The sequence below is a fragment of the Castanea sativa genome, chromosome 12 (assembly GCF_040712315.1).
Source record: "Castanea sativa cultivar Marrone di Chiusa Pesio chromosome 12, ASM4071231v1".
In the NCBI taxonomy this organism is placed as follows: domain Eukaryota; kingdom Viridiplantae; phylum Streptophyta; class Magnoliopsida; order Fagales; family Fagaceae; genus Castanea; species Castanea sativa.
The window spans coordinates 9,291,833-9,436,011 of NC_134024.1; the positions used below are offsets into that span (position 1 = coordinate 9,291,833).

At 34.4% G+C, this 144,179-nt stretch overlaps 9 protein-coding genes, 1 long non-coding RNA gene and 3 pseudogenes across 13 annotated transcripts; 6 read left to right on the forward strand and 7 right to left on the reverse strand.

Annotated features, from left to right (window-relative positions):
* Positions 1 to 12,037: 12,037 nt before the first annotated feature.
* Positions 12,038 to 16,867, reverse strand: LOC142620143 (dihydrofolate synthetase-like; annotated as a pseudogene).
* A 14,165-nt stretch (positions 16,868 to 31,032) lies between these two features.
* Positions 31,033 to 34,328, forward strand: LOC142620965 (receptor-like protein EIX2). Its single transcript, XM_075794287.1, has 2 exons — positions 31,033 to 33,906; positions 34,008 to 34,328. The coding sequence occupies exon 1, from the start codon at positions 31,123 to 31,125 to the stop codon at positions 33,880 to 33,882; it is 2,760 nt and encodes a 919-aa protein (XP_075650402.1). The 5' UTR covers positions 31,033 to 31,122; the 3' UTR covers positions 33,883 to 33,906; positions 34,008 to 34,328.
* Positions 34,329 to 37,119: 2,791 nt separating this feature from the next.
* LOC142620144 (dihydrofolate synthetase-like) lies at positions 37,120 to 42,261 on the reverse strand. The gene is made up of 9 exons (XM_075793559.1): positions 42,258 to 42,261; positions 41,954 to 42,144; positions 40,765 to 40,827; positions 40,299 to 40,460; positions 39,341 to 39,532; positions 39,060 to 39,156; positions 38,456 to 38,587; positions 38,008 to 38,139; positions 37,120 to 37,475 (listed from the first exon to the last, which is right to left on the reverse strand). The coding sequence occupies exons 1-9, from the start codon at positions 42,259 to 42,261 to the stop codon at positions 37,120 to 37,122; spliced, it is 1,329 nt and encodes a 442-aa protein (XP_075649674.1).
* Positions 42,262 to 48,500: 6,239 nt separating this feature from the next.
* Positions 48,501 to 51,821, forward strand: LOC142621099 (uncharacterized). Its single transcript, XR_012841699.1, has 3 exons — positions 48,501 to 48,888; positions 50,459 to 51,438; positions 51,539 to 51,821. It is a non-coding gene; the product is annotated as an uncharacterized LOC142621099 (long non-coding RNA).
* Positions 51,822 to 54,626: 2,805 nt separating this feature from the next.
* On the reverse strand, positions 54,627 to 60,191 carry LOC142619346 (dihydrofolate synthetase). Of its 3 annotated transcripts, XM_075792420.1 has the most exons (10): positions 59,863 to 60,191; positions 59,302 to 59,399; positions 58,995 to 59,145; positions 58,438 to 58,500; positions 58,020 to 58,181; positions 57,063 to 57,254; positions 56,787 to 56,886; positions 56,137 to 56,268; positions 55,654 to 55,785; positions 54,627 to 55,117 (listed from the first exon to the last, which is right to left on the reverse strand). In XM_075792420.1, the coding sequence occupies exons 1-10, from the start codon at positions 60,139 to 60,141 to the stop codon at positions 54,765 to 54,767; spliced, it is 1,662 nt and encodes a 553-aa protein (XP_075648535.1). In that variant the 5' UTR covers positions 60,142 to 60,191; the 3' UTR covers positions 54,627 to 54,764. The 3 variants fall into 3 exon arrangements, with proteins under 3 accessions (XP_075648535.1, XP_075648536.1, XP_075648537.1); XM_075792421.1 differs by lacking the exon at positions 58,438 to 58,500; XM_075792422.1 differs by lacking the exon at positions 55,654 to 55,785.
* Positions 60,192 to 61,403: 1,212 nt separating this feature from the next.
* LOC142619345 (uncharacterized) lies at positions 61,404 to 66,695 on the forward strand. Of its 2 annotated transcripts, none has more exons than XM_075792417.1 (4): positions 61,404 to 61,612; positions 62,112 to 62,906; positions 63,662 to 64,700; positions 66,213 to 66,695. In XM_075792417.1, the coding sequence occupies exons 2-4, from the start codon at positions 62,216 to 62,218 to the stop codon at positions 66,397 to 66,399; spliced, it is 1,917 nt and encodes a 638-aa protein (XP_075648532.1). In that variant the 5' UTR covers positions 61,404 to 61,612; positions 62,112 to 62,215; the 3' UTR covers positions 66,400 to 66,695. The 2 variants fall into 2 exon arrangements, with proteins under 2 accessions (XP_075648532.1, XP_075648533.1); XM_075792418.1 differs by having other exon boundaries at positions 61,502 to 61,648.
* Positions 66,696 to 66,753: 58 nt separating this feature from the next.
* On the reverse strand, positions 66,754 to 67,580 carry LOC142620145 (uncharacterized). The gene is made up of 2 exons (XM_075793560.1): positions 67,561 to 67,580; positions 66,754 to 67,291 (listed from the first exon to the last, which is right to left on the reverse strand). Exons 1-2 carry the CDS (start codon positions 67,578 to 67,580, stop codon positions 66,754 to 66,756), a joined length of 558 nt encoding a protein of 185 aa, XP_075649675.1.
* Positions 67,581 to 71,518: 3,938 nt separating this feature from the next.
* LOC142618926 (mitochondrial carrier protein MTM1-like) lies at positions 71,519 to 77,584 on the reverse strand. Its single transcript, XM_075791983.1, has 11 exons — positions 77,460 to 77,584; positions 77,085 to 77,339; positions 76,726 to 76,815; positions 75,470 to 75,598; positions 75,057 to 75,116; positions 74,757 to 74,927; positions 74,000 to 74,099; positions 73,423 to 73,514; positions 73,185 to 73,334; positions 72,653 to 72,711; positions 71,519 to 71,999 (listed from the first exon to the last, which is right to left on the reverse strand). The coding sequence occupies exons 2-11, from the start codon at positions 77,289 to 77,291 to the stop codon at positions 71,867 to 71,869; spliced, it is 1,191 nt and encodes a 396-aa protein (XP_075648098.1). The 5' UTR covers positions 77,292 to 77,339; positions 77,460 to 77,584; the 3' UTR covers positions 71,519 to 71,866.
* A 15,379-nt stretch (positions 77,585 to 92,963) lies between these two features.
* Positions 92,964 to 95,017, reverse strand: LOC142619325 (mavicyanin-like). The gene is made up of 2 exons (XM_075792393.1): positions 94,840 to 95,017; positions 92,964 to 93,428 (listed from the first exon to the last, which is right to left on the reverse strand). Exons 1-2 carry the CDS (start codon positions 95,015 to 95,017, stop codon positions 93,100 to 93,102), a joined length of 507 nt encoding a protein of 168 aa, XP_075648508.1. The 3' UTR covers positions 92,964 to 93,099.
* A 5,275-nt stretch (positions 95,018 to 100,292) lies between these two features.
* On the forward strand, positions 100,293 to 101,827 carry LOC142621234 (low affinity inorganic phosphate transporter 4-like; annotated as a pseudogene).
* A 6,182-nt stretch (positions 101,828 to 108,009) lies between these two features.
* On the forward strand, positions 108,010 to 110,236 carry LOC142620146 (low affinity inorganic phosphate transporter 4 pseudogene; annotated as a pseudogene).
* A 1,797-nt stretch (positions 110,237 to 112,033) lies between these two features.
* On the forward strand, positions 112,034 to 115,485 carry LOC142618492 (plastid division protein PDV1). Its single transcript, XM_075791437.1, has 2 exons — positions 112,034 to 112,519; positions 114,576 to 115,485. Exons 1-2 carry the CDS (start codon positions 112,187 to 112,189, stop codon positions 115,089 to 115,091), a joined length of 849 nt encoding a protein of 282 aa, XP_075647552.1. The 5' UTR covers positions 112,034 to 112,186; the 3' UTR covers positions 115,092 to 115,485.
* Positions 115,486 to 141,400: 25,915 nt separating this feature from the next.
* On the reverse strand, positions 141,401 to 143,420 carry LOC142618495 (ethylene-responsive transcription factor CRF4). Its single transcript, XM_075791440.1, has one exon. The coding sequence runs from the start codon at positions 142,799 to 142,801 to the stop codon at positions 141,734 to 141,736; it is 1,068 nt and encodes a 355-aa protein (XP_075647555.1). The 5' UTR covers positions 142,802 to 143,420; the 3' UTR covers positions 141,401 to 141,733.
* Positions 143,421 to 144,179: the final 759 nt, after the last annotated feature.

Genomic DNA, 144,179 nt, shown 5'->3' on the forward strand with positions numbered 1-144,179 from the left:
AATCAAAGTCATAGATTATAAGGAAAGTAAGTTATTGGCATAAACACCTTACAAAGGCCCTACAATCTAACGAAAACTATTAAGGACTACAATTACAAGAAAATAATATATGTATAATCATGAACCAAGGTAGAAAGATCCATTCAACTGATACAAGGATCTTTTCAATTAGTAATCAAGTTCATGGCAATGATTGAGTCAAATTCAAAATTAATTCTGCCCAAATCCCATGCCCTATGGAGTGCGCGTGTGACTAATAGCCAGCCCATAATTTTGCCGAAATGCAGAATTATATGCCTATATGTTTTTCATTCTTTTAATCAATTAATTTAGGGTAACACCAATTTTAATGTGATTTCACAAAAAAGTGCTCCCGTAATTTTCTCAAGAAATGACACTTATCCTTGAGGGTTTATATAAATACAAGCTATCTCATATTGTGACTTCCAAACAATTATATATATATATATATATCTTCTTCTTCTTTTCTTTTCTTTTTTTTTGAAAAATCCCTAACTATGGGTAAAATAAAAAATGATACCCCCATGAGTTTTATGGCATAACACTCCACCCTTTTTTTTTTTTTGGTCGTTGCTTGGAGGTAATTGGAATATAACAAGGTATACCCTAAGTAGAGTTCTTGATGTGGGATGAAGACGCTCAGACCGTCCCTGGACGGTCATCACCTCGGTAGCCGTCCAGGAGTTATCCTCAGGACGAGGGTAACGGACAAGGCCATCCATGGGATGCGCACAGCCTATCCTGAGAGGACTCGTCCACATAAAGATTCGTGGACGAGGATGCTACACTTGGAATTATCAGGCACACTCGACGAAGGAATTCTAGGACGAGGACATCATACTTAGGAAAATCTCCGAATATAATGTGATAATCCCTTATCCCACGCATAACTGTCATGTATCCGTTGTGAAATAGAAGTGTAACTCCTAAACGGTTATGGCAGTTACATTTAATCCTTGTGCCTCCTTGAATCCAGGAGAGGTTCCAGTATTCGATAACCGTCTATGGGAACACTATATAAACACTGATTTGGACAAAGCAAAGGTACGTTGAACAGTTTTTCCCAAAAGATTGGAATTCCAAGAATATAGAGTGAAACTGACTTTACCATCGGAGGGTTCTTGGCCGGCGGTTCCGGTCACCTTTGATTGTTTTACTTTGTTTTTCAGGCCATTGGAGAGCGAGTTGTCCTTTCAAATCCGGATCATCCAGCCTATTGATTGAATCGCATCATCAGTTGGCGCCGTCTGTGGGAATCAGACTAACGAGAGTAGAGCAAACAAACACTATCCACTGTCCTTTTTGTTCAATCGTGTTTTTGTTGTCAAAGGTTACTCTATCCCAGACAAAAGGCTGAATGGTTCGAACAAGATCAAGGGCTACTAGCCCAGGCCACCAGGAGAGTAGGGATGCATCTAGTAATCCCCTTCGCGATCGCAGATCAGCACCCGTAATGCAACCGCTTTCTATTCAACACATACAATCCATGGCTGCCGCTATGGCAGAACTGACACGTCAGAACCAGGAGTTGAATAAGGAGATCAACCTCAGGAGGCAACGCCAAGATAGGCACATGGAGGGACAGGCCCCGAGTCAAGAAGGAGGGGGGGAAAATGTCGAGTCCGAGAATCAGACAAGAGGTACCACTTCAAGAAGGGTGCCGCACTTGGAGAGAGAGATGGACCAGATGAGGAAAGCCATGGATGAGATGAGGGAAAATATGAGGAGGGCAAACCCAGTAGACGATATGGTCCATCGAACGGACTCCCCTTTCACAGCTTCCATCAACAGTCATCCTCTACCCCCGAAGTTTAAAATGCCTTCTTTAGACTCGTACGATGGAAATCGCGACCCTTGCGATCACATTGCAACTTTCAAGACGACCATGCACCTGCAGGGGGTCCCGAACGAGATCATGTGCAGAGCTTTTCCCACCACACTTAAAGGACCAGCGTGAGTGTGGTTCAGCAAGATACCCCCAAACTCAGTAGGATCATTTGAAGAATTAAGCAAGTTGTTTGTCAACAATTTCATCGGAGGACAACGTCACCAGCGTTCCTCCTCTAGTCTGTTGACTATAGAGCAAGGGGAGAATGAGAGTTTGCGATCCTTTATCACCCGCTTTAATAGGGAGGCCTTGACGGTGGACGAGATGGATGACAAGTTGTTGCTGGCCGCTTTCCATAATGGGGTCAATTCTGACTTGTTCATTCATAAGCTCTACGAGCAGGAACCACAGACTATGGCTGAGCTCGTCCATTCAGCCCAGAATTTTATGAATGCTGAAGACGCTATCATAGCCAAGAAAAGAAAAAGGGCAGAACGCTCGGAAGTGGGTCACCATCGTTATCCGGATCAGGGACCTTGTCCAAAGAAAGCTCGGGTAGACGAGAGGAAAGATAAGGATAATAAGAAGGCGAGTTCCTCCACGAGGAATCAGCAATATACGCCCCTCACTATGCCGTTGGAGCAGGTCCTTATGCAGATCAAGGACGACCCATCCTTGAAGTGGCCGGATAAAATGAAGGGAGACCCCAACAAACGTAATAGGAGCAAGTTTTGCCGCTTTCACAGAGACCATGGGCATGACACGGACGAGTGCTTTGACTTGAAGCAGCAGATAGAAAATCTCATTAGACAAGGAAAATTGAGGAACTTCCTTGGACGAGACCAGAGAGATGAGAAAATGAAGGCCAAGGTGGAAGAATCATCACGCCCCCCACTAGGAGAAATAAGGGTAAGTATAGGAAGAAACTCGACGACGCAGTCGTCCAAGTCAAGAAAGACATACCTGAAGGTGGTGCAGAACGTCCAGTTGTCCGGACGACCTACTAGGACGAGGGAAGTAGACCAGCAGGCCGTTACGTTCACAGACGAGGAAGCAGGAAGACTTCATCACCCACACGATGACGCTATAGTCATCACCCTACTCATCTCTAACTACATGACCAGAAGGGTGTTGATAGACACTGGCAGCTCTGTGAACATTCTCTACTACCCCGCATTCCAACAAATGAGGCTAGGACGAGATCAGCTTCAACCAGTGAACTCGCCGTTGGTAGGATTCGGAGGAATGAAGGTGCAACCGGTAGGCACCATCACACTACCAGTGGTCGTTGGAACATATCCACAACAGATAACCAAGGAGGTAAATTTTCTTGTTGTTGATTGTGCGTCGTCATATAATGCAATTATTGGAAGACCAACTTTGAATAGCTGGAAGGCGGTGACCTCTACTTACCACTTGTCCATCAAATTTCCAACTGAGCACGGGGTAGGCCAAGTACAAGGAGATCAGTTGGCTGCCAGAGAATGCTATTTAGCCATGTTGGCAATGGATGAGCACATGCAGGCAATGAGTATAGACGGGAGAAGAATCGCGGCAGAACCCACTGAAGTACTAGAGGACATCCCTTTGGACGATAACCAGCCTGAAAAGTATACTAGAGTTGGGGCGAGCATGGACGAGGGGGCAAAGCGCGCTTTGGTCCGGTTTCTGAGGAAAAGCCTCAATGTCTTTGCATGGAGTCATTAAGACATGCCTGACATTGATCCGAGTGTCATTACCCATAGCCTGAGTGTGTGTCCCTATTTGAAACTAGTACGTCAGAAGAAAAGAGTTTTCGCTCCCGAGCGAGATAATGCTATTAAGGAAGAGGTGCAGAAGTTGGTCGCCGCGAAGTTCATCCGAGAAGTTCATTACCCAGATTGGTTGGCGAATGTGGTCATGGTCAAGAAAGCTAACGGCAAGTGGCGAATGTGCGTGGACTTCACCGATTTAAACAAAGCTTGCCCCAAGGATAGCTACCCATTGCCATGCATTGACCAGTTAGTGGACTCGACGGCAGGTCACAAAATACTTAGCTTCATGGACGCTTTCTCAGGTTATAACCAGATACAGATGGATGAAGCAGATCAGGAGAAGACCTCATTCATTACGAGCCAAGGGTTGTATTGCTATAAGGTAATGCCCTTCGGTTTGAAGAACGCGGGGGCGACCTACCAAAGGTTGGTTAACCATATGTTCCGTCCTCAAATCGGGTGAAATGTGGAGGTTTATGTAGACGACATGCTGGTAAAGAGTCAGGACGAGGATAGACATCTGGATGACCTTCAAGAAACTTTTGATACGTTGCGGCGGTACAACATGAAATTAAATCCAAGCAAGTATGCTTTCGGGGTTTCATCGGGGAAATTCTTGGGGTTTATGGTGTCGCACAGGGGAATTGAGGCGAATCCGGATAAAATCCAGGCAATACTGAACATGGAGCCGCCGAAAAATATCAAGGAAGTCCAGTCTCTTACTGGACGAGTCGCCGCCCTCAACAGGTTTGTATCGAAAGCTACTGACAAATGTTTACCATTCTTTAAAGTCCTTAGGAAGGCTTTTGAATGGACGGACGAGTGTCAACAGGCCTTCCAAGACTTGAAGACGTATCTCATGACGGCACCACTGTTGAGTCCGTCTGTACCTGGGGAAGAGTTGTACTTGTATTTGGCAGTGTCCCCACACGCAGTAAGCTCAGCGTTAGTCAGAGAAGAGGGAAGAGTCCAGAAACCGGTCTATTACACAAGCCACGCGATGAGAGGGGCGGAAAGACAATACCCGATGATGGAGAAACTAGCCTTCGCATTAATCACGGCTTCTAGGAAGCTGAGACATTATTTTCAGGCACACGTCATCAACGTCCTAACAGACCATCCCATAAAAAAGGCGATGAGCAAGTTGGAAGCTGCTGGACGGCTAGTACAGTGGGCCGTTGAGCTCAACGAATTTGATGTCAGATACCTCCCAAGGAATACGATAAAGGCGCAGGCGTTGGTAGATTTCATCGCAGAATTCACCCCTAGCCAGGACGATCTGAACAAGGACAAAGGAAATGAAATGTGGGTGATTAATGTAGATGGATCCTCCACACTGTATGCAGGAGGGATTGAAATTGTACTGAAGTCCCCTGAGGGTGACAAGCTGGAGTATGCGGCCCGTCTGTAGTATCAAACTACCAATAACGAGGCTGAGTATGAGGCCCTACTCAAAGGATTGGAATTAGCCAAGTCCTTAGGGCGGAGTCGTTAACAATCAGAGGAGACTCTCAACTGGTCATTAACCAAGTGAATGGGATGTGTGATGCTAAGGAAGATCGAATGAAGAAATACCTCAACAAAGTGAAACGCCTTGCACAAAAATTTTCAACCATAAGTTTTATTCAACTTCCCAAGGAGGAAAATGCGGAAGCAGAAGCCTTGGTAAAAGCCGCTTCGGCAGGGGTCATAGACGAGTACGACAACATCCAATATATGCCGAGCATAAACATCCCTGACATATAGTAGATAGGAGGAGGAGAGAATTGGATCCAATAATGATTTATCTCAAAGATGGAAGGCTTCCAGAAGACAAGGACGAAGCAAGAAAGTTAAGGGTCAGGTCAGCCAAGTATGTCCTCATAAACGAATTGTTGTACAAGCGAGGTTTTTCCCAACCTTACTTAAGATGCTTGGCTCCTGACAAGTCAAACTATGTTCTAAGGGAAGTTCATGAAGGATCGTGTGGAAATCATTCAGGAGCAAGGTCGCTAGTCCATAAAATCGTCCGTGCCGGCTACTATTGGCCTACAATGCAGGCAGATGCTAAAGCTTATGTCAAGGTATGTGACCAATGCCAGCGCTATAGCAATGTGCCTAGACAGCCGTCAGAATACCAAACCCCAATGATGGCCCCATGACCCTTCGCACAGTAGGGACTGGATATCCTAGGCCCTTTTCCCATGGGAATCCGGAAAATGAAGTTTTTGGTGGTGGGAATCGACTACTTTACCAAGTGGGTAGAAGCCGAGCCTCTTGCAGCAATCACTCAGCAGAACATGAAAAATTTTGTATGGAAGAATATTCTATGCAGGTTCGGAGTACCCAGGGTATTGGTATCTGACAACGGACGTCAATTTGACAACGCACCCTTCAGGGACTTTTGCAATCATTTCGGGATCAAGAATCACTATTCCTCCCCCTCCCATCCACAGGCAAATGGGCAAGCAGAAGTAGCAAACCGATCCCTGCTGAAAATCATCAAGACTCGGCTCGAGGGGGTAAAAGGGATATGGCCAGACGAGCTACCAGGTGTTCTTTGGGCCTATAGGACGACTGCACGAACTCTAACAAGAGAGACCCCTTTTAAACTAGCCTATAGGAGTGAAGCTGTCATACCAGCGGAGGTTCATATGGCAAGTCACTGAGTGATGGAGTACCAAGAGAAAGACAATGGGGAACAACTTCGCCTTGACCTTGATCTTGTTGACGAGGTAAGAATGGATGCGGAGCAAAGGACGGCAAGGTACAAAAATCTTATGGCCAGACAGCATGATGCCATGGTAAAACCCAGACGGTTCGGCGTGGGGGACCTTGTTCTCAAAAGGGTCTCCTTGGCGACTAGGAATCCAGCTCATGGAAAACTGGGACCCAATTGGGAAGGACCCTACAGGGTAATCAATTGCAAGAGGCAGGGGTCCTACTACCTGGAAGCCCTGGACGGGCGGAAGTTAGAGCATCCCTAGAACGTGGAACATCTGAGGAGGTACTATCAGTGATAAGCAGGGACGAGGGAAGTCAGTAGCAAAGTTACAGCTATGATTTGCGTGTTTGCTTATATTTGTGTTTGCTTATATTTGCTACTGTATTTTTACTACTATTATGGTGTGTTACGAATAAAAGTGCACTAGTTCCTAAACTTTTGCATTACTTACAGACCAGCTTACGAAAGACGAGGCTATGTACTTTTTAAGTATCTTAATAAGGCACTAGCTTATAGGCATGTGCCACGTTTGTGAACAATGTTCATGTAATAATATGGTTTGAGTTTCTTATGTATTTGATGCATAGATTTAGTTTCCATAATAATACCCACAAAAGGGGCAAAAGCCTAAGACGAATTGAAAAACTTCGGACGTAGAAACACTCGTCCAAAGCTTTCCTTTAAAAAGGATAAAGCAAAGAGAAAGAAGCCAAGGCCTACTCGTCCAAAGCTTTCCTTTAAAAAGGATAAAGCAAAGAGAAAGAAGCCAATGCCTGCTCGTCCAAAACTTTCCTTTAAAAAGGATAAAGCAAAGAGAAAGAAGCCAAGGACTGCTCGTCCAAAACTTTCCTTTAAAAAGGATAAAGCAAGAGAAAGAAGCCTAGGAATACTCGTCCAAGGTTTCCCTTTAAAAAGGATAAAAAAAAAAAAAAAAGAGGCCCACTCGTCTAAGACTTTCCTTCAAATGAGTATAAAGCAAAAGGAAAAAGGCCAAGGCCCACTCGTCTAAGAAAGAAAAGTAAGCATTAAGGTATAGCATTCCAGAGATGAGCACTCGTCAAGACGAGAAAACATAAACATTATGAACTTCTTGCGAGAAGGCGAATAATATTTGCCTAAAGGACAAGCAAAAGTAATGCAGTCATTATCATCGTCCTAAGTGGGTCGTCCATAAAAAGATCGTAGACGATCATTCAACACTTAGAGCATTGTTTGAAAGACAATTGCATAAATGAAAACAAATAAAGAAGATATTCTTTAGCCTAAAAAGGGTAGACGGCCACCGTCCAAAAACCCTTATAAAATAAGCATTAAAAGGCATTGTTCATAAACTCGTCTAGAACACTCTAGACGAGGCAATTGTACTTGAATACATTTCAAATTCTTAAATACATTTTAAATAAAAAGAAAGAAAAGAAAGCTAAGCGACAATAACAATTGGTTAAAAAAGAAACATCTTCTTCAAGAGGAAGGGGCATCAACATTGGGGTCATCCTGGGCTGGTCTGGTGGAAGCGTCGTCCTCGATGTTGACATCGTCTGAGCCTGTGTGAATGAGAGAACTTGTAGCAGCAGCAAGGTTGAGTTTAATGATGCTAAAGTCAACTTCAGGAAAGCTGTCCATAGCGTCCATCCTAAAATCCTCAAACCCTGCTGCGTAGTTCGTGTCCATCAGGTCAGTAAACTCTTTGGACGCTTTGAATTCCTCCACTGCCTCGTCTTTAGCTTTCTTAAGAAGAAGACTCAGCTCGTCATTCTCCCTTTGAAGAAGTTCCAGACGGTCGTCCTTCTTGGCAGTGTCGGACTTCAGCTCCCCCACCAAAGCCTTCAACTCCTCAGCCTCGTCCTTGGCCTTGTTCGCCACCTCCGCCCACGTCCTACAGTCATTCTTGATCTCTTCTATTCTTTTCTCTAGAAGGATCCTCGTCCTGTCCATCTCTGTGGCCTGCCTGGACGCAGCTATGAACTTTGACATTGCCTACATGGAAGAATAGAAAGTTCAAAAGATAGAAATGACATTAGGTAAACATGGATAAACCAAGATGAGGAAAAATGGTCACCTTGAAGAGATCGTGGACGCCGGAGTGCTCGAACTGTTTCAAGGACATGTCGTAGCACGCAGCTACATCTTCGCCTTTCACAGCCTCTTGGAATCGTTCCCAAGCCAGATCCTCATTCTCCAATAAATTGGTAGAAATCCTTCGAGGCTGGGACAAGTCAGGAGCAGGGGACTTGGACGGAGTGACACTAAGGGGCGTGGACAAGTCTACGTCAACGACCAGGACTGGCGGCTGGGAAGGAGGATCAGGCCTAGCAGTTTCAGGCCTAGACGACCCAGACTTAGCCTTCTTCCCCCGACGACTTGGCAAGCTAGCCAAGTCCACATGCTTGGACAAGCTTTTCCTTTTTTCTCCAGAAACAGGACGAGGCTGGGGCTGAGGTTCAGATCTAGCTACCTCGTCGACCACTTCCTTCCCCTTGTTTCCCTTCATGGTTGCCATTCCTAAAAAAAAAAAAAATATATATATATATATATATAAAAATAATAATAATAAAACAAAAATGAAAAACACATATCTTAAGAGGAGCACTCACGTCTACGGGTAGTTAGCTCATGTGCTAAAGTTTCGACGGACGGTTCAGGGCCGAGTCCCCACTTGTGTAGACGCTTAAGGGTCACTAACGAGTGAAAGTCTCGTTTAGAATGTAGACGGGCCCTGTGGACGCGATCACGGTGGAACTTGCTCAAAGAAGGTCGTCCAACGGCTGGAAAGGAAAGAAGGAAGTTAAGGTTAGACCATCGTCCAAAGAGAAAGTATAATAAAAAAGAAACAAAAAAAGAAGAGCATAACATACCTTGTGGACGAAGGTTCCCTATGTCTCCAGTATAAGGAGCAAACGAGCCTCTACCAATCTCAACGAGATGCCCCGCCCGAAAACCAAAGACGAAGAAAAATTCCGTCTTCCAGTTTCTGTCAGACGAAGGCAAAGACTTAATCAATCTATAGTCATTACCCCTGGCTGTGAACTGATGGAAGCCTCGAGATTGATTTATCTCGGAGGGTTTATAGCAGTATAAGAACTCGTCCACGGTAATAGGACGGTCCCCGTCAAACACCTCCATCCATAAGACTTGCATGGAGACAATTAGTCTCCATGCGTTGGGGTTAAGCTGACACACTCCCAAGCCCAGCCTAGTGAGTAATTCCCTAGCAAAGGCATTCAAAGGAAGTCTAAGCTCCCCTAACAGATAAGCTTCATAAACACCTATTCCAAAACGAGGCTGGCAACACCATTCACCTTGGACAGCTAACCTAGGGTTTAGATCATCAAAAATTTGAAACCAACTCCTAAGGGCATCTAACCTTCTCTCGTCCGTCCTAGAAGGAACCTCTAGAGCACAACTATATACGGTTTCCCGTTCGTCCAAAGGGGAGGACGGCGGGGAGCTCGTCGAGGTGTCAACCCCAAAGGCTGTCATCGTCCTAATACTCTCTTGAAAGGTTTCTATAGGAATTCCAGGAACACCAGATGTGTATTCCTCAGTTGTGTGACCACTACTACTACTGACATTACTGGAGGTGTCATAACTAGAGTCGTCGTGATACTCGTCTATGGCCTTGACCACACTGTCGCTAGACGAACAGGAGGCCATTGAAAACGTCCTAACACTTAAAAAGGAAAGCTAGAATAAGTGTAGAGAGATTACCTGGCTCTAGACGAGGGACACTAAGGACGCTGAGGATATTCTTAGACGAAGCGACGGACGAGAGTGTCAAAGCAGAAAATTTGAAAAAGTGAAAGGGGCATGAGAGGGAAACCACTATTTATAGGCAGAAAAGTCTCGGTAACCGCAACGACAGAACCAATTAGAAGGCGACACGTGGTGCATGCCTCGAAGGAGTAAAACTAGTTGACTAACCCCCTATGGATGTGCGACACGTAGTGCGTTTTTTTTTTTTTTTTTTTTTTTTTTTTTTTAAAGAAAGAGAAGAAGAAAAGAAAAGGGATAGACTCGTCCTAAAATCTGTCGATACATTGCATAACTCCTGGACGAGGGGCAACTGATGTGGGATGAAGACGCTCAGACCGTCCCTAGACGGTCATCACCTCGGTAGCCGTCCAGAAGTTATCCTCAGGACGAGGGTAACGGACAAGGCCATCCTGAGGATGATAGCGAAGCTACATCCCTCGTCCATGGGATGCGCACAGCCTGTCCCGAGAGGACTCGTCCACATAAAGATTCGTGGACGAGGATGCTACACTTGGAATTATCAGGCACACTCGACGAAGGAATTCCAGGACGAGGATATCATACTTAGGAAAATCTTCGAATATAATGTGATAATCCCTTATCCCACGCATAATTGTCATGTATCCGTTGTGAAATAGAAGTGTAACTCCTAAACGGTTATGACAATTACGTTTAATCCTTGTGCCTCCTTGAATCCAGGGGAGGTTCCAGTATTCGATAACCGTCTATGGGAACACTATATAAACATTGATTCGGACAAAGCAAAGGTACGTTGAACAGTTTTTCCCAAAAGATTGGAATTCCAAGAATATAGAGTGAAACTGACTTTACCATCGGAGGGTTCTTGGCCGGCGGTTCCGGTCACCTTTGATTGTTTTACTTTGTTTTTCAGGCCATTGGAGAGCGAGTTGTCCTTTCAAATCCGGATCATCTAGCCTACTGATTGAATCGCATCATCAGTTCTAATAATCTAATGTATAAAATCATTATATATTCTAGCAAATATGGTTTTTTTAATAACAAAAATAGAATATTCTATTATTATGATGTTAAAGAGTATAGTCAAGAGTCATATAGTTTAACTAATTAGCATCTTCTCGTATTTTTAACGAAAATATTTAGGGTTCAAAACTTCAAATATCCCTTCTTTTGAATTATCAAAAAACAAAAGAGTATGAACCTATGTGTTACATTTATATAAATCTCAAGGGATGAGTTTCATTTTGTCCATATTGGAAGGGAGTGTCATTTTGTAAAACTTCAAAAGAGGGACCATGTAATTTACCAACTTATTTTAATAAAAGAATAAACTAATTTTTATATATATCACAAATTCTAGATTTGCTACACATGCTAAAAAGCATTAAATGCTTTTCATATTGCTTATTTAGCGCTTATATCTATAATTTTTAATGTTTATTTTATTTTTACTTTTTAGGCCAAAACTAAAGAGTTCAGTCCAAATAGAATAAAATTTTATATTTTTTAACACAAATTCCACAACTCACAACTGATCATAAATAGAATCCTAATGCAACTAATCACAATTTGGATCTAGATCCTATGAATCCTAATGCAATCTGAATTGTTTAACAATTCTAAGATTGTAGGAATTGAAAATTCTATAATCTAAATTGGGATTTTAACAACCATGTTCTTGTGGTATGCAAAATCTCAATATATTCCTAAGTATTTTTGGATGAACAATCTAACTGCATTGGTGATCTAGTTGGCTGCCCCGTCCAGCCCTAGCTACAAAGACTCTTCTAGGACCCAAGTAATTAAAATACTGTTTAACAAATAGCTATAAAGACATAACATGATTCACAAGAATTTGAAATTTTGAAACTTCAAAAACTCTAAATATTGAAATAAAAAAATCAATAGTGAAGGTGAAGATGATGTAATTTATAAGAATCATTATTTCCCACTCAAATTGAAAAGGGGTTGCACCTACTACAATATTCCGTTAGCAAAATCAGCTATAGAAACCGTTACTCAAAGCAACATCATAAATAATCTGCCTTAACCACTGAGAGCAGCTAATACCATTGAAACTATATGCAGAGATCCAGTGACTACAATAATGCCTGACTGATTACCTGTTCTTTCTCTTAGGATCTGATTTGTAGCCTTCAATGAAGCCATTAATGAACTTTCAACAGCAAATATGGTTCCATTTTCTAATTTGCTTGCAGAGCATACTAATATATTATTAAACACTTCCCTGGATTTTGTCGTGCCATCATGGACAATATCAATGCCCAATTCTTTGGAAGCTTGGATCCAACAATCTCTTAATAAAGAAGCTGAAGTTGTTCGAGATTTGCCTCCAGCAATGTCAGCTTCTGTCAGAAGGACTACTTCTAATTCTCCACCTGAAAAAATGTGGTAAAGTCTCAATTAGGACTCTCCAAGGCTCCACAAAACTGCTTCTTTGTGTTAGCCTACCACCACCACATATTTCAGGTTAATTTGTGTTAAACGCTACACAGCGAATAAGATAAGGTACAAACAACTAGGATTCTTCATTCACCACCCGCCCAGAAGAGCCAAAAGAACATGTACTAAAGTCACTTTTTTCTAAGACCACTTAATCCAAATAGACCCTATAGCAAAGGCATGCACATAAAGTTAAGCCTTCTTTTAGCATTATTTAATATGTTTTAGAACTGAAATTTTTAATAAATCTGAGTTCTTGTCCTCCTGTAAATTAAGCCTTGGGGGCTTCACTTGGTACCCACAAAATAATAGAGGTAGCCACTACATCTTGACATAAGAAGGCTACTTTTGGTGGGAAGGGGGAGATGGGGTTCTGATAACATAAAAACAATTCTTGTTCTCATTATACCCTCCAACATTAGTAATAAAGTCATTTTTAGTAACAGACAACAAAATCCAACAAGGGACTATACCTGAAAGAAACTCTCTTGCAAATCCAACATGGTCTTTGTCACTTGCCATTGCAACCACAAGAGCCAATGGTGCCTTTCCAAATGCCATCTTTATTGTCTTCACCAAAGCATTTGCAGATTCGTTGGTGTGAGCTGGAAAACATTCAAAAGAACTATGAGAGTTTTGTTTTCTTTTTGATGATTAACTTGTTATAAGGATTGGCTTTTGTCATCTGGTGATAACAGTATAACTAAAATTATTTGAATCTAGAACATCCCCCTACAATGCCCACAAGATTTTGCAAACATTCAAAAGAATATGACAACTGCAAAGTCAAAATAAATATATAACAAGAATTAGAGTAAAACAATGTCCTCAGGACAAAACTGACATGCAAAAAAGTGAAACACTGTATGGTTACTATAAGTAAGACTTATAGGTTAAATACTCAACTCAATTCATTCAGAATAGTGAAATGAATAACAAAGCGAGCATGAGAATCAAACGTCCATCCAGCAATACTGTTGTTCCATGTAGTCCTAGTGCCTCAGTTTCTTTTGATGTTAGAATTTGACTTCTTCCAAGCAAGAATGTATGCTCTAAACCAGCCCTAATAGATCCATCTGAAATTCTCCATCCTAGAGTGTCCATAAAAGTATTAAAGGGACTTGATTAAAGATTGCTCAAAAAAATCATAAACCAATTTTTTTTTTTTTTTTTTTGGAGCCAGTTGCACTATTTTTCTTTTCACCAGGGCTTGGCTCACACCATAAAGTTTTGCTTCCCACGAAAAACTCTGAACTTAGAAACAAGCCAAGAGAGAGATAATCTTCTACTGATCACAGGGGGTTAGCATTTATGGGAAAGCAGTAAAAGTCCCAAATGGCTACCATGAAAGACAACCTAAGGGCTAAGACTATCAGTACCTTGTGTAGATATAAAAAGAAACTAGCTATCCTTAGTCATGGCACATCCATCTTAGGTTTGAGGCCAAATCCTAAAATCAAAAAAAGGTAGGCATTTATGAACCAAATCCGAAATTGAAGGGGAAAAAGAAATCCCCATAAATACTTCTTGACTTTAAAAATCAAAGGAAGTTCCATAGTTTTTGAGTCCAAGTAGAACAAACCATAGCACACATATAAAAATTCACCTAGATTACGAAGGCAGAGTACTGCACAGGTGGCAGTTGCTGCATTTTGTAGTTGGTGACTTCCAAGCATGCACAGTTTCACATCCAATAACTCAAGGAACTGCGTGATAAACATAATTATAAGTTCTTCAAAAGTTCAAATGGCCAATAATTAAAACTTGCATAAGTACCACTCTCAAGAAGAAAAAAACATGATATTACAGAATGTTTATACTGGAAAAAGCGGGGGAAAGGGGGGGGGGGGGGGGCGGGGAATCCAAAGGTATTAAGAAAATAACGCTTCAAGTGCATACCAGCTTAAAGTCCCTCTCAATTTGTATTACTAGATCACAAGATTGGTAAGGTCTACCATTCATCCTGCTAATACCTTTTATGGTACTTTGATTTCCAGCATCAGATGCTGATACTACAGGAGAAGACATTGACAATGCTTTATCCCGTAGAAGCATTCAATGTGTGGAAGGAAAGGCCCACCCAGCACCAACTGAAAAACATTAACCAAATTAGCAGAGTTAAGCTAGCTTTAAAATCATGTGATTAACAATACAACCAAATTAAATTAGCCACTGCATCACAAAACATATCATTGAGTACAACTTCTAAGAGAATCCATCTTTAGATAGTTATCTAAGTCAAAAATACTATTTCAGCCATAATTTAAAACAATACGCACATTATCATAAACTTGGGTGGCACTTCAAGACACGGTTAAACATTAATGAGAGTAGAAGAAATGGACAGTATACAACAAAAACATCACTTCTAGTCTGCTTAAGCAAGAACATGTTGGAGCTGCATGAATTAAATTATACCATGGAGGTTTTCATTACAACATACATCTCTTCTTGCTCCTTTTCATGCTCTGTACTTATTCAAATTCCCCATGCTTTTCTCAGGTAACCATAATGCACAACAAGAAAATTGCATTAAAGAAGAAAAAATATCCTGGGAGAGACCACAAATCATAGTTTTGACACCTAATGTGAGGAAACCAGAACATAAAGAATGACATAAAACCAGGTCAGAAAAAGGTGATGCAGCTATAATCAATTGTCACATTTTACCAAGGATATCAATGAGGTGGGGTCCATTGTGTAATTTGTTCTAAAGATTTTGCAAGTGTAACATTTTTTTGCTAAGTGTAACATGTAGAGAAGGAAACCATACTTGGCAGTATAACCAAAGATTGAAACTAATCAGAACATAGCTTTATCAGTTTATATGATCATGTTAATCCGCATAAGAATTGCATAGGGAGAACAACCTAACTGGGCAGCCATGTTTAATGATTCCCAACTTTGCCAAGGCAATGCTCTCCAGAGAACCTCCAAGCGCAGCCAAATGTTCCTCGCCTATTGTAGTTATGACTGATGCAGCAAGTCCAGAACTAGAAATAATATTTGTTGCATCCCGTGCACCTCCCAACCCAGCCTGTAATATATATAATAAATAAAGTTAATATTAAAATTGCCATCTTAGAATTTTGTATTGGGTTATGAAAAGCCATCAATATAAATTTAATTCCATAGAAAATAACTCTAATTGCATATAAAATAAAGATCAACAAGAAGCAACAATGAAAAAGTTAATAGTCTTCCAACACTGTACATTTAAAAATATATATAAAAATAAAAAAAAAAAAAAAAAAGAAGAAGGAAGAAAAATAGCAGAAAGAAGACATCAAATGGCTTAAAATGAATTACCTCAATAACTACAATGTCAACATTCCCTCGAGCAAATAGGGTGAATGCCATTGCAGTGAAAATCTGAACATGATACAATGGTGACCAAATTAGTGAGTGCAAAGGAAATTTGATACAAACACAAAATTTAACTAGATAAAATTTCCAATAACAGAATTTAATTTGGCTAGGCAACCAAACCAAGTACATTCCCCCCAGTCTTCAATTGAAATTTTGAAGGTACAAAATCAAATGTTAAACATGAGACTTTAACATGTGAAAATATTCATGGCAACCACTTTGACCTGAAAGCTACAGTAAAATTTTCAGAGGAAAACAAAAGAAGAACAAACAGGGCAGGTCAACTAATTGAATCAATTACATTTACCATCCCCAAGCTTGCACAGGGTCATGTATACACCCATCAAATAATCACTGAGTCTAACATCTTTAGAATAGCTATTCAATTCTGAAATCACTAGCTTCTGAGTCTCTTTTTATTTCTTGAACTAAATTCCATTGCTCATCTAATCCAATTGGGAGGGGGGCTTGGGGGGGACAATACCGTACACAAGTTGATACCTCAAAATGACTTATACGCCCATTTTCATGCTCTATTGCCTGATCAAGAATTTTTTTAATCTGAAGCAAAAGACAATTTAATGTCTTTGCTGACACCGGCTCACCAAATCTTCCCAATGATATGCGTTCCCTTATAGTCTGAAAAAATTAAATATAGCTCAAAAATAAGCAATACCTAAAAGTTAAAACTAAAAGCAGCTGCAGATTGCATAAATCCTTTGATACATTATCTGACAAAAATGAAGAAAATATTAACATTAAAACAAACCCATACCTGCTATAACAACCAACAGAATACCCTTCTGCTCGTCAAATATTGGAGAGAAACGCAGCAGTTGATCCTTTTCCTTTTGTCCCAGCAATGTGAACAGCCTATAATAGCTGTTGAGCTAGTTACTTAAAATTAATACTCAAACTCATCGACAAAATGAACAAACAAATTTACAATAAAAAATTCAAAATTCAGAACTTTCTGTGCCCACATACATAAAGCATTACTTTTGATTATTTAATTCAATATTATGGCAAAACTTTCTGCATGCTGAGCCTAATTAGAGACCTTTGAAATGTGAATATCCTCTTCTTATGTTGTTTCAACTTTTTAAGTAATAAATGTAACATTCAATACCATAAAATTCTATTATATCCCAACAGAGCAGTTTTTATAAACCAAAGCCCAAAACTTTCACCCTTCTTTTCTTTTAAATTTTCTCAGCAACCAATCAGAGCATAAATAAACCTCTTTAAAAAAAAAATAATAATAAATAGATAAATAAGGAAAAAGTGTTGGACTTTGAACCTTGAACTGAGACTGAGGATTGGCGGGAGAGAATTTTCAAGTTTTTCAGTTTCTGTTTGTTTCTCGGGAAAGTGAGTGGTTGAAAAGTGAACAGTCTCGAAACGCACCGGATAGTTGTAAAATGCAGCAAATTAACGGTAAACAACTATACTATACGACTTGTAGTACAAATGTCACTTGCTCAACAATTTGCAGTTTTGGACCCATGAGGTATATACATTAGGCTTTATGAAAATTGCGATTAAAATTTATTTAAGATTTTTAACTTTATTTTTGTTCAATTGAGACTTTTAAATTTTAAATTTTAATTTTTTATTCAATTAAGGTATTTTGCCAATTTTGTTAAAAAATTCCTTCTCTTTTATTTCATAGGATAAAACATTGCCATTAAATTTTTTTTCCTCAATGTGAGAATTGTACAAAGGCCTAAGAATTTTTTTTTTATTTATTTAATTTCATATTTAATAGCTTTTTTTTAACAGAATTAGACGAAAAACCTAAATTAAATAAATGCTGAAATGTAAACTACACTCCTAAAATTTTGAGCTTTTTAGATTTTACATCACAAAATTTCAAAATTTAGATTTTATCCACTAAAATTCATTTTTATTTGTATTAGTAGCCCCCATCTATATTTTCATTAAGTGCGATATAAGCTTGATATGCGTGTTTAGTTCATCCAATAAAATAATGCCATATTATTTTTATTATGCCACGTCATTTTTAATTATTCAATTTTTTTTAGGCAAAAAAAATTATATGACATTTTTATTGGACAAACGAAACACATGTGGTAAATTTATATGATACTTAATAGGAAATATTAAAAACTTAAAAGACTTCGATTGAAAGTAACATTAGAAAAATTAAATGAATTTTAGTTACCCTTAATAAACTGAAGTGAAACATGGCGTTAATATAAAGAGAGAAAATCAGCATGCTTGTATTAAAGCAACAGTCAATAATACCACGATAATCAATATTGTCAATGTGAGATTCTATTTGAATTTCTTCGTCTCCAATTGAGTTTGAAAACCTTAAACTCAAAATGAGAAATTGAGAATGTAATGGGAACAGAACTAGAGGAAAATCACCATAAAAATGGAGATGAAAATATAGTTGGCTTTTCATTTCAATTTTATTTGAACTAGCAAGCTAGCCTTTGCTAAGAGGATTGAGAATTTGAGATCTGATAGCAATTGCACCGTGCAATTTACCCTCACCCTTTCACAATATTTTTTTACTTTTTTATTTTTTATTTTTTTCACTTTTACTTTTTTTTACTTTTACTCATTTTTTACAATAGCTAAAATTTAAAGTTGTTTTTTACAACTCTAAATCTCAACCATTTAGAACAATGGCATCAAGTGCAATAATACCGTACCCTAAGTATAAGATATTGCATCTGATCTCAATCCATGCTAAAAAAAAAAGTTGACAAATATTGGAGACATTCCTGCAGCATCTTGTGGCCCTAAGCCCGTAAAGTTAAACCACATCTTGTCTCACCAATCACCATCTCCAACAGAAAATAGAGAGTAGAGAGAGCTAATTCAAAATTTTGTTTTGTATTGGAGGCTAGGCAACAATGGCATTCATAGCACATTTTGGGGAAATTTTTCACATTGAAGTGGAGACCTCAAAACCACGTCAACTTGTGTCTGAGGAACACAAAGGGGCAGACTTTTTTTTCCTCCCCTCTCTCTCTCTCTCTCTCTCTCTCTCACCTCTTGAATCACCATGCAAACTATAACAGGAATGGACACACATGATTGAAGGGCCATATCAACCTACATTAGGTTGATTATTTTCAATTTTAAATGAATCTGTTTTATAATGACCAAAGAGTTTTGTATAGGTGAAGAGATTTCACAATTGAACTAGCACCCAGTGATATTTCTGTTAGAAATATCAAAGCTTCATATAAAATCTCATTGTAATAAATATAGCTTGTAATTTTTTATTTATGGAAATATAGCTTGGTATTCGATTGTTGCTTTAGATATAAGTCATGACATTCAGATTCAAATACTGTTATCGTATTTATAAAAATTCAAAAAAAAAATTATAAAAAACTAAGATGTATTATGTATCTCGTGGGTTAGCACAATTTTCTCTCTTTGGGTATGGGATTTGAAAGAATGATCATTCAAATAAAATGTAAGCATGCTATACCCCACTCCCTGTGATCTTATGACGTCTGGAACTTTGGGACCAATGAGTGTGAATTTTTTTTTATCAAAAAACTATGTTTATATAATTGGGCCTTGTCTAAGTAGTATTGTAGGACATATTTGTGAAAAGTCCAGATGGTAGATGCAAGGCCCAATGGGATATGCAGAACCATGAAACCAAATTAATTTATTGTAATAGATTAAGGGAGATTTTAATATTGGTTTTTTTTTTCTAGATTAATAAGAGATTATCTTAAATTGTTCAAAGTTTTAAACCTCGAAATTTTTATTATTATTATTATTATTATTATTAATTCTATTTTTGTTATTATTTTTATTTTTATTTTTGATATAATATCATAATTTATTCATTTTTAATACACTCATGTAGACAAGAAAATTTAAATTGATGAGATCAAAATTCATCATTTTAGAAAGTTCTAAGGACTTTTCAATTTTTTCATCTCGAAAACTTGGTGAATAAATCTACCTCCTTCAAGCTGGAGAAACTTGAGTAAAAGAGAACTATAATGTAACTAGTCTTAGCCATAAAATATACCATTCATTGCTTATTGGGTAGAAGGGTCTTCCAAATCAAATTGAAAATCGTAAGATTCAACCTTTATATGAATATATATATATATATATATATATATATATATATATATATATATATATATATATATATATATATATATATATATATATATAATGAAGAATCATTGGTAATAATAATGTATTCAATAATTAACATAGTTGATAAAATCTTGTTTAATAGAAAATAAGAGAGATAATCTACAATAAATTTAAACAAATCTTAAAGAGATAAAAGTATATATGCCATAAGATATAAGTAAGTTTTTAACTATAAAACATTAGATAATAGCATCAAAATGAGTTTTGATTTTTCACCTGATAAGCTAATTAATGTCGTATAAAAAAAATCTGATGACTAATGAAAAGTTAATACACTACACAAAAGAGCTTTGAGGAAAAAACTCTAAAAAGTATTACAATAAATTTTTATAACCGTTTTTCAAGACCTTGAAAATGAAGGCATCTTTATTATTAATTATTGTTGTGCTTTTCCTTTTGTTTCTTATTAGAAACATCAAAGTCCAGGTAAATTTTGGAATGTATACCATCTATATATTATCTTATCATATATATTTACTCCATCTTGTATCTACTTTCTATTTGAATTAAGTAACATTGACTGACCTATTTTGTTGTTAACAAATGCCCTAAGAGAATTGATTAGTTAATTATTTTTAAAAAATTTTGATACCGCTTTTATGAAAATATAAAAAGCTATCAAACAAGTCAATTACTTTTTTCTTTTCCTATAAAAAGTTTCTAAAAATAGTTAATTAACAAATACTCTTAGGACATTCGTTAATAGGGATGGCAATGGGGCGGGGCTTCGTCCTTGCCCCGTATGGTTTTGTCTTGCCCCATCCCCGCCCCGCATGACGGGGAATATTTTCTCACCCCATACCCGCCCCTTGGGACCCCGCGAAGCCCCGCCCCATCCCGTAAAACTCTACTTTTTGTTAATTTGTCCTACAATTAATACAATTTTTTTAATGAAACCTATTTCATTAATAAAAATATACTTAAAATTACAACTAAATTTATCCCATCAAATCAAATCAATTTTTAGAAAAAATTGAATAATATATCCAAGTGTTTAACAAGACAATCATTAAAAAAAATAAAAATCTCATAGTATAACACAATAAAATAAAGGTAGAGAATTACATTGGGTAGAATAAAATATGCTAATATTAATATGTTTGTTTAAATAGTAGGGTTTTAGGGTATGAAAAATTTACAATTATAATCCTTAGTAACGCGGGGCGGGGCGGGTCTAAAAATTCTAAACCCATCCCATCCCCGCCCCGCCCCGCCCCATGGTGCGGGGCTAAAATCTTGCCCCATCCCCGTCCTACTGCCTTTGCGGGGCGGGAAAAACTAGCGCAGGGCGAAACGGGAAGGGGCGAGTTAAGCGGAGCGGGGAAAAATTGTCATCCCTATTTGTTAGCATTCATTTTTATTAATTAGAAAAGGAAAGAAAAGTTAATAATATCGACAATCCAACTTTATTTTTTATTTTATTCATTTAAAAAATTCCATTTTCTTTTTTGCGTTTTTGGTCGCAGAGTTTAAACTTGCCTGATTCACGGGGAGGGTGGTTGGGATGGTCTTTAAAAAAATGCTTTTGGTACATTTGAGAAAGGTGGAAGAAGTCAGTTTCCAAGATAAAGAAAAGAAACAATAGGTGTATATTCCATTTTCATTATTATTCTAACGCTAGACGGATTGAAGCCGGCTTCAACGAGTGGCAGTAAATTATATATACCTGGGATTATAGAATATAGATATGGCAAATATATGATTGCCTTCAGTAGCTGATATATTTTCAAGGAAATTGATTATAGTGGAAAAATAAGCCTAAAAGTTACATAAAAAATTAAAAAAAAAATTAAAAAATCAGCAAATGTTTAACGGATACAATCTTTTTTTTTTCTGACCATGTACCGAAGAAGAGGGAAATTATCAAGTGAAGAAAAACTCTTTAGAATTTGCTAAGAAAACACAAACTTTCAACTTTGGGTTCAACATTTTCCTTTCACCATTTTTTTTCATTTCTTTCTTTCTTTTTAACGGTCTCCCTTGCTCTTTTTCTTCCTTTCTTGTTTTTTATCCCTAGCAAAATTAGTTAATGACTTCTTTTACGTTTTGTGTCCAAATGCAAATTTTCCAAGTGCAGTTACTTGGGTGGGGAGTAGTTTTAACGGTAAAAGTGTCAAACAAGGCAAGAAAGACTTTGCAAAACTTGCTAAGAAAACACATGTTTCAACTTTCGGTGCAACTTTTTCCTCTTTTTCTTCCTTCCTTTTCCTTTTATATTGACTACTTTCATCTCTCATGCTACTTTTACGTTGTGTCCAAATGCAAATTTTCCAAGTGCTGTCACTTGGGTGGGGAGTAGTTTTAACAGTAAAAGTGTCAAACAAGGCAAGAAAGACTTTGCAGAATTTGCTAAGAAAACACAAATTTCAACTTTCGGTTCAACTTTTTCTTCCTTCCTTTTCCTTTTATATTGGCTACTTTCATCTCTCATGCCCAAATTGCGCAAATGATGTCGCTGGGGTTTTCAATTTTTTTTTTTTTTTTTTGAATATATAAAACTATTCACCTCAATTCGAAATTCAGGGTGGGGAGTTGACGGGGAAAGTGAAACATACAGAGGTTGAGACCAAAATGTAAATTTTTGGTGAGACCAAAAAAAAAAAAAAAAAGTAATGCTAGGAACGCATATTTTTACAAACTATTAATGTGTCAATTTTTTACTAATTTTCTTTAAAACCTAACACTATTATTGTTGCATATTGGGATCATAGACAAATGTTTTGTTTGTTTGTTTAGACTCCTTAAAATAGATTGTTTGACCTAATGAATTAGCCAAGTGTTTACTTAGGTTAATTATGAGATCTAGGTTACATAGTAAAAGATCATATCATGCACAGCAGTAAAAAAGTAAATAACATACAAATATGATTACCTAGGAAAGCCAATGAAACAAACCGTTTTAATGTAAAAACATGTGGATGATTTAACCTAACTATCCTCAAGGTAAACAAATCCACTAATAGAGGATTGAAGCTTTTACAAAAGATTTAACCATAAATCTATTGCTACCTCCAGTAATTACTTACTGACACGACCACGTGCAAACTCCGAATCCACAGACTCTTTCTCTCTTGGATTTGCAGCACACAAGCTCCCACACTTGTGACTTTGAGATCCCACTCAAAGATTTCAGATCACCAGTTGTTGATCTTGTATGACAGCAAATTCTACAGCATCGGATCTTGAGATTTTTCAAGGAATAACACCGGCAAAAGACTTGAGAGAGATTTGGGTACAAAAACCCTAGAGCTACAATAGGCGGCACAAGATGCACTATTCTCTCTCTAAAAACCACCACTAGGGTTAGCTTATGACTTTCAGATGACTTTGAGATCCCACTCAAAGATTTCAGATTACCAGTTGTTGATCTTGTATGACAACAAATTCTATAGCATCGGATCTTGAGATTCTTCAAGGAATAACACCGACAAAAGACTTGAGAGAGATTTGGGTACAAAAACCTTAGATCTACAATAGGAGGCACAAGATGCACTCTTCTCTCTCTAAAAACCACCACTAGGGTTAGCTTATAATGTCCTTTAAATACTGCAATAAGCAGATCACGATTTGAGCTTTAAACGGAAAAGTTTGGGCTAATGGGCCGAACTTAAAATTCTGCCGATGTGATTCTCGATCGGTCGAGCCTTGTTCTGGACTAGTTGAACCTGGCATGTTTCAAATTCTTCTTTCTGTAACTTGTATGTTCTTGTGTTCTAACTTGTAACACCTTGAGCAATGTTTAATAAATCCTATAGACTCTAAGATCTATACCTAGACAAGTTTGTGCTTACGGTTTGCCAATTGTTCTAAACTTTTAGAACCTAACAATCTCCCCCTTGACAATTCGTCACAAAACTTACATACATAATGAAATGCTCAAAGACAAGAACAACCCAATACAATAAAATGCTTAAATACATCACAAATCTCAATTTAAGACTTCAAACCTAAAAGTTGCTAGAAGAGGTAAAATGTCTTAATCAGAACGTACTTGTCTTTCCTGAAACACTCAAAAGAGCACATCAACGTATGTACGGAAATAAAGACAAATAAATAATAAATAACAAATATGCAATAATAGCAAATAACTAACATGCAAACTAACTCTCCCCCTAAGTTAGATACATTAAAATATTATCTTCTCCCCCTTTCAAAAAAAAATTTCATCTCCCCCTAAATAAAAACATTTTAAAACCTTTTAAATAGGATTTCCCAAATTTCATCTATCTCTCCCCATTTTCATCACGTATTGACAAAGACAACCCAAACAGAAAACATACACAACAGAAGACAAGAGAAAATAGAGAATCAAGGAACCAATAAAAATAATCAACTCTATAGATAATAGAGGCAACTCCCCCTATGAAGAGCAATAACTCCCCCTATGAACAGCATATGTTTTAAAAACATCTTTCTCCTCCTATAAAAATAGGAAAAACAAAACAAGTTTTGGGAAAAACAGTTTTGGAGAAAATTTAGGAGGTGGGGAAAAATTAAGAAACACAAACCAAACCTATAAAAAAAAAAATTGAGGATACACATGAAGAAAAATATTCTCTCTTTCAATATATGCAAACTTGACAGTATGTGACCCATAAACAGATGCATGCAAACATTTCAGGCACAATCAGTTAAGACTATACAATATAGATCTCAAAGATATAAAAATTTAACATTGATAACGTCTTACAATGTATATTTGTTATATATTTATGTGGGCGTTATCTTCTTATTATTATGCTTAATTTGTATAATTAAGCCATGATTTGCATTAATCCCTATTATTTATCTTTACATAATATTTTGAATAAGATGTCATTTATTGCGTGTAATTTTCTATTTTCAGGATATTATGTGAAAAATATGAGTTTACAAGAGTTTGTGAGAGAATGGAGGCCAAACTAGAATTAAAGACGAGCTAAATGACCATGCTTAAAAGTCTAAGGAGGTGCAGCTGGAGTGCTTGGATCGTCTACCATGTTTGGAAGTTTCAAATAAGGAAAGAAATCAAAGAGGCAGAATCTGAAAAGGAAAAATCTTATTTAAGCACTGATCAGTATTTTGGGCATATCTCTCTCCTCAAAATTTCAATTGACACAAGGCTAGATGGGTTGGAACCGTGACTTTAATATCTACGACTTTCCAGTTTTGATTTTTTTGAAATTCTCAATTTTTGAAAGCCAAAATTAACTCACAAGTTACTGCTGTAAACCTAGACAAAAATTAAAATAGTAAAAGTTTTATTTTCTTGGGACACTTTGATGATAGGGTTTTCAAGGGAGGCTATGTAGAACGAATTTAGCAGAGAAAATTTTGTATTTTCCTTTCTCTAATGGCAGCCTAAACTCTTTGCTAGGGCTAGGGGTTATATTTCTTCTATACGGTATGAATATTCAATGCGATTCTTTTTAGGATTTTATTAACAACATATTTGATTGTTCAATTAAATTTCTTTTGATGTATTAGTTCTTCCATGCTTTCAATAAGTTCAATCATGTTTTTCTTATTGCTACGATCTCCTGCAATTGGGAGTGAGCAAGCAAGCATGCTCTATGTTTTCATGTGTCAAGGTATTTTGAACTCAAAATCAACCTTAAAAGTAGAGAAAATATTTGCATATTTATTATCCATTATATCTTTTAAAAAAATAATCCAATTTTTTTGGCAATTCACAAATCAAGAAAAATAGCATATACTAAAATGTACAGAACTCAAAAATCAATTAATCAATTTTTAAATCAAGTTAAGTACCCAATTTAGCAAAGTGTATGCGTGTTTTGTGTGAAACCAATGAGAGATATGATTGCAAAAATGCAAGATGGATAAAGAAAACAATGGAATACATGTGAACCCCATCATAAATGATGCATGAAAAGACTGATTAGTCAAGAAACTAAAAACTGAAAATTTTTCAGTTTCAATCAGTCGAACATCGATCGAGTATCGAACAAGAGAGGTAGAGAGTTTTGAACACATAAGCTCACACTTTCGATCGGTCGAGGGAGACTTTCAATTGGTTGAAACAGTTAAAAATTTTAAAACTTTAAAATCTGAAATTTTTTATATATGCAGAAAAAACAACTTGAAAAGAAGTTTTTAAGACTCAATGTATATGAACATGATCTAGAAAAGTTTTAAAAACACGATGCCTCTTAAATGCAAATATCAAAACCAATCAAGAAGTTAAAATCACAAAATTTAAACTTCTTTAACATTTTTTTAAATTCCCAACCAAAACAAAAATTTGCATTTACACATCAGTTCATATGTAATTAAAGATGGCCAAATTAGTCAACACACAATCATATGTACAAAATTTAGCAAAGATTTGCATGTAGTGTGTGCAACTAGTAAGAGTACAAAGTACAGAAAATGTGATATGTAGATAGTAATTAAACAAATTTTCTACATCATCAATCACATTAGTTTGAAAGTGACTATCACCTAAAGATTTATTTCATATAACTCTCATATTTCCTAGAAAACACGATTGCAATCATGTAAAAGCATTTAATTTTTCTTTTTGCTTTTCTTATTCTTTTGAAATTAACACTTTGTTTTATCTTACTGTGCAAGTGCTACACCTTACCGAGCACGGCTTTTATGAATTGCACACATGTGTTCATGATTGGCGAGTAATAATAGTGAGGTAGTTATTTATGCCTTTCTTCTAGGATTTTTTAGTCCTTACAATCAAAAGAATGTGACACCAAAATCAGAATCATATGTTTAAAGGCTATAAACAACTCACACTATTAAGCATTACATAACACATAAACTAGCAAAGTGCAAATAAATAGCTCATTAAAGCTAAACAAGGTACACAGTCATGAAATGTAAATTTCATTGGCCAACATCAATTACACACTTAGTGATATGTAATACAAAAAAAAAAAATTTATTTGTATTTTCAAAATTTTTATGACCAAAAACAACAAGTACACATTATGCTAAATGAACAAAATGCAACAACAATGCATGACAATGCTTAACTAAGCTACAAATGGTACACAAACAAGAAATATCAATTTCTTAATTAACCCATGAGTACATGTACAAACTAGTACATACTCACACAAAATCAGAAATAGCTCACGCACTCAATTATGCAACACATACTTTCTATGTTTCTTCAAAATATCAAGCATGTTCTAAATCAAAAGAGAGATATCATAATTCATGTAATCCTCATAAAAAAAATTTAAAAAAAAAAATAAAAAAACTAGACACAAAATAAAATATTATTGTCTTTTTGAAAATTTTCAATGTTTTTGGATTTTTTTTTTTTTTTTAACCATCAAAACACACTAAAAATAAGACAGCCAAAAACAAAAAGTAATCATGCCCACAACTAATTGAAAGAATTAAATCAAGGACAAGTAAGAAACAGTCACTTTAGCAAAATCTTTTCTCACTCATACAGCACGCGTTTTTGGTTTTGTAGGTGAAAAACCATTCTTCTGAGAGAGACTGAAATCCTGTAATTGCCTTTCACAAGCCAACAAGCTTAAATTTTTCAAAAACATATGAAACAATTTATCATGACATATGGTAGGAGAAATATCATCACATATCTTAGACTGAAGCACAGAAAGCTTAAATTTCAATTTATAACAGTTAAGACGAATGTGACCAGTGATACCACAAAAGTGACAAACAAGAACAAATTTAGGAACATCAGTATTCCTAATAGCCGATCTAGTCTTAGATTTTGGTTTTTGCCTTAACAAAGAACAATTTGGTCTCATATATCCAACAACACCACAAAGGTAACAGGTAGGCACAAAAACAGATTTCTTATGCACTCTAACAGTAGGTTTAGACACAGGTTTAGAAATTTTAGCGTCTACATCAGAATTTTTTCCTTTATCTAACCTAGCAACATAAGCCTTTTTCTTTATGATTCCTCTTGAAATGAGGAATATAAACTGTCTTTAGGCTTAATAGGAACATAAACAAATACAGATCTGTTATCAACAAGAAGTTAAGTATTAAACAATTTTTCCAGTTTAGCTTTAGACTCAGCTAACCCTTGCTCCAAACTTTCCATATTTTCATCTTGAGAGGAAAATTGATTTCTCAAAAATTCATTCTTTTTATTAGATTCATCTAACCTCACAACAATTCCTCTTTTTCAAGATTAGCCAATTTTAACTCTTCCTTGAATTTCTTAGCAATTTTCATAGATTTAAATAATTCTTTACAGAGAGTTTCACAGACATCAATAAGATCAGCAGAAACAATAATGTCATTTTTATTCAAATCATCACTAATATGAGCAGATGAACACTTAAAATTATCCATGATAGCAAGGATCAAAGATCTCACTCAGGACGATAATCCAATCAAAGTGAATCTGCTCTGATACCACTTGTTTGTTTGTTTATACCCCTTAAAATAGATTGTTTAACCTAATGAATTAGCCAAGTGTTTACTTAGGTTAATTACGAGATCTAGGTTAAACTGTAAAAGATCATATCATGCATAGTAGCGGAAAAGGAAATAACACACAGATATGATCACATAGGAAATGATGGAAAAATACGTGTTTGTGTTGCATACAAAACATACGCAACAGAAAATTGATGGATTTACTTCATTCGCAATTGTTAACATGTACTATGTAAATTTCAAAATTCAAGAATAAGAGAGCGTACCTTAGTGCAGTGAAATTCAAAACAAAATATCAGAAGTACTTGCGGACACTTTTAATCTTCACTCCAATGCCACTTTATGCCCAAGAAGTGTGGTCTCTCAATCAGTTTTCAAGAGAGAATAATAGAGAGTGTCACTTCAATAAAACTCTATATGTTTCTCCCTTTGTACCTAACTGTAGTGGTGCTAAAAATAAAAATCTTAGCTAGCCTAGTATTGGCTACTTTCAATACTAGGTTGGTTAGGATTTTTTTTTTCTTTTTTAAGTTAGAGCATTCACAATAATGGTGCTAAAAAATTTAACTTTTAGCACCTCAAAAAGTTATTTTATCTATTTTATTATCTCACTTTACAATACACCAAATATCAAATATTCTATTTTTTTAACACTTTATTTAAAATAATATAAACAACTCATTAATTTTTTTTTAGAGAGTTTCAACTTATGGTGTTCACTCCCGATGATAGCTCTTTATCATCAGACTAAGAAACCAATCATTTTTTGGTGTAGGCGGGAATAAACCCCAAATCTCTTATTCAACCATCAGAGACTTTACCAGTTGAGTTAACTGGAACCCACAACAACTCATTAATATAATAAAGAAAGAAAGAGAATTTAAACAGCCTAGCATTTTAAATCAATGGTCCATCCCTGGTTTTCATGGTAAAAATGTCAAACAAGTCAATAAAAACTTCACAGGACTTGCTAATTAAGAAAACACTACTTTCAACTTTTGGTTCAACTTTTTCCTCTTTTTCTTCTTTCCTTTTTCATTTTATATTGGCTACTTTCATCTCTCAAGCACAAATTGCGCAAATGATGTCGCCGGGGTTTGCAATTTTTTTAATATATAAATCTATGATAAGTATTATGTACACAACATTTTCACAATAATTTAGTACCTATGATTTGTTGTGAATGTAACACTTTTCTTTTAGAGAAATGCTATGTCCACAACATTTTCAGGATGGAGAGTTGTTTAACGGTAAAAGTGAAACATTACAGAGTTGAGACCTCAAAAAAAAAAAAAAAAAAAAAAAGAGTAATGCTACCAACATAAACATTTTCACAAACTATTGATGTATTAATTTCTTATTGATTTTCATCTAAGCCTATCATTGACAATACTTTTTTATCTCCCAATAATCACTCATCACATCAACAACTACAATTTGTAAAAAATAATGTAAAATAGTTTGTAACTCTAGCATTTTTCAAAAAAGAAAATCCAAAATTGAGTGGTTTTGCCAAATTTTTTTTTCTCAAAAAAAAAAAACAAGTATTAAAGTCTGGTTGCCCATAAGAGGTTGCAACAACAACTCGTATTTTCCGTCAACCCAACTAATGGAATGCTGACAAAAGAATGAGATCAAAGACTTTAAGGGTCCATTTGGTTAGGATGATGGAAAAGTGGGAGAATAGAAAATGTAGAGATGATGGAAAAGTTGGAGGATAGAAAAGATTTTATTTTCTCTCATTTGTGTTTGGTTGCAAGGGTGAAAAAGTGGAGGGATGAAAAACTTTTTTGTTTGGTTAAAAAAAAGTTTGTATAAATTTACCATTATGTCTCTATTAAATAAAACAAAAAGTAACGCATTATACTTTTAAAAAATTGTGTATAGATGGACACTTCATTAAAGTTTTTTTTTTTAAAAAAAAAAAAAAAAAAAGAAAGCTAGCATAAGAAATTAACCCAAAACTGTTTTCTAAAAAAAAGAACAAAAACCAACCAAAATTAATGAGAAAATAAACAACGAGCGCCCAAAAAAGAAGAAGAAGAAGAAGTCAAGCACGTTAGTAAACAAAAAAAAAAAAGCCAAGCATGTTAGTAAACAGAGAAAAACAAAAAAAAAAATCAAAGAAAAAAAAAAGAAGAAGCCAAGCACGTTAGTAAACCGAGAAAGAATAAAATCAAAGAAAAAAAAGAAAAAAAGAGAAGTCAACACATTGGAGGTGAAGTCCAACGACAGAGGTATTTTTAGAAGCTCATTTTATGAGTTTTCCCCTCTCAATTTTTTCTCCATTAAAAAAAAAAAAAAAAAAAACTTTTTGATGAGCTTCGAGGAGATTTACCTGGGACCCATCATATATTTTCCTTCTTCTCCTCTCCATCCAACCAAACACACTTCAAAAAAAAATTTCTTATTTTCTCTCCAAAGTTTTTCAACCACCTTGTTTCCCTCTAAACAAACACATCCTAGAGAGTCAGCTTGAATTTTACCCCTGTTTAATCTTTTTTTATTATTTATTATTTATTATTCTTTTATGTTTTGCATGGAGCTATCGCTATAAATAGTTTATTATGCTGGGGATTCTAAGACTGAGAGCTTATTAAGTAATTGGAAACATTCTTGTTGCACAGAATTTTCTAGCTGTGCTTCCTCTCTTCTTGATCCTAGCTAATTTTAATTGCTCTTCATAGGCGATGATAAAGGTCATGGGTGGAAGGTCCCTAAAACTTCTCTATGCGTTTTTAACGCTTTTCCTACATTTGAAACCAGCCCTTGGATTCACTTCAGGTGTTGGAAATGGCAGCGTTTTGTGCATAGAGAAGGAGAGACAAGCCCTCCTTGAGTTCAAAAAAGGCTTTGTTGAAGGCCATAAGGGCAGGCTCTCTTCGTGGGGGAGTGAAGATGAGAAGAATTGCTGCAATTGGGATGGAGTTTACTGCAACAGCCAAACAAGCCATGTAATTGAGCTACACCTTTATTCCTATGGTTTGCGAGGTATGATTAGTCCTTCATTACTTGAGTTGCCTTATTTGACTTCTCTGGATCTCAGTTACAATGATTTCAATCAAAGCCATATTCCAAAGTTTTTGGGTTCTCTCAGTAATTTAAAACACCTCGATCTCTCTTCGGCCAATCTCAATGGACCGATTCCACATCAACTTGGAAACCTCTCACTCTTGCAAAATCTCTATCTCCATGATAATGATTTGAAAATTGTTGAAAATCTAGAATGGCTCTCTCGTTTGTCGTTAATAGAAAACCTTGACCTAACATCCACAAATCTCAGTGTAGCCAATGATTGGCTGGAAGTTGTGAGTCATCTCCCGAAACTATCACAGTTGATATTGGAAAGTTGTGATCTTCCTCCTGTCACCGATCTCTCATCTCTCCCTCATGTCAACTTTTCCAAATCTCTCACTGTAATTGATCTTTCTACTAACCGTGTCACTCAATCAATATTTCCGTGGTTGTTCAACTATAGTACTAGCTTGGTTTGGATTGAACTCTCTGATAATCAGTTAGGAGGTTCAATTCCAGATGCTTCCGGTAACATGAATTCTCTTAAAGTTCTCTCTCTTTATGAGAATCAACTTGAAGGAGGCATTCCAAAATTCTTTGGTAACATGTGTGCTTTACAGACTTTGCGTATAGAGAACAACAAACTCAGTGGACAACTGGCAGAGCTCATCCATAACTTGTCTGGGTGTGTGCAATACTCATTAACAACCATGTTTTTAGATGGGAATCAATTGAAGGGGTCAGTGCCAAAAAGCATCGGAAACCTATCTGCGCTACAAAGTTTGCATCTTGGTTCCAATCTTTTGGAAGGTGAAATCTCAGAACAACATTTTTCAAATCTTTCCAAATTAGTGGAATTGTCGTTATCTCATAATTCTTTGACTTTTAATTTCAGCAATGATTGGGTGCCCCCTTTCCAATTGGTTACCTTAGATTTGTCATTTTGTAACTTGGGTCCTGATTTCCCAAAATGGTTACGTACTCAAGTAACTCAGCCACCCTTTGGATACCTCGATATCTCCCATAACGGAATTTCAGATACCATCCCTTCGTGGTTTTGGTACAAAATTGCATCCTTTTCTATAAATCTCTCCTACAACCAAATTAGGGGCACGTTGCCAAATGAACCACTTGAGAATACCATATATATCTTAAATCTCTCCAACAATAAGTTTTCGGGGATTTTAAATAATTTTCTATGCTCCACTTCGGTGCAAAACTTGATTTACCTTGATCTCTCAAACAACCAGCTATCTGGAGGCCTTGATGTTTGTTTCGGTCAATTGCCAGAATTAAGAGTTCTAAATTTGGCCAGCAATAATTTTTCTGGACAAATTCCCGACTCTGTGGGCTCTTTGATAGAACTTAAAGTATTAGATTTGAGCAACAACAACTTCTTGGGAGAATTGCCATTGTCATTACAAAATTGCACAAAGTTGTCATTTATAAATCTGAGAGACAATTCATTTTCGGGAAAGCTACCAGCTGGGATGGGAGAAAGCCTATTATCTTTGATCATTCTTGACCTTCATTCCAATAAGTTTCATGGATGCATACCGCTACAACTATGTCGGTTAGCACATATTCAATTTTTTGACTTGTCTCAAAATAATATTTCAGGAAATATTCCACGATGCCTTTATAATTTGACTGCCATGGCTTTTAAAAATATAAATAATATGAGTACTCATATAGCTGCTGGTGCAAATATAGATGGCACTCAAGTTACATTTAATATTGGTTCCGGGGGCAGCAGCAATTATGTTTTCAACACAATTGTTAGTTGGAAAGGACAGTCTTATGTCTATGGAAAGAATTTTGGAGAAATGAGAAGTATTGATCTCTCAAGTAATAAATTAATTGGAGAAATTCCAGCAGAGATTTTCAACCTTACAGAATTGAAAACATTGAACTTAGCAGGAAACATGTTGACAGGACTAATTCCTAAAGAGATCGGTCGTTTGAAACAAATAGAATCCCTGGATTTGTCGAGAAATCAACTTTTTGGTTCAATTCCTGCTAGCATCGCTGATCTTAATTTTCTGAGTTTCCTAAACTTGTCATATAACAAATTGTCGGGAAGAATTCCAACAGGCACTCAAATCCAGATCACTAACCCTTCTGGATTCATTGGCAATCTTGCACTCTGTGGCCCTCCACTTACACCGAAGTGTCTAGGAGATGTGGAACCAAATGCCAAGTCACCTAAAGGCGGTAGTAAAAACAATCAAGAAGATGAAGATGAATTCCTGAAATGTCTTTATATTGGTATGGGGCTTGGATTCATGGTGGGGTTTTGGGGAGTTTGTGGCTCTTTGATGCTGAACCGTTCCTGGAGACATCTGTATTTCCGGACAATAAGCAACTCGAATGATTGGCTCTACGTGACAATGATAGTGAATGTTGCAAGATTGCAAAGGATGTTTCAAGACTAAGGAATACTGCACTTTCGCTAAATGGTTTGTGAACAAAATTTCAATTTAGATATATCTCTAACTATTTGTTTTCTTGAATTGGTTTTAATTTTTCAACTTAATGACTATTATTTTACTTTGTGTAGGCCTCAACAATAAGAAAAAACTTTGTGCAAGATTACGTGTGTGACGTGCCTATGATTTTACATGCTTTTCTTATTCATGAATTCACATCCATGTTGCAGTGGAAGTTTAATTTAGATTATCACACTTGATTTTAACATTATAGTAGGATGAGATTATGTGTACATTTTTTTTTCCTCAAAAAAAAAAAAAAATTGTGTGGCATATCTTGGAATTGCCTTAAATAAATTGCTTGTACCAAATTCCATAAATAAGCAAGTTTCTTCAGAATATTTATGTTTTAGTTGGCCCCATATTAAACTTAATTATCAATGATATTATCACCCAAGGTTGCATTTAAATTTTTTTATATTTTGATACTTCAAATGTGGATTGTACATTCTACTTTTTCTTTTCTTTTTCTTTTTTTTTAGTTTTTCTTCAGATTTTTTAGTTTTAATCCTATTAGTCTTTAGGCCAGCCAGTACAGTGAATTTTTTTTTTCTGATCAATACCTAGAATTATGAAATCCTTAATTAGTTTGTCTTCGTTCTTAATGTTAATAGAAATCAAACATGTGAAGCGAAAAAATTCAGGGAGGCGTAGTATGAAGTCACAAGCAATAGTAAAAACAAAAAAGTTTAAATTCAATAAGGATCATCTATAAAGTTACTCTTTTATACGCTCAAATAAAATAATGACATTATATTTTTCTTTATAAAACAATAGAGATTAACCGGACTAAGTTCTATATGAAATCTAATGCCATCGAATCATAGGAAGCAAAGTAATACATGATTATTCTAAGTTCCATTGAAAACAGTATATATCGATTCCAAAAAGTAATCTAAATAGTGCAGAGACGGATGGGTTAATTACTTTGTATGGTAAAATGGATCAAAGCCTAAGTAAATATTTTGAACACCAAATAAATTGAGGACTATGCCCTAAGGATCAAAATAAATGAAACTTATATAAACAAGGGCGAAAATGGGCAAATGCCCATTTCGCACAAAAAAAATGGGCAAATGCCCCTTTTCCCAAACTAATTAAGAAAATGCACCTCTTTTGAAACTCGATTTTCTCAAAATCGAGTTTCAAAAAAAAATTTCTAGAACCCTATAGCGACGTTTTAAGGACCTATAGCGGCGTTTTGTAACTCGACTTTCATGAAATCAAGTTACATGCAAGTTTTTCTTTTTTTTACCTATAACTCGCTCGAGTTACAAAACGCCGATATAAATCCTTAAAAACATCACTATAGGCTCCTTGAAACGTCGTTATAGAGCTTAACTCAATTTTAAAAAAATCGAGTTTCAAAAAAGGGACATTTCCCTAATTAGTTTGAAAAATGGAGCAACATACTGATTTTTTTTTCGTGAAAATGGCAAAAGCCCATTTTGGCCTATAAACAAGATTCATCAAAGTCATAGATTATAAGGAAAGTAACTTATTGGCATAAACACCTTACAAAGCCCTTACAAAGCCCCTACAAGCTAACGAAATCTATTAAGGACTACAAAGTACAAATATAAGAAAATAATATCTATATAATCATGAACCAAGATAGAAAGATCCATACAAGGATCTTTTCAATTAGTAATCAAGTTCATGGCAATGATTGAGTCAAATTCAAAAATAATTCTACCCAAATCCCATGCCCTATGGAGTGCGTGACGAATAGCCAGCCCATAATTCTGCCGATATGCAGAATTATATGCCTATATGCTTTTCATTCTTTTTATCAATTAATTTAGGGTAACACCAATTTTAATGTGATTTCACAGAAAAGTGCTCCCGTAATTGTCTCAAGAAATGACACTTATCCTTGTGGTTTGTATAAATACAAGCTATCTCGTATTGTGACTTCCAAACAATAATATATATATATCTTCTTTCTTTCTTTCTTTTTGAAAAATCCCTAACTATGGGTAAAATAAAAAATGATACCCCCATGAGTTTTATGGCATAACACTCCAACCTTTTTTTCTTTTTTCTTTTTTGGTCGTTGCTTGGAGGTAATTGGAATATAACAGGGTATACCCTAATTAGAGTTCTAATAATCTAACGTATAAAATCATTATATATTCTAGCAAATATGATTTTTTTAATGACAAAAATAGAATATTCTGTTATTACAATGTTAAAGAGTATAGTTAAGAGTCTTGTAGCGTAATTGATTAGCATCTCTTAGTATTTCAAACGAAAATATTTAGGGTTCAAAACTTCAAATATCCCTTCTTTCGAATTATCAAAAAACAAGAGGGTATGAACTTATGTGTTACAATTATATAAATCTCAAGGGATGAGTTTCTTTTTGTCCATATTGGAAGGGAGTGTCATTTTGTAAAACTTCAAAAGAGAGACCATGTAATTTACCAACTTATTTTAATAAAAGAATAAATTAATTTATATATATATATATATATATATATATTTCACAAATTCTAGATTTGCTACACATGCTAAAAAGCATTAAATGCTTTTCATATTGCTTATTTAGGGCTCATATCTATAATTTTTAATGTTTATTTCATTTTTACTTTTTAGGCCAAAACTAAAGAGTTTAGTCCAAATAGAATAAATTTTATATTTTTTAACACATATTCCACAACTCACAACTGATCATATATGGGATTGTAATGCAACTAATCACAATTTGGATCTAGATCCTATGAATCCCAATGCAATCTGAATTGTTCAACAATTCTAAGATTGTAGGAATTGAAAATTCTACAATTTGAATTGGGATTTTAACAACCATGTTCTTGTGGTATGCAAAATCTCAATATATATCTAAGTATTTTTGGATGAACAATCTAACTGCATTGGTGACCTAGTTGGCTGCCCTGTCCAGCCCTAGCTACAAAGACTCTTCTAGGACCCAAGTAACTAAAATACCGTTTAACAAATAGCTATAAAGACATAACAGGATTCACAAGAATTCAAATTTTTGAAACTTCAAAAAATCTAAATATTGAAATAAAAAATTCCATAGCGAAGGTGAAGATGATGAATTTATAAGAATCGTTATTTCCCACTCAAATTAAAAAGGGGTTGCACCTACTACAATATTCCGTCAGCAAAATCAACTATAGAAACCGTTACTCAAAGCAACATCATAAATAATCTGCCTTAACCACTGAGAGCAGCTAATACCATCGAAACTATATGCAGAGATCCAGTGACTACAATAATGCCTGACTGATTACCTGTCCTTTCTCTTAGGATCTGATTTGTAGCCTTCAATGAAGCCATTAATGAACTTTCAGCAGCTAATATGGTTCCATTTTCTAATTTGCTTGCAGAGCATACTAATAGATTACTGAACACTTCCCTGGATTTTGTCGTGCCATCATGGGCAATATCAATGCCCAATTCTTTGGAAGCTTGGATCCAACAATCTCTTAATAAAGAAGCTAAAGTTGTTCGAGATTTGCCTCCAGCAATGTCAGCTTCTGTCAGAAGGACTACTTCTAATTCTCCACCAGAAAAAATGTGGTTAAGTCTCAATTAGGACTCTCCAAGGCTCCACAAAACTGCTTATTTGTGTTAGCCTACCACCACCACACATTTCAGGTTAATTTGTGTTAAAAGCTACACAGCGAATAAGATAAGGTACAAACAACTAGGATTCTTCATTCACCACCCACCCAGAAGAGCCGAAGAACATGTACTAAAGTCACTTTTTTCTAAGACCACTTAATCCAAATAGACCCTATAGCAAAGGCATGCACATAAAGTTGAGCCTTCTTTTAGAATTATTTAATTTGTTTTAGAACTGAAATTTTTAATAAATCTAGTTCTTGTCCTCCTGTAAATTAAGCCTTGGGGGCTTCACTTGGTACCCACAAAATAATAGAGGGAGCCATCACATCTTGACATAAGAACGCTACTTTTTATGGGAAGGGGGAGATAGGGTTCTGATAACATAAAAACAATTCATGTTCTCATTTTACCCTCCAACATTAGTAATAAAGTCATTTTTAGTAACAGACAACAAAATCCAACAAGGGACTATACCTGAAAGAAACTCTCTTGCAAATCCAACATGGTCTTTGTCACTTGCCATTGCAACCACAAGAGCCAATGGTGCCTCTCCAAATGTCATCTTTATTGTCTTCACCAAAGCATTAGCAGATTCTTTGGTGTGGGCTGGAAAACATTCAAAGAACTCTGAGAGTTTTGTTTTCTATTTGATAATTAATTTGTTATATGGATTGGCCACAAGATTTTGCAAACATTCCTCCTACAATGCCCAGAAGATTTTGCAAACATTCAAAAGAATATGACAACTGCAAAATCAAAATAAATATATAACTAAGTAAAAGACAATGTCCTCAGGACAATACCAACATGCAAAAAAGTGAAACACTGTATGGTTACTATAAGTAAGACTTACAGGTTAAATACTCAACTCAATTCATTCAGAATAGTGAAATGAGTAACAAAGCGAGCATGAGAATCAAACCTCCATCCAGCAATACCGTTGTTCCATGTAGTCCTAGTGCCTCAGTTTCTTTTGATGTTAGAATTTGTCTTCTTCCAAGCAAGAATGTACGCTCTAAACCAGCCGTAATAGATCCATCTGAAATTCTCCATCCTAGAGTATCCATAAAAGTATTAAAGGGACTTGATTAAAGATTGCTCAAAAAAATCATAAACTTTTTTTTTTTTTTTTTGAGCCAGCTGCACTATTTTTCTTTTCACCAGTGCTTGGCTCACACCATAAAGTTTTGCTTCCCACACAGAAACTCTGAACTTATAAACAAACCAAGAGAAAGAGGTAATCTTCTACTGATCACAGGGGGTTAGCATTTATGGGAAAGCAGTAAAAGTCCCAAATGGCTAACATGAAAGACAACCGAAGGGCTAAGACTATCAGTACCTTGCGTAGGTATAAAAAAAAACTATTTCTCCTTAGTCATGGCATATCCATCTTAGGTTTGAGACCAAATCCTAAATTGACGGGGAAAAAGAAATCCCCATAAATACTTCTTGACTTTAAAAGTCAAAGGAAGTTCCATAGTTTTTGAGTCCAAGTAGAACAAACTATAGCACACATAAAAATTCACCTAGATTACGAAGGCAGAGTGCTGCACGGGTGGCAGTTGCATTTTGAAGTTGGTGACTTCCAAGCATGCACAGTTTCACATCCAGTAACTCAAGGAACTGCGTGATAAACATAATTATAAGTTCTTCAAAATTTCAAATGGCCAGTAATTAAAACTTGCATAAGTACCACTCTCAAGAAGAAAAAAACATGATATTACAGAATGCTTAATACTGGAAAAAAGAGGGGGGGGGGGGGGGGGGGGTCCAAAGGTATTAAGAAAATAACGCTTCAAGAACATACCAGCTTAAAGTCCCTCTCAATTTGTATGAATAGATCACAAGATTGGTAAGGTCTACCATTGATCCTGCTAATACCTTTTATGGTACATTGATTTCCAGCATCAGATACTGATACTACGGGAGAAGACATTGACAATGCGTTATCCCGTAGAAAGCATTCAATGTGTGGAAGGAGAGGCCCACCCAGCACCAACTGAAAAACATTAACCAAATTAGCAGAGTTAAGCTAGCTTTAAAATCATGGGATTAACAATACAACCAAATCAAATTAGCCACTGCATCACAAAACATATCATTGAGCACAACTTCCAAGAGAATCCATCTTTAGATAGTTATCTCAGTCAAAAATACTATTTCAGCCTTAATGTAAAACAATATGCATATTATCATAAGCTTGGGTGGCACTTCAAGACACCATTAAACATTAACGAGAGTAGAAGAAATGGACAGTGTACAACAACAACATCACGTCTAGTCTGCTTAAGCAATAACATGTTGAAGCTGCATGAATTATATTATACCATGGAGGTTTTCATTACAACATATATCTCTTCTTGCTCCTGTTCATGCTCTGTACTTATTCAAATTCCCCATGCTTTTCTCAGGTAACCATAATGCAGAACAAGAAAATTGCATTAAAGAAGAAAAAATATCCTGGGAGAGACCATAAGTCATAGTTTTGAAACCTAATGTGCCGAAACCAGAACATAAAGAATGACGTAAAACCAGGCCAGAAAAAGGTGATACAGCTATAATCAATCGTCACATTTTACCAAGGATATCAATGAGGTGGGGCCCATTGTGTATTTTGTTCTAAAGATTTTGCAAGTATAACATGTAGAGAAGGAAACCGTACTTGGCAGTATAACCAAAGATTGAAACTAATCAGAACATAGCTTTATCAGGTTTATATGATCATGTTAATCCGCGTAAGAATTGCATAGGGAGAACAACTTAACTGGGCAGCCATGTTTAATGATTCCTGACTTTGCCATGGCAATGCTTTCCAGAGAACCTCCAAGCACAGCCAAATGTTCCTCGCCTATTGTAGTTATGACTGATGCAGCAAGTCCAGAACTATAAATAATATTTGTTGCGTCCCGTGCACCTCCCAACCCAGCCTGTTATACATATAATAAATAAAGTTAATATTAAAATTGCCATCTTAGAATTTTGTATTGGGTTATAAAAAGACGTCAGTATAAATTTAATTCCATAGAGAATAACTCTAATTGCATATAAAGTAAAAAAAAAAAAATTAAAAAAATTAAAAAAAATAAAAAGATCAACAAGAAGCAACACTGAAAAAGTTAATAGTCTTCCAACACTGTACATTTAAAAAACAAAAAACAAAAAAAAACAAAAAAAAAAAAGAGAAAAAAAAAATGCAGAAAGAAGACATCGAATGGCTTAAAAGGAATTTACCTCAATAACTGCAATGTCAACATTCTCTCGAGCAAATAGGGTGAATGCCATTGCAGTGAAAATCTGAACATTATACAATAGCGGGCAAATTAGTGAGTGCAAAGGTAATTTGATACAAACACAAAATTTAACTAGATAAAATTTCCAATAACAGAATTTAATTTGTCTAGGCAACAAACCAAGTACATTCCCCCCAGTCTTCAATTGAAATTTTGAAGGTACAAAATCAAATCTTAAACATGAGACTTTGACATGTGAAAATATTCATGATAACTACTTTGACCTGAAAGCTACAGTAAAATTTTCAGAGGAAAACAAAAGAAGAACAAACAGGGCAGGTCAACTAATTGAATCAATTACATATACCATGCCCAAGCTTGCACAGGGTCATGTAAATACCCATCAAATAATCACTGAGTCTAATATCTTTAGAATAGCTATTCAGTTCTGAAATCGTAGCTTCTCAGTCTCTTTTTATAACTTGAACTAAATTCCATTGTTCATCTAATCCAATTGGGAGGGGGAATCAGTGTTGTTAAAAGCGCGCTTAAGCGCAAAGCGCTTGGGGCTTTTTTCCTCTAAAGTGAAGTGCCATCACAAAAGCGAGCTTTAAGCGCGCTTTTTTTGAGCTTTTTTATTAAGTGTAAAGCGCGCTTTTTTGAGCTTTTTGTAAATTTTTTTTTTTTAATTCCTGATTTGATTTTTAGCCATTAAATATAAATATGTTTTACATAAACCATTGATTTAATATATAAAAACTAACAGTGTGGTGTACTTCCATACCCCTAAGCCTATCTTTTTAGATATTTTTGAATTTTTAATCACAACCACACAAACAAACGCTAAATCAGACACTCACAAAGATTAACATTACTTAACATTCTAGTACTTTTTAACCTTTGTCTTCTTGGTTCTATACTTCTATTTTGATTCAACCATGTTTTGTAATCATGGCCATCAAATATCATGGTTGTATATATTTTGTAAAGCACAAAAAAATTATATAAATGTTATATAAATTATATAAAATGTTTTATTGTAATTTATATGATTAATTGATCACTTGATTGTTATATTGATCATTAACAAATTTTTTTTAATTTATTAAATTTAAAAAAAATGTGCGTTTTACATCAATCAGGCGCGCACTTATGCTTTCAAGGGGACAATATAGTACACAAGTTGACACCTCAAAATGACTTATACGCCCATTTTCATGCTCTATTGCCTGATCAAGAATTTTTTTAATCTGAAGGAAAAGACAATTTAATGTCTTTGCTGACACCGGCTCACCAAATCTTCCCAATGATATGCGTTCCCTTAAAGTCTGAATATGTGTGCTGCTTAAGAAAATGAAGCCTACTGGTAAAAAAAATATAGCTGAAAAATAAGCAATAGTTAAAAGTTAAAACTAAAAAGCAGCTGCAGACTGCATAAATCCTTCGATACATTATCTGAACAAACATGAAGAAAATATCAACATTAAAACAAACCCATGCAGAACTTGGGTTTGTTTAAGGCCCAATGGGATATGCAGAACTTGGGCTTTGTCTAAGGAATATTCTAGGTCATTTTTGTATAAATGGGATTTGCCTAAAGAGTGTTCTAGGTCATTTCTTAAATTGTGCAAAGTTTTAAACTTCGAAATTTCATTATTATTATTATTATTATTATTATTATTATTATTATTATTATTATTATTATTATTATTATTTATTCATTTTTAATATACTCATGTAGACATGAAAATTTAAATTGATGAGATCAAAATTCATCAGTTTTGAAAGTTCTAAGGACTTTTCAATTTTTTCATCTCGAAAACTTGGTGAATTATTAGAGATTTAGGATCTAATTCTACCTCCTTCAAGTTGGAGAGACTTGAGTATAAGAGAACTATAATGTAACTAGTCTTAGCCAAAAAATATACCATTAATTTCTTATTGGGTAGAAGGACCTTCCAAATCAAGTTGAAAATCATAAGATTCTACCTTTTATAATATATATATATATATATATATATATATATATATATATATATATATATAATGAAAAATTATTGGTAATAATTTATGCTTTTTGCATCATTTCATTTGGAAACTTAAGATTTTATATTATTATATCCACATCATATAAAATACAAACTATTTAGTATTTACACTAATCTCTCTAAATGGCTGAAAAAAAGGTTATAAAAATTTCTTGAAATACTTTTTTGAGGTTTTTCCTCAAAGCTCTTTTGTGTAGTGTATTAACTTTTCATTAGCCATCAGATTTTTTACATACGACAGTAGCTTATCAGGTGAAAAATCAAAACTCATTTTGATGCTATTTCTATAATGTTTTATAGTTAAAACTTATTGCTTATATCTTATGATATATTTGTTAGTGGAATGCTGACATGACAGAATTATCTTATGATATATTTGTTAGTGGAATGCTAATATGACAGAATCCAAACTATTAAATCATTAAAGAATGGTTAAGATTTAAAGAAATTTATTTAGTAGAGTACCCTAGGAAATCTAGAAGATCTGAATCCATATAAATAAGAGTCTAAAAAGTGTCAAGACCTTGAAAATGAAGACATCTTTATTATTAATTATTACTCTACTTTTCCTTTTATTTCTTACTAGAAACGTCCAAGTCCAGGTAAACTTTGGAATGTGTTATGTCTATATATTATCTTATCATGTATATTTACTCTGTCTTGCATCTACTTTCTATTTGAATTCGGTAACATTGACTAACATGTTTTATTGTTAACAAATGCTCTTCGGTTATTGATTAATTGATTATTTTAAAGAAATTTTGATACCACTTTCACGGAAAAATATAAAAAGTTGTCAAACAAGTTAATTACTTTTTCTTTTCCTATAAAAAGTTTCTAAAAATGGATAATTAACAAATACTTTTAGGACATTCATTAACATTCCCTTTTGTTTAACCTAATGAAGTAGCCAAATGTTTACTTAGGCTAATTATGAGATCTAGGTTAAACGGTAAAAGATCATATTATGCACAGCAGCAGAAGAGTAAATAACACATAGATATGATTATGCAGGAAATCCAATGAAACGAACTATTTCAAGATAAAAACTTAGGAAGGATTTGACCTAACTATCCTCAAGATAAACAAATCCACTAATAGAGAATTGAAGTTTTTATAAAAGATTTAACCCTAAATCTATTACTACCTCTAGTAATAACTTACTGACACAACCACGTGCAAACATCAAATCCACAGACTCTTTCTCTCTTGGATTTGCAGCACACAAGCTCCCACACTTATAACTTTGAGATCCCACTCAAAGATTTCAGATCACCAGTTGTTGATCTTGTATGGCAGCAACTCCTACAATATCGGATCTTGAGATTCTTCAAGGAATAACACCAGTAGAAGACTTGAGAGAGATTTGGGTACAAAAACCCAGATCTACAATAGGAGGCACAAGATGCACTCTTCTCTCTCTAAAAACCACCACTAGGGTTAGCTTATAATGTCCTTTAAATATTGCAACAAGTAGATCACGATTTGGGTTTCAAACGGACAAGTTTGGGCTAATAGGCCAAACTTAAAATTCTGCAGATGCAATTCTCAATCAGTCGAACCTTGTTCTCAATCGGTCGAACCTGGTTTGTTTCGAATTCTTCATTCTATAGCTTGTATATTCTTGTGTTCTGACTTGTAATATCTTGAGCAATGTCTAATAAATCCTATAGAATCTAAGATCTATACCTAGAAAAGTTTGTGCTTACGGTTTGCCAATTGTTCTAAACTTTTAAAACCTAACATGTTCTACTGATGATATGTTTTTCTCAAAAAGGTGGGTATTGAAAAAATATTTCTATATAAATCTTAAGAATTATGTTAATGTTTTTTTTTTTTTTGATAGAAGGATTATGTTAATGTTTTTATCTATTTTGCTATTAAAATGCGTATAAATTGATGTCAGATTGAATATGAGTGGTAACCACTTCAATAACATAGTAAATATCAATATCACCTATAACTAACACATTTAGTTATGAAAAAAAAAATCTTTTAAACTGGGTTTGAGGAATCTGCTCAAACTCATTACATAGAGGTTTATAAGACGGAAAAGGCTTTATTCCAAATTGATTTGGAGTTACCTTCTACCAACCCACTATATGGTAATTAAAGAGAAAATATTTTTTTGTAGTTTAGTCACATGACTCATTAAAAAAATTCATGTGCCTTATTTAAATAATATACATTAATAGCATTACAAATCGTCATGTAGTAGGTTAGAAGAGATTCCTTTAGACTAGTTTTAAGCTAAACTCCTTTTAATTCCCTCCACATGCATTAAACCACATGAATCAATAATTCATTTAAACAAGTCACATGACAATTAAGCAAGTTATAACTAAAAATACACGTGAGATAACTTTTTAGGTTGCCATTTGGTGGCTTGGAAAAACTTTTCTCCAAACTAAGGATAGTGTCTATTGCACACTGTGTGCAAACACACATTGCCCAAATATAACTACAAACGTGAGCTTTATTCACTTTGAAATCGTGAATAAAAGTCATGTTTTCAGTTATATTGAGAAGTGTTGTTCGCACACTTTGTGCAACAAGTATTAGCTCCAAATTTATTTGGAAATTTGGAGCAAACAAATTTAGACTCAATTATACTCAAATAAATTTGGAGCAAACAAATTTAGACTCAATTATACACAAAAGAACATTGCTAATTCAAGGATTGCTTTAAAATGACTAGACTTATTTTGCAGAGACACGGAACCTAATGTTGCCTACAGAAGATTCATGAACCCATTCTACCAAAAAGAGAGAAAATCAGCATGCTTGTATTAATGCAACAATCAATAATACCACGATAATTATTATTGTCAATGTGAGATTCTATTTGAATTTCATCTCCAATTGAGTTTGAAAACCTTATACTCAAAATGAGAAACTGAGAATGTTATTGGAACAGAACTAGAGGAAAACCACCTTAAATTGATGATGAAAATATATTTCTCTCTCTCTCTCTCTTAAATCACCATATGTAAACTATAGACAAATGTTGAGTAACATGCAGGAATGGACACACATGATTGAATGGCCATATCAATCTTTATGAGGTTAATTATTTTCTATTTTAAATGAATCCATTTTATAATGATTGAAGAGTTTTGTATAGACGATTTTCTTTCACAGTTGAACTAGCACTTTGTAATATTTCTAACGAAAATATCTATGGTTCAAATACTCCATCTCCAACTATCAATGTATAATGAAGAAGAAAAAAAAAAAAAAAAAACCCTTCATATAGAATCTCATTGTGATAAATATTATAGCTTGGTAATTTTTTATTATGTAAATATAGTTTGGTATTTGATTATTGCTTTAAATATAAGTAGAGTCATGACATTAAGGTTCAAATTTTCTGTTATCATATTAATAAAAATTCCAAAAAAAAAAAAAGATGTATTGTGTATCTCGTGGTTAGTTACCACGGTTTTTTTTTCCCCCCTTTGGGCATGGGATTCGAAACAATGATCATTCAAAAAATGTAAGCATACTATACCCCACTCCCTGTGAGCTTTTGACGACTGGAAATTTGGGACCAATGAGTGTGATCTTTTTTTTTATGAAAAAAATTATGTTTGTATAATTGGGTTTTGTCTAAGGAGTATTCATAGGACATTTTTTTGAATCAAAATTGGGTCAGGTCGAGTCAGGTTCACTATGACCCGCAGCCCGACACAATAGAAATCTTAGCCAATAAAAATAAAAATTATTAAAAAGTTATTTTTTATTTTTTAGCATTCACAGCAGTGATACTAAAAAATAAAAATCTTAGCCAACCTAGTATTGGCTACTTTCAGTACTAGGTTGGTTAGGATTTTTTTTTTTTTTTTAAAGTTAGAGCATTCACAGTAGTTGTGCTAAAAAATTTAACTTTTAACATCTCAAAAAGTTATTTTATCTATTTTACTATCTCACTTTACAATACATCCAGCATCAAATATTATATTTTTTTACCACTTTATTTAAAATAATATAAACAACTCATTAATATAATAAAGAAAGAAAGAGAATTTAAATAGCCTAACATTTTAAATCAATGGTCCGTCCCTGGTTTTCATGGTAAAAGTGTCAAACAAGTCAAGAAAAACTTCGCGGGACTTGCTAATTAAGAAAACACTACTTTCAACTTTTTCCACTTTTTCTTCTTTCCTTTTTCGTTTATATTGGCTACTTTCATCTCTCATGCTCAAATTGCGCAAATGGTGCTGCTGGGGTTTGCAAATTTTTTTAATATATAAAACTATGAGAGGTATCATGTACGCAACATTTTCACAATAATTTAATGTCTATAATTTGTTGTAAAAATGTTGTGGATGTAGCACTTTCCTTTTAGAAAAATGTTATATTAACAACATTTTCAAGTTGGGGAGTTGTTTAATAGTAAAAGTGAAACATTACGGAGTCGAGACTAAAAAAAAAAAAAAAAAAAGTAATGCTACCAACATAAACATTTTTACAAACTATATATTGATGTGTTAATTTCTTACTGATTTTCATCCAAGCCGATCATTAACAATACTTTTTTATCTGCTAATAATCACTTGTCACATCAACAATTACAATTTGTAAAAATGAAAAAATGTAAAATAACTTGTAACTCTAGCATTTTTCAAAAAGCAAATCCAAAACTGAGTGGTTTTGCCAAGTTTAGACTGTCTAGTCTCACCAACAAGTATTAAAGTCCGGTTGCCCTTAAGAGGTTGCAACAAAAACTCGTATTTTCCGTCAACCCAATTAACAGAATGCTGACAAAAGAATGAGATCAAAGACTTTAAGGGTCCATTTGGTTGGGAGGATGGAAAAGTGGAAAGATAGAAAATATTTTATTTTCTCTCATTTGTGTGGTTGTGAGGGTGGAAAAGTGGAGAGATGGAAAACATTTTTTTTTTTGGTTAAAAATAAAGTTTGTATAAATTTACCATTATGTCCCTATTAAATAAAACAAAAAGTAACACATTATACTTTAAAAAAATTATGTATAGATGGACACTTCATTAAAGTAAAAAAAAAAAAATAGCATAAGAAATTAACCCAAAACCTTTTTCCATTAAAAAAAAAAAAAACAAAAACAAAAACCAACCAAATTAATGAGAAAATAAACAATGAGCACCCAAAAAGAAGAAGAAGAAAGCTAACCGTCCAGACAAAATCAAAGAAATAAAAAAAAAAAAAAAAAAAGTCAAGCACATTAGTAAACAAGAAAAAAAAAAAAAAAAAGAAGCCAAGCACGTTAGTAGACAGAGAAATAATAAAATCAAAGAAAAATAAATAAATAAAAAGAGAGAAGCCAGAGGTGAAGTCAAGCATGTTTGGAAGCTTATTTTATGAGCTTTTCCCCTCAGTTTTTTTCCCATTTTAAAAAAAAAAAAAAAAAAAATTGATGGGCTTTGGGGAGAAAATATTTGGGTCTCGCCATTTATTTTCCTTCCTTCTCACCCAACCAAACACACTTCAAAAAAAAAAAAAAATTTCTTCCTATTTTTTCTCCTAAGTTTTCCATCCACCCTATTTCACCTCTAAACAAACACATCCTAAAAAGTCAGCTTGAATTTGACCCCTGTTTAATCTTTTTTTATTATTTATTATACTTTTATGTTTTTCATGGAGCTATCGCTATAAATAGTTTATTATGCTGGGGATTCTGAGACTCACAGCTTATTAAGTAATTGGAAACCCAAAAAAAATCATTCTTGTTGCACTGAATTTTCTAGCTGTGCTTCCTCTCTTCTTGATCCTAATTTTAATTGCTCTTCATAGGCGATGATAAAGGTCATGGGTGGAAGGTCCCTAAAACTTCTATATGCGTTTTTAACGCTTTTACTACATTTGAAACCAGCCAGCCCTTGTATTCACTTCAGGTGTTGGAAATGGCAGCGTTTTGTGCATAGAGAAGGAGAGACAAGCCCTCCTTGAGTTCAGAAAAGGCTTTGTTAATGGCAACGACACGCTCTCTTTGTGGGGGAGTGAAGATGAGAAGGATTGCTGCAATTGGGATGGAGTTTTATGCGATAGCCAAACAGGCCATGTAATTGAGCTAGAGCTTGACAGGTGTCGTTTGCGAGGTATGATTAGTCCTTCATTACTTGAGTTGCCTTATTTGACTTTTCTGTATCTCAGTTACGAGTAATTCTTAACTACTCTCAGAATATAGAGAATGATGCTCTTTCCTCTCACATTTATGGTAGGGTCCACTCATTAAATTCATAGTGAGGTCCACTATGGATGTGAGAAGAGAGAGCACAATATCTCCATGCTCCAAGAGTAACTAAAAATTTTCCGTTACAATAATTTTAATCAAAGCCATATTCCAAAATTTATCAGTTCTCTCAGTAACTTAAAATACCTCGATCTCTCTTCGGCCAATCTCAGTGGGCCAATTCCACATCAACTTGGAAATCTTTCACTCTTGCAATATCTTCATCTCGATGATAATGATTTGAAAATTGTTGAAAATCTCGAATGACTTTCTCATCTGTCTTCAATAGAAAACCTTGACCAAAGTTCCACAAATCTCAGTGTAGCCAATGATTGGCTGGAAGTTGTGAGTCGTCTCCCTAAACTGTCAGAGTTGACGTTGGCAATGTGTGATCTTCCTCCTGTCACTGATCTCTCGTTTCTCCCCTATGTCAACTTTTCTAAATCTCTCACTACAATTGATCTTTCTACTAACCATGTCACTCAATCAATATTTCCGTGGTTGTTCAACTATAGTACCAGCATGGTTAAGATTGCCCTTTCGGATAACCAGTTAGGAGGTTCAATTCCAGATGCTTCCGGTAACATGAATTCTCTTGAACTTCTCATTCTTGATGAAAATCAACTTGAAGGATGTGTTCCAAAATTCTTTGGTAATATGAGTGATTTGAATTATTTGTCTATAAAGAACAACAAACTGAGTGGACAACTGGCAGAGCTTATCCACCACTTGTCTGGGTCCTCAGTACAATTCTTGTATTTAGATAAGAATCAATTGAAGGGGTCAGTGCTTAAAAGCATCGGAAACCTATCTATGCTACAAGATTTGTATCTTGGTTCCAATCTTTTGGAAGGTGAAATCTCTGAACAACATTTTTCAAATCTTTTCGGATTACGTGAATTGTCGTTATCTCATAATTCTTTTGACTTTAAAATTAAGCAATGATTGGGTGCCCCCTTTCCAATTGCAGGCTATAGATTTGTCATCTTGTAACTTGGGTCCTGTTTTCCCAAAATGGTTAAATACTCAACTGCACATTGACTTCCTTGATATCTCCCGTAACGGAATTTCAGATGCCATCCCTTCGTGGTTTTGGAACCATGAGTCTTTGTATGTAAAACTCTCCAACAATAAGTCTTCGGGATTTTTAAATCCTTTTCTATGCTCGAGTTCGGTGAACTTCATGTATTTCCTTGGTCTCTCAAACAACCAGCTATCTGGAGGCCTACCTGATTGTTTAATGAAAAGTCAAAAATTAGTAGTCTTAAGTTTGGCCAACAATAATCTGTCTGGACAAATTCCTAGCTCTATGGGCTCTTTGATAAACCTTAGGGTATTAGATTTGAGCAACAATAGCTTCTTGGGAGAATTGCCATTGTCATTACAAAATTGCACAATGTTGTCATTTATAAATCTGAGAGACAATTCATTCTCAGGAAAACTACCAGCTTGGATGGGAGAAAGCTTGTTATCTTTGGTCATTCCTAACCTTCACTCCAATAAGTTTCATGGATGCATACCGCAACAACTATGCTGGTTAGCACATATTCAATTTTTCGACTTGTCTCAAAATAATATTTCAGGAAATATTCCATGATGCCTTTATAATTTGACTGCATTGGCTTTTAAAAATGCAAATAAGAGGCCTACTTTTATAAGTCCAAACATACATATGGATGGCACTCAACTTACGTTTGCAACTTCTGGTGGGAAAAAGTACGTTTTCAATACAATTGTTAGTTGGAAAGGACGCTCTTACCTATATGGGAAAAAATTTGGAGAGATGAGAAGTATTGATCTCTCAAGTAATAAACTAACCGGAAAAATTCCAGCAGAGATTTTCAACTTTACAGAATTGAAAACATTGAACTTAGGAAGAAACATGTTGACAGGACTAATTCCTCAAGAGATTGGTCATTTGGAACAGTTAGAATCCCTAGATTTGTCGACAAATCAACTTTTTGGTTCAATTCCTGCTAGTATCGCTGATCTGAATTTTTTGAGTTTCCTGAACCTGTCATACAACAAATTGTCGGGAAGAATTCCGATAGGCACTCAAATTCAGACTACTAACTCTTCTGGATTCATTGGCAATCTTGCACTCTGTGGCCCTCCACTTGCACCAAAGTGTCCAGGAGACGTGGAACCAAATGCTGAGTCACCTAAAGGCAGTAGTAAAAACAATCAAGAAGATGAAGATGAATTCCTGAAATGTCTTTATATTGGTATGGGGCTTGGATTCATGGTGGGGTTTTGGGGAGTTTGTGGCTCTTTGATGTTGAACCGTTCTTGGAGACATCTATATTTCCGGACGACAAGCAACTTGAATGATTGGCTCTACGTGGCAATTATAGTGAATATTGCAAGATTGCAAAGGATGTTTCAAGGCTAAGGAATACTGCACTTTCGATAAAAGGTTTGTGAAAAAATTTCGATTTAGATATATCTCTAACTATTTCTTTTCTTGCATTGGTTTTAATTTTTCAACCTAATGGCTATTATTTTACCTTGTGTAGGTCTCGACAATAAGAAAAAACTTTGCGCAAGATTACATGTGTGACATGCCTATGATTTTACATGCTTTTCTTATTTAGGGATTCACATCCATGCTGCGGTGGAAGCTTAATTTGGATTACACTTGATCTTAATATTATAGTAGGATGAGATTGTGTGTACTTTTTTTCCCTTTAAAAAAAAAAATAAAGAAATTGTGTGGCAGGTCTTGGATTTGCCTTAAACAAATTGCTTGTATCAAATTCCATAAAATAACCAAGTTTCTTCAGAATATTTATGTTTTAATCGGCCCCATATTAAACTTAATCATCATTGATATTATCACCCAAGGTGGCATTTAAATTTTTTATATTTTGATACTTCAAATGTGGATTGTACATTCTACTTTCTTTCTTTTTTTTAGTTTTTCTTCAGATTTTTTAGTTTTAATCCTATTAGTCTTTAGGCCAGCCAGTACAGTGAATCTTTGTTTCTGATCAATAGCTAGCATTATGAAGTCCTCAATTAGTTTGTCTTCATTCTTAATGTTAATAGAAATCAGAAATGTGAAGCGAAAAAATTAAGGGAGGGGTAGTATGAAGTCACAAGCAATAGTAAAAACAAAAAAGTTTAAATTCAATAAGGATCATGTGTAAAGTTACTCTTTTATATGCTCAAATAAAATAATGACATATTAGAGTATTTCTTTATAAAACAATAGAGACTAACAGGACTAAATTCTAAATGAAATCTAATGCCATTGAATCATAGGAAGCAAAGTAATACATGATTATTCTAAGTTCCATTGAAAACAGTAAATATGGATTCCTAAAAGCAATCTAAATAGTGAACAGATAGATGGGTTAATTACTTTGTATAGTAAAATGGATTGAAGCCTAAGTAAATATTTTAAACACCAAATAAATTGAGGACTAATAAAGAAACTTATATAAACAAGATTAATCAAAGTCACAGATTATAAGGAAAGTAACTTATTGGCATAAACGCCTTACAAAGGCCCACAATCTAACGAAATCTATCAAGGACTACAATTACAAGAAAATAATATATGTATAATCATGAACCAAGGTAGAAAGATCCATACAAGGATCTTTTCAATTAGTAATCAAGTTCATGGCAATGATTGAGTCAAATTCAAAAATAATTCAGCCCAAATCCCATGCCCTATGGAGTGCGTGACTAATAGCCAGCCCATAATTTTGCCGATATGCAGAATTATATGCCTATATGCTTTTCATTCTTTTAATCAATTAATTTAGGGTAACACCAATTTTAATGTGATTTCACAGAAAAGTGCTCCCGTAATTGTCTCAAGAAATGCCACTTATCCTTGAGGGTTTGTATAAATACAAGCTATCTCATATTGTGACTTCCAAACAATTATATATATATATATATATATATATATATATATATATCTTCTTCTTCTTCTTTTGGAAAATCCCTAACTATGGGTAAAATAAAAAATGATACCCCCATGAGTTTCATGCCATAACACTCCACCCTTTTTTCTTTTTTTTTTTTTTGGTCGTTGCTTGGAGGTAATTGGAATATAACAGGGTATACCCTAACTAGAGTTCTAATAATCTAATGTATAGAATCATTATATATTCTAGCAAATATGATTTTTTTAATAACAAAAATAGAATATTCTGTTATTATGATGTTAAAGAGTATAGTCAAGAGTCTTATAGCTTAACTGATTAACATCTCCTAGTATTTCAAACGAAAATATTTAGGGTTCAAAACTTCAAATATCCCTTCTTTCGAATTTTCAAAAAACAAAAGAGTATGAACTTATGTGTTACATTTATATAAATCTGAAGGGATGAGTTTCATTTTGTCCATATTGGAAGGGAGTGTCATTTTGTAAAACTTCAAAAGAGGGACCATGTAATTTACCAACTTATTTTAATAAAAGAATAAACTAATTAATTTATATATATATATATATATATATATATTCACAAATTCTAGATTTGCTACACATGCTAAAAAGCATTAAATGCTTTTCATATTGCTTATTTAGGGCTCATATCTATAAATTTTTATTTTTACTTTTTAGGCCAAAACTAAAGAGTTTAGTCCAAATAGAATAAAATTTTATATTTTTTAACACAAATTCCACAACTCACAACTGATCATAAATAGAATCCTAATGCAACTAATCATAATTTGGATCTAGATCCTATGAAACCTAATGCAATCTAAATTGTTTAAAGCCTCGTTTGGAAGGAGGAAATAGAATGGAATGGAAATGAATGAAAAAAATAATTTTAGAATATTCTTCCCTTCCCTTGTTTAGGAGTATTAATGGAGGGAATGAAAAGCACATTCCCTTTTTTGAGAGTTTAAGTGAAAGAGAATGAAATGGGTAAAAGGGAACACGCATTCCTCTCTATTCCCTTAAAACCTCAAATTTTCATTCCCCCGAAATTGAGAGGAATTGGAGGGAACGAAATTGTGAGGAATTGAAGGGAATGGAATTAGATTTAATGAATCTTTTACTAAAACTTCCAAAATACTCCTATATATTCAACTCTTTATTTTAAAATAGGGGTCTAACAGTAATATTGTCATAAAATGATTCTATTTCATTCCCTCTATGTTACTTCCAAACAAGATTACTTACATTCCATTCATTTTCATTCATTTCCATTCTTTTATTTTAAAACATCCAATCAAGGTTTCTTAATTATAGTCTATTCCATTCATTTCCCTTACTTAAATACATTCCTTTCCATTCCCTTATGATCGTTCCATTCCCTTCCCTTATGAACTCCCAAATCGAGCCTAACAGTTCTAAGATTGTAGGGATTGAAAATTCTACAAGAAATTGGAATTTTAACAATCATGCTCTTGTGGTATGCAAAATCTCAATATATTCCTAAGTATTTTTGGATGAACAATCTAACTGCATTGGTGACCTAGTTGGCTGCCCTGTCCAGCCTTAGCTACAAAGATTCTTCTAGGACCCAAGTAACTAAAATACTGTTTAACAAATAGCTATAAAGATATAACAGGATTCATAAGAATTCAAATTTTTGAAACTTCAAAAACTCTAAATATTGAAATAAAAAAAATCCATAGTGAAAGTGAAGATGATGTAATTTATAAGAATCGTTATTTCCCACTCAAATTAAAAAGGGGTTGCACCTACTACAATATTCCGTCAGCAAAATCAGCTATAGAAACCGTTACTCAAAGCAACATCATAAATAATCTGCCTTAACCACTGAGAGCAGCTAATACCATTGAAACTATATGCAGAGATCCAGTGACTACAATAATGCCTGACTGATTACCTGTTCTTTCTCTAAGGATCTGATTTGTAGCCTTCAATGAAGCCATTAATGAACTTTCAGTAGCTAATATGGTTCCATTTTCTAATTTGCTTGCAGAGCATACTACTAGATTATTGAACACTTCCCTGGATTTTGTCGTGTCATCATGGACAATATCAATGCCCAATTCTTTGGAAGCTTGGATCCAACAATCTCTTAATAAAGAAGCTGAAGTTGTTCGAGATTTGCCTCCAGCAATGTCAGCTTCTGTTAGAAGGACTACTTCTAATTCTCCACCTGAAAAAATGTGGTAAAGTCTCAACTAGGACTCTCCAAGGCTCCACAAAACTGCTTATTTGTGTTAGCCTACCACCACCGCACATTTCAGGTTAATTTGTGTTAAACGCTACACAACGAATGAGATAAGGTACAAACAACTAGGATTCTTCATTCACCACCCACCCAGAAGAGCCAGAAGAACATGTACTAAAGTCACTTTTTTCTAAGACCACTTAATCCAAATAGAACCTATAGCAAAGGCATGCACATAAAGTTAAGCCTTCTTTTAGAATTATTTAATATGTTTTAGAACTGAAATTTTTAATAAATCTAGTTCTTGTCCTCCTGTAAATTAAGCCTTGGGGGCTTCACTTGGTACCCACAAAATAATTAAGGGAGCCACTACATCTTGACATAAGAAGGCTACTTTTTGTGAGAAGGGGGAGATGGGGTTCTGATAACATAAAAACAATATATGTTCTCATTATACCCTCCAACATTAGTAATAAAGTCATTTTTAGTAACAGACAACAAAATCCAACAAGGGACTATACCTGAAAGAAACTCTCTTGCAAATCCAACATGGTCTTTGTCACTTGCCATTGCAACCACAAGAGCCAATGGTGCCTCTCCAAATGTCATCTTTATTGTCTTCACCAAAGCATTAGCAGATTCTTTGGTGTGGGCTGGAAAATATTCAAAAGAACTCTGAGAGTTTTGTTTTCTTTTTTATAATTAATTTGTTATAAGGATTGGCTTTTGTCATCTGGTGCTAACAGTATAACTAAACTTCTTTGAATCTAGAACATTCCTCCTACAATGCCCACAAGATTTTGCAAACATTCAAAAGAATATGACAACTGCAAAGTCAAAATAAATATATAACTAGAGTAAAAAACAATGTCCTCAGGACAACACCGACATGCAAAAAAGTGAAACACTGTATGGTTACTATAAGTAAGACTTACAGGTTAAATACTCAACTCAATTCATTCAGAATATTGAAATGAGTAACAAAGCGAGCATGAGAATCAAACCTCCATCCAACAATACCGTTGTTCCATGTAGTCCTAGTGCCTCAGTTTCTTTTGATGTTAGAATTTGACTTCTTCCAAGCAAGAATGTACGCTCTAAACCAGCCCTAATAGATCCATCTGAAATTCTCCATCCTAGAGTATCCATAAAAGTATTAAAGGGACTTGATTAAAGATTGCTCAAAAAAATCATAAACCAATTTTTTTTTTTTTTTTTTTTGAGCCAGCTGCACTATTTTTCTTTTCACCATTGCTTGGCTCACACCATAAAGTTTTGCTTCCCACAAAGAAACTCTGAACTTATAAACAAGCCAAGAGAAAGAGGTAATCTTCTACTGATCACAGGGGGTTAGCATTTATGGGAAAGCAGTAAAAGTCCCAAATGGCTAACATGAAAGACAACCTAAGGGCTAAGACAATCAGTACCTTGTGTAGATATAAAAAGAAACTAGTTATCCTTAGTCATGGCATATCCATATTAGGTTTGAGACCAAATCCTAAAATCAAACGAAGGTAGGCATATACGAACCAAATCCTAAATTGAAGGGGAAAAAGATATCCCCATAAATACTTCTTGACTTTAAAAGTCAAAGGAAGTTCCATAGTTTTTGAGTCCAAGTAGAACAAACTATAGCACACATATAAAAATTCACCTAGATTACGAAGGCAGAGTGCTGCACAGGTGGCAGTTGCTGCATTTTGAAGCTGGTGACTTCCAAGCATGCAGAGTTTCACATCCAGTAACTCAAGGAACTGCATGATAAACCTAGTTATAAGTTCTTCAAAAGTTCAAATGGGCAATAATTAAAACTTGCATAAGTACCACTCCCAAGAAGAAAAAAACATGATATTACGGAATGCTTAATACTGGACAAAGGAGGGGGGGGGAGGTCCAAAGGTATTAAGAAAATAATGCTTCAAGAACATACCAGCTTAAAGTCCCTCTGAATTTGCATTACTAGATCACAAGATTGGTAAGGTCTACCATTGATCCTGCTAATACCTTTTATGGTACTTTGATTTCCAGCATCAGATGCTGATACTACAGGAGAAGACATTGACAATGCTTTATCCCGTAGAATGCATTCAATGTGTGGAAGGAAAGGCCCACCCAGCACCAACTGAAAAACATTAACCAAATTAGCAGAGTTAAGCTAGCTTTAAAATCATGGGATTAACAATACAACCAAATCAAATTAGCCACTGCATCACAAAACATATCATAGAGCACAACTTCTAAGAGCATCCATCTTTAGATAGTTATCTCAGTCAAAAATACTATTTCAGCCTTAATGTAAAACAATATGCACATTATCATAAACTTGGGTGGCACTTCAAGACACCATCAAACATTAATGAGAGTAGAAGAAATGGACAGTGTACAACAACAACATCACTTCTAGTCTGCTTAAGTAATAACATGTTGAAGCTGCATGAATTAAATTATACCATGGAGGTTTTCATTACAACATATATCTCTTCTTGCTCCTGTTCATGCTCTGTACTTATTCAAATTCCCCATGCTTTTCTCAGATAACCATAGTGCACAACAAGAAAATTCCATTAAAGAAGAAAAAATATCCTGGGAGAGACCATAAATCATAGTTTTGACACCTAATGTGACGAAACCAGAACATAAAGAATGACGTAAAACCAGGCCAGAAAAAGGTGATACAGCTATAATCAATCGTCACATTTTACCAAGGATATCAATGAGGTGGGGTCCATTGTGTAATTTGTTCTAAAGATTTTGCAAGTGTAACATGTAGAGAAGGAAACCATACTTGGCAGTATAACCAAGGATTGAAACTAATCACAACATAGCTTTATCAGTTTATATGATCATGTTAATCCGCATAAGAATTGCATAGGGAGAACAACCTAACTGGGCAGCCATGTTTAATGATTCCTGACTTTGCCATGGCAATGCTTTCCAGAGAACCTCCAAGTGCGGCCAAATGTTCCTCACCTATTGTAGTTATGACCGATGCAGCAAGTCCAGAACTAGAAATAATATTTGTTGCGTCCCGTGCACCTCCCAACCCAGCCTGTTTTATATATAATAAATAAATTTAGTATTAAAATTGCCATCTCAGAATTTTGTATAGGGTTATGAAAAGCCATCAGTATAAATTTAATTCCATAGAGAATAACTCTAATTGCATATAAAGTAAAAAAAATCAAAAGATCAACAAGAAGCAACACTGAAAAAGTTAATAGTCTTCCAACACTGTACATTTAAAAGAGAGAGAGAGAGAGAGAAAATGCAGAAGGAAGACATCAAATGGCTTAAAATGAATTTACCTCAATAACTGCAATGTCAACATTCTCTCGAGCAAATAGAGTGAATGCCATTGCAGTGAAAATCTGAACATTATACAATAGCGAGTAAATTAGTGAGTGCAAAGGTAATTTGATACAAACACAAAATTTAACTAGATAAAATCTCCAATAACAGAATTTAATTTGTCTAGGCAACCAAACCAAGTACATTCCCCCCAGTCTTCAATTGAAATTTTGAAGATACAAAATCAAATCTTAAACATGAGACTTTAACATGTGAAAATATTCATGGTAACTACTTTGACCTGAAAGCTACAGTAAAATTTTCAGAGGAAAACAAAAGAAGAACAAACAGGGCAGGCCAACTTAATCAATTACATATTCCATCCCCAAGCTTGCACAGGGTCATGTAAATACCCATCAAATAATCACAGAGTCTAACATCTTTAGAATAGTTATTCAGTTCTGAAATCACTAGCTTCTGAGTCTCTTTTTATTTCTTGAACTAAATTCCATTTTTCATCTAATCCAATTGGGAGGGGGGGATCAAGGGGACAATATAGTACAAAAGTTGATACCTCAAAATGACTTATACGCCCATTTTCATGCTCTATTGCCTGATCAAGAATTTTTTTAATCTGAAGGAAAAGACAATTTAATGTCTTTGCTGACACCGGCTCACCAAATCTCCCCAATGATATGCGTTCCCTTATAGTCTGAATATGTGGGCTGCTCAAGAAAATGAAGCCTACTGTTAAAAGAATATAGCTCAAAAATAAGCAATACCTAAAAGTTAAAACTAAAAGCAGCTGCAGATTGCATAAATCCTTTGATACATTATCTAACAAAAATGAAGAAAATATTAACATTAAAACAAACCCATACCTGCTATAACAACCAACAGAATACCCTTCTGCTCGTAAAATATTGGAGAGAAACGCAGCAGTTGATCCTTTTCCTTTTGTCCCAGCAATGTGAACAGCCTATAATAGCTGTTGAGCTAGTTACTTAAACTTAATACTCAAACTCATCAAAAAAATGAACAAACCAATTTACAATAAAAATTCAAAATTCAGAACTTTCTGTGCCCACATACATAAAGCATTACTTTTTTTTTTTATTTAATTCAATATTATGGTAAAACTTTCTGCATGCTGAGCCTAATTAGACTACTGGGTTTAATTCAATAGTGTGAATTATGAAAAATTAAAAAAAAAAAACAAAAACAAAAAATAGAACACAAAGCTTTGAAATGTGAATATCCTCTTCTTATGTTGTTTCAACTATTTTTAAGCAATAAATGTAACATTCAATACCTGAAATTCTATTACATCCCAACAGAGCAGTTTTTATAAACCAAAGCTCAAAACTTTCACCCTTTTTTTTCTTTTACATTTTCTCAGAAACCAAACAAAGTAAAAAAAAAAAAAGTGTTGGACTTTAAACCTTGAACTGAGATTGAGGATTGCCGAGCCGCTCCATAAGCCGCCTCATCCGACCCAGATCGAACCCATCATCCGAGTCCGTACCAGCGCCTTTGGGCACGCCCACTTTCTCGTAGTTCTTCAAAGAATCCATGTACTCCATCAACTCCTTCAGCTCTGGCTCCTCCGAATGCGCAGAGAACCATCTTCTGGGACCCAATTTTCTAAGAACTCCGAAGCTAATCGAAGAAATTAGGGTTAATCTGTGCGGGAGGATGGATTGGCGGGTGAGAATTTTCATGTTTTCAGTTTCCGTTTGTTTCTCACGAAAGTGAGTGTTGAAAAGTGAACAGTCTCGAAACGAGTAGCATTTTTTATACGGTAAAACAACTAAAAATGTTACATTTTTATACTATACGACTTGTAGTATAAACAAGTATGTCACTTGTAGATTTTTAACAAAATTGTACGAGAGACCTGAATTAATTAAATTTTAAACTTTTGAAAACTCAATTAAACCAAAGTAAAATTAGAAATTTGGTAAGGATGTTGCAATTTGCATTGAGTTCGAATTTGGTAAGGATGGGGTGTAAAACCTATTTTTATACCATTCAATAAGAGATTATTACATTAGTCTTTTACTTAAAATATGATATACGAAATTAATTAAGTTGTTATCTTGTGTGATTAGATGTATTTATATTTTAGTAATATGATAATATGACATGTCCTTATTAAAGTGTATAAACCAAAGTATTTAAATCAACTTTTGTTTTTTGATAGGGTTCACATCAAGGTTTTTTTTTTTTTTTTTTTGGTTGATAAGGTTTATATCAAGTTATTATAGAATTTAATCTCATTTGCATCTTATCCTATATTATAAATGGCAATTTTTTTGTAGAAGAATATAAGACAAAACTTAAGCACCTTACCTTTGGTTAAGAATAGCAAAATTGGGTACGACCCACAAACCTGATATGACACATCACGAAATTAGCAAATTAGGTTGAGACTTAATGAGTTCGTGTCATATTCAGGTTAACACGACTAGCCCACTTAATAAACGAGTTGGATTAGTATACAACATATAAAACCCATTAGTCCTGTTTAATTAAATGACATTTTACCAATATACCTTTTAAATTCTAAGTATATAAATTTATTAGTTGTGATTTATTTTCTTTAACATATTGTGATTGATTATTTGTGATATTGAGATATGCTTTAATTTTGAATAATTATATATAAATCAGTTATTCGTTAGTTCTAAATTTTATATTAAAAATATTTATTTGTTTGCTCTTTCATAAATTTTTTTTTTTTCATTTTGATAAAATTTGATAAAAAAGTCAACACAACTGATCTGTTTAACAAATAAATTGTGTTAAGACGATGAATTTTGACCTATTTAATAAATATGTTAGATTAATGTAGACCTATATAATTAAATACTTATAAATTGACACAACATAAATCTAACGCATAAACAGGAATTACCTAAAAACTTTGGGGTTTGGGGTTGTTCTTTAATTCTCTTTCTAACCACTGAAATAGGAAAACCTGAAACAACAGCCCCTAAAACCATACGTCCGTTACTTTATAATAAATTGAAGTGGAAGGTGACTATAAAGGGCAAGCCCATACCATATGGCAGTTGCTTTATGTATTGGCTATTGGAATAATACTCTTCCTTCTTTCTTACACTTCATGAAAGTTTGGAAGTTGGATCAAACTCAAAACCCCACAAAGGCAGAGGACTCTCTCTTCGAATCGTGAGTCTTTCTACTCCCAATACTATTCCTTCAGAGGTGTTTGCACTTTCCTTTCCAATTCCTCCTCTTCTCTTATCTTTGGTTTTTGTTTTTTCAATTTTTTAATGTTGCCATGTTTTATTGTAAGTACAGTTTCGCTTGTCTTTCAGTATAGTTTGTTAATATTCAAGGTTGTCATCTTCTTCTTTCTTTTTCTTTTTTTTTTCCTTTTTCTTAAAAGGGTTATGTTTGTTTGCTAAGGAAACTAAGAAAAAGAAAAAGAAAGAGGAAAAGAAAATAATTGACTGGTGCTCTTCTTTCCCAAATGGGGGTTAGAAGAAAAGAAAAGAAATTTAAGTATACTAGGGAAATTTTTGCTTGCTGGGTGTTTTCAATTTTTCCTCCTCGAATTATATTGTTGGGTCAAGTTGGGTATATTTATTTATTGCAAGATAAGTTTTTTTTTTTTTTTACTTAGTCTTTCAAGTTGTAACCTTTTTAATTACTTTTTCGAATGCAGGTATTTTTAAATGTGACATGATGAGATAGTTTTAAGAAGTTTATCAATTGTTAGATATGGAGAATTGAGTGGTGCTTTTGGTTTAGGTAATTTTGAGAGTAAATATGGAGATGGATTTGGGAAAAGTGAAAACTGAGGATGACACCAAATGTGAGATTGTTTTTAAGAATGAGTTGGTAGATTGTCGATGTGGTGAATTGGAAGAGAGGAGTAAGAAAGCCGAAGCAAGGTGTGTTGAGTTGGAATTGGAACTTCAAAAGAAGAAGAGCGAGTATGAATTGCTTGAGGACAAATTTAGGGCATTGGAGGTTGACAAGCTTGCAATTGAAGAAGAACTTAAGGTGTTGAAGAGAAAGAGTGATGAATCTAAAGAGCTTGTTGATGGTGTTGAAGGTGAAATGAAGGATAGTAGTGGAAGAGAGAGGGATGTGGAAAAGATTGTTGATTTGACAGAGGAGAATGAAGAGGAAGATAAGGTCGTTCAGCTTTTGATTGAGAACAAGGTTTTGGAATGTGAGAAGAAAAAGGCTGAGAGTGAGGTTAAAGTTTGGAAGCAAAGGTTTAAGGAGTTGGAGTCACAGGTTTTACAGTTGGATGCAAATTCATTTGTGAGGTCCGCGGAACAGCCATTGATGGAAGGGACAAGAATTGAAGGGATTAGGCCTAGAGATGGATCGCATGATGGAGCTGGCTTGGACTATATGCAAAACAACGAAAAAGTTGAGAGTTTGGTGGATGCTGGCTCTACTTTTTTTCACTCCCCCGGTAAAGGAACCGTTGATCTGCAACCAGCAGGTACTAAATTACAGGACATAAAATATTTGTGTTTTCTTTTCTTAAAAATGCAAGCTTTAGGAGGTTAGGTTTTACCTTTTTGTTAACAAATAGATTACGTTTGCCATTTACTCCCCTCCCCACAAAGACATAATGATAATAATAACACTAAATAAAATGATCGACTGTTTGAGGAAATATGTTAGTGCACAAGTATCTCATTACCAATTTTGCACCTTTGGGACATTTAATTGATTTGAACTGTATTGAAGTTGATAATTAGACTAGGTAAGCCAATGATTTAATCAATTGTGTCTGCTTAAGTTGTATGCAAGTATTGAGATTAGCTGCAGATTGTTACCTTTTTTTTTATAATTTTGAAATATATAATTAATAATTATGCACTCCTAAGGATTGGACCTTAAACATCCTCTGTGAGCTACTTTAGCAGCATGTTTATGACTACTCTGCATGCAATTATCAAATTTTATTATGGTCTTCTCCTCTGCAAGCAACTAATTAAACAAAGTTTCTAATCTAATGCAGTCTCTTAATGTGGCTGCAATTTGGTATTTCCTGGAGGGGTGAATTTCTTTTTGGTGGGGAGTTTGGGTTTGACTATTGTTTATAATTTAATGCATGATCATAATGTTTCAAAGCTTTCTTCTGTCAGGAGGAAAAAAATCTTTAATGATCACATATGTAATGACATTGCCTAATTGAGTGAAATTGGCTGTCTTTGACAATGTTTGTTTTTTATTTATGTTTTTTGGTAGGCACACCTTTCACTGACTTGCCATGTAAGCGTGATGTTTGTATTGAGGAAGAAAAAAAAGGTGTCTCTTTAGAATATGAAGTGAAATATGCTAGACAAGTTAGAAAACAATTGTCTTTTGAAGAAGAGAGGAGCCCTAGCAAAAAGTTGGCTCCGTCCACACCTGGTGTTGCTAGGCCTGCTTCTCTTGGCATCATTGATATCAGTGATAGTGACAGTGAAGTGGATACTTCACATATTCAATTGGGTACTTCTCATGCTAAGAAAATCAGAAAGGTTCCAGTTTTAGAGGAAGATAGTGTGAAACAGACACATTATGATCAGAATGATGAGGAAGATATGGATGCTCGGGAGGAGAATATTTTAATTTTTGCGACACCCAAAAGAAAACGAGCTTCTAATGTTGTTAACAGTGACACAGAGAGTGATGATGATAATGTTCCTATCTCTAAACTCAAGCGGATGCATCTTCAGGAAAAAGTTCCTGAGATGGTAGGTTCTGATTTGAATTACTGCTCAGTGACTGATGCTATTTCTGTGGGTGACAATGTGATGGATACTATAACTCCTCCAAGGCGGCGTCTGGTGACTTTGAGAAAATGTGAAGGAAAAGGTGGGGCAGGAAGAAACAATTTAAGTCAGGCTAGTGAAATTAAATATCATCGAGGAATCCCTACAAGTGAGGATGTTGAAGATGAGGATTCAGAAGAAGCTGGGTCAGAAAGTGAGGGTGAAAGTTTGGGTGGATTTATTGTTGAGAGCTCTGATGTTTCTCATGCTGATGATGCTTCTAGTGAGTCACAAGATGTATCGGATGACAATGTGGACTTTGATGAGATCCTATCCAAACTTCAGCGGAACAAAGATCATAAATCAGAATGGGAGTTTGAGGCAGACATGCTTGCGGCATTCGGAAAGGATATTGAACTGTGCATGAAGGCTGTATGTGCTCTATATCGACAACAAACTTCTGAGGAAAAACTTAGTAAGGAGACATTCCACTATAACGGTCGAGGTTTTAGCAAGTTTGATGCTGAAAGGTATGCCTTTGAATGCATATAGTCATAATTATTTTATATAATTTATGAATTAATTGAATTGCTCTCACTTTTAGATGGAATTATACCTTTGGACCTGTAAAATAAGACTAGGGAAAAAATATTTCACAACTGCTGAGTTGGGATGTTGTGATTTGTGTCAATAAAAGTTATGTCAGTGGTGGGCTCATTTGAAAGTTGTTCCAGTAAAAATTGGCCACATGAGGAGTTGTGAAAAAGATTTTGAAAATTATTGTGTGACCAGCATTTCTGGTTGGTTTATGCATAATTATTGCCAACATATTACGCTCATATTCATCTTCATTAGTAGAATGCACTGAATTATCTTACATTCTCTTTGTTCTACTGAAATTGGGTTTGTTGTTTTATCTGAAGGCAATCTGATGTAGGTCATTAAAAAAAAACTGAGTTCTATTTAATAATGGCTTCATACTCTAATTAAATGCAAATTGCTGATATGGTTTATGGTCATCTTATTTTCTTCTATGAACTTTCTTCATTCTCACTTTATTTAAATTTTATGGATATGATTCATATGAAGAATCTCTAGCAGATCTTCTGGTTCCAAACTTTCTGTGTTACAAAGGACAACTTTCTGAAGAGCTCTTTAGTGGGCAAAATTGTTCATCTTTCTGGTGCAATGAACAGTATAATTTCTCACTTTATTGACTTAAGCAGAAAACATTTCACTTTTCCATAAACTTTCCCATTTTGGACTTAACTGCAACCTTTTGGTTTAAAGGAGAATTTCTGAATCTTCTAGTTTTCAATTTTTCACATTCTGGACAAGCAAAAAATTTACCACATTCCAGACCATGTAATCTCTGCACAAGATAAAATTTTCATCAATTTAACCTGACCTGTCTTTAGTTTGAAGCTTCAACAACCTGAATCACTGAGATTCCCCTTGTATCACATTTTACTTTTTATTTTTATTTTTATTTTTTATTAACATATAAAAAGTCTCTGTATTTTTGTACGAACTCTTTGAGACCCTGTGGTTTTGAACTTTTCTTTCACTATGCAAGTGAAGCAAGGTATGGTTCCTTTATTTGCATCCAGGCATTGAGTTTCTGGCTTTAGGCAAATGAGATTTCCAATTGTATCATGTAGAAAACCTAGGCAACAATAGCATTTACCCTATGCACTGACAGGGCACCAATCCAGCTGGTGCCATTGCTGCCGTCATAAACTTTGAATTTTTGAGAGCATCTAGGCCTTACAATCAGATGAAATGTCATTGTTGAGTGTAATATTGGGAAAGAAAGATGGGATGTTGTTTTGAATGCATCATATTTCTGATTTTTCTGTATTTTAATGACATGTCCTCTTCTTTGGTCTCAGTTAATATTCTAGTGAGAACAAAGCAATACATGTCTCTATCCCTTTTTCCATTTCTTGCCAAAATTATTTATGCAATCATATTCTACCGCTCAATTGATTCCACTGGTTACCAAAATTATATATTTCTGAAATATCTGTACCCTCATATAGGGGCTCTAGATTGGCTGAGTTTCTGACTGACGGAGACGCAACAGGTGATGTTAAGAAATCTGTTAAGGAGTTGCAAGAGTATGACCCCTATGCAGTTGAGCTGTGCCGAAAATTGGCAACTCACTACTCTAAACAGTTGTTTGAGATCTACAAGAACAAGGAGGATCCTCTTTTTCTCTCTTCTTGATATGACCTGCAACAAATTCAATGCAAAGATGTTAGTTTTGAAATCCTCCACAAGACAAATATCCTTGAGAAGGGTGTTTTGCTGGTTTTCTGCTCTCGGCTAGGCCTTCTGGTTATGCATGTTCTGTTTGTATATATAGGCATTTAGGTTATATATCCTAGAGAGGGGTGTTTTGCTGGTTTTTTGTTCTCTGCTAGGACTTCTGGTTATGCATCTTTTGTTTGTATATAATCATTTAGGTTATATAATGGTATGCTTCTATCTTGATCAGAGTTGGTGAGTTATCACTTGAATTCCACATCGAATGTTTTTTATTTTTTATTTCCCAAGAATCAAGACCACGAGGGCTTATTATTAACTAGGATAATCTTCAAGAACACAATGTAAAATGTTTGGTGGGACATTCTCCATCCAAACTAGTAAAGGAAAAGAAAACCGAGCTCTCCGTGCTAAGGCATGAGCAACATTGTTGCCCTGCCTCCTAATATGGGAGAGGGAAAAAGTTCCTAAGGAACTTGCTATAGACCTGAAGTCTTTAACTAAACGGCCAACTGATGATTGTGCTGCATCCCTCTGAGACAAAACTTTTATCACCCCTTCAGCATCGCCTTCAAAAATGACGTTCTGAAACCCAAGCTCCACTGCGAACACGGCTGCTCTTCTTGCTGCTAACAACTCCAAAATTTCCACCGATGGCAGGAGAGCAATTTTCTCAGATAACGCTGCCATGACTTCTCCAATTTCATTACGGATTACAACCCCAATACCAGCTTCACCAGTGTCAACAAACACTGCACCATCAAAGTTTGCTTTCAACTCACCTGCTGCTGGAGGCTTCCACCTCGCTGGGAGTAGCTTCTGTTTTGGGCCACGGCTAGAGAATTTCTGTTGTCTATAGGTTAATTTTTAGTGGAGTTTATTTTCATTTATCATTGCATAATTTGCAAACTTCAACCTATAAATTTTGGAATAGAGTTGTGGCGGCTTAATGGTCAAATATCAAGGCACCAAAGTTAGAAGTCCCGTGTTCATTGCCAGCCGTAATCAAATGAGTGAAAGAAACTATTACAATGTAAAACTGATAAGAAATGGCTAAGCTTGATCTTGTGAATAACCCACATCACACATCAAAACCTAATTATAACATATGGCTTGAAGTACATGATAAGAAATTTGGCCATATAAACGTTTGGTTTTATCATTCACAATAAATAGTTCATGGCTTCATGCAGCTTGTCTTAGTGTATCAAATTCAAAATACAGAACAGAGACACCTCTTGTGTAATATCATACTAACAGTTTATCTAGTGGAAAATATACATGTACAAAAAAGTTCATTCATCCTTTGTTAGATAAACCTGATAATTAATGAACTTTCACGTGATAATCTAGAGAGTTTAAGCACTCCCTTATGCTCTCTCAAATAAATAAATACTCCCTTATGTTAAGATCAAGTTTATATATATTGGTAAAAAGTTTCATATCCAATGATAATTTGGAGAGTTTCACTCTTTTAGTTATTTTAAGGAAAATGCTAAAACTCGTACCAAAATTATCATAAAAAAATAATAAAAAAAGATTTACAAGGTCATGTAGTAATGAATGTAATTGATGCTACATCAACAACATAATAAATAATATTTAGTTTTTTTTTTTTTTTTGTGTTCAAAGGTTAACACAATAACACCTCCGTAAAAAAAAGTTAACAGATTAATTTGTAAAGCTTTTTTTTTATATAGGAATTAATTGGTAAAGTTTAGTTACTAAAATTTGTAGTTTCTAGGCACTCCCTGTATGCAATTTCCAGCTAAAAACTTTATACTTTTATGTTCTGGTGACAGGTTCCTCATAAATTTTGGTGAGTTGTCTTAGGGTGTTTTTTTTAATGAATAGTTGTCTAAGGGTGTTTAAGTCACCAGAGAATCTTCTTTAAGAAGAAGAATCAACAAAAATGGAAGGCTTAGAAGCATCCATGCTGGCAACAAAAAAAACCATATAAAACAGATTACAGTTTGTCCTTCCACCTAACACAGCTTGTAACTACCTTAAAATTTGAACAAAAACAACAAAGCAAAAGCATAAAAAAAGTTAAAATACAACACAGCAAAAGCACAAAACAATTGGATACAAAAAACAGAACAAATAAAGGTAACATGGGTGTATGGATCCCCTGAACATGCGGTTTGCCTCAAACACTATTTTCATGCATAAAACTAAAATACAAAACAGCCTCTCCCTCTCTCTCTCTCTCTCTCTTGTCAAAGCCAATACTATAAAAACGCTTCCTCTCTCCCAACCTCATTCACCACCACCCTTTGCTTTCTAGTTCCTATAGTGATTGATCCATCTCTTTGTATTTGGTAAGAGCTTTCTCTCTTGATTTCTCTCTCTCTCAAGGGAAAAATTATTTGTAAAGAATATACAGTAAGAGAGAGAGAGAGAAATGGCTGTTGCAGGGGCTTCATTCGGAATGGTTGCCATTGTTGCTGTCATTTTCGCCCTCATTTTGCATGTGGCTCAGGCACAATCTCCCTCTCCTGCTCCTGCACCCACAAGTGATGGTGTGTTTTCCTTTCTTTTCCTCTCTTATCTTCAGTTTCATTTCTAGGAAAGAGTTGAAAATATTATGGATACTTTCCTAAACTTTTTCATGACTACCAAATAGAAGTTATCACATGCATCATTCATTTCACAACATATGTCTTACACAAATGTGGAGCCCAAATACTTTTCTTTTTCTTTTTCTTTTTTTTCTTTTTTTTCTTTTTTAGAAAGATGTGGAGTCCAAATACGATAAAAATATGAATGTATATATCGGATGAATAAAATAATTATTGACCATTTTTTCAAAAAAAAAAAAATTTATAGACCAAATCGGCTAACTCTTTTCTTCAGAAATCTTTCACATGGCATGGCATTCAATGCTTTTAATTCTTGGTCTTATAAGGATCATCCAATCATTCTGTTTGTGAAAATGGCATGATGTTTTTATTTCTAATTATATATGTCCTTTTTTGGAAATAAAATAAATAAATTATCATATATATATATATATATTATATGTTTTTCAAGATCATATTTTATGTTATATGTCATTTTTTATTATTAGTAAAGTTTCTTCTTGTTACACAACAGATCTAGAACTAGAATGGAATGTCGCCTGTTATACCAGGGAAAAACAGAAGTTTAAGGAAAGGAATATGACTATTTTCCATTGAATAGACAACCTACATATAGAAAATGAGCCTTTAATGAACTAAAATAATACCCAAAAAAACAACGATTTTGCAATCCATTGAATAGACAACCTAAATATAGAAAATGAGCCTTAATGAACAAAAATAATACCCAAAAAAGCAATGATTTTGAAAAGAAAGAAAAGGTTGAGAAAAACTATGCGAGAAACGGTCCATTTAAACACCATGGAACCAAAAATAACAGTATCCTAATCCTAAATTTTAGCTACCATCCTATTTTTTGAAGAAAGAAAAGGTTGATTTTGCGAGTTTAATTTCTTGTTAGTTTTTTTAGAAGCATTGCAAAGTTAATTGTTCAGCCAATTTATTTCCAAAACATTTCGTTTTCATGCTTCAACTTTCTTGAATAATCATTAGAAAAGGGCAGGCCACAGTCCTATAACATTTTGAATCCATGTCTATGTCATTTCTCTTTAGTTTTTTTAAGTGGATTCCATTCACTCTACCATTAAAATCTCTTTCACTCACTCTTCTTTGGTCAATATCTTCTGGATTAATTTTGTTTTACAATGATGATGACGATGATAATAACATGTGATCATCTATATATGTTTGCAGGGACCTCAATAGATCAAGGAATAGCGTGTGCTCTAATGGTTTTGGCTTTGGTACTCACATACATCATCCACTAATTCCACTCACTCGACGCCTCATCATCACCGTAGAAGTTTATATTTTATCATTAGTGGCACAATAGCAATGCTGTTTAATGCTGAATGTATTTACCTTTCGTTGTTAAATGTTCGGTTGCTGTCTTCTTGTTAAATGTTAAGTTATAGGTGAATGAAATTTTTTTTTCCTGTTTTTGTGGTGGTCTTTATAAACTTGGGGCCGATATGGGACGAAAAGCTTTCATTTGGAAAGTGCCCTGTATACTTAATTATATATTGAAATGAAAATTTCTTTGTTCATTGTGCTGTGGGTGTTATTTATCTATTTATTTTTTAATTTTTGTTTGTATTTTGCATTTTGTAGTTTCTTTATAAATTGAAAATTATATTTATCTAGAAAATTTCGGATGTCATTGACAAAGTCAGAATATGTAAAGTTTTTAGGAAAGCAAGAAAATAGTTTTGAAAAAATAAAAATAGATAAGCGGACTTAAGTATAACAGATCCAATCTTGCATCCAAACACAAGTGATTTTGGATGAAATTTGTGTAGTTTGCAAAGAAGATGAAATTTGTTCTGACTTCCATATGTTAGAGAACACAAGTGATTTTCTGTGTAAAGGACCATGCTGATTCCAGTGCTCAAAGTGCAAAGTTAGGGAGATCATTCAAACAAACACTGTAGATTGCTATATGAGGTTAATGATGATAATACTTGGAAATAATATATTAAGGTACAGTGAATACTAGTTTCCATAGCACAAACCCTTCCCCTTAGATCTTCAAACACTTTATATATAGTAAGGTGTCAATTAAGCTATAAGGCCCTCCTTAGTGAGGATAAAAAATAAAATTATTATCTTGAACATGTATTAATAAAAAAATGAAAGAGAATGTATTTGCTATTAATTATATATATATATATATATATATATATATATATATATATATATACACAATATAATTTTATTTTTAATTTATGGTGTCCACTTCATAATCCTTGAATCTTAATCATCAAGCAAACTTCAAGATTAACAATTCCCAATCATTTTAAAAAATTTACAAATATTATAGCCAACTCCTAACCACAACTCATCTGCTGATTCTTCAACGTCAGTCCGTTCAACATGGAAATTTATAAACGATGGGATTTTCAATTATGGGGATGTGGATCGGTCTACATCCAAACAGTGCAACAGAAGCAGATTGTATTTTTATTTAAATCCAACCACGAGTAAGAAGGAGATTGGTATTAGCAAACTGAGATAATCTCAGAAAAAAACATTGAATGGGGAATAAAACCCAAATGTTACAAAATTTCAGCTCAAACCGAGCTACAAATTATAAACTAAGAACCAAAACAGTGTGGTGAGAAGTTCATTTCTGCCTTTCAAGGCCTGTAGAAGAGGATCTACATGGACAAGAATCAGGACTGCATATTATTATTTGCATACTATGATATCCACAGAACAAAAACTTCTATGCTTTCTGGTCAAGTCACTGTCTCGCCAAGTTACCAAAATTGCTTCGTGGACTTCCACAAAGAAGGCTAGCAGTGAAAAAGTCAAAACTGAATAAAAAAATGCATTTCCCGCCTGTATTACGAAGTTGCATAGTGTTGATGTAGAACATATTTTACAACTTCATAAAATGAAACCACAATCCCAACTGAAGGGCCTGCACGACCAACACGAGGACTGACTCCAGTAAATAGACCCTTCATCCCTCCATCCCTGTTCCAAGCAAATTTAAAGTTCAAGAGTTACAATTACCATTATCAACAAAAAATATATCCTAAAGCCAGATATAGTAGTGGTTAGAGAATAGTGTCTTTTGTTAAAAGTAGTTCATTCAATCACAAAAGAAATTTTTTTTAAGGCTGCAGTATCAAGAGAAACAAGATCAATGGACAACATGCTTGTCTAATTTCTATCTCATGTTCTATTTGCTTATCTTTTTTTCTTTTTGATGCAGTACTAGAACACTGAAGAAAACTAATTCACACCTTCATGCCCAGAACGCTAAAACAGTAATGATCATAAAATTGGTTGTGCCCATTACACTATGGATTTACTTTAGCATTACACTTAAACTACAGAAAACCTAGAAGCATTTTTCAACATTACAAATTGTTGAAGTTTATCAATGGGTGAACCTTTTTTAACTTACTGTCTCATCCAGTCTCACCCACACACTTTTTTTTATAGGTAATAAAACTTTTATTGAAAAAATGAACATCGCGATCATGATGATGAACACTCTGGACTTGAAAAAATACAAAAATCTCAAGAGCTAAAGCTAACAGATAGTAGGAAAACATGCCAACATATATATATATATATATATTAAAAAAATTAGTGCATAATTAAATAAAGTAGAGATATACCTCCAAATCTCCAGAAGTGTTTTCCTTGTTGTCATGCTCAATTGCCTGACTGGATCCGTCTGAATAATTCATAAAAGAATGGAAAATGCAGAGTTACTCATAAGATATCTGAGTGAATATGGTATAATGTTAATCTTACTATCCGTATCTTGTATGAAAACTCTATTCCAAAATCCTTACTAAAATATATTAACAGTGCATGAATTGAACACAAGACCCCATCCCATCCCAAAATTGTGCCATGACAGCATTGGCAATTCAAAACTTTATGCTATGATTCAACAAATCATGTATACGATCCACCATTTCCATCCTCAACCGAGTTCTGAAATTTTTCTCATTTATTTTGCTCTATGAAAAATTCACAATTTCTCAGTCATCTAAGAATAAAGTATCTATCAAAAGAAGAAGCACACCAAATGAACCTCTAAGACTTCAAGATAATATTAAAGCAGGAATTAATGTAAGTCTAAATCCTCCATAATCAAACAAAGCATAAGTTTCATTTTAAAAAGAAAAAGGGGGAAAATACCTCTATCTGCCTTCGAGTTTTTGCAACATCTAGAGGACATGTGGCAGCAGCTGCAAGACTTCCTGCAACAAAACCGGCAGAAAAATTTGCCCCAAGGACACTGACTGCATTGGCTTCATCTCCCACTAGACCAAGGAGTTTTCTCCTAATCTATACAGATAGAGAACAGAGCTAATCATCAAAACATATACACAGAGCAGAAATATGCATTAAAACAGTTTGAAGAATAAGATCTTACCGGTTCAAGAGTTGACCAACAGATTGCAGAGAACGGAACATCACGAGCAAGCTGTGCTCCCATGCCAGTCCAAAGAACACGATAGCCTTGAACTGTAAAAGACAAGAGTATGTCAATTACAACTGAAAATGAATTACAACATCCTTACGGGTAAAACGCTAAAACAGCAAATCATCATGTACAATACTGCCAAAATGAAAACAAAGGTGCATAATAAGTACAATCCTTTCTTTACTCTTCCTCTTTTTGCGGGTGATTTATTTTTTCCTGAGAACTGCTATAATGAAAGAACATTATTTATGGAAACTGCCAGTTTCTTAAAGCATCCAAAAGAATCTAATAGTTTGGTGATAGCAACTAGTTCATTTTCCAACCATAGCCTTAAATTGAAGCCAACGCCTAGCAGATCCTAATCGAAATTAGCTTTTCCAAAATCTACTTCAACAAAAAGTCCTTCGGCCACAAAATAGAGTTGGAATACTGGAGAAAAAAGCAGTAAAAATAAGTATATCATGTGACCAGAAGCTTTGCGATCATGCCAAGCCCTGTGCCATAATCATAAGAGAAGTATACTTACAATTGTTTTGAACACCAGTGCCATTGACGTGAGAGATGACCCCAAGAAGAGTCTTCCAGACTCCAGGAGGCTTCATACCAGTTTGGGTCACCTTAAATGCCTATTATAAAGACAAGAAAGTGAAAATATAAGAAGCCACCATGAAAGCAAGCTGGGAGCCAGACTGATATAAAATATTCTGAAGAGCGTCTTCCACAAACAAATGGAATTTATCATGTTTGCAAAGAATTCTAACAAATGCGGAACACATAATATGAAACCAGAGACTATCAACTACGTAGATATGACTTATGAGAAACACACGTGGCCCTAAATTGTTTATTACATAAACACACAGGACATATAGAATGTACTGCAATAGACACAAGAAATGGATTAAACAGAAAAGGCAGCTCTGACATGGTCTATACACAGAATTGTAATCCATAACTCTAATGGATTCACAAAAGTTACCCCAATGGTTTTATTATTAATTACATACATAATTTATTGTACCCCTATAACATGATTTATCAACATGTCACCATGTCCACTGCATGCATAAAGATAGAAATATGAGGCACACATCTTGCTGTATACTGGGATGTTTGACAGCAATCTTTTATGACCAAGCTATGTCCATGTCTAAGAAATATCCACACGGTCCTTCAGCTTTTGATAATTACAAATCAAGAAAAACATCATCCCTATGAACTTTTGTAATGTCCAAACTTCACAGATGAGACTATAGAATGAAAATACCAAAGTTCAAAATTACCTGCATGCGAGTTCTAGCAAGTTCAATAGGATAACAAGTTGCACAAGCTAAGGAGCGTGCCAACGCGCCTGCAACTAAAGGGGCATATGGAGTCAAAGTTGGAACATTCTGGGAAGCAAGTTCCTCGAACCAATTTCGGAAAATGTCATAGCAAGGTAGGTAGATTCCCACCTGGATGTCAAGGAAGAAAGTAAAAATGATATCAGAAGTTTTGTACACACAACAATTCTGAAAATGCAATCCCTTACCCACCCACCCCCCCAAAAACAAAAAAAGCTATGCATAAAATGAGGAACTTACTGTTGGTACAGCAAGTGCTAGACCTGCATTTGTGCCTCTCCATAGCCTGGCAAATCCTTCCTGTAAAAAATACTCTCCCATTAATCCATCGTATTTGTAGCGTGTGGTGAACACAAAAATAATACTTAAAACAGCAGATAAAACCTATTACATTCTGAAACATAAATTAAATTTGTTTTACATCACTTCAGAACAATATTAAGATCCTGCAAGTTTTAACTTCTCAACATTTCTGTCAATATAAATCTAGCAGTTGCCCTAGTACAGGATATACATATACAAGTAAAACATATCCCCATCAAGCATTTAGGAGAAATACAAACCTTAATGCACTTTAGCATGCAGCATAAGGATCATTTCTGCCTAACAATATACATTGTTAACTCCATACTCAATAGGACAAATCGACTAACCTGTCTTACAATTTTGTAGAAGACATCCAGTGTTCCTTTGTATTGAAAACAATCTGGAGGACATAAAGCTACAGTACCATGAATTCCAGCACGTGCGCATGATGGGGAACATCTTAGATCTGCAAACATCTGCACAAACACATAGCAAGGCAAAGTTGATTGATTAATTATCGGATGAGGATACACTTAGATGAAAAAGAAATTCCAAAAATAGTCAGCACATAAATTTTCTGTAAGAAAGCTAATGTATATATTTTTTTAAAAAGACATAAAACCAAGTAAAAGGAAGGCCTTTTAACATCCAGGTAATTCTTTCCCTTCACGCCCCCACACTCCAAGAACCCCAGAACACCATAAGAAAAATATAACAAAGAAGCACATATAAAACTTTCTCATTGGTAATACTTTACGCACAGAAAGCAATAAACTAGGTTTATGTCTCCTTTGCTCCATTAAGGTTTATTTCAACATCATAGTAAATAGGATAATCACATTTTGTTTCCCATAAAATTTGAAGGCATCACTATTATGGACTCATTACAGATTATTAACCTATCACTTCAAGAATTGGAAACAGCATAAGGGGAATTTGCATCCACCAACACCACCCCCCCCCCCCTTCCTTTTCTTGTATTTCCATTTTGCAAAACTCGTCTACTTATCCAGGGACAAAAAGTTAGAGTAACTTCATAAAATCCTACAAAAGGATCCAACAAAATAAATGAAAGATCCATTAATTGTTATATGGTATTTGAAATTACAAGGGAACATTCATTTTCATAGGGAATGCCAACCAAGTAATTATTCAATAATTCCTAAAATCCTAAAAGTATCAAAGTGCCTAGGTGAATTAAGGCAATGATCTTACTATAACCAAAACATTTCAGGCACTGAACAGCCATCTCAGAACACGTCATATAAAGAGTAATTATTCAGTTCTCCGAGAGCAATGCTCCTTCCTCTAACGTGACAGTGGATCCCACAAATTAAATTCATGGTGAGGGCCTGAGGGGGTATTTGAGCCTGAGATGCCAACTAATTAAACTACAAGGCACCAGGAGAGAGCATTACTTCCATATCCGAATAATTTCCCACTCCAACCACCTAGAAACTAGAATCATCGTTTAAGGAACCTAAGAAATCCTAGCTACTAATGTTAACACTAGAACATCAAACAAAAAAGTCAAAAGATATACTACTACAATAAATTTTACATTTGGCAATATGATTAAGGGACAGAACTAGCGTATACTTACCGTTTTGGGTCCAAAATATGCCATTCGATTCATAATATTACTCAGTGGATGTGAGTAAGCAACCCCTGCAGCCTGTGCTTGCAACCTCGTCTGATAGACAAGACACAGAAAAAAACAACATTGTTTTAGACACAAAAATCTTAAATTTGCCATTCAGAACAACAACAAGACCGAAACTTTTCACTGACCCAGATTGTCATTACATCAAATACATAATAAAAAATCAAAAAACAGCACAAAGCTTTTCATTTACACAATCAAAATCCAATTTTTTTTTTTTTTTGTCATTTCTTTTCCCCCATTGTTCCACACACCAAACCAAAAACTAAAAAAAAAAAAAAACATGGGCATGTGCATACCTTGACTACATCGAGAGGGTTGACGATAATAGCAGAGAGAAAAGCGGCGCCTGCGGCGGAGACAGCTCGCTCTCCGAACCCCAAAGTAGAACTCTGCGTTGCAGTTGAACCCAATCCCACCTCTTCAACTCTGCTCTCCACCGCCGAATCCTGACCGTCCATCCACGGGTTCTGACTTTTCTCTGTCTCAGTCTCAGTCTCCACCATCCTATTCTTTCCTAACCAACTTTCTACAATTTTGTCACTCAGATAAATCTGAAAAAAAAACAAAAACAAGAAAATGTTTTTATTTTGTTTTCTATTTGTATTTCCTGGTTCCTTGGAGAAGGGGGAAGAGTAAGGAGAATATTAAAAAAACACAGGAAAAACGCATACCAGGAAGAGAGCGAGAGAATCGTATTTCTCTCTGTTTCCCTGGACTTTGGGGAGGCCACGTTTGTTGACACTTGCAAAAAGGAAAACGACTATCTCGGGGCTGTAGGACCCTGATACACCTGCTAGCAAAAGCAGTCTCCTAAAATTAGGGGTGGTAATTCATGTTCGCGGGTCGAGTTCGTGTCGTGTCAAGTTATGAATATTCGATTACATAGGTCAATACTAATTCGACATGTTTATTAAATGAGTTAAGATTCTTCAATCCTAATACGACTCATTTATTAAACGGGTTAGTCGTGTCGACCTATTTATCAGATTTTATCAAAATAAAAAATAAAAATTAATGAAAAAACAAACAAATAAATATTTTTAATATAAAATTCAGAGCTAACGAGTATGCATCACAAATAATCATTCAAAATTAAAGCATATCTCAATATCACAAATAATCAATCACAATATGTCAAAGAAAATAAATCACAACAACTAATAAGTTTATATACCTAGAGTTTGAAGGGTATATTGGTAAAATATCATTTAATTAAACGGGTCAGACGGGTTCTATGTGTTTAACACTAACCCAACTCATTTATTAAACGGATTAGCCGTGTCAACCCGAATATGACACGAACCCGTTAAGCCTCAACCCATAACCTGCTAATTTCATGTCGTGTCATGTCGGGTTCGTGGGTCGTGTCAAATTTTGTCACCCCTACCTAAAATGTCAAGCCCACACTGTTGGGGACATTGGGCTGTTTGGCAAAAAAAATTTAGAAAAATGTAGTAAAAATATGTATAAATAAAAGGGGTTATAAAAATATACGTTGTAATGTTTAAATAATAAAAACTATTTTTTAAATAATAGTGCCAAACAAGCCCTAATTGACCAGGAGGTAAAACAAATTTAACATTTACTTATTTGACTAAAATGTAAAATTCATTTTTTATGTTTTATTATAATTCATTTTAGTCATTTAATTTTACTTTCATTTATTCTTTAAGATTTAATTTTATTCAATTAAAGAATTTCTATTGAATTTTGTAAAATGTTATGGCTAATTTCTAATTTTTTTATTTTTTTTGCTTTAAATTTTTTAAATTAAAAAAAATTCAGTTAATTATTGAAAAATATTTTTTTTAATTTTAATGAAGGTTGACAAAAAAGGCTTAAATTAAAAAAATTTAAAACTTAGAAGATATAAATGAACAAAAGTAAAGTTAAAAAACTAAAATGAATTCTAATGAAATTTAGAGTGTATTTTGCATTTTAGCCTATTTATTTTTAGTATATATGATTGGACTTTATTTTTAAGAAAGTTTCAACATATGGCGTCCGCTTTTAATAATAGTCATTTATCATTAAATCAAGATACCAATCAGTTTTTAGTATAGGCGGGAATTGAACCATAGATCTCTTATACAACTATCAAAAATTTTACCAGTTAAACTAACTGGAACCCACCCTAGTACTTGGACTTATGTCCAGTACTTCTGTATATTAGATCTAGACCTATGGTTGATCCCAAAATAAATAAATAAAAGACTAAATCTGACATGATATGCAAATATATGTCTAAAAATGGTCACATGTTATCATTGCGTTGATTCGTGCATATTAAAAGAGAATGATCGATAAGATATGTTAGGATTTTCGCTATAATTATCATTGGGAGTTAAAGCAATAGATAATGACATTTTCTATAGTGCAGGGCATGAGCTTCTAATTTTGTTTATTTTTCACAATCCATATTTTATTTTCTCGAACAAACTCATTAAATCTGTATTTGTGTGTTTGTAACCAGCTTCCCCTCTTCCTGATCTGCCTATTTAAATAAAAAATTAATTAATTAATTAAGCAAATTAGTCTGCACCACTAGAAAATAGGACTTTTTGGCCTTTTGCTTATAAAGAGGCTTTTTTATTTATTGTGGAAACAAACAAGGCCTTATAATGTGTGGGTTTTATGCCGTTGGGGCTTCTAGGGCTTTCTATTGAGCTCGAGACGAGGCGCGATACCCGATGTGGATTGTGGACCAACATGGAGCAAATTAATGTGTGGCAATTTTAACGTTAAAAAAAATGAAATTAATTGTAATAAATATTAAATACTCCGAATCTAAATTTGGGGTCAATGTTATAAGTAAAAATTGCATTCTTTCTTTTCTTTTCTTTTTTATTAATTTATTATCCTAAATTGTTAATTCCCTTTTCTAAGCGGTATAATTTTTTTTTTCTTTTTTGAGAGATTTTTATAACTTATGACATCCGCTCTTTATCATCAGACCAATACATCAATCAATTTTTATTTAGTATTCTTTCTTTCTTTCTTTCTTTCTTTTTCTTTAATTAATTAATTATCTTAAATTGTTAATTTCCTTTTCTAATTGGTACTATTTTTTTTAGAAAGTTTCATAATTTATGGCATCCGCTTTTAATGATAGCTCTTTATCATTAGACCAGGACACTAATTGATTTTTTGCGTAGGTAAAAATTGAACCTTAAATTTCTTATTCAACCATCAAAGATTTTTTCAATTGAACTAACTGAAACTCACTAAATCGTACTACTTAAAGGGTGGCATGGACCAACATTTTAAACACTTCCTCTATCAGCAATTATTACTATTATTATTTTGAATAAATGGTCTTATCACAAACTTTTATAATACGGGGAATTTTTTTTTTTTTTGATATATTAATACGGGAAGTTGAGATTGGTAGGAAAATAAACTCTTTACTACCATGTATTGGTGAATGACATCATATCAACTCAATGTATTATAAATAAAGAATAAAATTGTATGAAATACGAGTGTCAAATAATATAAATAAATAAATAATATTTAAGCAAAGTAACTATATTAAAAGGATTTAGTTGTCATCTTTTAAATATGACAAAGTACAAGGACACATTTTGCCTAATAATGATTCAATATTTCCGTAACAAATTAAAAAAAAAAAAAAAAGGCACTTTTCCTCTCATGTAATAGTAGGTTTCACTAATTAAATTCATAGAGGTTTCACTAATTAAATTCATAGTGTGACTCATTATTCATGTGAGAGAGGAGGGACATGCATTTATTGTGTTTTGAGAGCATTAAATAATTACAAAAAATAATAATTTCATCATTTTGTTACATACTTTGTCACAACACTTATATTTGTCAAATGGTGATTGGAAATATTTCATCAAATACCAATGATAAAGTCATGAGTAAGTAATATAATCCAATCACTAGTTAACACATACGCACGTTGTTGCAAGGTGTGTGGTAAAACATGTGTCCCTAGAAGAATTGTATTAGGAGAAAAGTTAACAGATGTTTAAAGGGCATTGATTTAGGATTTATTTTTAGAAACTTTTTATTGGAAAAAAATCAATATTTTTTACAGTTTTTTATAATTTTCACAAAAGTAATGTAAAAATTTTCTTAAAATGAATTATTAACATTTGTCCTTAATGCACCTGTTTACAGGACCATTGTTTTAAATGTGAATAATGCTAGAGATATAAATTATTTTACAAAATTTTTTATAAATCGCTGATATGGTGAGTGCTTATTAGCAAACGAAAAAATGATATTAATGGTGGGCTTAAATGAAAACCAATTAAAGGTTTGCCACATCAATATTTTATAAAACTATAGTAAAATAATTTGTGTCTGTAATATTACTCTTTAAATATTTGGTATTTTACAACTTTTTACACTATTTTGTTTATATTATATTTCTATTTTCAATAATTCATACTACACCGAGTGGGGGAAGGGGACTTGAACTTGTTTTTCCTCTTAAGAGAGTTTTTTTTTTTTTTTTTAAAGAACAACCTAAAGAAGGAAAGTTAATGTCATTAAGTTACAAAATTTTTAGTTATTGTGATACTTTTTTTTGTACAAATAGATAGTTGAGGTGGGGAGATTTGAACATTGGATGTCTCTTTTGAAAATACCAAGAAGTATCAACCAATTGAGCTATTAGCCCTTTTGACTTCTTTTTTTTATTTAAAACTTATGAAACCAGGCTTTTGACTTTTGTAATACTTTTATAATCAAGATGAAATGCCAATATTGAACAGCGAATCTGTGTAATCGTGGAAACATCGTAATAAATAAGGCGGTTCCTTGCTGTCATCTGAGAAGGCACTATTCAATTTTTTTTTTTTTTTTTTGCACAATAGTAACGTATAATTCAATTTTATTTAAAAAAAAACAATTAATTCTAATTAGGACTATAAATTGAATAATCAATTTATGAAGTTTTCTGTTATCAGGAACTTGCAATTTATTTATTAAATTCATAGGCAATGTAAATTGCAAGTTTCATTTTGAGGTTTTGAAATGAACTTATGATGTAGACCATTTAGTATTTCAATTTATGTTGGCGAGATTTAAACGTTAAATCCTTTAATTATTTAAAATTAAGAGAGTTTACCAGTTGAATTAACTGAAATTGGTTGTCATTACTCAAAGTTTCTAATATCCCTTTTGTTGATGTTGTTATTCACATGCTAGCTAGGCCACTTGAGCAAACTGGGATTGGAGATTTTTGTACTAGTTTTTGCTTTCTTTGGAATCATAGAGATGAGGCACATTTGAATTTTCAAGAGTCGTGTTCCTCCTCGATTGTGCAATTCATTTCTTAAAGATTCAAACAGTTTGCTAACTCTTTTTACCCTTTGTTTTTTAATTTTGTGTTTTTATTTTGGTAAACAACTTTTGTGTTAACTATTTGTAATTGGGGTGAAGTTGGATTGGCATTACCAAAGGAGTGCATCTTGCTTTCTTTTTGTTTGGAGGGAACCCCTCCATGCTCTGAGCTTTTTTTTTTTTTGTTGAGAATCATGACCATGCAATATTATTAAAATACTAAAAATCTGAAACTACAAGTGGATACACGTGTAAAGGAACATGCTCCATCCAAAGTAATAAAAGAAAAGAAAATCTTGCTCTCTTAGCCAATGCATGAGCTACACAAGTTCCCTGCCACCTAGTATGAGAGAAAGAAAAAGTTTGAAGCAAACTAGCGATAAACACAATGTCTTTTACAAACTGTCCTATTGAGGTATGACCCATGTTTGCTGCTTTCAAGGCCTTATACATTATCTTTGAATCTCCTTCAAAGACTGACTGTGTTATGCCCACAACAAACTAAACTGCCTTTCTTGCAGCTAGGACCTCCACCAAATCCACCGAACTTGGAAAAGGAATTTTCTTGGATAATGCAGCTAGCACTTCTCCCCTAGCATTGCGGACTACCACTCTGATCCCTGCTTCTTCCGAGTCTTCGAATGCTGCCCCATCATAATTTGTTTTGTACATCTCGCCTAAAGGAGGGTTCCATTTTTCCCTTGCATTGGGAGTTTACTCTCCTTACTCAGAAATTTCGCTTGGAAATCCGAGAGATAGAGTCTTGCTACACTGAAAATTTTGTCCCTATCCAAGTTGCACTCCTTAAGCCGTAACTTGTTCTTACGATTCCATATGAACCACGCCACTACCGCAAACAATTCCAACCTCTGTTTCTGCAACCCGATCAGATTAACCAATTCCTGAGTCTCTCTGATGTTCGGGTACTTTGTTCTAACCCAATTGAAACAGGGTAACCAAACTTAATGTAATTCTTCGCAACTCCAGATAGCATGAAGGGTAGTCTCTTGCACTGAATGACAGGCGCTGCATCGTGTGTCTTAAAGGATTTTCCTCTTCTTTAAGTTCACTTTTGAAGGTAATGCATCCAAGTAGACTCGCCACAAGAATGTTTTTATTTTGTTTGGAACCCGGATCTTCCAAATGCGCTTCCAAAAGGACTTCTGGAGCGAACCATCCGACATCGATGCCGCTACACTGTTTTCATCCTCACCTAATAGTTTATAACCTAATTTGACCAAATACTCTCTGTTCGAACAGCTAGGCCAAATTAAGACATCCACCTGATAGGTCAGACACAGTGGGATTGCCATGATACGTTGAGCTTCAAAATTAATGAAATGTTGGCGTATTAGATTTTGGTCCCAAGTACTTGTTTCCAAGGATATGAGGGCCGAAACTTTTACCCCCCCTAGCTCAAGTACTCGTGAAGATATAAGTTTCAGAGACCCCTCACCTGGTAACCAATTGTCACAGTATATATCAATGCTCTTCCCATCTTCGATCCTCCACCTCATTCCCTTCAGAATCGCCTTCCTTGCTTTCATAATACTTTGCCAAGCAAAGGACCCAGATGAGTTTGAAACTTCCAACACCGAATCACTTGGAAAATATTTAGCTTTGAAGACTCGATAAAAGAAAGAATTCTGGTCCCTTAATAGCCTCCACACCTGTTTGGCCAACATCGCATCATTGAATTTCTCCAAATCTTTGAACCCCATTCCTCACTCTGATTTAGGTTTACAAAGAATTTCCCATTTTTTCCAATGGATTTTTCTTTGCTCCCCCTTCTGCCCCCAATAGAATTTTCGAATCAAGGCCTCAATCTCATTACAAAGACTCACCAGCAATTTGAAGTTACTCATGGCGAAGGTAGAAATTGCTTGCACCACCGCCTTAAGTAAAACTTCTCTACTGTGACAGGAGCTTTTCTTTCCAGCCTTAGAGTTTATTCCATACCCTTTCCTTTATATATCTTAAGCTCTCTTTTTTATTCCTTCCCACTACCGCCGGTAAGCCAAGGTACTTTTCGTATTCTTTTACCTTTGGCACCCCCAAGAAATCCGAAATCTCCTTCCTTGTTCCTTCACTTATTGCCTTGCTAAAAAATATGGAAGTTTCCTCCTGGTTGAGCTTTTGGCCTAAAGCACATTCATACAAGGAGAGAATAGTTTGAATTGCTTGTAGGTCAGACATAGTAGCTCGACAAAACAATAAGCTATCATCTACAAAAAATATATGTGAGATTTTTGGACCATTTTTATATAATGAGAAGCCCCTTATTTGATCACTAAGGGCTGCCTTTTGGAGCATCCTATTTAACCCTTCCGAGCATGGCAAAAAAAGGTAGGGGGACAAGGGGTCACCTTGCCTAATTCCTCTTAATGGTCTAATATCTCCCTTAGGCTCCCCATTCACCAAAATTGAGTAAGACACCATACTAATACACTAAAAAATAAGGGACACCCATTTTTCACAAAAGCCCATTTTCTCCATAATCTTTATCAAAAATTCTCATTCGACTCCATCATATACCTTGCTCACATCTAACTTCATAGCCATAAAGCCCGTTTTCTTAGATTTTTAAGATTTCATTGATGGAGTTTTTCAAAGGCCACCAAGATATTATCATAAATAACTTTACTAGACTGAAAGACACTTTAGGATTTCGAAATAACACAAGGTAATATTTTCTTAAGTCTATTTGCTAGAACTTTAGAAATAATCTTATAGAGAGTATTACAAAGTGCTATAGGACGGAATTCTGAAACTTTTACTGGGCTTTTTACCTTCGGAATGAGTGTGATAAAGGTATGATTTATGGAATGAGGGATTGTACCAGAATTGAGGCAACTCAGAACTGCTTTGAGGGATCCAGCCATGTTTCGACTAAGAGCACAACTGAGGGATCTTGTTCCTAGTTCAAATCCCCAAGCTCCTGCTCTGTCGTAAGGTTTCCAAGCCCCCGACAATTCCAACATAGGAGATTCATTGCTGTTGGCGGGGATGACAGTCGGCTTCCACCACTGGTAAATTTGTTTTACTGCTGTTGGGAACCAATCTTCTCTTTTTTTGAACCTCACACCCATCCACTTCCATGAGAGATCTTTTGGATCGATAGCCAATCCCTTCTTTTCCTCCATCATCAGATTCTTGTGCAGGTCTTGCTACCCTAGTCCATGTTCTGGTTGGGGTTAGCCCCTTCCTTACACGGTCAGAAATTTTCCCAAGCCCCTCGGGTTGGTGGGTTATGCTAATACTTAGAGGGTTTTCACTTAAGTTGGCCACGTGACAATCACCTGACTCGGGTACACCTTCAGAGCTGTTTGTTTTATTTTTTTCCTCCTTATCCTTATTAGGAAGGTCCGAGACAACCTCTTTAAGATTGGCCATATCTCCCCTTTTTTTGCTCCCATTAATTTCAATCATATTTAATTCTCTGTCAATCTCCAAAATTTGGCTATCAATTATGTTCCCTTTAATTCCATGATTGCCTCCATTAGCCGTTTGGAGAATTGATGACCCTGGTGCAGTTATTGTTTTAGTTACGTGCTCCTTTGTTTCTGCTCTAGCCGTTTCCTTTAGCTGCCTTCCCTTTGTAACGTTTGCCCGGTTTCCCTTCAACGGCGGTGAATGCTCCTCGGCTTTGGCATCTTCTATTTTCTATTCTCGTAGAACCTAGACACAACCACCACTGACTTACGACTCATCGGAACTAAGGCTGCCCGAATCCAAGCCCTATACTCTCAGTCACTTTCTTTGAACGTTCCTTCACTTTCTATATACCTATTGCAGTCCTTGTCCAAGTGATCCAAGCATCCACACCAATAACATATATTAGGAAGACGTTCGTATTTGAACGTCACCCAATGCTCTTCATCATCCTTAATGGAGAGAACCTGACCCCTATAGAGAGGTAGAGAATTATCCACTCACACTAGGACTCGAAAGAAGCTGCCTCTATCAGCCTCCACATCACTTGAATTACGATCCACTATCCCTATTGCGTCACATAAATCCTCCGCTATCCCCCTGCTCAAGAATCTAACCGGAATGCTATGTACTTGCACCCATAACGACATTGTGTTCAAGGCCATGTCATGTACTGGAACTGCACTATCTAGTTTTTGAAGGATGACTAGATGCCTATTGAAACTCCACGGTTTGCTTGCCAGAATTTTTTTGACCTCCTTCTCATTATCAAACACAAATAACTTGTGATCTCTTGCATTACGGACCTTAAAACCATTCCTTGATTGCCATAGTGGACTAAAGGTTCTGACTATCGCATCAGTATTCAAAACTCTCTTGGTTAGGAATTTTGCCACAATTGTATGCTCATGGGAGACTTTATTCCTCTTCACTGCTAGTTTACCACCTTTCCTATCATTCGACGACAAATTGTGCCATTTGTTTGTTAGGTTCTCCATCCTAACTATCAGTGTTTCCCAGACCCCAAACAAAAAAACCCCACTAGCCCTAGTAGTAATACTGTTACCCTAGGGAACAAAGCCTTACAAGAAGGAGCAACCACTTCTATTGACTAAGAGATGAGGGTTCAAAGTCTCTCTTCTCTAACGACAGAGAAACAAAAGATACTATTCTATGCTCTAAGTTGTTTGTTCTAATTATACATTTAATTGATTTAAGTATAGTTTCTTAAAAGTCACTGTTTGTTCTTTCTAAAAGGAGGGGGGGGGGGGTGATCAATTAAGGCTTTAGAGTCATCCCATTGGATGTATAAAAATCTTGAAGAAAACTTTAGTGAAGATACTTCAAAACGAGAAACTCCTATTGTACTTTTAGTTGAAATTTGTAAATAGTCTTTGATTAGGAAGGACATTTATTGTCCTATTGGTAGAATATTGTAAATTTCATTGATTGTCATGTTGCATGCTCTCTTCCTTTATAAGAGGTTCATGTCATTTGAATAAACTAGTAAGGGTTGCACGTGCACAGCACGTGCTGCCCCTTGAGTTTAAAATTTTAAGATAAAATTATTTTTTGAAGTAGTATCAAAATATGTATTTAAATTTAGAATAATTATTTAACATATGGCTATCGATTTAGTATGGTAATTTCTTAGGAGAAGGTTTTTTTTTTTTTTAGGGAAAACGTAACGCATTTAATTAGGAAAACCCAATAATATTAGGAGAAGGTATTTGGTATAAAATGAAACCATGTTAGCAATATCAAAATCTAATAAGTGTAAGACATATCAGCAAAAAATAAATAACCCATTAATAATTGAAAGACGTGTTAGTGGATAGTTAATTTTGCACACGTCTCTTGTTTATTAGATTTTGATACAAATGACGTAGTATCATTAATACAAAATACTTTTTCATTTCTTAGAACATATTTACTAAAGATAGTATCTACTCAAAATATATATATATATATATATATATATTCTAAGAATGATAACAAATGTCATCATCTTCAAACAATAAACAACTAAATTTTGATAAAACATTGAAATAATATTTAAATTTTTGCAATAAATGATAACATATGCTACAATTGATACTCTTCTTCAAATTAAATACGTACAATCATTTGCAATGAATATTTTCTTATTCATACTTCATTATTTATCATTTTATTTTATTAGCATAACTACAATGCTTAACTTACTTAATTTTTAATGAACACATTTTTAAGAAAGAAAACAAATAAAAAAAGAACAAAATAACAAAAGACATATGTCATTGAAGTTTCTATTAGATAAAAATATAAATTTAAAAGATTTAAACCACTAATAAATTAGTGTTCTCTAGGTAAAAAATAGAATACTATATATCACCATTTCTACTTTCTAAGTATGACTAACACATAAAACTCAAAATACACGAAGAAAATTTTTGGAACATTAAAATTTCGTGAGGCATTTTAAATATTGCACAATGGAATTTTCTAGGAACCATTTGTTAGGGTTTAACTAAGAGAGTAACAACAAGAACTATATACTTGTCTACAAAATATAAAGGTGGAAATTATTCAGCTTTAAAGTTTGGGGGATGAAACTACCCCAAACATAAAAGGGGGAAATACTTTTTTCCATATTTTTTTTTTGTTGGTAAAATTGTGTGTGTGTGTGTGTTTTTTTTTTACTTTAAATAGTGTGTAAAAAAAAAAAAGTTAGCCCAAGAAAATTGTCCATAAAACTATGAATGGGCTCAACAAATTGGCTAAAATAAAAAGGTTAGGAACACAATAAATGTCATGATATTTTCTCAATACCTTTATTTTAGCTATGGTAAGCCCTGGTATGATATTTTATAATTTTATTTTAGGGTAATGTTATATCTACAACATTTTCACAATAAATCCTTGGTGGTAAATTGTTATTGGGTTTTAATTGGGACAACTACTTTTAACTATGCATTAAAAAAAAAAAAAACAAACAAAAAACCAACAGAAGAAAATTGTGCGTGAAACAGTGAATTTTTGCTCACCAAATTTGACTAAACCAAAAAAGAAGTCTAGGAACACAATAAAATGTCACAATATTTTTACAGTACCTTTATTTTCAGTCGTGGTAAGTTTCAGTCTGATATATTATTATTTAATTTATAGAAATGCTATCTCTATAATACTTTCATAACAAATTATAGATGACAAATTGTAAGTGATTTTAAAATGGACCCACAACTGATATCACTTTTTTATCCATCAATAGTAGCTTACCTATGATTTGTTGTGAAATTAGTATGAAAATGTTGTAGACTTAGCATTTTTTTATTTGATTTATAAGAAACTTAGATCTCAACAATTGTGAAAATATTGTTGTAAGGACCAAAAATCGTGCACTAGCCCAACAATATTAACGTTTAATAATTCAAGGCCCAAAACAATAAATTTGTAGAGAAGGTATTAACAACAAAGTTCATGGCATTCTCCTCCCTGCCTTAGTCCCTTCCTCTCTTATTTATACTCCTTGCCCTTGTTATCTCAGCCCTACATCTCTCATCTAATCAACCTCATTTACTGACACTTGTCCATTCCCTTGTAATCGGTAATGGAGAAAAGTTTTTGCTCTGTGCCTTGTACTGTTCAAATCATTTCCACATTAATGCAATAGATAAAGCTGGTACTCCCTATTCAATACGGCCAGAAAACTTGGTGCAGAACATTCAATGCAACGTTCATAGTTACTTATCTCAACCTAGATATTTGCAATATATCCAATACATCACCAATCTACCTTTTGTACTTTTTCAGACCATCCCACTTCATCCTCGGGCTCTTGACTTTTACTCTCCTCTATTTCTTATGCTTCACAGTATGTATTCAGGTCTTTAAGTCTTCGGGTCCTCACAATTGTGATAACAACGAGTATTACAATATTTTCACAAAACATTTATTTTCATTTATTGTTGGTCATAGTCTCATATTTTATTATTTTATTTAGATCTATAAGAAATTGACACCTTAATAATTGTAAAAATATTGTGAAATTTGTTATGTCAGTATAACTATATATATGCCAGCTTATATAAATAATAATAAAAAAAAGAGCACAAACAAATGATTGGAAAAAAAAAAAGCCAATGAAGTGATGAACAATATATATTGAAAAAACTAGCTTTTTCACATTCACACAACAAGTATTATAACATTTTCACAAAACATTTATTTTCAACCGTGGTTGGTCATAATCTCATATTTTATTATTTTATTTCGACATATAAGAAATTGACACCTCAATAATTGTGAAAATATGGTGTAATTTGTTGTGTCGGTATAATAATATATATGTCCGCTCATATAAATATTTAAAAGAAAAAAAAAACACAAACTAATGACTGAAGAAAAAAATGTTGTCCAAGTATAACTATATATATATATATATATCAGTTCATATAAATATTTTTAAAAAAAAAGCACAAACAAATGACTGAAAAAAAGAAATGAAGTGATGAATAGTACAAATTAAACAAACCAAAAAGTACCGTAGATTTTAAACGTTCACACGTACAATAAGTGTTACAACATTTTTACAAAATATTTATTTTCAGTTGTGGTTAGTCACAGTCTCATATTTTATTATTTTATTTCGACCTATAAAAAATTGACACCTCAATATTATGAAAGTATTATGAAATTTGTTATGTATGTATAACAATATATATGCCAACTCATACAAATATTTAAAATAAAAAAAGCATAAATCAGTGACTGGAAAAAAAAATTGTTGTGCCAGCTCATACAATGAGCTGTTTCTTGCTGCCTAAAACCTTGTGTGATGAAATGACAAGCATGGTGAGGAAATTTTGGTGGGGTCAGAAAGGGGAGGAAAGGAAAATGGCTTGGATTCAATGGGACAAACTTTGTGATTAAAAGGATAAAGGTAGTATGGGCTTTTGCGATTTAAGAACTTTTAATTTGGCTATGTTGGCTAAACAAGGATGGCGTTTGCAGCAAGGGAGGAATTCGCTCTTTTACAGAGTATTTAAGACCAAGTACTTCCCTGATGAGGATTTCATAAATGCTAAGAAAGGCCACCACCCTTCCTTTGCTTGGAGGAGCATCTGGGTAGCCCAATCTCTTCTTAAGGATGGACTTAAATGGCAAGTGGGAAATGGCAGGGATGTCTACATCTGGAAGGATAAATGGACGCCTAATCCGACTACTTTTCAGATTATCTCACCGCAGATGATTCTACCTATTGATGCCAAGGTCAGTGCACTTATTAATGAAGAAAATGGAGTATGGAAAACTTCTTTAATTCGAGAACTTTTCTTGGACCATGAAGCTGAATCCATTTTGAGCATTCCATTAAGCCTGGCACTGCCAGCAGACAAGCTGACATGGACAGCAACAAAAAATGGAAAATTTAGTGTGAAGAGTGCATACCACCTGGCCAGAGAAAGGTCTCAGATGACTAGCGGGGAGAGCTCAGATATGACAAGCATGAAGACTTTTTGGCAAAAGCTATGGAAGGTAAAGGTCCCCAGTAAGGTAAGAAACTTTGGTTGGAAAGTATGTCAGAATATTCTTCCAATTAAAGTGAATTGATTCCATTGAAAAATCATTGAAGATGCAACCTGTGAGGCCTGTGGATTATACCCGGAATCTACAATGCATGCCCTGTGTCAATGCAGTGTGGCAAAGGAGGTATGGAAACAAGGAAACTTGCTTCATCTAGTAGAAGAGAGAGGGGAATTCACTGATCTGTTGTGGAAGATTGGCTTGGCTCCCAATACTGATTCTAACATCTTGGGAGTAGTACTGATGATTGCTTGGGGTATTTGGAAGAATAGAAATGAAGTACGACATGGAGGTAGACCAAAAACAGCTAATGCCCTGTGCGCAACTGCTATTAGGCTATGGGAGGAGAATAATGCAGCACAAGAGCTTCCTTTCAAGCAGGGAGAAGAGGCAACACTGTAGATTGGATGGATCCCTCCACCGAGAGGCTGGTATAAGGTGAATAGTGATGGGGCTACTTTCTCCAAAAAGAGATACTCGGGAATTGGTGTGGTAATTAGGGATGAGCAAGGGAGTGTCGTGGCAGCAATGAGTAAAAACTTACAAGTACCTCTAGGAGCATTGGAAGCTGAAGCAAAAGCTGTTGAAGAAGCAGTAATTTTTGCTCGAGACATAGGCATTCAGGACATCATTGTTGAAAGTGATTCCATGGTTGTTTGTTCAGCTTTACAAAAGGAAGTAGATGTTTCACCTGCCGTTGACAACATCATAGCTGGAACTCTTCTACAGCTGCAATATTTTTGCAAAACTGAAGTACAACACACGCGGAGGGAGGGGAATAAAGCAGCACATGGTTTAGCCCTATACGCCCAATTTGCGGACGACTTTGTAACATGGATGGAGGAAACTCCGCCCATCATAGAATCTAAAATAAGTTCAAATGTAATCCAAATTGATCTTTCTTGAAATGAAATAAAGTCATGGTTTTCTGATCAAAAAAAGAAAAAGAAAAAGGAAAAGACAAAAACAGTACAAGAAAACTAAACTACTATGAAAAAAAAAAGAGGCCAATGAATAGTATAAATTGTCAAATAATTGTGAAAATATTGTAAGAATTTGTTAAGAAGGTCTAACTGTATATGCACATTTAAATAATAAATATTTAAAAGAAATAAAAGAAAATACAAGAAAGCAAAAACAAAACCAACAAAGAAAAAAAAAGAAGAAAGGTCAATGAACTGTGCGGGTTGAACAAACCAAACGCACTGTAGCAAATCACTGTAACTATAGTGCATTGATGCTTTTTATATATAGATTAAACAATGAAACTAATAATACTTTTCTTGTTTTCTTCCTAACTTATAGTCTAGTGCGCAAGAACACTTGAGTCTAGACTTTAGACGCAAGTCATGTACCCCAAAAAAAAAATGTTAGTCCATCTACAAGGGTGGTTGCCTCCTTTCATTTACAGTGATTGCTTTTTATCCCAAAGCTTTTGACTTTTATGTAAAAGATAGTAGTAAGGTTCATGATGAGTCACGAGGTTAATTACTTTTCTTTGTGCAGCTCACGAGAAATTTGGCCGGGAAAAAAAAGGTGAATGATCGTGTAGGTCCGTTTGGATAGAACTTATTTTGCTGAAATTGAAAATTGAAATTAAAAATATTGTAACAAAATAATTTTTAAATGTGTGAATAGAACCGTAAGACCCATTTTTAATGAAAAAGTTACTAAAAAGTGAAATTTGTGAGTTTGTAAATAGTGCACGAGTGCACTGTTTACGGTTGAATTGGTCAACAACTGCGGCTGAACCAAAAAAAGAAAGAAAATGCAAGAATGAAAACGTAAACGTGAAAACGTGGTATCCAAACGGGTAAATAATCTATACACATCTTACACACACAGATTAACTGACACTTGATTTTGATTCTATATTGTTACAAGTTGATTTTGTATTAACAGCTTGGACAGGACCCTTTGTATTCAAAATTTTCAAAGCATCAAATACCCACTCAAAATTCTGTCCAACTCCAAAGTTGAAGCCCAAAACCTTAGCTCCTTTCATATTAACAGCTTGAACAGAACCAATAGCAAACCAGAAAGCATTCCAATACTATTGTGTATTGAATTGGCCGAAGACTTGGTAATCATCCCAAATATACCACCACCGCCCGAAGACTCACCTCCTTTCATTACACTGATTCTTAACCTTTCCCCATTTTGGCAATGATTTTTGAGACCACAAATGAAGTAGTGATCACCAGGTTTGGTGACCTCAAAAATCGCTGGTCCATTATCATACTTTTTGATCACATGGTTTTGAGTGCAGTCATCATAATCTTCCTTTTTAACCTCTAGCACGTTGTGCAAGCCAGTAGTGTACAAGAAGACTGCAATTCAAGAGTGAGAATCAACGTTAAGATTAAATTGATCGAATAAAGATCAAATAATCAGAAGATAGGATAGAATTTGAAACTTATAACGTAATTTATGTCTACTATATGATGATCATTTTTAATTGTTAGGCTAAGATATCAATGAAGTTGTTTTAGGTGTAAGCATATGATTCAAATCTAGGTCATTTACCTATGATATAGAAGATTTTAATAATTGAACTAACTAGAATTCTATATCGGCCCAATTCCCTCCCCCCCTCCCCCCCCCAGCACCCCCACTATTTATTACCGAAGATAGGCCTAAGGATGTATATATTATATATATATATATGTGTGTGTGTGTGTGTGATTTTCAAGAGCCTTTTAATTCAATCTTACATGACACTATTACAATCATAGGTGAAAAAGTAAAATAAAGATGCTAGAAAATTGTAGAGTTGCTATTATTGTGATGAGTTAGTAATAGAGATGTGACAAAGCTTATGTCATGTATGACATGTTACTATTTGTCTAAAGTGACCAAAACATGAATATTTTAAAAATAGAAAATATATAAATAAGAAACTTGGTTTACCACAAGATATGGATGAGCCTACTATCAAATTTGACATAAACACCATATTATGTTACTTACCACAACAAAATGCGATTAAAAAGAAGCATATTAAAAGATTGAAGAGTTACTACTCAATATTATGTAAGTGATCAACAAACGAAACAACGTTATACATGCATTCGTATTTATGATTTTAATTCCAATTGCATTGTAACTAAAGTTTGTATTTTGCAGTTGATTCTATGTTGTTTTTTTATAGTGGAAATCATATGAAGACCGTTGAAGGAAAATATTCTTATTTCCTTACAATTGATGAAAACTTTTGCATTAAGATTATCAAATTCCTTCTATATAAGTTGCTTTACAACCAAACATGACGGGTAATAATTGGAAGGGGTATCTGATAATTATAAGATGGTCTTATGAGACCACCCCTCTCATAGTTTATGGGTCTCATATATGATGTGCTAGGAGAGATGGTACCTAGTTAGGGGTTCTCAATAAGCCCTAAACTTGTGACACATTTGGCATAATAATTGCCTTAAAACTTTTAGTATTATTCTGTAAAAACTTCCATTCTTTGTCATTGAAGCATTGACTAGTGAGCAAAGTCTCAATTAATTTGTCTTTTCTGATTGTTATTGTCTTTTTCTTTTGATCGGTAAATAGTAGAAGAGAAGGAAGATGAGATTTGAATAACAAATGTAAGACACTACAAAAAGATGTCATTATTGTGGGCTATCACCACTTAAACTCATGAGAAATTAGAAAATTCACATTTGCATTTTTGCTCATCAACCCAGAAGAAGAGGCACTTTAGGCATACATAAAATCTTAATAAGAACTTACCCAGTTTGTCTCCAGAAGTGAAATTTCTTGGCTTGGCCCAGGCTTCGTAAAAGGAAGTATTTGCAGGGAAGCGCCAACCAAAGCTTCCTCCAACAATGTGTGTCATTGCACCCACCTGCCCAGTTAGAAAATAGCCCGTAGTTGCCCACAAAATTAAAGAAAGCAGCATTTTGGCCATATTTTTTTTTACAATATCTCCTTCCCTTCCATTTTTTACTCTTTTTTTTTTTTTCCTGGGCTTGGTGAGCTTTGTGTTGGAAGAGATTTTGATCTTTCTTTATCTCCTCCAACAAAGGAGATGACTGTGGATGGCTAAATATTATGGAAAGTTGTTTATAGCTAACTCTGTTATTAGGTCATTCCTAAAATCATCCACGGGATACCATCACACAGACCTGTATAACAATACCAACAATGATCCCCAAAAGTTTGTGAGTGCCACAATTTGCTGTTGTACGTTAATACAATACCAATCAAATTTACTGACATTTAAAGTTTAAACCCATTTCTCATGACATGTGTGTATGTTCACGGAGATCACCTAGACTATATATATAAAACATCAAAATTAGTAACTTTGATATATATACTTGTGCAGTTTTTTTTTTTTTTTTTTTTTTAATTGTTGTTAATCAAATGTCAAATGATCCTAAAATTTCAGAACTTAAACTGGTTGGTGGTTTTTTTTTTTTTTTTTAATAGGAAGTTGGTTGTTGTTGTTCTTAATAAAATGTCAATATATATAAAGCTTGCCTCATGAATCTCATTATCATAATGAGTGTTCGTTTAGGAATAACTTATTTAACTTTTTATTAAAAATATGTTAAAATATACTCTTTTTTTTTTAGAAAGAGTTTCAACCTATAATGTTTCCTGATGATAGCTATTTATCATCAGACTAAGACATCAATCAGTTTTTGATGTAGGTGAAGATTGAACTCCAGATCTCTTATTTAACTATTAGAGACTTTACCAGATCTCTTATGTTAAAATATACTTATACATTGAAAAAAATGAGAAAATTTTGAGAAAAAGTGGGATAAAAAGTGAATTTTAAAAAGCTATACATAAAAACAAAAAACAAAAAGCTAAGAGCTTATAAGCTAGGCTCCAAAGAATCCGTTGGCTTAAAAATGTCAAACTAGTTTTTGTATCATGGAGACTACAATAAGATATATGATGTAAAATTTCCATTTTACTATATTTAATGGATCGTATAAGCTTTATAAATTTAAAAAAAGAAAAAAAAAAGGATCATATAAGCACTCCTATTTCCGTTCTCAACCTTTTAAATATGGGGTCCCAAAATAACTTTGCCATCATCTATGATTACACTAAGTGATAAAGATAATTTTGTGATTAGCCCTTGACGAAACGAAAGGCGACGGATGTAATGAGGTCGTCAGCTTTACTCATGAAACTACCTTCTCATAGAGTTCACGACTCCACCTCATAGCTGACGACATCAAGTTGAAGGGAAAAAGCTGATGACATCAAGTTGAAAGGAAAAAGCTGACGGCAGAAAGCTTATGACAGTAAGCTAAGGATATTAAACTTAAGGTAGTAAGTTGAAGGGGATAAGCTGAAAGGACACATGGACCTCCGCCAAATCTATCCATAACTTTACCTGACCTCCACGCATGTATAAGGAAAATTCTTGCGCTACACGTTTAACCCTAATTAAAAAGACTCTTATAAGGAAAAGAACTCTAGGAGATACACAAGATCTGCGAGTTACTCTCCTAGAAGGAAAAGACTTCTTGACCAATGTATAGATGTCAACCCCACACTACTATAAATACCCCAAAACCCTCACAAATTAAGGTACGCATAATTCACCCCAGCTCTGGCACTCTAGAATTGTGAACAAGAGATTTTCTCTAACTTGACCATCGGAGAATATTTGGCCGGTACCACACCGGTACTCTTCTTAAGGTCTTTAGCTTTTGTGTTGTGCATGTCTTCTATCGGAAGCACGTAAGGACCATGTGACTTACTGACAATTTTTGGCATCATCACTAAGTAACGTGAACTTATATATCATACCATTAGGTTTTTTTTTTTTTTTTTTTTTTTTTTGAGAAAGAAACAAGTAAAATTTAATTAAATAATAATAATATAGAGACTTTAATGGTTTAGTGGTACAATGAAATCTTTGTTTTAAAAAATATTTGCCCACACATGAGAGTTATTAATGAGTTATTACTTATTACAAATTCGTTCCCATGATAAATAGGAATTTTGGAGAAAACCAATATGATTTCTAATATTTTTGAAAATTTTTCACTAGAAGGAATAATGAGTGTTTAAGCAATATATATAGACCATAAAAAGTCAAGATTAAAGTATTATAACTGCTAAAAAAATACTGAAAAAATCTTTTTAATGTTCACTTATTTAACTATCAAGTGATGTAATTCTCGGCAATTATCTATAAAAAAAACCGCAATTTCTGCATAGTCTCAAAAAGGCAGTTAGTTAATCGAGTGTTTATTGAAATCAAATCGAAATTTTCACTAGACATGCCGTAGACTCTCAGTGATTGTCATTGGTTGTTATTGTTAGAGCAAAAAAGTAATTTTAGTGTTGGGTTTAAATTTGAACCAATAATAACTAACCATTTATGATTTGTTGTGAAAATATTATGAAAATATTGTGGACGTAGCACCTCTATTCTTTCTTTCTTTTCTAATTTAAAGTAGAATTAAACAACATTCTTCCAAAAAAACAAAAAAAAACAACATTCTTCCACTGCTATTAAAGTGGGATCGAACGTTTAGTGCAACTTACTTGAATATACAAAATATCCAACAAGATTAAGAGAAAATTTATTCGAAAAATGTAAGCATCTCCGAAGAAATAGAAAAAAAAAAAAAAAAAAAATTCAGTTCCAACGTAGGAAAAATTCTGTACAAGTGTAAATTTCTGGACCTCACCCTCCAAGGAACTCGTTTCAATTATGTTTTCTTTTTAAGCAAAACATTGTTTTTTTCCTCAAATGTGTCATGTTGGAACAATGGGCAAGTAATTAACGATAACATAATTTTTTGGATCCTCTCTTTGAAAATTTATTGGATCAATGAATATATGAAATACACCCTTGGCTTAGTGATTAAAAAAAAACATTCTTTGTCTATTTCCTTAAGATTAAAGACTCTTATTAGTCTTGTTTAATTTCATTCCTTCAAACTTGCGCAACGTCGACACAAACAAGGTGGGAACAGCTTATGGTTGAGCAGACTCTAATCGCTAGAGATGGTAAGAAAAGAGGCCAAGACATATATATTTGCTTAAATTTAAAATTACAAGGCAAATGATAAGGACTGCAAAATTTCAATTGTTGGAAACTTAGAATTGCACGAGTTCACAACCTCAGAATCTATGTCCAGTTGGGTCTGATTTGATCTTAATTATATATGATTCTTATCTGTGCCATTATACAGCTATAGTGTCCAATAAAACCGTAAGGCCATAATCGTACCATTGGTCTTGTACGATGTGGATAAGAGCAACATGCCAAACTCCCTAAACGTAACAGTAGTAAAAATCAATGTCATGTTAGAAAACGACATCCATCATTTACGAATGTGATGGTTAAAAACCAATATCATGAATCACACAATAAATGTGTTTGATATATTCGAATTAAGTCTTGTAACCCAATTGATATTTTCAACAAATACTTATAAGATTCAAATTCTTTCTCTCCTATTATGATAAATTATAACTATTAAATTATGAAAAATAAAAAGTGTTTGGTATTGCAAAAATATCTTAGTATAAAGAATGTCTTTGATTTTAAATAAAATGTAACACATGCCATATCAAGGTGACTCTAAAAAAAAGTATCCAAATCCCAAATTTTCCATTTTGCCTTCGTTGCAAAATTACATCATTAATGCACCTACATCTAGAGAAATGATACGTACTAAATCTATCATATTCAGACAAAATGAAAATAGGTTTATTTAATAAATTTCAACTTTAATATTCCAACTAGCAAGATTTCTACAAAGTTCTGGGCTAGCAAGTGCATGGCTGGTGATTAATCAATGTGACAGCTTAAACACTAGTTAAGTGATAAATTTTTCTTCATTTCTCAAGTAATCAAATTCTCGATTGTATCCATGTGAGTAGAATATCCATCAAATGCTGTTGTTAATTTCTTGTCCATTCCTCCAAAACCTAGAACTATACGTCTGTCTCTATTCTTTATCATTATCATATTTCCCTTCATTGATCAACTATAAAAGAAGTAAATATACACACAAACTTCATCATCACCAGCAATCAACCAAGCTGTTAGAAATACTAAATTCAATTGTATTGTATTTCTCATTGAAAGAATATACATGAGTGCTTTTATATAGTAGGCATATGAGTGCAGTACAAGTAAGTAAGAGTGCTATACAAGTAAGAGTGCTATACAAATAAACTAGTTGGGCCTAAAGCCCACAACACTATATATGTTAACAGCCTCCCTCAAACTCAAGATGGATGTGAGACCAACTTGAGGTTGTCAACCAAAGTACGAAGGCGTCCCTTAGGATGTGACTTGGTGAAAATATCTGCAAGTTGATTTGTAGAGGAGACTGAGATTAGCTTAAGAGCACCATGGACAAGATGATAATGGATAAAATGACAATCGATCTCGATGTGTTTAGTCCGTTCATGGAAGACATCATTGTGAGCAATATGAATGGCACTCTTGTTATCACAATAAAGAGGAGTAACAGAGGATGTAGACACACCTAAGTCTTTGAGAAGCCATCGTAGTCAAAGAAGCTCAAATGTGGTATTAGCAATTGAAACAGCTGATTTATTGCGCTGAAAGCAAGTCTCAATATTATGGCCAAAACGTTTGCAAAAATTGCAAAAACGTTTGCTGGATTATTGGCGACGATTGTTGCAAAAGGAAGAAGACCTGTCCTTATTCTTCATTTAGAAGTAAAATATGCAAAAATGGATTGCAAAAATGAAATTTACGCGAAAAAAAAAACTGGGTAAGGAGCACCTGGACTGAAAAATATTTATTGGAGCAAGATGCACAATAGAGATAGTAAGTGCAGTGGTCTGTGTGGTGCGGTACTCTTCAACGACGGCGGCTGCAGGTCCGGAACCCAAGGACAACGACTGGAAGACGTCAGAGGTTCTACGGCGAAAAACTGCGTCGGCTGCTGTGATGGTGGAAGCGATGTTGAGAATAGAGCACCACCAATAAAGACAAGACTGCTAAGAAAAGATCAGAATCTGGCTCTGATACCATGTTAGAAATACTGAATTCAATTGTATTGTATTTCTCATTGAAAGAATATACACGAGTGCCTTTATATAGTAGGCATATGAGTGCAATACAAGTAAGTAAGAGTGTTATACAAGTAAGAGTGCTATACAAGTAAACTAGTTGGGCCTAAAGCCCGCAACACTATATATGTTAACACAAGCAAATAGCAAAAATGGCGTTAGAAGTGCTCGAAGCCCTTGACACTGCCCGTACCCAATATTACCACGTCAAAGCCATTATCATTGCCGGAATAGGGTTTTTCACTGATGCATACGATCTATTCTGTATCTCAGCAGTGGCAAAACTCTTGGGTCGCCTTTATTACTATGACCCTTCCACAGGAAAGCCTGGAAAGCTCCCTGTAAATGTTAACAATGCCGTGACTGGTGTTGCTCTAGTTGGTGCCTTATGCGGCCAACTAGTCTTCGGCCATCTTGGTGATAAACTTGGCCGCAAAAAGGTTTATGGCATCACTCTAATTCTCATGGTCATTTGCGCCATTTGCTCTGGCTTGTCCTTTGGTGCAACCTCAAAATCTGTCATCAGAACACTTTTGTTTCTTCAGGTTTTGGCTTGGATTTGGTATTGGTGGAGACTATCCTCTCTTTGCTACAATCATGTCCGAGTACTCCAACCAAAAAACTCGTGGAGCATTCATCTCCGCGGTGTTTGCAATGCAAGGTCTGGGAATCATATTCGCTGGGCTAGTTTCTATGGTCCTCTCAACAATCTTCCTTCACGTCTACAAGGCTCCGGCATTCATGGTTGATTCTGTATTTTCCACACAACCAGAGGCAGATTACCTATGGAGGATTGTGCTTATGCTTGGAGCTCTTCCAGCAATCTTAACCTACTATTGGAGAATGAAAATGCCCGAAACAGGTCGGTACACAGCAATAATCGAAGGGAATGCCAAACAAGCCGCTGCTGATATGGGTAAGGTTCTTGATATTGAACTTCAAGTTGAACATGACAAATTGACACAATTCAAAGCTGCAAAACAACTACTCATTATTCTCTGGCGAGTTCGTTCGTCGACATGGGAAGCATCTTATAGGCACCACGACCACATGGTTCTTGTTGGATATAGCTTTTTACAGCCAAAATCTGACCCAGAAGGATATTTTCCCCACAATGAAATTAACTGAGGCGGCCGGAGCGGTGAATGCACTCACGGAAGTCTATGAGACCTCGCGTGCCATGTTTGTTGTGGCATTGCTTGGTACCTTCCCTGGTTACTGGTTCACTGTGTTCTTCATCGAAAGGCTAGGCCGATTCATCATCCAACTCATTGGATTCTTCATGATGTCTGTGTTCATGTTTGCGCTAGCGATCAAATACGAATACTTCAAGGCTCATGTCCCGCTGTTTGCATTGTTATACGGGCTAACGTTCTTCTTTGCGAACTTTGGTCCGAATAGCACAACCTTTGTGCTACCGGCGGAGTTGTTCCCAACAAGGGTGAGGTCCACGTGTCACTCTATGAGCGCGGCAGCGGGTAAAGCCGGGGCAATGGTTGGAGCTTTTGGGGTGCAGACCTATACTTTGTCTGGTGAGACAGGAAAGATTAGGAAGGCAATGATGATTTTGGCAGTGACCAACATGTTAGGTTTTTGCTTCACATTCTTAGTGCCTGAGACCATGGGAAGGTCTTTGGAGGAAATATCTGGTGAGGATGAATGTGGCAATGAAGCCACACAATGAAGCGTTAAACCCCCGTCGGCTACACGGACTGCACCAGCAAGAACTAACTACGAGGAGTCTATGTGATCAACATTCAGCCATATCATCAAGTATACGTGGGAATTCAAATAAGTGAACCAAAGAATTGTCTTTTGTTCTTATATACATCTACTCCATTTGTGTTTTCTTTTTAATTTTCTAGATGTGTTATACTTCTACAAATAAGAGCTACTGATTATTGTTGTAACTTGTGACTTTAGTGGCGGCTTCAAGAATTTTTCTTAGAGTGTTTTTTAAGAAGTTCATTTGAAATATTAATAAAATTATTAATTATTTTTATTTAGTTATTTTATTAATTTGTTTGTCTTTTATAAACTATAATTTGTTATATTATTGTTTCATTAATTATAAAATTATTAATTGTTATTTAACTTAACATAATTTAATTTGTTTGTCTTTTATAATATATTGATTAATTAAATTATTAATTATTGTTTATTAGTTATTTCATTTTTTTTACTAACTATTAGCACACACCTCATGATTTAATTTTGTCTTTTATTGGTAAGTTACTGCCTTTGCTTTGGATGCCTTTACTCATAACTCAAATATCCCACCAGACCCCATGCCCCCATCCACCCCCCATTCAATAGACAAGCCCCATGACCCCAATCACAAGAGCTAATCAGATGAATTCACACATCACAATATACTAAAAGACAAATTCAGTAACTCACCCACACCAACACCAATAGATAAAGTCAAAACAAACAGCAAGGGAAAATATTAATAAAGTTATAAAAACTAAAGTAAAGCTAACCAATTATAGTTCAAACATCAAAGAGAAAGAGAGAGAATCATATAAAGAAAGAAAGAGAGAGAGAGAGTCATTTCATTAATTCATTTTCATTTTTTAGTCTTCAGATAAAGACTATATATATATATATATATATATATATATATAGAGAGAGAGAGAGAGAGAGAGAGAGAGAGAGAGAGAGAGAGAGAGAGAGAGAGAGTCTCAAAGACTCCACACTCCACAAGAAAACAAGCAAAGTGAATGAGCAAACCCTAAACCCATTAACCCAATCGTGTAAGAGAGAAAAAGAGAAGTGTAAAGATGAAATACCTTGAGGGAGTACAAAGGCCTAAGGGGCGGCGCCACTACGAGTGTGACCGACGGATCGGACCGATCTCTGATGCCTTGTGCCTGATGCAATGTGCTTTGGACTGGAGCTCGAGTTGTGTTAGCCAACCAATCTCCGATCCAATGCCCAATCCGTCTGTAGAGAGGCCTAAGGGGCGATGCCACTGTGAGCGTGACCAACGGATTGGACCAATCTCCGATGCCCCGTGCCTGATGCGATGTGCTCTAGACTGGAGCTCGAGTTGTGTTGGCTGACCATTCTCTAATCTGATGCTCGATCCGTCTGTTAGCTATTGTGTTGCAGTGTTGCTCTATTGACTGATGAGGTTTTTGTCTTTAGGTTAGGTTTTTGATTTAGTGATTTTAGATTTCAGTTTTTGCTTTAGTTGATAAATTGGTGGATGCGTATATTGGGTTTTGGGTTTTTTTTTTTTTTTTTTTTTTTTTTTTTTTCAGGTCAGGGTGTGCCTGAGCTTAATGTGGTGCCACCACTATGTGACTTCAAAGAAGAAGCTTGGGCAAAGGGTGATGAGGTGCTTTTCTTTATTTTTTTTGTTTTTTTTTTCTTTGGTATGATGTATACATTTATGTTAGAGAAGCGTTTTCGCTACATAATATGAAAAATAATTGATTTTTCATTTTTGCCCTCATTTTCCTATCTATATTGTTCAATGGGTTAAACTCAATAACTTGGAGGTTCAAGTAGTTTAGAAAGAAATCAGACGCAGTGGCAGAGCAATCAAACGCAGTGTGTTCAAGTTGCACGTACAAAGTGTAATTTTAGAAATGTTACACTACTTAATATTTTTTCTCATTTGATGAGAATTTTGAAAAATTCATGGTTGGATTACATTTTCTTCTTATATCTTTTATGTTTGCAAAATGTTAAGCTGATAAAAAATCAATAACTATATCATCAAGCAAATGCTTAATTTTTTAATTTTTTAAGTTTAACTTATGCATAAAAGATGAGTTTATGAATCAAATAATAATAACTTTTGATTGCTAAAAAATTTGATATGCATATTAAAAATATATTAAACATGTAATCTAATGGAAAAACTTTCAAAATATGAATTCAAGAAAAAAAATATTAGGTGATGTAATATTGCTTAAAGTTCTTAATATTCAACCAAAAAAAAAAACTTCTTAAATTTTACAAATTTTTTTACAATTAATTCTATTAGATCTAATGGTGTATTAACAAGTCAATTAACTTCTAGAAATTTTCTCTTCTTGTTCCTCCATTATCTCTCTCTTTCTTCCTTTCTCTTTATATCTCCTCTCTAGTTTTTATGAGCAATAGCTGTTTGTTATTATGCAAACAAAAACTAGTCTTGCTTACAAAGTTTGATAATGAATTTAGACTCCTGGTTGATTGGTTTTAACTCAAGTAGCTAACTTGATTAGTTAATCAATTATGCTCGAACAGTTTCAATTTAGCTAAACTTGTAAACAGCCATATATATATCAAAAACAGTATAGGCTATGGAAAATTAAAAGACATTGACGATATGGTTACAAAAGAAAAATCTTGATAGAAAAAGCCTATAGGGTTTAATATTGATAATTGACCACTTCACTTGACAGAAGAATTAATCCATTATAGTAAAATGGAAGTACACAACAATTTAAGAATGTATCAATCCTAGAATTGCTACCTATAATATATTATAGGTACTAACATGAACACATGTAAGGAGCCACAACTCTAATTGAACTATTCTACCTTTGTGGATCTCTTAATGCACGTTATTTGATCCTTGATTAACACCACAACAACAATATCTCTTAATGCACGTTAATGTTAGAGACTTTGCTTAGTATAGTAACCCTTGGCACATGTGCGCGCACACACAACAATATCTCCTCTTTCTTGTATATAAATAATGACCTAAGATAGCCTTTTATATGTTCCCTGCAATTAGGGCATAAATTCCAAGGTTTGGTTCATTATGGGTAGGGAGTAATTTTGAAATATCAAAATTTCAATATCGATCGGTGGATTGGTATTGAGGTTGTTGTCAAGTTATGTATTGAATTCAAAATAAAGATGAATTCAATTCATCTTTATTTTGTATTAATAATTTTATACATAAGATCAAATATCATGATTTATGAGACTAATTTTGATCATTAATGATAATTTGGTACGCTCACATAATTTTTTTATTTGTTAAACAATTTAAGATCTTAAATGAATTAGATTTCTGTTATCCTAAAATTTTTGAGGCCTTCTTGAAGTGAGGCATTAAGGAAGTTCATCCTCTTTTTTTCTCTCAAAAAAAAAAAATCTGAAATTTTGGAGCCTGTTTTATATTGGGGTCCTACGTACAGGGGCTGACCCGGTACAATTGTGAAAATAGAATATCCTTCTTAGTTCTTACATGCTAGCTATTTTCTTATCGATGGCTAATGGAATATCCTTCATTCCCTCTTTGTTGTTGTTGTTGTTTTTTTTTTTTTTTCCTTCATTTTCCCAAAACCTAGGAGTAAACGTTCCTCATATCTTTGTTATTTCCTTCACAGATCACGCATAAAAGGAAAAAGACAACCCACACCAGCAAGTCAACAACCAGGAAAATAGCTAGACCAGCCCACAAAAATGGCCTTAGCTGTGCTTGTAGCCCTTAACTCTGCCCACAAGCAATGGTATCGCATCACAGCCATTGTCATTGCAGTTGCCATAGTTGGTACTTGGTAGCCTAGCAATCCCACTAGTCTCCGGCTGGCTTAGTGACAAACTTGGCTGTAAAATGGTATACGGCCTCACTCCAATTCTCATGGTCATTGGCGCCATTTTGCGCGGCACGTACGTCTTTTGGTGCAAGCGAAAAAAATGACTTCCAAATTGAACTTGACAAGTTAGAGCTTGAACTCCAAGTTGAACATGGCAAATCACTCTCTCAGGAGTTCCTTCGGCACGTGAGTCATGTAAGACGACCTATAAAGTTCTCGTTGAACTCATGGTTCTTGTTGAATATATTCTTTTATGGTCAAAATCAGATCCACAAGGATATTTTCCCGGCAGTGAGATTAACTCAATGATAATAATTTATAAGAGAACCAAGTAAATGCTCTTCTGTGAGCCTTGTCGGTACCAATTGTCCATGTTCCTTGGATACAATGTTATCCCCATCAAGTCAAAATACAAATTATATACAATTTAAAAGACTCATCTCTCTCTTTTTTTTCTCTAATTATCTTTTAGTTTCCTTCACCAACCCTACAAAATCTGAGGGCTTTTGACCCTAATATGAATGTGCTAATTTAATACAACTTTCTTCTTTTTACAATTTTTTAAAATGTGATTAATTGAAAAGGTTGTACCTAAACAAATTAAAGTGAAGTTTAAACAATACTGTATATTAAAAAAAAAGGTGCGGTTTGGAAACATGTTACCATACGGGAGGGTTCCATACTCAATATCACAAATTTCATAACAAAATGTGTAATTTTACACTCAAAGGACTTCGAAGATATCAATTCAAAAGGTGAAACTACCACTAATATATAGGTTCTCAAGTTAGACTTATGAGACATGCAGGATGTGGGTATATATGTGTAAAAGAAATGAAAGAAATTAGGCCCAAAACCCAACGGTGAACCCAATGCACCTAGCTATAGTTCTCAAATTAGGCCCAAGGAAAAAATTAGTCATACGTGATAAAAGATAGATTTAGCAAGTGGTGGGAAATGATATTGAATAAGAGATGAGAGGTGATATTGAGCAAGTGGTGACAATCAACTCAAAATGGAATCACGTCTGAACGTAGTTCGTGAAAACGATTATATTAAAAAAACAAAAACAAATTTAGCTTCAACTCTATCTCTCTCTCACAACATGACGTAAGAAACATTTTTAGTAGATGTCACACTTACAGCTAGGGGCCTCATACAAGGTAAACAAAGGAAAAGAAATGAATGTCAGTCACTCAGTTGTCATTAGGTTAAAATTTCAAGGGAAAATATTGAATGTATTACAGAGTTTTACTACATGGAACTTAGAAATAATGTGACAATAAATATGATTTATGGACTTTAATCATTTTATAAATGAAAGTTTGAATTATTTTTTATGATTAATGACACATTAATATATAAGTTCAATCTGTTAAAAAAATGGTATATAAGTTCAATATAGTAAAAGTTGTACTACTGTAGCATTGCTCGAACGTCAAGCATAATGCCTTTTAAACTAAAGAAGTTATTGACTCAGATAATTGAGTGCCACTCTCATCGATCATATTATTAGCCCAAAGACAAAATTCCCAATGATAAATGAACCTCATTAAGTAGTCAAAGTCTCAAACTCCCTATCTTCAAATTCCTAAGTACGTGGGCCTCAATCAACTTGACTACCATATTTTGTTTCTTGCTTGATCAACTTAACCTGGGAAACAAAAGTTAAGAAGAAAAGAAAGGTGACTATGAGCAATATTGGAAACTGATTAAAGGAGATTTTCCTGGGATCAAGTGGAGACATTTTATAATTTAAAAAAAAAATCCTTAAAAGGCTGAAACAATTTAGATTATTTGAGCAACATAAGTAGGTCAATGATGTCAGTTTCTATCATGATGATAGGTTGGGCTAATTAGAAATCATAATAAAAATATATAATGGTTCCAAGTCCATTTAAAATTCAAATTTTGTAAACTTGAGACACAAAGTACTCAAACAAAACAATCAGTTCAAGAGTTTGGTTATGCCGTAGGAAGATGTGAGGCACACCCTGAACTCTGTGCACTTACTAGTCCCTACTAAGTGATCAAAAGTGACATAATGATAAAATCCTAGCTTAGGATAAAGGACTTGTTGACTTGAGGCTAGTTGTAATGGTACAATGGTGCAGATAGAATATCCTTCTTACATTCTAGCTATTTTCTTATCGATGGATATTTTCATATTCTTCATATACCTTTGTTTTCTTATCGATCTCCCCAACACCTAGGATTAAACGTTTCCTCGTTTACCAAGCATAAAAGGAGCAAGAATACACACAATCTATCCACAACAGCAAGACAGCAACAAGGCAAACAAACCAGCCCACAAAAAATGGCCTTAGCTGTGCTTGAAGCCCTTGACAATGCCCGCACGCAATGGTACCACGTCACAGCCATTATCATTGCCGGAATGCGCTTTTTCACCGATGCATACGACCTCTTCTGCATCTCAACCGTCACAAAACTCTTGGGTCGCCTTTACTACTATAATTCTGACACTAATATTCCTGGAAAGCTCCCTGTAAATGTAAACAATGCTGTGACTGGTGTTGCTCTAGTTGGTACCTTAGTAGGCCAACTAGTCTTCGGCTATCTTGGTGATAAACTTGGCCGTAAAAAGGTTTACGGCATCACTCTAATTCTCATGGTCATTTGTGCAATTTGCTCCGGCGTGTCCTTTGGTTCAAGCGCACAATCTGTTACCGGAACACTTTGTTTCTTCAGGTTTTGGCTAGGATTTGGTATTGGTGGAGACTATCCTCTCTCAGCCACGATCATGTCTGAATACGCTAACAAACGAACTCGCGGTGCATTCATCGCTGCCGTGTTTGAATTGTATTTGCGGGGCTAGTTTCCATGATACTCTCAGGTATCTTCCTTCACTTCTTCGACGCTCCTACATTCGATCAAAATCAAGTATTATCCACACAACCAGAGGCAGATTATCTTTGGAGGATTGTGCTTATGCTTGGAGCTCTTCCTGCACTCCTCTAACATTCTATTGGAGAATGAAAATGCCCGAAACATGTCGATACACAGCAGGGACGGAGCCAGGACTTTAAGTTAAGGGGGGCAACTCTGACCTCTATTTCAGCTACTTCTTAGTTTTTTTTTTTTTTTTTGAGTTTTTAATGTGTGCATTTACTAGGGAAAGACAAAATTATTCTATTTAAACATTTTTAAAGGGCCAGTTTTGTTTGAGTAAAATTGGTTAATTGGACTTAATTTTTTTTAGCTTTACGATTAGTGATTTTTGTTGTTGCACAAATGTTTTTGGGCTAATATATGTTGTTTTAGATTTTAGATCTATAAATTTTTTAGTGGCCTTAAAAATGAGGAAAGTGCTAGAGGTATATTGCTGATATAGTGAATGATTATTGGTAAGTAAAAAAGTGATGCAAGTAATATGCCCAGATGCGAACAAATAAGAATTTGTACCTCAACAATTTATAAAAATATTGTAGATAAGTTTGTAATTGTAACATTAATCTAAAAAGAATCAATAATATTGTTAAGGGGACAAAATAGAATTTTATAGAATAAAATTGCTAAAATTATTGCATATATATATATATATACTAATATATTTTAAAAAAAATTTAGGGGGGCCATTGCCCCCCCTGGTCAATTAATGCCTCCGTCCCTGATACACAGCCTTAATTGAAGGGAATGCTAAACAAGCCGCTGCGGATATGGGTCGGGTTCTTGAACTTGAACTTCAAGTTAAACCTGACAAATTGTCACAATTCAAAGCTGCAAACAACTACAAATTATTCTCTAGCGAGTTCGTTCGTCGACACGGGAAACATCTTATAGGCACCACGACCACATTGTTCTTATTGGACATTGCACTTTACAGCCAAAATCTGGTCCAGAAGGATATTTTCCCAGCAATGGGTTTAATTAAGAAAGCAAACCATGTGAATGCCCTCAAAGAAGTCTTTGACACCTCAAGGGCTATGTTTGTAGTGGCTATGTTGGGTACCTTCCCTAGTTATTACTGGTTCACTGTGTTCTTGATCGAAAAGCTAGGAAGGTGGGTCATCCAACTTGTTGGGTTCCTCATGATGTCTATCTGCATGCTTATCATGGGGCTCAAGTATAACTACCTCAAAGAACATGGCCAGTTGTTCGGATTGTTATACGGGCTAACGTTTTTCTTTGCAAATTTTGGACCTAATAGCACAACCTTCGTGCTACCAGCCGAGTTGTTCCCGACACGGCTGAGGTCTTCATGTCATGCTTTGAGCGCGGCATCCGGGAAGGCCGGGGCTATGGTTGGGGCATTTGGAGTGCAGTACTTCACTTTGACTGGTAATCCGAATAAAATAAAGAGTGCTATGCTGCTTTTGGCATTTACCAACATGTTAGGGTTTGCCTTCACATTCTTAGTGCCTGAGACCAAGGGAAGGTCTTTGGAGGAAATATCTGGTGAGGATGACCAAGGCAACGACACAACACAAGGGCCTGCAGTTAGACGCTCAGTGTCTAGGACTTTCATCAGGAAATTATGCGTAGTGTTTGTGAAGGATGAGGATATATATTTGCTTGATATATAAGTAGTCAAATAACTGAGCAAACGATAATAGTTTATGCTTTGTTGTAAAAATGTCTCCTGTAATAAAAGCTGCAAAATGTTTGTGAACTTTTGATTTCAATGAAGCTTCGACAAAGTGGAAGGTTGTTTTTGTTTTTGGATGAATTTCATGTGTTTTATTTTCTACTTTCTTTCCTTTTCCATGTAAAGGTGAAATTATGTAGCATGTTGTTAGTGAAACACTTTTGGTAAGGCTGATTATTGCTTCACATTCAACTGTTCACACACTCTTTCTCACCGTGTGTTAAATTTAGATACAGGTGTTGGCAGCTTACCCATTTTGAATTTGAAGTAACTATGGTCCTTTTGGTAATGGATTACCATTCCTTGGATTTTTTTAGGTAACTTGACTGTAGAGTTCTTAAATCCTTATAAGGTCTATGATTAAATGAATTTGAAAAGTAATTGTTTAGACCCCATAGTAAATTATGCAACAAATTAATCAATTTGTTACCAATTATGTGATCACAATTATTAAGATATAAAACACAAAATCAGCAAGTCACCAATGCTATAAAGCAAGATAATCAAAGTAACGAATAGATAACACATTGATATGATGACAGAGTGGAAAATTAATGAAGCACACTCCAAAGGAAAAACTATTATGAGGTATACCCTTACCCTAACAACTATAAAAAGTGAATTTTTAAAATCTAGTTGATTCTCATCATCCTAAATTCTATTTGGTAAATAAAATTATTAATGTGATCCCACAATTAGCTTCAAATTTAATCTTAACATTTTTTTTGTTCATGTTTGATCGATTGAAGGGGGAATCCAAATTTTCAATTTTTTTTCATAACTTTGATTGTTATAACGGAGATGGAGAATTATAACTTTAAATGTTTATGTATTGAGATAGTCTATAAATACAAAAAAGTAATAACAAAAAACTTCACATCCAATTGATGTACGCAGAAGATTATTAGTAATGGGTAAAAAAATAATGTTAATGGTGGGTCTAAGTAAGAGCTGGTAAAAACTTATTAACTCAACTATATATTTTATAATCTTTTTACAAACTATTGTTGTGACAAAGTTTTACTGGTTTTCATATGGAATTACCAATAATCATTTTTTTTTATTTACCATATCAACAGTTTGTAAAACAATTTGTAAAATTGTTTGTAACTCTATCAATTTCCCCCAAAAAAATGTCAATTGAAAATATGAGATAAGAGGCTGTCTTAAGTCTCTTGACTATCAATAGGGGTGTCCAACTAGACCTGTAAATCGACTCACCTGCCTAACTCGTTCGAGTCGACCTAACACCGATGACAATCAGCGGCTAGTCTTTGTCTCCTACAACTGAGATGGTAGGTCTTCTCATGAAAACCTAATTCCAATTGATCTATACATCGGAATCTCATCCTTTTTCAAAGTATGAGCAGTTCTTGATCAGTTTTTGTTAGATCTATTGAGATCTACCCAAATCTCTTTTAAACCAGATGAGATCTTATAGAGAATTGATCAAATCTCTTCTAGATCTAGCTAGATCCAACAATTTTCAACTAACCCAACTTTAATCGAGGACCAACTACTATCCAAGAAGGCTGGACCCAGCCACCTAAACTGACTTTTATTGATCGACGATAATTCTTGATCCAAGAGACTTGAAATGATCGGGTCAGTTTTGAATTAAGTACAAACTTGACCCGAACTAATCCATGAACAACCCTATCTATTGACAACAGTTAATTAAACAAAAAAAAAAAAAAATATGTGCGGTCATGTTAGAGTTGGATGGACATGGAGTACAAAATTAATACAGAAATCCAAACAAACCCTAGAAGATTCTTTTCTTCCCCCCAAATTTCCTTCTTTATTCGCGCCCTCACTTTTTTCTTTTCTATTATCTATAGACTTATTGTAATAAAAAAAAAAAACCAAAAAAGAAAAGAAGAAATCGATGATGAAATGGGACATGGAGGTGGAAGAAATCGAAGCGATTCTGGAGAAAATCTGGGACCTTCACGACAAGCTCAGCGACGCTATCCACTCAATTTCGCGGACTCACTTTCTCAACTCCGTCAAAGCTCTCAGAAAGCACCACAACTACAACAACAAAAAGAAGCAATTCAACCCCGAAAACGACGCCGTTGAGGACACCGGCCGGGCCGGGTTCGTTTTCGTCAAGGACTTCCGGGTCGACGATGACGACTCGGCCATTCAGGAAGCCAAGAGTCTCAATGCGATTCGCACCGCGCTCGAGAACCTCGAGGACCAGCTCGAGTTCTTCCATGTGAGTCTGTCCTCTCTTTTTCTAGGGTTTCTTCCGATCTTTTTATGCAACTTAGGAATCGGCTTGAATTCTATATATTTGAGTTTTTTTTTTTTTTTTTTTTTGAGCCAGTAGCTTTGAATTTGTTATGGATTTGATTTCATCTACATTTGGTTGCTGATAGAGATAATTGGGTATCCGAAAAATGAAGTCATTTTGGTCAATTAGGTTGCGAGTAATTGTTGTTCTCGCACACTCGTTGTGAAATAGGTGATAAGTGTACTGATGATGTACAGTTGTGCAAAAGGCTTTGTTGAGTTTTGTTGTTGTTGATGAATGATGATTTGATAGTTATAATATTGCAACAATGAGGACAATGGGGGGAGAGAGGGGATTCGAACCCCGGTTCTCCTCATAAATGGGAGCAAACAATGCCATTCAGTTACAAGACTCTTGGCGGCTTGGTATAGTTGAGGCTAAGTTTTGCTGGTACCATCATGCTCTGTGATGTAGGCTTTAAGTGGTGGAGATATGAGTTTAAGGAAAATGGAGATGTTGATGTTTGCGTGGGGGGATGGATGAAAATTTTTAGAAATGAGAATGGTTTATTGGTTATATATTTTGTGTTTTTGGGTTGAACCATGTTTGATTACCATGAATATTTAGGTAAAAGGAAAGGGAAGGGATTAGAGCTTCTAAGGAATTTTGAAATTTAACTTGGTTACTTTGAAGTGAGTTACATTTTCTTGGGTTTTTTGCTGGTATCTTGTATTTTCATTACATTCTGTTTGTTTGCTGTGAGAATGGAGGAGAATGACAGGAAATTTAGTACTCGTTCCTAACGTTGTTGTTTTGTTGGTAGGCATAAACTTTAAAGATCTTTTTTCCACCACTTTGATAGTAAGTAAAAATTGTAATAGATTTTTTTCTTTTCTTAAAGTGTCTTGATTTATCTTGACATTAAGCTTGAGTTCAGTTACTATGGAAAGATAAATGAAAATCTGGGTTTTGTAAATACATACGGACCCAGTGGTTCTTCAATACACAACCTAACCCTCTACTTTGCTCATTGGTATGGTTCTTGTTATTTTTTGGATCTTATATGAAAATGCTTTACTCAGTCAAGCAATTTGTTTTGGATAGATTAGTTGAATACTGATTTAATACAGGGCAAAAAATGAAAACATATGTTAATAATTATTGAAAAAGTGTCTGAATGCCCTCTTGTTCGCTGTGATCAAAAGGGGAAGTAAGAAGGCTGTTAAAATTGAGTAAATTGGAGGACTTAGGTTTGATTTATAAATGTCCATGATACTAAATCTGGAATTCATGCACCAATTGCTTGAAGTTCAGATGACTTTGTTGAGTTGATTGGGTTTGGTTGTTTTGAGCCAATGACAATATGGTGCAAGTGTTTGAGTTTGGGGAAGATAAGAGAAATGCAACAAATTAGAAGTTTAGGAAGTCGATTAGAAGTGTAGGAAGTCGAGAAGTAAAGGGTGGCATCAATCGATTACAAGATGAGAATTATGGTCACTTTGGGAGGTCTGTAGCTTTTTAATAATGTGAAAAACTTGGTGGCTTCTCAAGGAATTGACAAAAAGCTGAAGCAACTCTGTGTTTCCTAACAAGATGTAAATAGTTTCTGCTTTTTAATAGCTGAAACACCCTTGATAAAGCCCCACTAAACAGAGCGTTTGTCAGCTGACGTATCTTGCATATTCATATTAAGGAGTTGAAATGGAGAATGGCATTTGAATTTGACAAGAATGAAAGAAAGACTGGAATCATGGAGTTGTCCGCACAGGACTTGTTATTGTTGGATAGACATGGTATGTGCCTCTTTCTCAATTTCTAGTGGTTTCTGGAGAGCCTCTAACTCTCACATGATAAGTCACATTCTTGTGCAAAATGAGTAGAATATAGCAAAATTATATATACATATGAGTAGATAGTTGGGGCATGGCATTGTTGACATAAGTTTTCTCTAGCTGATGATAGAATTTATAATGAAGCTCTTATTGTGGAATTGCAATTTGCAACTTGCTGACCGGCTCTGTGTGGTTCTCTTTCACAGACTGTTCAAACACAGCAGCGGGCTGAGAGAGATGCTGCAATTGCCCGATTAGAACAAAGCCGTATTGTTCTTGCAATGAGATTGTCTGAACATCATGGTAAGAAATACAAAGTCATTGAAGAAGCTCTTACTTTTGTGGGAGATGTACGTGATGGAGGTCACTTTGTTTCACCTGAAAACCTATATGGTCCGCCATTTAGTCCATCTGGTGAGAAATTTGTTTCTTGTGAAGGGAAGAGGTCAAATATACTGATCAAACTTCTTCTTTCAAGTTTTGATTTTGTAAAGAAATCCCTTAAATTGGATCACATGGGTGGGATAGTGGGCAATGCTGCTTTGGTAGCAGTTAGCATGATTGCATGGCTGCAACTGCATCAGGTAGCTTATAAACAGCTCCCTGAGAAGCATGAAGATAATATCTACAACAGCAGAAATGCGAGACAGACTTCTTGGCTGGAGGGATCTTCATCAGATGGTCGTTTGAGACAGTTGGATGTGTTGGCAGGCAAGGGTTAAGGTAAATAATTGAAATCTACAACAGTTTTATGTGGATGACTCTGATTAGTCTATTCATAGGCAATCCTGAAGTAATTTGACAAAGACTTTGTTGTCGTCGTCGTTGTTATTGTTGTTAGTCCAATGATTTTAGGCTTTATTGCCTTTAAACCTCTTCCCACGAATGTTTTAAAAGTTTTGGCAAAATAGTTAGGATGTCATTTTCAATTTGTAGAATATTGTTGGAGGCTTGGAGTTGCTATTGAGGCATTAAATTGTCATAGTCGTATGTGTGTATTTGGTCCTAGTCCGGTAGTCATTTGAATTCATTGTGTATATCCTAACTTTTGATTGAGGTTAGTTATCTGTATGTGAATGAATACCTTGAGATTTCCAATATATTCCTTCTCCTACTTAGTATTTTTTTATATTTTTTTTATATGTGAATCTCCTACATCGTTTTTGGTAAATTGTAAATGCCTTCCGAATCAAATTTGGAATCACTTAATATAGATACGTGAATGATGTCTAGTCCTATACTGTAATTGCCTAAACTCCAAACTGAGGAAAAGAATATGGGACTTTAATAGCTCACCTTGCAAGTTTCTGCTTTTTTATCGTACTTGAAATGAACCCCTTGTAACGTCCTTTTCTCTAATTGGGGGAATACTGATTATATAAGTTAAAACCATTACCGTGTTTAGTTATTGCATGGAGTCTTAGAGCTGAGTGGTTTGGGATAAAATTTTCCTATGCAGTGGAAGTACAGTTTTTAGCTGGAATGGTTGGACAAGTATCTTATTAGTGTTATACACCAAATACTCTGAAATCGAAACTACTTTACTTAAGAGAATGCTTTAAGATTTGCAAGTGAAATTGGCATGAGAAGATTTGGAGGACCTTGTGCATCAGTCTAAAATCTTTCTATCATTTCTCAATGCTATTCAAATGTACAAGTCCCAACAGGAATGAAAAGGTGGAAATTGTGTGCTCATTTGACCACCAACCCGAATTGGCCCAACCAAAATTGATGGCATGGGTTGATTTTTTTTGTAGGTTGTGGGTTGAGCTGGGCCTTTTATTTTTTATTTTTAGAAATTTGGATTGGATCAGCTTCCTATTTTGTACTTAAAAACCCAATCAAACCTATGCCATTGATTTTTTTTAAATGGATTTTTTTAATTTGATTTTTTTTTTTAGTATTTTAGACGTTTTTTATGAGGTTGGAATATTAGGATTTTATTGTATAAAATGTAATCATTTATTGGATGCACTTAAATTGTCGAATGAAATGTTTATTTTATTTCGGTTTTGTTTAAGCATAACAAAATAGCCCCTATCTGATTATTGAGGATTGGATTGGGTTGGTTTTTTGAGCTGCCATATATTGAGTTGAAGATTTCTCAACTCAAAGGGGTCGAGTTGAGTTGAAAAATATGCCAAACATGACCAAACCCAACACATACACACACTCCTATGCGTAAAAAGGAGTTATGGAGCAAGTGTTAGCCACAAGGTCATAATAAATTTGCTGGCTTCTAGAGTCTAGACTGTGGCTCATATTTGCATGCAAACAAAGTGGGAGTCAATAGATTCAGGTACATGTACGAAGGAAAAATTATCTTATTTGGGATCCACATTCTGTGCAGGAGATATCCCTTCGTAGTTGTTGGTTACTACTTACTAGTCTCATGGGCTACACATTTAGGATTTTGAGCTTATGGCTCGAAGATTCCTCCCCTCCTATGGTGCTGATCCAACTTAACTGGGCCTCACCTCTACACCAAAAACTATTTAAATGTTGGAAAAGGATTATCTCTATTTGAAATTAATTTATTTTTCTATTCAGGATAAAATGTATTAAACTTAAAAGTTTATATAGTATTACTTCATTTCAATAATTGAAGTGTCACTCTATATAGTATATACTGTACTATCTCCAATTAAATCTTTGTTGTGATTGATGCAGGTGGTCCAAATATTGGGGGAAAAATGGGTATTTGTCCCTAGTTTACAAACTATGCAACAAAATGCCCATATTTATATTTTAAAACTATTTAGCAAAACATTCCTATTTTTTAAACTCTATTTTAACAGAATGGAGTTATAGATGGACTCGAAATTAAATGAAACTCGACATTGCTAATGTCAAGTATCACTAAAAAATATACATAGAACTTGATTTTGAGGATATCAAGTTTTACACAGAACTCAATTATGTTAAAATTGAGTTTAAAAAATAAGGATATTTTGCTAAATAATTTCAAAACATGAGCATTTTGCGGCATAGTTTGAAAATTATGGACAAAATGTCTATTTTTTTCTCCAACTATTGTGACTTTAACTAGTGTGTTTGATTTAGATGGGCCAATTTTGTGTGATGTACACAAAGAAGGCCCAGTTTGAGTTTATCTCAATCTGATAGTCCTTCGATCACCCAATTGAAAATTAGAAAAGAAAAAATACAGGTACAGAAACAAAAAACAAAAAGCAACTAACACCACCTACATACAACAGCAAACTACACTAACAACGACAGAAAATAGGACAACTACTCCATACTAAAATTTGGAAAAGCAATCCAGTTTTGCGAATATTGACTCTTGCTTTGAAACGTCACTGTAGTAAGCCTATATATGACTTCATAGTATGAACTCAGCCCAATTATAGAAATGATAGCTGCTGTGCATGGCCATTTGGCCATGGACCTATCCCGTGTGTGAGTCAATGCGTGACATTTCAATGAGGCAATTAAGCCACAAACCACGTTGACCTGTCTACCAAATTTGATCAATTTTTTCTATCATTCATTTCATACCATGTCACTATGGATCACATTCCATCAAGAGCAAAAAGCCTTTTTCTTGGCACTTGGCCGCGTAATTCTTTTTCTTATTATCATGGTTATTAAACTGGGACAGTTGACTTGGTCTATGAATTGGGTCATTGAGTCACTGGTTCAACTTGTAGGTCATCGGTTGAACAGCGGGATCAAATAAAAATTTTAAAAATTATATATCTATATATATATATATTATATAATTAAGTTTGAGAAATCATAACCTGAATATGCAAATTAAAAACAAAAATAAAAAATAGGCATATGCCTACATTAAACTCGACATTATAATTCAAAATTAAGGTTTCATAAGCAATAGCATTAGAAATTCTATAAAATTTACAAGGAAAATAAACAAATGTCATAAGGTTGCAACAAAGTCTTTGCTAAAAAAAATCTTGTTACATGTCTAAAAATTATGTATATTAAATAAATAAAAAGGAAAATCTCAAATTCTAATGCGTATTTCTGTCAGTCTCTCACTGGTTGGTCTAGTTACTCCAATCCCATGGATTACGACCTGGGCTTAAACTTGAAACTCTATTTTCATTGAAAACTCCAACATCAGCCTCATTATTAGATTCTTTGTTTTCATTAGGCTCCTCCCTCCTAGCTTCATATTTGTTACTAGGATCTCCATCATCATTGTCATCATCTTCGACCAACTCTTCCAAGTTCAATTTATCTACATACGTTTAAACTCTTGTATAAGGCCACAAATGAAATAAAAAGAAAATACATATGTTCAAACTTCAAAGCATAAAAAAATTTATGCACAGTAGCAGCCTGTAGTAGTAGGTTTTGAGAATTGTGAAAACTAAAAAGTGATGGTACATGTACAAACTATAAAATACAAAGTGTGAATCCGCAGGGCGCAATGAACAATTTTTTTTTTTTTTTTATGTTTAAGGTTTTCTTTTGTTTAAATTATCATATTATCACATATTTAAATAATAAAATTGTCAATAAAGTGAATCTATTAATGTAATTTACACAATTCACAAACCCGACCAGATTAATAAAACTCAACCGGGTCACACGGATTGCTTAAAACCCACCGGTTGCATTGGTTTTGACCAGGTCACATACTCTTCCAATCTAATTGATCACCTAGTCCGGTCAATGCATCGGGTCATTGGCCGGGCCAAGTCGGGTTTAATAACACTGCTTATTATTGATCATATTCATGTTTAAAACACAATCTGATTATAGGAAAGAAAGGGAGAGAGAGAGAGAGAGAGACAGAGATTAAAGTCAATGTGCAAGTAAATAGCTAAAAAAAAAAACATCAACGAAAGGAATGTCGTAAAGTTTTGTTGCGTTTTTTTGACTCTGCTTTTAATAATTTGTTAAGAGGCAAAAACTATAAAGTTGAAGTTTGAACACATAGTAACCCTCATAATTTGCAGCTGTCTTAAACACTTTCTTTGATAGCTTCCCATTGGGTATTATGCATGACACAAAAAAAATGAAAAATCCCATGTACAAAAGCACAGAACGGAGTTCTCTTTTTAGAAGTTGAAAGACAAGAAGAAAACATCTTTCTCTTTTTGTCGAACTTTTCTTCCTCATTTCACTCTCGTTGCAAATCTAAAATCATACATGAAAGATTTTGTGTTTTCGGTGCAGGAGTAAAAGTTGTTTGAGATTGCACTAAAAAATCAAATAAATAAAGTCGTAGTCTGAGATATTAGGGTCAGCTTTGATAAGAAATGTGGAATTATGTGTTACTAAAGTCAGCTTTTTCATTCAAAGGTCAACTTTTCTTCCTTATTTGCCTGCAATTTGCAAGTGGTACAACCCGACAATCCACTTTTAATTGAATTAAAATTGATTTGAAAGATGATGATTAAATTCCTTGAATACATGGTAATTAAGAGTTTTTAATGCTAATTAAATTATTAAAAAGATAAAGATGACAAACATGTTTGCTTCTGTCGTCCACTCTTCAATCCAAAACGTTATTATCTAATAAGGTGGAAATATATAAATGCCCTTTTCATACAGATGCACTCATTCACGTGCAGTCAATTATCATGATGACTTTTTTACACACATACATAGTTATCCACTAATTTTGCATAGGATTATGATGCAAAAGCTTAGGCCTATTCTCTCTCTCTCTCCCTCTCCCTCTCTCTCTCTCTCTCTCTCTCATATTATGGTTTTAAACCGATTGAGAGTGGATTATCCATTGTGAAGGAATAATCTAAACAATGTCGTGGGACACACTTGATTTGGGAACAATAATAATAAAAAGTTCCCAATATACTATACCACAGGAAGATGTGTTACTTGTTACATTGTATGATTGAAAATTTTCAACTTCTTGTCAAACACCCTCTAAAGCAGCCAAATAATGAAATTTAGAAAGTAATTTGGGTTTGCTAAAAAGAGCTGGGTTTTGAGAGTTTGATAGTTGAAGGAGATTCAGAAATTATGATCAACTCGATCAAGGGCAATAATATGCTTCACTTTGAGTTTGGACATATTTTGCAAGACATTAATTTACTTAGTTCTTCATTTAGTTTTATTTCTTTTCGCCATATTATAAGGCAAGGTAATTATATGGCTCAGAGAATAGCTAGAAGAGCTATTTATAGTCTTTTCAATGTCTGAAAGAAGTCTGTTCCTCCTGACACTCTTGATGTTTACAACTTTGATCTTAGATTGAGTGTTTAATAATATTTCTTGTTCTTAGGGGGGTTCTCAAAAAATCAAAAAAGAAAAAAAAAGTAATTTGGGAAAAAAATTGCAACAAACAAAGAGAAGTAATTGGAGATTCAAGTTAATCAATTAAGTTCTATAATCTATATATATATATATATATATATATATATATATATATATATATATGTGGGGTCATGGATTTTGGGATTTGACCGAGAGTATGTGGTTTTGGCCGAGAAGCATGGGTCGTCCGAGTCCGAGGAGTGCTATCTCCTCGGACTAAAGTTAAACGCAAATCTAGTATAGATCCTAATGATCAAAGATGACCTTTCAGGAAGTTCTAATGATAGCAACGAGCACCATGAATGTACAAGAGGGATAAGGGCTCAAATATATCTAAGGGGAAGCTGCTATCACCGCATTAATGAGGAAGTGACCTCTGAACAATATTATGACAGCCTTACAGCCAACCCAGAAGACTTTTAGAGGGGGCTGATGGGACAAGTATCAGCATAAATTATCAACTGTCCACATGTAGTCCACATGTATGGTAAGGATGAAGGGAGAGATGTAATATAAATAAGGGTAGAGATCCTAGAGAGAGGGGGACGAAAAAAGGAGAAGAGAAAGCACTATAGCAACCCCAACAACTCCTGTAACCATGGTCATCCAATATATGTTAGAACAGAGCTCCTCGGATTGTGCCAAGGACAAACTTTCTTGCACAAACTGGGTACAATTCTTGTTGGCTCATCATCCGAAACCATACTAACGTTATCCATGCACTAAAGCCTAATTCTTTGACCCACTCTCTACAAATTTATTGTACTGAGTTCACTGGGCTAAGATCCCTTACATTTTGGGCTTGGTCTGAAAATCGTGTCCCTACAATTGGCGCCGTATGTGGGGAGAGCTTGTGTAATAGTGAGTGCAACGGTTAAATATGGTGGGCTCAGGCCCCCATCAGCAAAAGTCATTGGGGAAAGCCATTATGGTGGCAGTTTACTATGTGAGCAAGTCACTACGTGGGGCACACATGATTGTTATCCTAATTTAGCTTCCGCTCAGGTCTATACGACAAAGTGCGGATTATATGGGGAGGACTACTGAATGGGGCACAGTTCTAGGGGCTTCTGACATCAAGTATATGCCTCGTACCTTTGTCAAGGGTCAGGTCCTCGCAAATCTGGTGGCCAAGTTCGCTGAGCCTCCATTAGAAGAAGTGGCAGCAACATATGAGAAGGGGCTCTACGGCGGGGCTAATTCTTGAAGGTATATATTAATATCTTCTAATCCATTGAAGTAGTTAAACAAAACCTTAACTATGCCGGGACCTCGGACCTCGGACCTCCTGCTTTGGGAAAATTAACACACACTGACATCCATTGAAGTGGTTAAACAGAACCATAACTATGACGGGTCCTCGGACCTCCTGCTTTGGGAAAATTAACACATACTGACATTTATTGAAGTGGTTAAACAGAACATTAGCTATGCCGGGTCCTCAGACCTCCTGCTTTGGGGAAATTAACACACACTGATATCTATTGAAGTAGTTAAACAGAACTATAGCTATGACGGGTCCTCGGACCTCCTGCTTTGGGGAAATTAACACACACTGACATCCATTGAAGTGGTTAAACAGAACCTTAGCTATGTCGGGTCCTCGGACCTCCTGCTTTTGGGAAATTAACACACACTGACATCTATTAAAGTGGTTAAACAGAACCATAGCTATGACGGGTCCTCGGACCTCTTGCTTTGGGGAAATTAACACACACTGACATCCATTGAAGTGGTTAAACATAACCATAGCTATGACGGGTCCTCAGACCTCATGCTTTGGGAAAATTAACGCACACTAACATCCATTGAAGTGGTTAAATAGAACCTTAGCTATGCCGGGTCCTTGGACCTCCTGCTTTGGGAAAATTAACACACACTGACATCTATTGAAGTGGTTAAACAGAATTATAGCTATGACGGGTTTTCGGACCTCCTACTTTGGGAAAATTAACACACACTGGCATCTATTAAAGTGTTAAAAGAGTCTTAGCTATGCCGGGTCCTCAGACCTCATGCTTTGGGAAAATTAATACACACTGGCATCTATTAAAGTGTTAAAAGAGTCTTAGCTATGCCTCGGTCCTCGAACCAGATGATATGAGAAAGATAAAAACTTCATAACATTTCTCTTCAAAGTGTTTAAACTATAACTCAATCATACCTCAGTCCTCGGACCAGATGATATGAGAAAGATAAAAACTTCATAACATTTCTCTTCAAAGTGTTTAAACTATAACTCAATCATGCCTCGGTCCTCGGACTAGATGATATGAGAAAGATAAAAACTTCATAACATTTCTCTTCAAAGTGTTTAAACTATAACTCAATCATGTCTCGGTCCTCAGACCAGATGATATAAGAAAGATAAAAACTTCATAACATTTCTCTTCAAAGTGTTTAAACTATAACTCAATCATGCCTCGGTCCTCGGACCCCATACTTTGGGGAATTATCATTCCACAACATCTATTTGTTTCTCACTAAGTGTCAAGACAGGCCCAATATTATAACCAAATCCTCATATTGGTAGCTCTAAAAGAACCAATTCACAGTATAAATATGGGGCGCATGAAACGACACTCCCTCAGGTGTAAATCAAAGGATCAAAGCAGAATCGACTCTTAAGAATTCAAAACCCCACTTTTCTCCTTGGATGCGAGGAGAAAACCGGAGTTTTGAGGGGCTATTGTGGGGTCATGGATTTTGGGATTTGGCCGAGAGCATGTGGTTTTGGCCGAGAAGCATGGGTCGTCCAAGTCTGAAGAGTGCTATCTCCTCGGACTAAAGTTAAACGCAAATCTAGTATAGATCCTAATGATCAAAGATGACCTTTCAGAAAGTTCTAATGATAGCAACGAGCACCATGAATGTACAAGAGGGATAAGGGCTCAAAAATATCTAAGGGGAAGTTGCTATCACCGCATTAATGAGGAAGTGACCTCTAAACAGTATTATGGCAGCCTTACAGCCACCCTAGAAGACTTTTAAAGGGGGCTGATGGGACAAGTATCAGCATAAACCATCAACTGTCCACATATAGTCCACATGTATGGTAAAGATGAAGGGAGATATGTAATATAAATAAGGGTAGAGATCGCAGAGAAAGGGGGACGAAAAAAGGAGAAGATAAAGTACTGTAGCAACCTCAACAACTCCTGTAACCATGGTCATCCAATATATGCTAGAACAGAGCTCCTCGGATTGTGTTGAGGACAAACTTTCTTGCACAAACCGGGTACAATTCTTGTTGGCTCATCATCCGAAACCATACTAACTGTTATCTATGCACTAAAGCCTAGCTCTTTGACCCACTCTCTACAAATTTATTGTATTAGGTTCACTGGGCCAAGATCCCTTACATTTTGGGCTTGGTTTGAAAATCGTGTCCCTACAATATATATATATATATATATATATAACCGAAACCTCTAGAACTCCCACAATTTTCCGCGTCACCACTATTTTTTTTCTTTTTTATTTCAGGTTTTATATCTTATATATTTATTATTTATCTTCAACGTGTAATTATCTTATCAAGTGTTACAATAATTTAGTTTAAGTAAAACTCTATTAAATATATGTCTATAAAAATATAAATTGTAAAAATATAGTTACTACATTTGCTCTAAAACTTATGTCTATAAAAATATAAATTGTAAAATATAGTTACTACATTTGCTCTAAAACATGTCCTCCATGGCATCGTACACATTCTAGCCAACAAGAAGCTTCCATTTGATGCATTCTGATTATTCATCGGTGTCTCCTACATCTCATGAACTAAAAAAGAAAATTCCAATCAAGTATTAAAAATTATGAAGTATCAGGTCAGATTTAACCCTAGCGAAATTAGGGTAAATTTGAAAAATTAATTAAACTTTTCAAGAAATAAAAAGGTGTTCAAAATAATCTAATTTTTCCTGTTATCTTTGAATAACACTTACTGTATTTAAATATCGTGCTCTCAAAATTTTCCACATCAACACAATATTTAATAAAAATATTTTTGTTTAATCTAAACTTAACAAGGAGTGAAACTCTATTTCTTTAAAAGTCTAACTTAAAGTCAAACTCAAACTCATTATTATCATTTTTTTAAACAAAATTATTTTTATTTAATTCAAACTTAACAAGGAGTGAAACTCTGTCTCTTTAACAAGTCCAACTTAAACTCAATTTCAAATATTGATAATTTATCTCCAAATTTGTGAGGTTAATCGTTGATAGTGACGTTTTTTACAAGCTCGGTACATTAAGAAGGCTGACGGGAATATACAACCCGTCAGCCATTTTCATTAGGACGCCTTCTTTTGACGATTCGAGGTCACACCCCTTACGTGGCGAGGTTAGGCTAAAGTATGAAGCTGACGAGTCAAGACTGACGACCTTGATTGTGAAGGTTCTTAGCTGACGTTCTTTTTGGAAACGTACACAGGCTGACGACAGTGTAGGAGGCACGCGTGGGCTGATGACCTTGGCAGGTAAAAACTGAAGAAGTAATTCAACCTTCATTCTTAGCCTATCTTGACTTCTACATATGTGAATATAAGGAAAGTTCTTATGCTACACATTCGACCTTAGTCAATAAGACTCCTATAAGGAAATGGCTCTATACAATAGGCAAAGATCCACGAATTACTCTTCTAAAAGGAAAGTACTTCTTCACCAAGGCATTTATTTCGGCTCCATACCGCTATATATATCCCAAAACCCTCATGACCCAAAGGTACGCACAATTATCTCAACTCTGGCACTCTAGGGTTGTTTAAAAGACTCTAACTTGATCGTCGGAGGGTTGTTGGCTGGCACCATACCAGTGCTCTCTGTTCGATCATCTATTTTCTCTTCGCAGGTGTTGCTTCGATCTGAGAAGTACTCGCAGCTTACTGGTGATTTCTTCGGCATCATCAATCATAAACACTATAAAAGCAAAGTAAACCCCAATAATTTTTTTTTAAGCCGAGTAGAGGTATGGGCTCTTCTTATGTTATTTTCTTCTTCTCTACTTTGTTGGAAAAAAATTATTTTATGGTTTTTCATGTATTTTTTAAAAAGTATTTTTCGTACATGAACCACCAAACTCTCTTTAGCCGTTTTTTACAAGATAAAAAAGCTTGTAATAATTAAAATTATTCTTTTGAATGTAACTCATCTTTCTCTTATATTTCTCTATTGTTTAGTCATATATCTTTTGTTTTGTTTCAATAATTTCTAAGCAGTAAATTATCTGATTCTTTGATTTTTTTTTTTTTTGTCTTTTAGAAGTTTTAATATCTGAAATTTTTGAATTATTTTTTTTCAGTATCTGAAACTGTCTGACAAAATTTTTGTAAGTCATTGTACATTCAAGTAATGACTTCTACATCAAAGTATAACACAAATTAAAGTCATACAAAAATAAATCATGCAATAGTGTAGTTTCTTAAATTTTTTATTAAATTATTTTAGTTTACTTCATAAATAGATAGGTTCCCGTGCATAGCACGGAGTATTTATATAAACTCATTTCATATACCACATTTTCAAATTTTGGAATATAGGAATTATCTTTGACATGAATTTGAAGTGTGTGACGCGCGCCTTAATGCATGTGAAACTGGCATATATATTTTTTTAATTCCTAGTCATAAATATTTATAATAAATTTATTATTACTAAGATCACAAAAGAAAAAAGAAAAATTCCACCATGGAACCATGTGTTGTCGGTCGGTAGGTACAATGGACGACTTTTTTTTTATTTGGTTAAACAACTTGCCTTTGCCTTTGCTATCCTCTGATGATACACATGATTTATATAGATAAGGCCATCACTTTACAAATGCCACCTGTCCAAATTCTGACCCCTTGATCATGAATCATGATTGCCACGTAAACAAAATTAGAGACAAATTGTATTTGGGTACAGAGGTCCCCATACACATTTCACGTGTTACCGACCCCCATTGTCTTTCTCTAAATTTCTTTACATACTCTGCTAGCTAGGGACCCCCATGGCACTTGAAATATGGACTCCGACTCTCTGTGAATAAAGGCAAAATCAAATTTTTAAAGCTAACATGCATGTGTGTACTCTGTGCATAGGTATAAGGTATCCAATAAAAGCAAGATAGTAAAACCAACAAGGTGATTTTGTGGGACCCCCTAAAGTAAGATTAGGCGGCCACCGTACATATGGACACGTGTGTGATCAATGTTACACGATTTTTGATTAGTCAACCTTGATTAGATCCTTGAGCCTAAAAAGGTTAATTATGATATTGCCTACAAATTTATAATACAATTTAATGGAGCATATAACTAGTTGTGTCAAATTTTAAGGCCATTTCATGTGGGTCACAGCCTAAGGGTCAAACTAAGCTATATAGGTTCTTTATTTATTGAATTTATGTGGTGTATAGTGTTCCAATTTCGTCAAATTATATTGAACCCACAACACACACTAATCACTGTATGTCTTTTTTTGGGTATTATTAGTATATGTAATGCAATATGCACATATTGCGTATGTGTATATGTCGTTGTGTGTCTTGTGCACAGTGCTAACAAATGGGAGATTAAGCATTTAAGCTATTCTTTGAGTTGGAATTAATATATATATTAGGGTGAGTTTGATGCTTAGATGGAAGACGAAAAAAAGGTTTTACAACCTTCAATCTTTTTAAATTTTATTCCTCAATTTCTTTTATATTTTTCTTGTAGAAACTAGATTAAAAGTTGGTTGAAAATCTGGTTTGGTTCAAAACTAAATTTATTTTTCAAGAAAATGTGTCTTAAGCAAATAAGTAGACAAAAGGTATTATGGAAAATTAATAATATATATTTTAGGATTTTTAGAATTGAATAAATGGTCTTGGAAACCTAATAAAAATCCAAGTTAAGTTTTATATTGTTTGGCAAGCTTTGAATTTAAAACCTAAACCCCCTAACTTGGGAAATGCATTAAGAGTATCGGCTGATGTGATGCCTAAATGGGGGACAAAAGCATTGGTGATCATAGGTTGAATTGGAGAGGGGGAAGCCAATTAATGTAAAACAATGCAAGTAATATAGTCATATAGGTGCAAGCAACTTTTTTGATATGAAGAAGAAGCAGTGGTGTTTCAACTTTTATTAAGACTATTCTTACTTAATGAGATACTCCAAAAATCTGACGAACAATAGTGTAGAAGATTGAACCTTATAAATTTAACGTCACATCATAAACCAATGAACCGACCATTCAAAACCCGCCATGGGGGTAGGTGGAAGCTATCTTTGTTCATTAATTAAATTGCATTACAACAGTTAGTTGCAGTGTGTGATAGAGAAAAGACTGTGCAGGCACGACTCACATGCAAAATATATATATATATATATATATATGCAAAGTAAATTGATTTTTAGTGACTCAGCTCATCACTTCCTTCACTGCTGTTTTCTCTATAAAGCCTACAATGTAGCCGTCTTTTAGCTTCAGCTTCAGCGCAACAAGTGGCCGCCTGCATGGCCCTTCTCTCCAGCAATGTCGGCATCCTACTTTAAATACGAGACATAATATCATTGCAGAGGGAGAGAAGCTTGAAGTATATATTGTACTTTTTTTAAAAAAAATTAAATCAATATTGTACTCGACAAAGACTTTTTTTTTTTTTTTTTTTTTTCATCTAGCAAAGATATTTAAAACCATGTAACATTTATAATGCATTTACCTTAAAAACACCATATGTTCCTATATATGCATTGTTTTTAAAAAATATTTCTAAAATTTTTTCTAAATGAATAAAATCGTTTATTATTTAGTGTCTGTTTGCCTTTACCTTATTCGACGAGCTTTTAACTTTTATATACAATTTTTTAAAATCATACTTTTTCAAAATACAAATATAATTTAGTACATTTTTAGCTAAAAGATAAATAATCTTTTTTTAAAAAAGAAAAAAAAAACTAAATAAGTTGATATCAAACGGCACACTTAATTAAGAAATATAATAAATAATTTGTCCTATAAACCAAACGTTTTGTAATGAGGAGACAATGTGGTTCAATTCTTATGGAGGATTCAATTTGTTGAGCTTAGATTTGAAACATTAAAGTGGTAATATTCAATTCAGCCAAAAAAAATCTGGGACTAATTGCTCAGTGCATAAATAGCATGTTTACTGATATTTTGAATCTAGGTTGAAGGGAATTTATTAAGCCAGAGGCAGCAGTACTCAAAGTGAGTCAGTGTCAAACCTCGAAGCAATTCATTTATAATGGCCCCTCAAAGCTGACAAGGGTTTCAACTGAATCAACTATAATGATTCATGAAGGAACCCAATGTTCGAAAAATATGTCGGCTAAAGTTTAAAAAAAAAGAAAGATAAAGAGCAAATATAAGTGTGAGAGAGAAGAGAGCTCGAGAAAGTGAGTGCAAGAGAGGGAGATAGAGAAATTATTATAAAAATTTTGTTGATGAACAATACCACAATAAATGTATTGAGGACCAGGTACCTAGCTATCATTTTCAAATATTTTTAACAAAATGTTGAGCCTATTGCAAGGTAGTTTTAAGAGTCACTAGCCATATTTTTGTTGGAATGCTGTTTTGTGAAGCCTAATGCTAATACTCTATAAAGTGATTAGAGATATTTATAAGAAAAAAGAAAAGGATCATTACACTTACTACTTGAACTATACTCTAAATTACGATTTGCATTCTAAACTTTTAGAATGCATAGTTAGCGCATCTTAAACTATAATCAGTTTTATACTTTGCACTCCATCACTAATTCTGCCGTTAATTTGGATGAAAAATCAAAGTCTAGGGTGTAAATGTAATTGAAAGTATAGTTTAAAGTAGTAAAGTGTAATTTCTCATTTGTTTTTAAAGAATTGAGAAAAATGAACAATTTGATCTTTTTATGTGATGCTCCAAGATAATGGTAGAATTGACAGCAGTGTGCAAAGTGTAACATGAGTTATAATTTAGGTGCTAATCATACATTCTAAAGTTTAGGGTGTAAAGTGTAATTTGGAGTATAGATTAAGGTGGTAAAATGTGATTTTTCAACCCAAAAAAAAAAAAGAGAAGAAGATGAAGGTTGCGTTTGGTATTAGCTTAAAAAGTTTTTTTTTTTTTTTTACTATTTAGCTTATTTATGATATTATTCAACTTATTTTTTATACTATTCATAGACCTCATTGTAATTTTTAATTTTATTTATAAATTTTACTGTACTATTTTAATTATTTTTTAACTTTATTTACAATATTTTTAATAAAAAACATTTAAATTTTAGCTACGTAAACTATTCCCAAACGGACTCGAAGAAGAGGCCAGAGTGGTAGTTCTTTTTTTGGGTGAAAAAATAAAAAGGGATTTGTTTAGCAAGGGAGTAACTTTAAAAAGAGAAGGTTGTAAATTTGGCAACAACTATTGCTGGAGCCTTTAGGAAAAGAAAGCATGTGGGTACGAACGGCAAGTCAGTAAGTGAAAAAAGTTGTCATTAGAAGCAGCTGGTTTTTACCAGAATTGTCAGTTGTTTCCAAAAGTAAGCAGTAAAATATATTAATTACAGCAACTTGCAATTTTGGCACATTGATTTAACCAGGAAATTTTTATTTAACAAAAAGCAAATTAAAGAACTAAATAAATGTCTCACGTGAAGAGGAACATCACGGAACTGATGAGACTGAAAATAATCATAATTGCTCATTCAAATATCCTAAGATAATGTTTTTAAAATTTTTAAAACACTGTTTTGCAATCATAATGCAATGATTTATTTGTGTCCTTCTTGTCCGCCATTTGTGTTGTATACTTGTACTGATGGGCATAGCCAGGCTGGTGAGCGTTCCTAGTGTTATACGCCATGAATTTTCTTCTCTGCTTTGTACATTGCATTGAACTTCTTTTTTTCTTTTTTTTTTTACTTTTTGTTTTTGTTTTTTGTGTGGTATAATATTTGTAGTCATTTAGGTCTTGTTTGATATAGTAGTTTAACAACATATTTTTAGTTTTTAAATAATATTTCATATAATTTTACACACTTTTTTATCCTCACGTATTTTCAAAAAATACAAACAACATTACTAAAACAACGTTACCAAACAACCCTTTAATTGCACTAGTTTTAAATGTGACTTCATGGCCAACAATTGCATATAGTTATTATCAAATGAATGTCATTAAACTAGAGGCATTAGAGGATTCGTACCCTAAATCTTCACACTATTCTATTTTACCATCTCAAAACCTATTTTATCATTTATATCATATCATTTTACAATACTTCCAACATCTCAACTTTTATTTTTCTATTCTACTCATTAAAATAATATGTCTACACAATAAAATAATATATTTTAAAATTACCATCATTTACAATACAACACATTTTTTATTCTTTCTCTCTCACTCTTTCTGTTCAAGAACGACCACAAATTTATTGAAACCACCGTCACCACAAGCCAACCACCACTACACTACACACACTTGATACCACCACTAACAACCCATAATCTACCATCAACACCACCAAAAAAAAAAAAAAAAAAAACGCAAACCATCAACACCAACCACAACATATGAATAGGAATAAACAGATAGTTGAGGTGAAACTTGGTTTAACAACTAGAGGTAAAAGAATTTCAGAACATGATGTCTCTCAAGGCGTGTGTATTTATATATATTTTTGGTAAAAGTATATTTATATATGCATATTTGCAAAAGTGAAGTTTCAAAAAACTTATACCATTGTCAATGTTTTATACATACCTAAATTTTATTATTTCTTGAATATTATTTTGAAACTATACATGTTAAGAATAACTCAAAACTATATTTTTGAGAAAGTATTTGTTATATGATATATGATTAGTATTGACAATTGTGTAATAGAGTAAGAATGTTTTTAAACGGTTAGCTAGATAGTCTGCAACCTTTGCCAACACAAGGTTAAGTGTTGGTTTTCAGCCAATGTAGTGTTATTATGGTGTGGTGCAGTGTTATCATCTGCTCTTCGGAGCCAGTGTTATCGTTTGCTCTTTTAGAGCCAATGTTGCCTATTTGAAGTTAGTGTTATTGTTTCTCATAGGAATCACCCACCGAGTGTTTAGCAGCTTATGTCTTTGTCTGGTTAATGTTTAATGTTTTCCATATCAAACTGTTGTTTTATTGTTATCGATCTTTATAAGTGGAAAAATTGTTCATTGCTATAATATATTGTTTCTACCTATTTAGTACATATTTGCCAATTAAGGTGGTTATTATTTTATTTACTGATTACAGTGTTATAATAAAATATTTTACTCTTAATAGTTTTACAGAATTTATTATATTACTGTTAAAACTATTTGTAAATATTTTGTAAAGATTATATATGACAACTCAAGGAAAAATGTTAGTCACATCTGTGTTATAACTCAAAAGGACTAGTCACAATTGAGACTCCTTGTAATTGTTAATAAAACACAGACCTACCCAGTAAATACCCGATGTGAGATTCATCACACTCCTACACACATCACACAATCAATCAAATTGTGATGTCCCAATTTGATTGATTATGTGCTATGTGTAGGTGTGTGATGAGTCCCATATCGAATATTTACTGGGTAGATCTAGGTTTTATTAACAATTATAAGGAGTCTCAATTGTGACTAGTCCTTTTGAGGTATAGCGCAAATGTGGCTAGCACTTTTCCTTAAGTCGTTACATATGGTATCAGAACCGGCCCGGTAACCCAATGTAAGCTCAGAGACACTACCCCACAAAGTGGACCCTAACGAGGACGTTAAGGATTTAAGTGGGAGAGATTGTAATGCCCCAATTCGATTGATTGTGTGATGTCTGTAGATGTGTGATAAGTCCCACATCGAGTATTTACTGGGTAGATCTAAGTTTTATTAACAATTACAATAAGTCTCAATGGTGACTAGTCCTTTTGAGGTATAGCACAGATATGACTAGCGTTTTTCCTTAGGTAAAAAAAAAAAAAAAAAAAAAAAAAAAAAAAAAAGCAACCCACAGTCCCCACAACCCACGGTGGCAAACCTAAACCCAGACCCAAACTCACGGGAAACCCACACCCATGACAGCAAACCCAAACCCATACCAGCAAACCCACCCCTTCACCACCCACGGCAACCCCCACCTCCACGGCTCCACCATCATCAATCACCACACCACCACCACCAAACCAACCCAAAACAACCAATCCAAATCCAAACCAACCTAGTCACGACCCACCCGATCTCCACTACTCGATCAAAACCCATGAACCACGCCAATCGAAACCCACGAACCACGCTGATCAAAACCATGAACCACACCGATCTCCACTGCTCGACGATCTTGACCCACTTCGCTAGACCCACGACCATGCTAGAAAAAGTGAACCACTGTTGAGAGAGATGAGACTGGGAATGTTTTGGAGAGAGAGAGAGAGAGAGAGAGAAGATGAGACAAGGTGAAAAGAGAGAAAGTGGCATATATATAAGGGAGAATAAAATATTATTATTTTGTTTTGCAATACCAAGCTTTTACAAGTCCAGATGTGGGGTGATTTTTGGGCTTTAATGCTAAATTTGTCCTACATATGGCATTTGGCAATCCAGATGTAAATGCTCTTAATGCTGCTTGTTATAACTTACAAGTTATAATTCCACTTGTTTTGTGTGTGGTTCATTGTGGGGCCAAAGAATTAGTCCTCAAGGGTGTTAAAAGCACTATGTAGTGGGGGATATTTCCAAATTTGATATATATATATATATATATATATATATATATATATATATATATACATATATTATGCACTTGATGATTTCTTTATTCGAGTGGCAATTTTTTCTTTTTTATTATTTGTGAGTGTCTAAATTCTATATACCAGTCATCTTCCCTTTTATTCTCTAAAAGGGTATTTCATGCATCGGATTTATGCATCATCCCTTTACAGTATAAGGATTTCAACGTTAATAGAATCTATGAATGGTGAGAAGGATATGTATATATTCAATAAATGTGGTACTTAATCCATCCAAAAGTATCCTCAATATAAAAATAAATTAATAAATGAAGTTTTGCATTGTAGTACCATTTGAATCTAATCATTTTCCTGTCCAATTCAAATGGAATTGGGGATAAAGTACTGTGAAATTTCAATGCAATAGCATTATTTAACACACAAAAAGAAACTAAATTCAGATTTCATAGTTAGAGTTGTATGGAGTACAACACTATGATATATTCTAGAGGTGTGACTTACTTTCAGAACTTTTTAAACTAAATATGTCATTTTGTTTTAAATATACAATGATAAGTGATAGTAACTTTTAATCTTTACTTTTTATTTAGTTAGTGGGTGATGTAGCAGTCTCTCATTAAAATAAAATGAGAATCCTTTATAAAAAAAAAATACTAGAGGTAATCTACCCATATCGTAGAAAAATATTTCCCCTCTCATGTAGAGTCTTTTTGCAATTACTCTTCCTAGAAGCTGTAAGAACTCTAATTATTGATGTAGTACGAAGTAGGAACTCATATTGATATTACGCTATTGGGAACAATATAAGTTGATTTATCATATTGCTTTTATCACATTGCAATTTCTCTTCCTTTAATCTAATAAAATCCATTGCTTAAGAAAATGTTGGTACATATGTCGTATGTGGATAATAAAGGGTTTTACTTGCCATAGCACAGATGTATTTGAACTTATAATGATTTTGCCAGACAATTTATTGAGTTCAATAAATTTTCAAAGAACAAGTAACAACCATATCAAAGAACAAATCTAAAAAGTGTTAATGTAGATTATAAATATAATATATCTGTCAATGGAAATAACCGAAGTCAGAGAAAATTTATGAAGGGACGACATTTTAGCAATTAGTCGTACTTTTACTAACAAGTGACAAATTATAAATTTGCTTTTAATTAGGTAGGATCATGTCGGGTTCTATTCCTGTTATAATCAAGTTCGGGTTAAATTTATCTTGATTTAAACGTGTCACTATCTTTTAAGACCCATGACAGGTTTGTATGGATTTGAGTCTAGGCCTATGAAAAAAAAAAAAAAACCTCATAAATTAATTAATTAGTTAGTTACATGGTCAAAAATCTTATAGCTCAAATAACATCTCCAGGTATTTTTAGCGGTGTTCAAATCTCACTGTCATATTAGCAACAAAAATTATAACATGAAAACGGTAAAAATCAAATATCTTCTATTACAAGATTAACGCAAGTTAAACATTCAAATCAACAACTACAATGAAAATGAAAAGAAGAAACTGAATATATATCATACATTGTATCTACCATACGTTGTATCTTATATGATATATGAGCACTCTATAACATTTTAAAGATACATACACACATACATATATATAGTATTTTTGTTACAAACCAGAGAAATAGGGCATAATAATCTTATATACAGGATGCCATTTCATTCTAACATTTGCGTTTGCTACCAACCCATGGTGCGCATTCCACCATTGAGCAAGAGTTTTGTTTTTTGTTTTAAAAAAAAAAAGAAAAAAAAAGAAAAAAAAATGCATTCTTATCACTCTTAATCGTGTTGCTTCAATTAAAGTTTTGAGGATAATTTCAAAATTTATTTTGCCATCTTAAACGATTTATTTGCACTTTTTAAGCCAGAACCTCATCAAGATGTCAATATGTTATTACTTATCAACATTATTGAGTTTCACAACCACAAAAGCAGTATTTGAATCTTGAAATGGCCGTTTTTTTTTTAGTATTATGAAATGGCGTTTTTATTCTTTCAAAAGAAGTGGCACTGTTAGATTTAGACACTTCCTTTAAAAGAACAGCGAATATAAAAATGACTTCTTAAACTTTTTTTTTTTTTTAAATCTCATATTAAGAAAACATAATTATTTGAAAAGCATCCCAATGTTATTTGAAAATACGATAATAGTCTATCTTCCAAATAGAACTAGCCTTGTAGGCTTTGTAGCCTGATGAATTATTCTGTGATAGTATTATTTTAGGTATTCTTGTAAAGCATTGTTTTAAATATCATATTAAAGTCACTTTCAACTCATTTTTTTTCGTCCCTTTAGTAGACAAAAGCTTTTTTCCCCACTAAAAAAAATCTTAAACAGAGAATACCTCAGCTAAAAATTGTAAGCAATGTGCCAAAGCAATTTTGCACGAGCAACAACAAAAAAGTTGTAAATTAGATGGATTACCTTTCTCAAAAAATTGAAGAAGAAGATTGATATTACACTTTCGAGGAATGAAACCTCTACATCCCCATATTTTTGGTTCGATGTATTGACCATCATCTCTGTAGCAATTTAGGCGTGCAGAAGAGATAACACCATGCACATTTCATTTTCATGAATGTGTGACTTTTTTTGGTTCTTATACAATAAAATTTTAATACCCCACAAGACGACAATGAATCACCAAGTTGTGAAAGGAATTGAAAGAACACGTTCCCACAATTACCATTAGCTAAACATTAATTTAAAGCTACGTGTTACAGATTATCACATGTCATGGGTCACACCCAAACTACAACCTTTTTGATAAGACCCAAACTACAACCTAGCTATCTATATTATTGCCCCAATACTGATATACTAGAATTTCTACCAACCGGCATCCACCTTAATGGGGGACCCCTTCATGACTAATCAAACCTAGTGAGAAAGTTCTTCATCTAGCTCATACCAATCGACGCCAAACCCGAAGTACTTGATCCAATGGAGTAAAGATCAATATAACTATGTAGCTAGCACTTATAAATATTTTTCTGCTTTTTCCCCATTCAAAATAGAGCAAGATTTTTATGCAAGCTGGGTTGCAGGAATTTTTATGCAACCCATTATGTGGCACTTAAAAAAATTATTCACTTTTATATATACTTTATAGTCGTATGGCATTTTTAATAAGTGATGTAACTTGTTTAAGTAATACATGTAGATGAGTTATTTAACCATAACGTAGTGGTTTACGTAAAAACTGTCATTCGGAATAACACCTTTAACACATTATAAACTGATTTAGAATATAATAATACCAATTTGCTATCTTGCATAATACAGTAGAAACAATTGGAAGATCCTATGAACTTTATGCATCAAAGAAAGCCCTTTTTTGCTTGTATGTACAAAGTTGTTCCTTGAAAAGGAAAAGAAGAAAAGAAAAAAAAAAGTAATTAAATTTGCCTATTGTTCTTGTAATCTGAATATTTTCTTTTTCACCAATTGCTTGACAATAACCAAATTTGGTAACCAAGACTCATCACATAACCCCTCTTATAGCTAGAGAATCAAACCAATATGAATGTAGAGGATATTTTTATTTGAAGATGTGTGAGTGTTGCCGGTTGACTTTTATTTGAAGGCCAATATATATGAGATTTTGTTTGAACTTTGAAGGCTTTTCCTATTTTTTGTTTAGGGATGACGAAAATTCTTATCCCAACTGCTCCTTCTTGTCCTCTATGGATTTTTCTTGTGTTGAAAAGATGACAGGACGAAGACGCATGTTACATACCCTACCGCGAATGTGTACAAATATATTTTTGTTTAAATAGGATATTTGGATAGCTTTATTTTGAAATAAGTGGATCGAATTTTATCATATCACCAACATTTAAAAAAAAATGTAGACTATCATTAATTTGGTATCTATTTAAATTATTGATGACGTGATAAAATCAAAATTATCTATTTCAAAATAAACGGATAAGATTTTAGAAACTCTATGGTAAAACTACCCTTTCTTTTTTGAGAAACAGGCCAAAGAGACCACTTTATTCAATTAAATTTGAAATCGAACAAATAACAAATGTAAAGGTCTAGTAGAACAAACTCTATCCAAACCGTCAAAGATGAATAAAACTTTGCTCTCTTGGCTAAGTCATCTATTAAACCATTACTTTACCTACAAGTGTGAGAGAAAGAAATGCTTTGAAGATAGCTAGTGAAAGATAGAATGTTTCTAATAATATGACCAAAAGAAGAATGCAAAAAAAATTTGTGTTGAAGCGCGTAAGAACTCTAGAACATTCAATCCATTTATGGACTATAGAAAGCAAGCAGGAGGGGAAGAAAAATAGGAAAGGATTTGAAGAAATTGTATGGCATAATGATTTTATTGTTTGCTTTTCCAAGTTTAAAGTGATGATTATAAAGAGCGCGTGGGAGTAAACACTGCTATTAATAAGGCAGAATAATCATGAGAGAACTTTTTGCTTGGTCATTTTCCTATGCATCTTTGAGTATTGGTCAAGCAAGTATCAGTGCAAGGACCTGCAAGTATGCTTATAGTATCACGCAGGTTACAGAGATAGCTTTCATTCTGTAACAAACAAAATGTACAGATTGCCCTAAAAATTATTCATCACCATTTTCAATCTTCATCACTTGGCATGAAGCTGCATCTGTGTGTGGAAATAAAAAATGGACACGCTTGCTAACATGATGACAAATCTAACTCACGCAACCTTCTTCCCAAACAAAAGGGGGTCATGATAGGAATTTTCATCGGTTGCAGCAGCATACCATGGGTTACAATCATGATTATGTCAATGTGAATATTCATGTGTTCAAATTTGCTTTGAATACTTTTATTCTGGCTCTAAAAGAATAACATCTTCCATATGATGGTATATTGTGTTGTCTTTAATTAGAAACTAGAGGGATAGAATTGGAGATACACGTGTGGAAATTTGGAAGGGCTGCTGTACCTTTTAAATATTTTGGAAAAATAATAAACTATTTGAAAAGTTGAGGATAAGTCCCTCCAGAACATGACCTTTTTGCATCAAACAAAGCTAAAGCTAAGTGTTGTTTTAATATAAGGTTATTTTTATTGAGAAGAGAGCGCAATCAAATGAGTTTGAAAACCTCAAATTTGCGTAGGATTTCGCTAAAACTTAGAAAAAATTTGTATCCAAAAATCATAAATCAACCCCAAGTTAAGAATTAAACCCTAATCCCAATCCTAATCTCATACTCTTACAATCTCTTAAGCAGTTGCTTTCATAGCAATTGAATGTTGCGATAGTATCAATGACGGAGTTAAGATTTGACTTGAGGGTGGAATTAGTATATGCTACACGCATTTATGCATATGCAAGTGAATATGTATGCCACACGGTTCACATACATTGATACACATGTAATATTTGAGGCTAATTTAAAAAATAAAAACTAAAGAAGTCATTTATTTGAATTACTACATATTTTTAGAGAAGATTATTCTAATACTTTTGTTATTAAAATCATGAAAAAAAAATCATAATCAATCTTTCTAAAAAAATAAATTCATAATTAATAACTTCCATTGCCCACATATAGCATAGCTTCAAACGATTTTTCTTAAAGTTCAAATGTATTGAGAGAGAGAGAGGAGGAGAGGAAAAATAATGCCATTAAATTTTCTATAAATTAAATAGATGCGAAAAAGACGGTGAAGAAGAAGTATGACCTTAGTTGTAACTAACTCCTCAATATTGGTTTTTTCATAAAAGATTGATTTGACTTTTCCATAAAAGGTTGATAACTTTTATTGTTTTTTTAATGTGTAAAAGTTTGATAATTTTTTTTTTTTTTATGGGAAAAGTTTGATAATTGGTTGACTGCAATTTATGAATAGATTTTAGACTAGATATTAATTATAGCAAAACATCATATATTGATAAATTAATAGTATGCGAAGATTTGTGTACCTATCTTTGATAATGAAAGCAAAACTTTTGTGGTTGTCTCTCAACATGGTTTTACCTTCCAAAATCACATAAAATTGATCAACTTGGAACAAAATAGTAGTAACAAGAGTGAGAGGATTAAACTTATCAAATGAGGGGATAGTCTTTATTTATTGAAAAAAAATTAATATATGATTGAATGTCATTTACATGCGTTAATACATGAAATATGTGAAATCATAAAGAGATATGTTATGTCTATAACATTCTCATAATACTTTTACAGCAAATCATAAGTAACATGTTGTTGCGGAAGGGTAGAAAAGTAATTTAAGTAATAAATTTAAAGTAAAACTAATAATAATTTACCATTTATAATTTGTTGTAAAAATATATAAAAATGTTTTTTTTTTTTTTTTTGAGAAGCAAAATGTTGTTAATTTAGTATCATAAAATGACCTCTCTTATTTCAAAAACAAACTATGATGAAAGTACTAAGTGTCTATAACATGTTTCCAACAAATACATAAATAAACAAAAATTGTCTATAACATGCACACCCTAGGTACGACCCAATTTCTAAGAAATTGTTTAAAAATGCTCACTTGACTGAAGTATAGCTTCCAAGAACTTATTTAGTTGTGCTCCCTTGACTGAAAGCGGTCTTATTATGCAGGAAGAGTTTCTCAACGTGTACACTGGCCACAGTCTAAGCTAAACACTGTAGTGTGTACGTCTTCATGTCCCTTTGAATATACTTTTAATTTCCACCTTACATATTGAATTATCATTAATCAATTGAACCCAAACCAAAAAAAAAATCAAAATCAAAATCCAACCCAATTATTAGTCTTTAATTCTATTTCCTTTTTTTGACTTTGTGAAACTTATTAATTAGTATAAGTTTAGTACACAATTAAAGTTGGAGGGTTGCTAAAACATCATAAAAACAATTCCAACCCCGTTAATCGCCAGCTATAGTATAAATTTCATGCAAAATTATTAAGTACTCTCGAATAATGGGTTTCACCATGAATTTAATTAGTAAAAAAAATTCTTAGGAAGTCCTGGAATATAGTAAAATTGTGCTCCCTTCTCACACATTCATAGTGGACACCATCATAAATTTAATGAGCGGACCTCACCATGAATGTGAGAGGAGGGAGCACAATTTTTCATGCTCCAGAAGCACCTAAGAATTACTCATTAGTAAGACGTACCATTCATGTGAGAGAAAGAAGTACGCATTTATGGTATTCCGAAAATACATAATAAATTTCCAAACTTCGTTATTGGTCATTTTCCAAACTTCGTTATTGGTCATTCACAACGTGACTATAAGTCTCATTGTCACAGGTCACATAAATGTCTATTGCCAGCAGCATCATGTGCCAGCTATATTCCAATTTTCCTAACCCCATATAACTTTCACAAGTGGCCGAGTCTCATAATGCCTTATTTAGTGAGAAAGCACAATTTACCCTTTTTTTCTGGTTTTTGACTGCTTGGAAGGATAGGTTCATAGAATTTATTCTTATAATGCTCTCGTCTCGCCTCGTAATGATTAATAAAGATGGCTAATTTTGATTTTTAGTGTAAACGGAATTCGTAATCCAGATCTCCTAGAATCTGGATTTGATTTAATTATATCGTATGGCTTTTCAACCACATCTATCTACTTAGAGATAGAGAATCAATCAGAGATTATATATAAAAATGAAAACCATTATTAGGCCGTGTACCATGCTTGACATACATAGAAAAAGAACTAGTTAGTTTAGAAGAAAAGCAAAGCCTGAAATGAAAGGGAAAAATGGATTCACATTTCACACCAGGGTAAGCCGACTCAGACTAAATCGACCGGCCTTGGCCGCTAATTGCGCCTGCTCGTGTGGGGACAAATACAAAAGGAATGCCACTGTGGCATTCTCATAAATTTGACCCATAAAAAAAAGTCATAAAGTGCTGTCACATTATAGCACCATAAAATTGGAAAAACCAAAATACTAAAGCTATGCATATACGTTTTTCCATATAACAACCACAAAATTTACACAGCTTTTAATATCCCTAAATAAAAATGCTGCACTTAATTCTGAGTAAAATATTGAAACATAAAAAAGTAGTATTGAATATTGAAAATGACTTATTAATAACTTATACATTTTCCATTAATCCCTGAAAATTATACACTCTTAACAAAACTTTATGAATAAAAATTGAAACAAAACTCCACTCATATCTCTGCTAATTTAAGCAGAGATATTTAAATAGATACTCAGTACTAATACAACCTATTGCTCCATAATAATAATATTAAATAAAAAATAAAAAAAGCTACCCGATATTACTGTTGTAACCGGTACAAAATCTGCCGAGAAATCGGCAACGGCGACAACAATCACTCATTCCAAAGAGTCTGTCACTCACTCATAGATCCACAAGAGGGTCCAAACCAAACAAAATGTCGTCAAAATAATCATCACCTTGGTTCATCGTTGTCGACGTTGAAGTGGACCCGAAACTATCACCGAAAAACGCACCGAAATCGTCCTTAAATATATCGTCCGGTATTGCCTCATCAAATAAAAGTGGGGGGTCGAAAAGTATCGGCGGATCGGGTGCCGAAAAGTTGAACGCGTCGTCGAAACAAGGCAAGTCGAACGAGAAAAAGTCACCCAAATCATCGGGCACACTCGTTTCGCCTTGACATTCTTGAAACAAGTCCCCACCAACCAGTTGTTGTGGTTCACTGCTCTGTTGTACTGGTTCGTGAACCGGTTCAGGTTCCTGTTTCGGTGGCTCCGCTTCTTCTTCTTCACTGGACTGAGTTCTGTAATGAAGCACAGAGGTCGGAGAAGACAGGTTGTGAAACTCATCGCCCGAGTCGTAACTCGAAACGGATGCGACATTGATTTCGGGCTTTTGTCTCGGCGGTGGAGTAACGAAATTCGTTAAAGCGTCAGGGCCACGGAGTTTAATGGCTGCATTATCATAAACCATGGCAGCCTCTTCTGCAGTCTCGTAAGTCCCCAACCAAAGCCGTACACGTCTCGCCGGATCTCGAATCTCGGCCGCCCATTTTCCCCAAGGCCTTTGCCGAACGCCACGGAACTTTCTGCCGTTCGGCGTAGCAGCAGCAGCAGTTGAAGAAGCTTTATTAACCTGACGGACCTTTCTGCTAGGACTGGCCGCCGCGGACTCAGCCGCGGGTCTCTTCCTCGGGTTCGATACGACGACGGCGGCTTTGCAGCTGGTTTCGATGTTGATCTCGTTCACGTACCGCCTCACGCGCTGCCGGCGGAGGAAGAAGTAGTTCTCTTGCTCTTCGTCGCTGGACGAGTCCGTGGCATCCGGGTCGGTCACGGATATCCGTACAACTCTGGGCTCTATGTGTTTCCGGCCATCAGAGGAGACAGCTTTATGTGGCTTTGTGTGCTTTTTGGTCACGTTCCGGTGTTCTGTGTACTTGATTGGACATAGGATACTTTGGTCCATTTTTGGTTCTTTTTTTTCAATCTCTCTCTCTCTCTGATCAGATTCGGTCTATTCGCATCGAAAGGAAAAGCGAATGAAAGTATAAAGAGGTTCAAGAAAGCCCAAGAATCGTGAACAAGAAGACTAAATAGATAGAAAGATCACCACTCAGCCCAAAAAAAGAAAAAAAAGATGTACTTGAAACTTGAAAGCAAACAAGAGACTCTCTTTGTGATAACCACAGAAGAGTTGTAATGGAAAAAGTTTTTCCCAGCAAGGCAGAGACTTTAAATGGGGTTTGCTCAAGAAAGGAAAGAAAATAACTTATGATTCAGAGATATACACCTGCCTTAATTTTGTATATACTTTCTCTGATACTCTTACCCATTTGGGGAAAAATATGATCTTTTTTTATCAAAATTTGGAAGGGAAATGGAAATGGAAATGGAAATCTTTGATGTTTAGAAATCAAACCCACAAAAGTAGACACAGAAGAAATAACGAGAGATTTGAAGTTTGCAGTGGGTGTAAAGAGAGAAAAAGATTCTGTGACAAAGAGTTATTAGTGAAGTAGTAGTACAAGGATGGTGAGTATGATGAGAAGCCAAAGCAAAAAGAGTTCAGTTGCGGTGGAAACCGAAACATTGAAATTGCTGTTATATAGGATCCCAACAGCCGAAATTGTAAAACCCAGAACGCTAAAACCTTTATTGACATTAAATTATTTAATTAATTCAATTTTATTTTTATCTTCTTTTTTTGCAAAAAAAGTAAAAATTTTCAAAAATATGGGAGATGGGGGGTAGGGTCATATTAGGGAGCTAGTGGGTCGGGCCAAAGATTCCGGTTGAAAAACCAAAAGTAATAGTGTGCGGTCCGCCGCATCCCAATGATGGCTTAGGATCATGACACGTTTCAATGTGGCAAGATCTGGGCGAATGAGATGTACCGTAAGGTGCTGAGTCAGCATATAACTCATCTCGAACTCTGTGATGGCCAGTCACGTGAGGCCCCAGATACCCGGCCCTGTCAATATATTTTGGTCAAAATTTTGGTTTCTGACTAATTAAAAAGACTAACCATAAAAAATAAAAATAAAAACCTGGTTATTTATTTTTAAGGTAATTAATTGACTTTTGGAGGGTATTTTAGTAAAATCATATGTGTATGAAAACAATTCATTTTGTGCTGGCTCCGTAGGTGTTAATATTTTTGACTCAAAAATTTTTTTTTTTTAAGAAAAAGTTTTTGAGTTTTGATTAAATGTTCAGATTTTTTGAACTTTTTTAATATTTACTTTTTACAGCTAGAACTAACGTGGCGGGCAACCTAGATTTCGCCGCCATATATAAATCGGTTTTGTACGTCTCCGGGTAATTTCTGTGCTCTTTGTTCCTTC

Bases quoted from the DNA above. Each gene is read 5' to 3' on its own strand.
- LOC142620965 (XM_075794287.1), top strand. From the start codon at position 31,123: ATGATAAAGGTCATGGGTGGAAGGTCCCTAAAACTTCTCTATGCGTTT.
- LOC142620144 (XM_075793559.1), bottom strand. The intron at 39,533-40,298 runs GTTAAGTTGTTC...AATGTTTTTCAG, and splicing joins TCATTAAACATGGCTGCCCA to TTGGTGCTGGGTGGGCCTCT. The intron at 38,588-39,059 runs GTGAATTTTTAT...TGGATACTCTAG, and splicing joins ACTCTGCCTTCGTAATCTAG to GATGGAGAATTTCAGATGGA.
- LOC142619346 (XM_075792420.1), bottom strand. From the start codon at position 60,141: ATGAAAATTCTCACCCGCCAATCCATCCTCCCGCACAGATTAACCCTA. The intron at 58,182-58,437 runs GTAAATTCATTT...TATATAAAACAG, and splicing joins TTGACATTGCAGTTATTGAG to GCTGGGTTGGGAGGTGCACG. The intron at 55,118-55,653 runs GTATAGTCCCTT...ACATTTTTTCAG, and splicing joins TGCAAGAGAGTTTCTTTCAG to GTGGAGAATTAGAAGTAGTC.
- LOC142619345 (XM_075792417.1), top strand. From the start codon at position 62,216: ATGGAGATGGATTTGGGAAAAGTGAAAACTGAGGATGACACCAAATGT. The intron at 62,907-63,661 runs GTACTAAATTAC...GTTTTTTGGTAG, and splicing joins CGTTGATCTGCAACCAGCAG to GCACACCTTTCACTGACTTG. The intron at 64,701-66,212 runs GTATGCCTTTGA...ACCCTCATATAG, and splicing joins AGCAAGTTTGATGCTGAAAG to GGGCTCTAGATTGGCTGAGT.
- LOC142620145 (XM_075793560.1), bottom strand. From the start codon at position 67,580: ATGGCCAAATTTCTTATCAT. The intron at 67,292-67,560 runs GTACTTCAAGCC...ATTAACCTATAG, and splicing joins ATGGCCAAATTTCTTATCAT to ACAACAGAAATTCTCTAGCC.
- LOC142618926 (XM_075791983.1), bottom strand. From the start codon at position 77,291: ATGGTGGAGACTGAGACTGAGACAGAGAAAAGTCAGAACCCGTGGATG. The intron at 74,100-74,756 runs GTAATTTTGAAC...TCTTTATAATAG, and splicing joins TTGCTAGAACTCGCATGCAG to GCATTTAAGGTGACCCAAAC. The intron at 72,000-72,652 runs GTATATCTCTAC...TGCTTGGAACAG, and splicing joins ACACTTCTGGAGATTTGGAG to GGATGGAGGGATGAAGGGTC.
- LOC142619325 (XM_075792393.1), bottom strand. From the start codon at position 95,017: ATGGCCAAAATGCTGCTTTCTTTAATTTTGTGGGCAACTACGGGCTAT. The intron at 93,429-94,839 runs GTAAGTTCTTAT...CTTGAATTGCAG, and splicing joins CACTTCTGGAGACAAACTGG to TCTTCTTGTACACTACTGGC.
- LOC142618492 (XM_075791437.1), top strand. From the start codon at position 112,187: ATGATGAAATGGGACATGGAGGTGGAAGAAATCGAAGCGATTCTGGAG. The intron at 112,520-114,575 runs GTGAGTCTGTCC...TCTCTTTCACAG, and splicing joins ACCAGCTCGAGTTCTTCCAT to ACTGTTCAAACACAGCAGCG.
- LOC142618495 (XM_075791440.1), bottom strand. From the start codon at position 142,801: ATGGACCAAAGTATCCTATGTCCAATCAAGTACACAGAACACCGGAAC.